General features: G+C 36.6%; 3 protein-coding genes and 1 long non-coding RNA gene across 11 annotated transcripts; 2 read left to right on the top strand and 2 right to left on the bottom strand.

Moving 5' to 3' along the window:
* Positions 1 to 3,763: 3,763 nt before the first annotated feature.
* LOC121405807 lies at positions 3,764 to 23,617 on the top strand. Of its 5 annotated transcripts, none has more exons than XR_005968700.1 (6): positions 3,764 to 3,975; positions 15,998 to 16,198; positions 18,968 to 19,146; positions 19,428 to 19,762; positions 22,612 to 22,727; positions 23,405 to 23,617. It is a non-coding gene; the product is annotated as an uncharacterized LOC121405807 (long non-coding RNA). The 5 variants fall into 5 exon arrangements; XR_005968699.1 differs by having other exon boundaries at positions 3,766 to 3,975; positions 18,968 to 19,108; XR_005968702.1 differs by lacking the exon at positions 3,764 to 3,975 and adding an exon at positions 10,542 to 10,558 and having other exon boundaries at positions 18,968 to 19,108.
* A 1,858-nt stretch (positions 23,618 to 25,475) lies between these two features.
* On the bottom strand, positions 25,476 to 35,478 carry LOC121405865. The gene is made up of 3 exons (XM_041596837.1): positions 35,247 to 35,478; positions 27,271 to 27,483; positions 25,476 to 26,118 (listed from the first exon to the last, which is right to left on the bottom strand). The coding sequence occupies exons 1-3, from the start codon at positions 35,270 to 35,272 to the stop codon at positions 25,935 to 25,937; spliced, it is 423 nt and encodes a 140-aa protein (XP_041452771.1). The 5' UTR covers positions 35,273 to 35,478; the 3' UTR covers positions 25,476 to 25,934.
* A 20,075-nt stretch (positions 35,479 to 55,553) lies between these two features.
* Positions 55,554 to 65,806, top strand: LOC121405833 (cyclic AMP-responsive element-binding protein 3-like protein 2). Its single transcript, XM_041596800.1, has 8 exons — positions 55,554 to 55,778; positions 56,187 to 56,498; positions 56,923 to 57,098; positions 57,531 to 57,677; positions 59,399 to 59,457; positions 60,030 to 60,195; positions 63,765 to 64,035; positions 64,373 to 65,806. Exons 1-8 carry the CDS (start codon positions 55,577 to 55,579, stop codon positions 64,657 to 64,659), a joined length of 1,620 nt encoding a protein of 539 aa, XP_041452734.1. The 5' UTR covers positions 55,554 to 55,576; the 3' UTR covers positions 64,660 to 65,806.
* A 6,976-nt stretch (positions 65,807 to 72,782) lies between these two features.
* LOC121405704 (serine/threonine-protein phosphatase 6 regulatory subunit 3-like) lies at positions 72,783 to 128,148 on the bottom strand. Of its 4 annotated transcripts, none has more exons than XM_041596624.1 (24): positions 127,750 to 128,148; positions 121,114 to 121,213; positions 113,349 to 113,433; positions 109,616 to 109,695; positions 105,904 to 106,063; positions 105,019 to 105,270; positions 103,201 to 103,379; positions 102,485 to 102,598; positions 100,775 to 100,925; positions 100,023 to 100,175; positions 99,384 to 99,512; positions 97,870 to 98,050; positions 97,153 to 97,241; positions 96,038 to 96,127; positions 93,934 to 94,031; positions 90,366 to 90,423; positions 89,478 to 89,614; positions 88,759 to 88,940; positions 88,036 to 88,180; positions 84,956 to 85,113; positions 82,928 to 83,018; positions 81,430 to 82,212; positions 79,004 to 79,108; positions 72,783 to 78,336 (listed from the first exon to the last, which is right to left on the bottom strand). In XM_041596624.1, exons 2-24 carry the CDS (start codon positions 121,116 to 121,118, stop codon positions 78,273 to 78,275), a joined length of 3,489 nt encoding a protein of 1,162 aa, XP_041452558.1. In that variant the 5' UTR covers positions 121,119 to 121,213; positions 127,750 to 128,148; the 3' UTR covers positions 72,783 to 78,272. The 4 variants fall into 4 exon arrangements, with proteins under 4 accessions (XP_041452558.1, XP_041452559.1, XP_041452561.1 ...); XM_041596625.1 differs by having other exon boundaries at positions 93,934 to 94,013; XM_041596627.1 differs by having other exon boundaries at positions 93,934 to 93,980.
* Positions 128,149 to 144,179: the final 16,031 nt, after the last annotated feature.

Below are 144,179 nucleotides of genomic sequence, written 5' to 3'. Positions count from 1 at the left end.
TGATTACGGGCGCTAATTGGGTAGGTTTGGCAATTTCACCTTGCTTGAGGCTGTAAACATGTGGTAGAGGTGAATAAGTCTGCTCCATTGCTAGTAAATAATTTAATGTAGAAATTCAAATTGATGTATCAAGACATGTAAAATGTGCTTTGGAGCAATAGAATATTAATTACATGTAAGTATGATACAGTAGGCGGTTTCAAACCGCCTCGATCACAAGAATCCCCGTTAAATTACGAGAACTTTTTAAGGCTAAAAAATACCCGTTAATTATTCCTGCATTCACACCGCCCCGAAACACATCCTTCGGGATAAGTTCCCGAAGTTACGAGCATGCGCAGTGTGGTCTGATAAGCAGGCAAGGCGGGAAATTCAAAATCACTTGCCCAGCAGCCACCCACGCCGCCGCGCCCAACGACACGCTGGGATAAAAGTTCCCGTAATTTGCTTTCACATCGCCAAAATACCTGCGACCTTGGAAAAATCCCCACGAAAGTTCTCGTAATTTCGCCAAGTACCTACTATTTAGCGGGTATTTTCTTTCGAGGAAATTACGCGTAGTTTGCTTTCACATTACCAAAATACCTGGTATTTTCTGATCGGGGTAAATTTCCCGATCAGAGAATACCTGGAACTGGCGAACTTCGAGGCGGTCTGAAACCACCTAACGTTGCTGAGAAACATACTAAGTTCAAGTTACTTTTTATGGGTCCCAAAATCAGCTACAAGACTTCCATTAAACTTCAAATTTGAAAACAATTGATATTTACTGGTCTGCTTTTTAAATCAGAAAGGAATTATTTGCCGCATACGTACTATGTACACGCATGGAACCTACATGGTGCATGTACAAATGGTTTTGATTGAAATGTAAATCTCATAATTCACTTTTTCTTTCAATATGTTTATTACAACACCAAACTGTTGTTTTAATGATGAACATTTATTTATTTACCTTTTTTCCATACCACTAAAACCCCCAGAAATGTAGATGTAGAAAAATTCTGCACCCATAGTAAATTCACAGAGCCAGCTACAGTGTGTTAGAAAGAAGTGGGCGTGGTCTTTTACAGGTAGGCCTACATGTACAAATATTTGTGTGGTTCAAATAAAAAGTTGAGATAATTTCCTACATAATCTCCTCCTCTTTGAGATCGCAAAATGGAGGTGGAACAGTACATTTCAAGCTTCTAAAACTTTTCATAGATTTTGAATCAATAAAAACAATGAAAACCAGTGTTTGGTTTACTAGCTTATTGTAAAAAAAGGCAAATATGCAATGCAAGTATGTGCACTTCTCATCCCCCTTCGATGACCTTTTTGACTCATTCAAAGGGGTGAAGTGAGTTTACTGTTGCCCAATACTCATCCATCTCGTCTGCTGTGCAAACCCTTCACTCGAGTTAAGAGTCAGAGTGTGCAGCCTACTCATGCCTGCGAATGCCTTGAAACAGCAAGTTTTGTATTTGCTAGTCTTTGCGTGGAGACACACTTGCTGATCAATCAGGGTCTGTGCCTGCAGACTACTTATCACATGGGATCGTGAAGCCCCTTTAGTCCCATACCACTGTTTGGACGTTACCAACATACTTCCTTTTGTCATGGGTAGTTAGGAGACATATATATTTGGACAGTTACACTAATCACTACTGTAAATAAATGTGTTGTGTAAACAGCCAATTGTGTTTCTGGTATTGGATTGTTCAGGGTGTTTCCAGGCCTGGTTTCACTCATGCGGAACAACATGTGCCAAGTAGTATTCTAGAAGAACCCATGGTTTGTCTTCCGGAGGGTTTCTCATCTTGACTTCAGAAACTCTACTAAAATGGGCGATCTCTTCAATGACATTTGCTCTGGCGGCAATTTCTGTGCTATAAATTCAGCAATAACAGTAATCGAATGACTGACTCTCAACCCTACCCCGGGGGGGGGGGCACTCTGTATATGTAATGCATAGTGGGTATGTGCCGCGGAGGGGACCCCCTATTTTACACTCAAATTTCTGTTCCAAGGCATACCATTTTTGTCTTATTGAGAAAAAGAACAAAGAAAGCCGCTCCAAAGCATAGCATTTCTTCTTATCGAGAAAAAAGAAAGAAATCCGCTCCAAAGCTTCGCATATTTTCGTTACGCCGCTCCGGTTGCATTGATCCACTACAATGAGCTGCAATTTTGGTGAAAAGGGGCCGCAGAGCACTGTCCGGCCATGCCGCCGGGCTAGCTGCATCGTACACGCATACCCGTTCCATAGGGATGCATACGCACTCACATGCTGGCGATCCATTCCAAGGACCCCCGTTTTCCCAAACATTTGTAGTTCTGAAGCCCGTTCCGAGGACCCTCCTTTTTACAATAAGTCCGCTCCAAGGCTCCCGTTTTTGTCTTGCCCGCGGCACACCCGCACCACTTTTTTGGTCGAATACCCCCCCCCCCCGGGCCCTACCCTAAACTTAGCATAAATCCCGATGCAATGCTAACCCTAACCCTAATCCTACAACTGTTATGGAGATGACATAAAGCTGGGAGCAGTTGTCACAGGAGCAAATGTCATGTTACCAACATGTAGATGGCAGTTCACGGCAGTTTGCTCCAAAAGTTGAATGCAATTAATGTCCTTTATTATTGGGTTTGGCCAATAAGCTTTTTCGGTATTGATATTTTCAATACCGGTATTACTAATAGCTTCAATACCGGTATACCGACTAATACCGAGTAAATTCCCAATTTATTGTACAAACAGTGTCCAATGTTTGTTTAGCCCTGATATGGCCTCGGATAAAGAGGGGATGCTTGTGGTCAGCTGAGGAATGCTCAGCATGGTCCGTTCTCATTGACAAAAACTTTCTCTTTCTTTACCAAAAGTTATACGATCATGCTCTCTCCCAACGAGAGCTGTGAATTACCTGTGCATGTGTGCAAAATTATCTCAGCAAGCACATGGTACGAAATCAATAAGTCAAGTTGCCAAATGCTACACGGCACAAACTCACTGCTACTTACTTTGCTAAACATGTGTACTATGGCGTGCCAAGTGTACGCCAGTATATTCTGTGCAATTCAAGCAATTCCGTACACAAAATGTGTTTTTATTCAGACGAAAATCTTTTTGTCATGACGCTTTTCTAATTTCGTACACAAAATTTATTTTGTGTCACACAAAATCATTTTCGTCTCGACGAAATGCACAAAATAAATTTCGTTTAGACAAAATGTAATTGCGTCCACAAACTTCATTTGGCGTGCCATACAAAATGGCGCACCAAATGTCCGATGGTAAATTCCGTCCAATTCACGTCATTCCGTACACAAAAGTTTTTTTGTTCGTATGAAAATGATTTCGTCATGACGCAGTTTTATTTCGTATACAAAATTATTCTTGTCACACAAAATAAATTTTCGTCGAGACGAAATGTAATTTCGTCCACAAAATTTATTTCGTACACACGAAATGAATTTTGATCTAACGAAATAGCACCCCAATTGTCCGAAGGAAAATTCTGTAGGAAAATATGTGTTTCACTCCAACGAAATTCATTTCGTCATGATGCAGTTTGATTTCGTATACAAAATTTATTTTGTGTCACACTTATAATCAATTTCCTCGAGACGAAATAAAATTGTGTCCTCGAAATTCATTTCGTTGCGATGCAAATATTTATTCCGTCAACGAAATGATTTTGTGTCACATCACAAAAAATTCCGTCGACAAAATGATTTTGTGTCACATCACAAAAAATTCCGTCCATGTAAAATAATTCTGTCTCCTCTTTCTGGCAGGGAATATGAGATCGTCGCTGATTGGCTGCACCTTGCTCAAGCCGATATCTTCGCTCGATCGATATCCGGGCGCGGGACGGTCACACTCACAGGTCGGCATGTTGGTGAACCTTTCTTGTTTAGCTTGCACGTTATTCATGTCAACGAGAGCTGCAAACAACTTCTCTAATTGGTAGAATGTGGACGGACATTGCATTCGTAAGTTTAGCTATGTTTTCGACTTCAAAATTACGTTGAAAACAAAATGGGAATTCGTTAGTCGTTGCCAAACTTGCATTTGCAAGAAGCTGTGCAATTTATAGTCCCGTGTATTCAAGTTTGTGTAGGGTCCTACTGTAGTCACTCACACAACATGCGAGGTTAGTAATACTAACCTCGCACAACGCATGTGGTTTCATAGTGGACTTTGACGTTTTCATTCATCACACGAATGTGAGGGAATGAAAAACGCCAAATGTTTCAGTATTTCTCCACTATCGTAATCTCATTTTTTTATTTATGTTTGTATTAAAAATAAGTTAAAAATTGTTTATAAAAGTGTTTTTATCGCTTACCTCCAAGTCTCAACCAGGATACTCCGTTCGATCCGTCCTTGATACTGCGGTGGAAAGTACGCAAACAACAATCGAAAAGCAATTTTTCGTATCGAACATTCTCAATTCAAGTCGTCAGCGCATAATAGGAAATTGTACCAAAAATCAACAGGTTGCATCTCATGTATATATTTATTGGTAAAGTACGCCATCTTTTGACAAGATGATGATGAAAGTGGATTGAACGAGCAGGATGTCTTGCGAGTTCAGTCGGGAAAGTGGGATGATGAGGCAAGTTTATCGGGGTGCAGACATAGGCGGGGGAGGGGGGGGGGTCGTTTCCCCCTTCATTTGAGGCGGGGGACATTCCCCCTAAATTGTTGATAACCCTTATTTCGCTTGTCAAAATATTTAGTGGTCCTTCCCTAAATTGTTTTTTGCTTCTCAATTTTTTTTTCCTGCGTCCCCCAAAAAATTCAGGCGCCCCCCCTAAAATTTGTGTGGTCCCGCCCTAAAATTTTGGTTGATAACTAATTTTTTTGCTCTCTAAAAAAAAAATTTGGTGGGCCCCTAAATTTTTTTTGCTTTCCGCCGCCTGTAACCCATCCCTTTTTCTTAATTGCATAAACTTTAATTTGAAAATATCCTTCATTTGTTAATGAAGGAAGACATGTTTTAATCGTTGTCTATTTTCTATACATAAAAACATACTTTGGGAAATGATTTTGTTATGGTTTGTCTCCATTTTCAAAAACCATTAATCAGCTTGCAATAATTTAGAGCCTTCCGTAGTTTGCGCAGGATCAAAGTTGGCACGAATAACACAAAAGCTTAGCGATAAGTAGCAAATATGACAGAACGAGCCTTTTCAACCAAATGTGCCTAAAATCTTGCATGATTGAAGTTTCTAATGATTTGTAATAAATCCAGATCGGCTGTGAATAGGGATCAGCTGAATATTAGATTTAGATTCAAATCTTGTTGATTGAAATATATTTTGAGATTTAAAAGCTAATCCTTAAGATTATAAATAAATTCCATATTCGGCTGGTCACTATTCACAGCCGATCTATAATAATTTCTAATCGTTTTAAGTATATCTACTTAGCGATTAATCCGATTGAATCAATAAACTTCAGCAATGTAATTTTATGTACAGGTGCTTAAATTCTCAAATTCCAGAAAATTTTCGTGATTTCTTTACGCATGTATCAAATATACATCATTTTGATACCCGAACAAATAACCAAATATATATTCCTAAACACAAAAAGATTATCTTTCAACACAACATCCGTTATTCTGGCCCGAAAATGTGGAATGATCTTCCAGACTACATAAAAAATCCTTGTCAGCAACTAGCTTAAAATTTAAGATTAAAAAATCAATTTTATCATCCTATGCTTGAATATCCTAATACCTTACATTCCTATTGATCTTAAGTTAACATGAATAATGTGCAAATGTTGCGGCATTATTATTTTTATCTCTCCCTCTCTCCATCATACATTGTTGTACGCTCTACTTGCTAGGTACTCGGTAACTCATGCCCGCCCGCCTTCCTGCTCACTTCTCCCTCTCGTTTTCTTCCCGTTTTCTTTTCTACTTCTCTTCTCCTTTCCTCGCCCTTCTTATCTTTGTATTGTATTTTGTGTATTGTATATATTTGTCCACATGCGTATCCCGCCACAAGCATTATGCTTCTAGGGACATACGCCTTCCTCTTTACACATTTAGTTGTTTATATTTATATTCTTTATAGAAATTGATTTGAAGTGTATTCTTGTGAACAATAATGAATGTAACTTTGTAAAATGGAGGAAAATAAATGTTTATTTGAATTGAAAAAAAAAATTATTAAAAAGAGTGTTACGGACCCCAGTATTTAGAGGGAAAAGCGGACAAGAAGTATGTTGCCGGTTTCACATGAGTCGAGCGCGAACATAAGCTGAAATTTTTACTATACACACTCTTAAAACAAATCACTCAAATTGACTAGACCAGTAGTCATCTGGGTGCAACTGATATGGAAATCACTGATAATCACAGTTTTGACATATATTCTGGTCAGAAATAACTATGTTCTATATAGTAAAATACGACTAGAACACAGTCAAATTTGACAATAATAACAGTTGCTCCCAGCAGACCCTATTAACCAGTTGACTGATTTGTTTTTAGAGTGCATGAATAGGCACTATACTGACTTGAAAATTAAAGGACTAGTCCACCCAAGCAAAAAGATAATTTGAATAAAAGAGAAAAATCCAAAAAGCATAACACTGAAAATTTCATCGACATCGGATGTAAAACAAGAAAGTTATGACATTTTAAAGTTTCGCTTATTTTTCACAAAACATTGTGCATCTATGCACAATTCAGTGACATGCAAATGAGGCAGTTAATAATGTCCTTCAGCCACAAGTTTGGGTTTATTGTTTGAATTATAGAATATTTCATTGTTTTACTTATTTCACAATAGTTAAGGACCAACTTGACTGAAACAATCTAGTATTAAACGATTCCGAGTTCAGGGAGGGATTAAATGCTGTTTCAAAATGATAATGAGGATAATATTTCATATAATAAAATACATATACATTTGTGAGTGCATGACGTCATCAGTCTCTTCGTTTGCATTCTTACCAGGATGTGCATATAATTTATTGAATTGAACCAAAACTACAAAAGTCATAACTTTTTACATCCGATTTTGATAAAATTTTCAGCGTTATGCCCGTTGTTTTTGTTGGGGTGTTTATTTTTTGTCAAATCGTCAAACTGCGCCTTTATACGATGAAACTCCGAACTCATTAACTTTATTTGAATCTACTTTGAAACCCCAAATCAACCATTTACACACTTTAGATAATATTGTTCACAAAGAAAAAAAGTGAACTAAAAAAAAAGAGTTTCCGTGTGGAGAATTCGTTGTAGATTATATTATTATTTTCATATACTCATAAACACAAACTCTCAAACACACATCATCTCTGAAAAACACACAAACAAATATCTAGGAGGCAAAGACACATTTAGTTAATATAACAAACCAAACATAAACAAGTAAAATGTTGTTTGAAATTCATTTGTCCATTTTTACTGTACTTTTTTTTCTGAGCGTTCCAATAGTTATACAATGCATGCATTACTTATTAATGTTATTACATGACTTTGTGTGTAAAAGAAAGATAATAACGACACTTGGAAAATTATGTCAGCGTAATAATGAACATTTTTTTTTATTCATAAAGATTACATGAAATTGCCCTTAAAAAATCGAATTATGATTTTATGGAGCAAAATTAATGTACCTTTCAAACACAAACGAACGTTGAACATGTTTGCATATAGGTTGGAGAAATTGGTTACATTTCGTAATTCCGAAGGTTCTTTATTCCAAAGGTTTAATTCCGAAACACGTAAATTGTCTATACCTCGATGTTCGATAATCCGAAAACGAAATAAGTTCCGTTAATCACTACGTTTTCGGACTAATGAACCTTCGGAATCACGAATCTCATTTCGTTTTCGGACTTACAAACCTCCGGAAATACGAACTTCGGAATATCCGAACTTTCCGGGAATAACGAACCTTCAGAATTACGAATGTATGCGGGAGAAATTTTGTTCTAGATCATATTCGTCATATCATCATACTTCATAGCAATACTGAGAAATAATTCAATGAAGAGGTATTGACAAATTGCCTACATTACATGTTTTCTGCTTATCAAATTTACATGAGTTTTTAAAATTATTTTTACCTCATTCACATTAATAACAAACACGTCTTTGCAATAAGCATGGTTGGACTGAAAACATTGGGAACAAAAAATATACACGTAGAGCTAGATCTGCTATTCATTCACTGTGACATCTATTTGCGAAACATTATGGCAAAATCACGATGTATATGGATACAGATTCAAAATAATCTTCATTTTTCTTATATAACGTTGTTAACTTTATGAAACTTACGTTTAAAAGATTCAAGAAAGTGTTAGAAATCTTAAAAACTTTGCTAAATTCCAATTTCTCAGTTTTCAACGTGCTTCTGTAAATTGTTAAACGACTTATGTAAAGTTTTTAAAAAAGCAAACTACGTTGTATGAAATTTTGAACAACCTTTTAACCAGTTTACTGTGTAAACATAATCATCTGCATAACCTAGACTGATAATATTGTTGAAACACATCAACCAGGCGATCAAAATACTTCACATTTTATCAAAATTAGAGTTATTAAAGTTATTTCAGTATAATAATTCTCTGTATGTCTTCATCTATATGTGCAATGAGTAAGCTGATTATGTCATATTCCCAATTATTCTTTTGCATATTACCTTATGCAATTATATACATTGACATTTTGTTCAACAATAATGAACAAATACCTATTTACAACCTTTTCCTTTTTTGATCGTGCAAGGTGTGCACTGGGCTCGAAGAAAAACATTGATACAACGTTCAAAACATGAGTCATGCAGTCAGTTTCCTAGCTCTCCAACTGTGATCTGTTTGTAATCAGGTGAAATATCGTTACTCCATGTGAAAAATGAATCATATTCTACAGCACTAGATAGTTGACATATTACGAATTTTTCTTCATTTCAAGGCGACTTTTTACATTTCATCATCGCTGATGGCGCTACAACCGAATATACCACATGACGGCAAAAAAAAAAAACAGAAAGAGGAAAATAATGCTGGGCGCCTAGAATGCAACTAGCAGTACAACTTGCAAATCGTAAACAAACCGGCTTGTGAATAATATCGCGCGCCCTCTTTAGGCAAAAATTGATATCCACGCTGAGCAGGAGAAATCTACGTGAAGATCACGAAAAATGCTCTTATTTTATTAAACAAAACAGGAAAGAGAGTTCAACAAACGATCCATATGGTTCGGTAAGTGTCATAAAATAAATATAATGCTTAGCTACGATGTAAAGTCATAGTTATTTTAGTAAAAAGGGTGTGAAAGATTCGCGTGCACCAGGTGCATATGAATCCTTCACACACGAGACGATTTGAAACCATGAGTGGTATGTACTGTAGTCGACCATGCCCATGCCAGGCCAGGGGGATTGGTCTTTTGTGCACACCTAAAATGGTAATGAATTATACAGGCTGATATTTAGGCCTAGATTTTGATTAATGGTGTAAAATTCATACTCAGACTGACTCAGAGCAAAATGCATGTTGAAATTGGAAACTTCATTGGATGACAAATTTTATATAATTATTGACTGTCTAGTGTCTGAGTCAGTGATTGACGTGATTTTATTTTTAGATTATTAAAAACAGCTTTAGCTTGGGCACCCACACGCATTGCAAGGTTAGTATTAATACTGGTAAATTAAACCATTGAACCATGTTTGGCAGTGGATTTCGAATTGACAGTTAATGAGTTAGTGGGTCGCGCATGCTGGCTTGCTGCGATCCCACTTCTGCAAGTGATGTCCACGTCCATAAGGCATTAAACACACCACTTCTAAGTAATGGCTTGGTTTTTCTGTGCGCTGTGGCATGTCAGGGGCGGATCCAGCTTTTATAAAGGGGGGTTGGGGTGGTATGTGAGGGAGCGTAGCGACCGAGTCCAACCGAGCGGAGCAAGCGAGGGTGTTTGGGGGGGTGTCCCCCCTCCCACGTAGGGAAATTTTTGAAAATCTGTGTGTGAAAATGGCGTTTCCTTGCATCTAAAACACCACTATTTTTGATATAGAGGTCGTTGCCAAATTAACCCCCATGAAAATTTGTAAAATTAAGTTGCAATCCCCCATTTTTTTTTTTTTAATGGGGGGATTTTTGTTTGGGGATGAGAATCGGCAACCCTGGCCTAGATTGTCACTTCCGCGGTGGCCCGTGTCCTCAAAAAAGCTGATGGGGGGGCAAAAAGGACTATGTGACATTTGTTCGCCCAACCCTCCCCCCAAATAAATAATAATAATAAATTAAATGAAGACATAGAAATGGGGGGGGGGGTTGCAACCCCCCCTCTAGATCTGTTTCTGCATGTAATGAACCCTTGACTATGAGTTGGGCTTGTCCGTAGACTCTAATGTTAGAGTCGAGGCCTATCTCGGCTCGGGCCCAAAGATGCGCCACCGCGCACAGAAAAATCATGTGGTATGGACACCAGAAGTGAGAATGAGATCCCATGCGCGACCCACTGACTTAGATATCCACTGCCAAAACGGTTCATGGTACAGGGTATAGGGCAAGTCCAAGAAAAGGTCACCCTAGAAGGTAAAATTTTATCTCCAATTTAAGAAGTTATCTTTGGAGGGGTAAGAAAGCCTATCGCCTGTTGTGGTAGCCTAAGTATGTTTGGCCTAGGTCCTAGCCCCACTCATTACTAGTACAAGTTTAGTTACTTTGAGCGATGTTTGTGCCGGCTCCACTTCACCACCACTACTATACGCTCCATCTGGCTGAACATCGTGTCCGTTAAGTCGATCTGATATTCCGAGTGACAAAGGTGGGATTTTATGGGGAAATATAAAACTCATGGAACATCACGATCTTTAAAAACAAAACTAATATAGGAGGGGGTCCAGTGTCCGGACATGTTATCTTTTGGTTACACTTCGTAATTCAGAAGGTTCGTAATTCCAAAACATGTGAATTCATTATTGCCTGAACCACAATGTTCGTTAAATCGAAAAAGGGTTCGTTAATCCGAACATTTGTGGCGTAATTCCGAAGGTTCGTTAATCCGAAAAGGAATAATGAGTGATAATTCCGAAGGTTCGTTAGTCCGAAAACGAAATGAGGTTCGTTAATCCGAAAACGAAATGAGGTTCGTTAATCCGAAAAAACTAAATGAACAACGAACCTCATTTTTTTTCGGACTAACGAACCTTCGGAATTATGACTCTCATTATTCCTTTTCGGATTAACGAACCTTTGGAACAACGAACGTCATTTCAATTTTTGGATCGTCCGACCTTCGGAACAACGAACCTTATTTCGCTTTCAGATTAACGAACCTCCGGAATATCCAAACCTTCGGAATAACGAAGCTTCGGAATTATGAATGTAAACAATCTTTTTGAAGCCTTCCTTTTTGTCTTTGGATTACACTAAAAATATGAATTCAATACTTGTAATCATCTTCTATTTTGTTCTTTATATTTCCCAACATTTTGTACTAAAATTTGATGAAACTTCGCTTCTAACTTTTTTTTCAAATGACTTTCTAACATTGATCGTGTGGACACACAACCTGTACGGACACACAACAACTGAGTGACCTGAAACTCAGGCAGGACGTTTAGCAATACTTGATTAACCTTATGCCCAAATTTCATGAACTAGGTTTCTAAGTTTTCATTTAAAAAACACAACCTTTTGTTAAGATTTGGTGTTGATGCCGCCACCGTCAGAAAAACAGCGCCTATAATATAATTTTACTCTCCTATGCAGGTGAAACAAAACGGAAGGAAAGAAGGGAAAACACAAATTTTGCGCATTTTCATGTATTTATTTTCAATAGTCTCGGCAGTGCAGCCGTCCTTGCATGGTAACTATTATATAAAGATTATCCAGCAGCTTGCAAAGGAAAGTCAGTTTCAAAGTAATTTCTTCAGTGCACAGATGAGGCGAGGGGGTCTTCGGGCGCTTGCCCCCTCTCCTCTCCTACAAAAATAAATTATGACCAAGAAAGTAGAAAAGAAAATGGTGAAATATATTTTTTCTGAATATTATGCTTTCATTGGATATTTATAAAGTTAAATATTTTTATTTTTTTTGCTCGCTCACAAAAAAAAGATCTGCCCAATTATTCATATCTAGCCCCTTCAAAACTTTGGCTCACTTCGCCACTGATTTGTTTCATCACACTTCTATGCAAATACTTACGCCTATAGAATAGAATACATTATATCCTACATAGAGTAAATCATGTATAGTACTATTGGTTCAAGTAGCATCATGTGACCGAATATCAACTCTGACGTCATACCTCGATATATTTTTGGATACTAGTATATCGAGGTCTGACATCATTATTTCACAAAACTGGATCTAGCTAAACTCTCAGGCACACCGGCCAGCGCGCTCTCTCTCCCGGGCAAGTCCAGCGATGTGTCGGCACAGGCACTGATCTGCGTTCTGCTGAGCACGATGGCTCAGAGAAAAGTAGGTAATTCAACTCAAGTAACCGGACTTTGCAAGCTTATCACATAGATTTTGGTTATAAATTATAAAAAAGTTGGATAAAAAACAAATATATCAGGCGTTTCATTCGAAAGCATAGTGGGAATTATTAATCCTCGGTTGGACTGGCAAAACTACTATATTTCCCTCGGGGCTTCGCCCCTCAGGAAGTGATTGTCAGACCAACCTCGGATAAATAATTCAACTATACTTTCTCAAAGCCTGATATATTTGTTTACTATTTCTCATAATTCCATATGGCTTTGTGTAATTATTTTGTGTCCTGAATTACTTCATTAATATGAAATTTTATTCAGAATCACAAAAACTGCAAGCTCTCTTTTTCTCCTAATAATCAGAGACAAAATGAGCCCAAGATTTTGAGGGAGTCAGATGTGTCATATCAGGCAAAATTCAATAGAAGTTGTGAGCGAGCAAGCTTTTCATTAAAAAAAATCACATTTTGTAGCTTGACATAAAAATATTCAGAAAATGTTATATTTCATTTTTCTTTCCCTTTTTTTTGGGGGGGAGAGCATCCCAAGCCTCCCCCATCTATGCACCTCTGTCTAGTGTCTATATTACTGTTATATTGTTATTTCAAGACTAATTTTCATAGAAACGATTGGTTCAGAAAAAATATTAAACACATGCAGCCTTTCATGGAAAGTTCCCCCGGTTGTCCCGAAAAGGTGTGTTTTGTTTGACTTTCCTCCTCAACCCACCCTTTCGAGAAAAGCTCTCGCGGCATATCTCAACGTCCGTATGACATATTTGTCCTGCCCACCAGAGGTGAAGGCGAGACTAAGGGATCCAAATGTCGTCTGTCCGTCCGTCACAAACCTGTAATGACACATAACTCCACAACCGTAAGTCGCTTTTAAACCAAACATGGATGGTAGATGGACCTGGGTGACCTGCATGTTGAGCTGCAGTCAGAGGTCACATGGTAAGGTCAAAGGTCATTTTCAGGTCAACGTTAAAGTTTACATGCAACACTTTTATGACACCTAACTCCACAACCGTAAGTCGCTTTTCAACCAAACTTGGATGGTAGATGGACTTGGGGGACCTGCATGTTATGCTGCAGTCTGAGGTCATATGGTAAGGTCAAAGGTCATTTTCAGGTCAACGTTACAGTTCACATGCAAGACTCTTATGACACCTAACTCCGCAACCGTAAGTCACATTTCAACCAAACTTGGATGTTGGATAGACATGGGGGACGTGCATGTTATGCTGCAGTCAGAGGTCACATGGTAAGGTAAAATATCATTTACAGGTTAAAGTTTACATGCAAGACTCTCTTATGACACCTAACTCCGCAACCATAAGTCACTTTTCAATCAAACATGGATGGTCGATGGACTTGGGGGACCTGCATGTTATGCTACAGTCAGAGGTCACATGGTAAGGTCGAAGGTTATTTTCAGGTCAACGTTAAAGTTTACATGCAACACTTTTATGACACCTAACTCCACAACCGTAAGTCGCTTTTCAACCTAACATGGACAGTAGATGGACTTGGGGGACCTGCACATGTTACGCTGAAGTGGGAGGTCACATGATAAGTTCAAAGGTCATTTTCAGGTCAACGTCAAAGTTTACATCAAGACTCTCTTATGAAAACTAACTCCGCAACCGTAAGTCACTTTTCAACCAAACTTGGATGTTGGATAGACTTGGGGGACGTGCATGTTATGCTGCAGTCGGAGGTCACATGGAAAGGTCAAAGGTCATTTACAGGTTAAAGTTTACATGCAAGACTCTCTTATGACACCTAACTCCGCAACCGTAAGTCACTTTTCAACCAAACTTGGATGGTAGATGGACTTGGGGGACCTGCATGTTATGCTGCAGTCAGAGGTCACATGGAAAGGTCAAAGGTCATTTACAGGTTAAAGTTTACATGCAAGACTCTCTTATGACACCTAACTCCGCAACCGTAAGTCACTTTTCAACCAAACTTGCAGACTTATGCTGCAGTCGGATGTCACATGGTAAGGTCAAAGGTCATTTTCAGGTCAATATTAAAGTTTACGTGCAAGGCTGGTATGACAAGTGTTATTCCATCCCAGTAATTTCACAATGAAGTTTCGATATAATTCTTGCGTGCCCTCGCAAATCACAATATTTCTGGTTATTTTCATAAGTGGGCGAGACAAAAATTGCTTTTGCCTTGTTTTTTAGTCATGTTCAAAATGAATTAGTGATGATTTCATTTTTCTCGGCATTTTAATCCCCAAGTCTGCATGGTTTAATTATGTTTGATGCATGTTTTGCCTTTAGTAGACAGCTGGCAGCCCTCTGTCTCGAGGAGTATTTTTATATCTTTTTCTGTATTTGGTGAGTGAAGCCAACGAAATTCAGCTGAACAACCAACATAAAGGCATGGTCACACCGGCCGAGCGTTGTTGGAGCGGTAGGGAAAGAGGGTAGAATTTTTCTCTCAAAATGGGGGAAAAATCGAAAACAAAAAAACAAATCGAACTTGAAAATGGTAAACGGTAGCGAGCGGTGATGATTTTTTTTTCTCTTCGCTCCACGACCGCTCCAACAACGCTCGGCCAGATGCCTTTACACTTAAGGGGAATCCAGCCTTAGTCATAAAATATAGTGTTGGAAAGGAGAAAATTAGATAAAACAGAATGGTGAAAGTTTGAAAGAAATCGGACCAGCAATAAGAAAGTTATGGCTGCTTTAAAATTGAAATCCCTATGATTATGTAGATTTCAAAGTGGCAACTGGGTAAGTAAATTATGACAAGAGGCAAGGACAACTTTCCCATAGGCCATGTACTTAATTATCAGGGATTTGTGTTTTTCTCCTAACTGCCCTTCCCCTGGGGCAGTAATCTAAATATAACCCTGGTAGTATATTGTTTTATGTCCTCATGTGAAAGAAAAATAAAAATTTGAAGTAAAACATTTGAAAAAATGACATATTAGCCATTTTATGTATTGGAGTACATGGAAGAGTAGTCCTTGCCTTACATCACTGTGACATCACATATGTGGCCAATTTGCAGTCTCGTGGATCTAGGGATTACCAATATTCACAACTTTAAAAATAACTTTCTTATTATTTGTCAGATAGTGTTCAAACTTTCACCTATCAACTTGACTGATTTTTCTTATTCCCCTAAGAACAAGTTTTTATTTGGGTTGGATTCCCCTTTAACAGAGACCGAAGCTTTAGTTCTAGTTTTGGCTCTGCTATTTTTTGATTGGATGTATTTCCTGATTTATCACAATAATTGCAAGTTTTATCATAATTTAACTTTTTGAAAATTATGCTATTATGTGATTAAGGCTACATCTCTTGTACTTTCTACCGATAGTCTCAATATAACGTTATTAATGGATTATTTCTTGTTAAAAATCCTAAAGATAGGAACTAACTCTGTGGTTGGTAGATAAATATGACTCACTTGTCCAGGTGTTGATAAACGGGCCGCTGCTGAGTAGGCCTAGAGTTTTCTTAATTATATATAATTGATTTCATGACATGTGTTTACATTTGCTGCAGATTCCCATTCAGCCGTTGGACTGAACTGGTACTGTAACACAGTATGGATGGTCAATATGAAGCAAGCTTCATCGAATTCCTCCAAGAGCTCTGTACTCTGATCATTTTGAAGATGCTTGCTTTGACAGGACTGGGCAAACGATTCGTCTAAGACAGGATGCTGTCCCAACCACATTTAATTTGCCGCCTCGTCATCAGAAGGTACAGTAGATCTATATCATACGTGTTTTAAAGAAATATAATCTCTGTATTATCTATCTACCTTTGGTTTGACAGAACAATGTTTTGAATATTCCATTCTCAGTAGCCAAAGAGAAATGAAAATTATCCTATTCGTTAGGGTCACCATGGACCTCGGCCTATACTGTGTACCAGGGGACTGTGTATTTTAAGTTAACGCTTACTAAATGATCAAACAAATTAAAAATTTGGTTTAGCCCTACATAATTAGCATGAGCTTCTTTGAAATTGCAAAGCTAAGGGTGTATTGCTGATTTTTCATAATTTATTAAAATTCATTTTTGATAAATTATTTTATGCATAAATAGAGAATTCTCTGCTGTACAGTTAAGTAAATCTCTAAATAAGTTCCCAAGTTCTACAGTGCGTATGAAAAAATGGGATAGATTTGAAAAGTCTATAAAATTTTTGTTTCAAATTATGATCTCAATATTTTGGTGTCAATACATGCTATGGAGTCTTATCCTTCAAATGCTATTAAAATAATTTGGTTTTGTTCGTGCTTACGCAAACACAAATTTTTGTTTTGTCTGGGGTAAAAAAGGAAGCTTGCGCCAAAATGGCATAATATGATGGTCGGACTTCTTGCTATCAGCAGAATTCCTCTTAACCTTTTCATTATCTTTGCCATAATTTTCGAATTATGCAGTCAAAATTCATTTCCAAATCTACTTATTTATTTGGATAGTTGTGGTGTTGTTCCTTTTTAATATGTTCTCTTTTAGTTTTGAATATTCCTTCCTTAGGCAAGAACATTTTTTAAAACCAAATTATGGTAGAGCGTGTTTTTTTTTTAATCCTTTCATTGTGTTCTGCAAAGGTTATGATGCCTTTGAACAGTGGCATACTGAGGGGTGGGGGCTCGGGGTGCTCCCCCCCTCCCAATACAAAATTATGACCAAGGAAAAAAGTGGAAAGAAAAATAACAGAAAACATAGAAAGTGAAATATGATATTATTCTGAATATTATGTCAAAATCACAAAATTGGATATTTTAGTAAAAACTGGAAATTTTTGCTTGCTCGCTTCACAACTTTTCAATGCATTTTACCTGATCTGCCATATCTTGCTCCTTCAAAATTGACTCAATACACCATTGCCATTGAAAGACATGAATATTTTCTTGTTTGTCCTGTCAAGCACATAATTAAACTTGGTGAAGGATTCAATGACCCCTTGAAAATAGGATTCATGTCTTTTATAGGTACCATTACATAAATTGTTTCACATAATTATTATCAAAGGTACCATAACATAATTTGTTTCACATAATAAAAAGGATTTGAATGATTACAAATTCTCCCAATTAAAAATGCAAATCTTCTCACTTGGGTTGACAAGAAAGTCTCTTCTTACTTATGAAGCAAAATTCAAAGGTAAAATAAGTTCAAATTAAAACCAATGTAATTCAGGTAAATGAATAAATTTATTAGTGAAATTTGACAGCATTTTTCGAAAATTATGGCAAAGATAATGAATATATTATAAGTCTGCTGATTAGCCAAAAGTCTAAAAGTATAAAACGTCCCATGTTCGCTCAAGCATGAATTTATTTTTTAAATGCCATTTCAAAGATAAGATCTTAGAGCATCTATTAATATCAAAATATAGATATAATATTTTGAGACAAAGCAAAGATTTTATAATTTTCAACCAATAAGTACAAGAATAATGATGCATTTGTCATTTATGATTTAAAATAGAATTTCCATTGGATTAGATTTGTAAGAAAAATAATGTTTTTGAGCAATTCTAGGTCCGACATGAACTCATACATTGTTGCATTACTGCGTATCCGGATGCCGCAAACTTGGTCCCTAAACTTCTGCGAGACTTGACCAACAAAAAAATATGAGGACATGTTTCTAACTGGAATTATTGCAAAACATGTGGAGGGGGGCTTATTAAAGTGATGGTCCAGGCTGAAAATATTTATACATGTAGCTTAATAAATAGAGTAGAAGTCACTGAGCAAAATGCCAAAAATTTCATCAAAATCAGATGACAAATAATCAAGTTATTGAATTTGATAGTTTATAACAATAGTTTGTGAAAACGGTCGTCATGAATATTCATTAGGTGGGCTGATGATGTCACATCTCAAATTGTTCTTTTGAATTTTATTATATGAAATTATGTTTATTAAATTTTATCCTCCAAGAACTAGAAAAATTGGATTGACAACTGATTTAGTACATTAGATATTAATTGCTGAAACTTATTTCATCATAATGGAGACACATCATTTACACATGTATGAAATAATGAAAAAATTATGATTTTATGAACCAAACGGAAAGTGGGGATGTGACATCATCCCACCTAATGAATATTCATGATATGACTATTTTCTCAAAATATTGCTAAACTTTAAACTTCAATAACTTTATTATTTGTTATCCGATTTTGATGACATTTTCAGCATATTGCTCAGTGGATTCTACTCTATGTATTAAGATATAAATATTTTCAGCCTGGACCATCCCTTTAAGACCCCCCCTTCCTCCTTTGGGGCCAGATAGGGTTAATAAATCATCATGAATATTTAAACATGTTTATTTTGCTGCAAGTCCATTGAAAAGGATTCATTTCTAAACAAATATTATTCTAAATGTACTATTGAATATTAATTTGACAAATTTAAAGTCATTTTTTTCATTCTTGCATCTCGGTTTATTCAATTTTTCTTCTTTTTTTAATGTTTTTTTTTTATTCACTCTTCTCGTACAGAATGCACACAAACCAGGGAAACCCTCGAAAGAAAGTCATTTAGATTCAGCAAGCAACCTCCCAGATACTGCAAAGACACCTGTACCAAAGTCTTCAGCACCTTCCCTGGGACTACTACTCAATGCCAAAAATCTAAGAGGGGTAAAGTGGAAGATAACAGCAACATATATCTAAATGGGGTATTGTACAGTATGATTGATCAACCAATGATACCAGTTGTATTCTGACATTTAAATCCATGTCCCTCTGACCAATGTTGTCAAATAAAAACCTTGCTTTGAGCATAACATCCTCAAGGTGGTCTGAAATTCTATTAGAAGGTACATGTAGTCTTCTGTGGAAGTTCATTTTATGCTTTGACTGCTAATCTACAAGTTTTATTATCAATATGCTAGTGTTCTGAAGTTGATGTGTTAATAATCAATTGTTTTAATGTTTTATTCTATTTAAAACATAATAGATGGAGACCAGCAGCATGGCAGCAGGAGCTAATGTTGGTCGTGATGAGGCATATACCACCATCAACAATGCTGCAATTGCAGTCACCACCACCAAGTCTGCTTCTGTCACTGCCATCACCATTGCCACCGCCATTACCAAGACCACTCCTGACACAAAGCCCCCAAGTCCTCAACTGACCAGATATTGCAGCTGGAGAAGGATATACCAGGAACTTCAAAGCCAGGGCTTGCCAGTCTCCTACAATAAGAAAAATGCCATGGGCCCATCTAATGAACTAGTAGTAGAATATTTGGCCACAGTTGTAGAAATGCAGAGACTAACATACTGCCACAGGTAAAAATCAATGTCAGATATGATGGATAGTCTTTGAAATATGGGTTGCAGAATGAATATCAGTAAAACCCATCATGATGTGCTATCTGATTTAACCCTAAAAAGGCGGTGGGAGCCCAAAAATTTTCACGATAAATCCACAACGTGAAAGATTGTGCCGCGTCATTATAAAGCCTTTTTTAAAAAAAGTTTATGAGTTTTCAGACAAAATTTGTGACACCTGGGTACCCGGTTCTGCAATTATGCAACATTGTGCATTGTGTAATTACACATGTCAGAATTGCACTAAAATGTGATTTCATGGACAAATCCAATGCAAAATCTGTTTCTAGCCAGAATTCATAATTGTATCATACCGGTTAATGTTTATTTTTACTGATTAAAATCAATTAATTTCATTGTGCTTATGATCAGAAAATTTTGTCAACAATATAAAAAAAGTAAAAAAAAACAAAGAAATACTTAAGAAAGGAAAAAATACATATGAAAGGTATTTGATATCAATTAATTTTTATGTGTCTGAACAAAAACTTCAAGGGCTGTGTTTATAGATTTCCAGCCAAATTCTAATTTCATGCATGATTTAGTAAAATATATAATTCTAAATAATTTTAGAATGATCAAATATACAATTTTTTCATCTGTGGCAGGCATTTTGCATTTCTTCACAATTGCGCAATTAACGGTCAATCTTGAGGGCCCCCACTCCCCTTCCGCCCATCTTTCCTGCCTCCAAAATACCCTGGCAGTCTTATTAGGGTTAGATTAAGTCTACATTAAGCAAACATAAAATTCTTACAATTGAATTCAGTGGCGTAATGAGCCAAATATTTTGAGAGGGCTAAATATGGCGAATGGAACAAAAGTTCTCCAAAGAGAGCGAAGGGAGTGTGCAAAATTTTAGAACTTTTTAATACAGAAATCAAAATTTGGAAAGATTTTGACGTAATAATATCCAGTAAATACTCTCTATTTCACCCTTTCTCGTTCGCTTTCTTTCTTTTTCTCCTTTTCTTTCTTGGTCGTTAAACATTGGGGGGGGGGCAGTCAGACCGCAGGTCCCTATGCTAATGAGCAAAAAGTCCAGATACATCCAAATCATCTCGTGGCTGAATCCTTGCAAAATCTTGTGATTCGTGAGATTTTCTTTCTCGAGTCTAAGAATTTACCTGTTTTAAAGAGAAATTCCAGTATTGGTAACGATCTCAAAATGACTTTTTACAGAATCTAATATAATGACCACCAAAGTGTCTGTATGAATAAAAAATATGTGCCAAAGGATTCTGGAAGAAATTGTGTAATTGCTGAGAAATAAGCAAAATAAGCTCATATTCCAGCAATAATAATACACTGTCCCACGTGTGCCTATCTGTGTTGGTGATCTTCAGTGTGAACATTTTTCAGCGTAGATTTCAAGATTTCACAAAGTTCAGTTTATGTAACTTTACCAAATCTAGATCCTCGATGATATACTGACAATTAAGCCAGACTTTCTCATGAAATCAGTGTTTACTGCAACTACTGGCATTACTTTTTAACCTCAAGTTAAATTAAATATTATTGCACTATCAGATAGAGTAAAAGTTACTCTTTCATATTGGTCATTTATTTTGTATACAATATTTTGTTAAATAAGTAAATTTCTGGCCTGAAAGTGTGCCTCAAAACTTAATTTTCTTCTTCCATTTTCTTTTGCACATTGTGCAAACTTTTTATTTTGAGCCTCAATGATATCCATATCACCATAAAGCTGAACTTCTTTTCTTTCTCACAATGCCACTCTTGATATGCGGCACCTTTTAATCGGGTCAAGATCACACTTTTCCCACTAAGGTACAATACGAGATTTCTGTAATTTTGTACTTGCATGAAATCCAGAGTTCTGATTGGCTGGATAAGGTTCACAGAACAACAGGCACAGGGTATTTGAGGAGATTACCACATGGGAAGTGTGACCTTCCTACGAACCATGGCACTGGAACCGTTGGAATTTGCCACTGGGTGGTCCATTTGACCAATCAGAATGCAGTATTCTTGTTTTCAAACTGCTTTATGTACTTGGTAAATGAAAAGTGTGATCTTGACCCGATTAAACCAATTCTTATTTTGAAACCTATATCGTTTCAAAGCATACATATTCAGCTTTATCATGATATAAAAATCATTTGGGCTCAAACACAAATAAAGTGTGAAAATAGCAACTTTTGTCAGGTGAAAATATTTATTTTATAGCATATTTTAGATCAAACTTTGAACCTATATTACAAAATCTTTGAATAAATCCAAACATATGACATGAAAGAATGATTCTTCTTCTTTACAATGGTACCAAATTCATGAAATTCGATGCACAGTTAGAGCAGCAATGACCGAATGAAAAGGTGTTATGGTCCGCGTCAAGCTCATTAAATATACAAAACATCTCAAGTCATGAATATCATTTGGATGAAAGAAGCCACTCTCTTGGGACCTGCAGTCTGACTGGGGGGCATGGCCCCCATCTATACATCAGTGATGGATTTAATACTTTTTGCATGTACGATGACGATGCTCGCTCTCTCTCACCCATCCTCACTATGTGTATATGTGTGTGCAAGATGAATTATGAGGAATAATTGCATGAAGTGACGTTTTTCAACAGAGATTCATCCTTATGTATTACTTACTATTGCATTTTTGTTCATCATATTGACCCATCTTGACCCCTTTACCCCCCCCCCCCCTGACAAAAACCTAATAGTCAAATGAAGTTTCCTTTTCTTTTCTTTTGATATACATGTAATGTATTCATGTGAGAAAAAAAATTATAGTGCCAAACATTTTTTGAAAATTTTAATTTATTCCTTCAGGTGAGGTTTTGTCCACAGTTCCAGAAGGACACAAAATAGTATCAGAAAGTCATGCCAGAATCAACAACTGAAGGGTTTGAAGAGCCAGATAAAGAGCCTAGAAATGTGATTTAAACGTAAGTTAAACTTATTTATAATTCTGATTCATTTTGGCATAGAAAGTAAGTCATAATAACAATTTGAATGATTTTTGTCTTCTTGATTTGCTCTTTGTCAGGAATCCAAATTTTAGAATTAAACTCTTAGTTTGAGGTGTTGATGATTTTTTTTTCAGCTGCAAAAGTAACAAACCAATATCAATCATTGGTCGATAATGTGACTTGCTTTCTCTTGCCAAATTGGTACATGTACATGTATATTCTGCATTTCTATAATGATTGACCCCACCACTAGCACATAAGATGCAACATGTCAAATAACTGTCAAACTCACTTCATCATGTATTTTATTATTAATATTTCATTAAAGGAGTAAAAGGACTCAGAAAGATTACCCGAAAAAGCTCACAGAATTTTTTTTACTGGTAGACCCTTTACATTCATTTGATGAATTGAGTTCATGCAAAATCAACTTAATGTTATGAGTACAAAATCCTGTTAATACACCTTACTGTGAGGCTATTCTGGTAGGTCATCCCGGGAGTGCCTGAGGATCTTGTCCATTTGGATAAATCTTGCAAAGTACCAAGAGGTGCCTCCACCCCCCCACTCTATTAAGGGTTAACAATGAAATTGAAATTAGGAATAAGTTTAGTATCTTGCTCATATGCATTATAAATTAATTACTATTTCAGGTACTTCAATCACATGCACAGTAGGAGCAAAAACAGCAGCAAACACACAGGAGATGTAACACTACATTGACCAACAGCAACAACTACAGCAGCATCAACAATTTCTGCAGGAGATGCAAAAACCACACTGGCAACCTCAACAACATCAAGGTGTCCAACAAACACTCCGGGAACGTTAACAGCAACCACAGCTTCAGCTGGAGTTTCAACAAACACATCAGAAAAAAACCAACAGCAGCAAAAAAACACTTATGAATAATGAAATGAATCTAATTGAAACTCAAAAGCCAATGACGCAACATCTTTGACAAACTGAGACAATTATTCATTCTTTTACAGGATAAAGAAATACTTTTTTAAAGTGTAAATTTGCAGGAACACAATGGATGTTCCTATGTATCTATTTAATGAAATAAATTTGACTTTAATAAATTCAGTAAATTCAATTCAATAAATTTAGTGATTCAATAAATATCTACTTTTATTTGTCAATGAGTGAAAATACCTGTATTTTCTATTTAGAATGACAAAAAGCAATTTATCAATTCAATATCATCAAAAACTTTAGCAATATGGTTGTTAGGCCCTCCAAATTGTTGATACATTTGATGAAAAAAGCCGTTTCTGCTGCAATATTTGACGCAACTCAAATAGATCAAATATTGTCGCAGAAATTGTCATTTGCCCCTGAAAGTATCTGCGGCAAATATTTGACGCAGCTCAAATAGCTGCATCAAATATTGCCGCAGAAATTGTCATTTGCCGCTGTTTTGAGATTTGCCGCAGAAAATGGGAGTTGCCGCTGCGGCAAATGTTTTATGAAACGGGCCCAGGTCAATCAAAATATTTTCGAATTCGTGCTGGTGAGCAACACGTTCACTCCCAGCGATAGGGACTTGTTTAAAAATGGCATAGGAAATATGCATTTTCTAAGTATGGTAAACTCAGTAGAATTTAGGTATTAAATTGTGAATGAACTATTGGTAGGTAAGACATGCGTAGAGGATTATTTGTCTTTATCCATTTCTATTTTCCACATTTTTCTTTTGTTTGACTTTATTTTCTAGGGGAAGCCCCACTCCCCCATTCCTGTGGATGCCAATTGGTTGGGGGCTTGGAATAGTGCAAGTTAAAAGGGTGAACCTGAACTTTATAGATATCAAGAGAGAAAGAATTGGAAAGTTAAAATGAATAAAAACAAAGATGGAGAGAGTGAGAAAGATGGTGGACTTTCAAGGGGCATTAAAAAATCTCATATTAAAACATCATTTTTTTGTTTTTGTAATTATTCTATTTACCCAGGGTCAGTCAAAATATTAGCATCCACAGGAGGGTGGGATCCTTCCCGCCTTAAAACTGAAATCTAAAGAAAAGTGTAGAAATGGATAAAAGACAAAGATCCTCTGCGCATGATTTACCAGCAAATGCAGCTCATTCAGAATTTAACTCTTAGAGCACCTAAATTGTACTATAGGCCTACAATATGTGTTTACCATGCTTAGGAAACACATATTTCCTAAGCTATTTTAAAACGAGTCCTACTGCTCGGAAGTGAACAAGTTGCTTCCTTACTCATATTCAAGAACGTTTTGACTAACCTTTTTTAATTGGTTGCTTTGCTCCCTCACATACCCAACAATTTGTTGTCCTCTACATTTCTTCTGCTTGGTCACTTCGCTCCCTCTTACATATTCCTCAAATCTCTTGGCCCCTGCATTTTCCTTCTGTCATTTTGCTCTCTCGCATATATCCCCCCCACAAAATTCTGCTCTGTCGCATTCGCTCCCTCGCACATATCCCAAAATTGTTTTGCCCCACCCTGCATTTTTTTTCTGCTGACAGCCATGTCCTGCCCAACCTCTCTCTCCAATACCTTGAAATGATGGGGGGGGGGGTAACTTTAGATATGAGAGTGACCGAACAATTGTAAATCAGTGAAATATTTGACTTTTCTTTTGATTAGTTAATATTTTCTGTGAGAGTGATTATTGCAAAGGATTATACCCCTTTCTGTACACAAAACATACCAGTATTTTGAGAAATAACAACAGAAAAAAGACCACATTCTTCTGACTGTTCAAATCCTTAAAAAAATAAAATATGGTAATTTTTACTTTCTCAGGCATTCATCACAGGCTCCCCAATTCCTGTCTCTATTTCTCTATCACCCCCATTCTTAATTCATCTTTTTGTCTCTATCCAACAGCTCATTTATAACTGTGGCCTTGTTCTATCCTACATGTATTCTATTCTTCTGTCAGCTTGCCGTCATTCCTACTTTTCACAAACTTTTTCTCTTCTGACATTCAAATCAGAATGAATATACTGTAAGACATCTTCAAATTCAATGAATTCATTTTTGTTACATGCCCAGTGATAAACGTTTTCATTGAGCTATTTTAAATAATCAGAATCCACACAGCGTAAATTTTTTGTTGTAAAGTTGTGCAAATCAATGTTTGTCCAAACTTAAAAGCAAGTAATGTATAAGGTAGGACTTCTGTGTGGTTTTCAGCCTCTTCTCCAAGTTTTAATACAGTCCATTATTGTTGTTGACTTCCACTTTACCCCTCTTGGACTTTCTGGTATTCAGTAGGAGTGGTCTTCGAGAAATTAAGGTGCTGAAGACTTTGGCACTGGTGTCTTTGCAGTATCTGGGAGGTTGTTTGCTGAATCGAAAAGTCTTTTGGGAAATACCTTGGTTTGGGTGAATTCTGTAGGAGACGAATTAATAAAAAAATAAGAAAAACAATATTGAACAAAAACAGATACAAGAATGAAAAGATAACTATTCAAAGATAATTTTTCAATCAAATATTCGATTATCCATGAAGAACAATATTCGTTTAGAAATCAAACCTTTTGCAGTGACTTGCAACAAGATAATTTTTTTAAAAATATACATGATATATAAACCCTATCTAGCCCCGGGGGGGGGGGGCTTAATAAACTCCCCTCCCCATCCACATTTTTCATGATAAGTCCACAATGAGAAATGAGGTACCATGATTACTTTTTGGTCAATTCTGCAGAGCTTTTGAGATGCCCGGATATTCAGTTACCAACATTTTATGAGTTTATGTCGGACCAAAAATTGCTCAAAAATATTATTTTGTATACACATTTAATCCAATGGAAATTCTATTTTCAGTCATAATTGACAAATTTATCATTATTCTTGCACTTATTGGTTGAAAATAATCAAATCTTTGCTTTTTATAATCAGAATAGTGCCATGAACAGATCCCATTAAAAAAACTATAAAATACATAAGGCCCCAAAACAAAGAAATACATATGGAATTATAGAAACAATAAAATACATAAGATTAGAAATGTCATTTACCATTTATTTTTGAGCAACTTTGTTAGAAATCATAGAATTTCGGGAATTCTTTAGAGATTAACCTTTAAAACAAAGAATTCTCTATTACGCATAAATTAGCATTACTAATTTATTAACAATAAATAATTTATTAACAATAAATTTTAATGAATTCTGTAACCTTTAGTTCCATGCTTGCAGATTACATTGATGTTGATGTGTGCATTGGTTTTCGTTTTGATCAGAGGCAAGATCTGAAGAGGGGGACCAAAAAAGCCCACCTCCCCCTCCCTGGGCTATGCAATCTCAAAGTAGCCCAGGATTATGAGTTAAACCAAATTTTAAAAATATATTTATTTAGTAGTTTACTGTAAATACACAGTATAGGCCCGGTCCATGGTTATCCTCCTGATTAGGATAATTTTCATCTCTATTTTGCTACTGAAAATTGAATAATTAAAGCAATGTTCTATCAAAACAAAGGTAGATAAAACAGAATATATATTTCTTTAGAACGCATGTATGATATAGATCCACTGTACCTTCTGAAGACGAGGCGGGAAATCAAATATGGTTGGGACAGCATCCTGTTTAAGACGTATCGTCTGCCCAGGTCAAAGCAAGCATCTTCAAAATGATCAGAACAGAGTACAGAGCTCTTGGAGGAATTCAATGAAGCTCGCTTCATATTGACCATCCTTACTGTGTTACAGTTCCGGTCTTGGTACGGTTCAGTCCAATGGCTGAATGGGAATCTGCAGCAAATGTAAACACATGTCATAGAATCAATTACACATAATTAAGAAAGTTTGACGTGTCCAAAGGAAACAGATGCCCTCGCAGAATTGTAGTACAAAATGTTTTTTTATTGTTTTATGATGCAATTTTCTGTAAATCAATTAAACTATACACTAAATAAAATAAGATTTCAGTTCTTGATGTTTTAATAAGAGATTACCACAATTTTGTTTATGAATTTTGAACAGAAAAGTTGATATTTCCCCCAAATTACTAAATCATGGAAATTGAATGCCTACAAAAAAAAACACTTTATAAGTAATATGACATTTCATTCCTAATACATGATTATATACGTGTTGTCCCTAGGTATCCTGAGTCTTGTCAATCGAGGGGGGGGGGGCGAGGAGAATTTGCACAATGGAAAAATTGATATACATTGGGTTTCAAAGCTTAATTTCATTTCGGGTAAATCAATATGCTTTATTTCATTTGAATCAATTATACCAATTTTAGGGCATAAAATACAAATTCAATTCAAACCTATAAATATAGCCCTTGAACTACTTATTTTTTTAATTCAGGAATTCTGATCAAATGTATATTAAAAACAATCAGTAGGCCTATATAATGTTTTTAACCCTTATGAGACTGGGGGCTGATTTACCCCCTTGTCATATTTTGCAATAAATCCACTGCGCAATTTTTTTTACCGCATCACTCACAGACTTACAGCATCACTCACTCACTTTTTCGAGTCTCGCGCAACTTTTGAGACCAAAATTGCGACCCCCTGGTATGTGTTTTCGAAATTACACAACATTTTGGAAGTGCATGCAGACCAAAAGTTGCTGGAAAAATGTGAATTTGCGTACAAATCTATGGAAATAGTGTTTTTAGCCATAATTCATAAATGTGCCATTATATTTCCTTTTACTGATTAAAATCAATTAATTTCAACTTTTTTACGGTCAAATATGGTCCCCGACTATTCCATTGAAACAACAATAAACACATAAGAAAATAAGTGTGATGTTGAAATATATTGAGTCTGTGAACCAAAAGTGATCATTTCAGGGGCATTATTTAGTTAATTAGAGAAAACTTTTGATTTTACGCATAAATTAGCAATGAGATTTAGGCAAAATTTGATTATAGTTTTTTAGAATATACCATGGGTAATGCGTTTGCCAATCATCGCTGTGATCCCATGATTGACTGCCCAGATCATAAAGCCCCCCCCCCCAGTCTTCTTAGGAAATGAAATAGCCCAGTCTATGTACGTTACTGGTAATGTTTTTTTTTTTACTTTTTCATTTTTCTTATGTACAGATTTTCAAATTTATTACTAATAGAAATTTTCAGCAATTTCTGAAAATAATGATACAGATACAAATTTTGGCAATGACTCACATTGAGTTGTACATGAAATCAAGTTTTTAAGCAATTCGGAATCTGATAATATGCACTTGTGTATATCATAACTGCGTAACCATGCATGCATTCCAAAAATAGTCTTGAATGTTGTGTGGCCCTGCCATGTTTACGAATTTATTGTAGATAAAAGTGAGCTAATCACATAGATTTGTTTGTTAAAATGATATTCTTAATATTGATTGCTGTGCAAGATTGAACAGGGAGAAGAGGAACATGACAAAGCAATCAAGAAAGAGTAAAGGGGGAAGAGAAAGAGGATTTATTTATAACACACAAGTAAAAAAAATGTGTTTTAAAACACACTGGTTAAAACGTGCCAACCCGGGCCCCAGTTAACGCGATCAGAAATCTATTCAATATGATTGAACTTAATATCATGCAGAAATCAATACGCATATAAATATAATCAAAAAAATAAATTTTGAACCAACTTGCATAATGAGCTGTGAACTTAGCCTGTATTTTGGTGACATCTACCTACACACCAAATTTTTTAAAATCCATTGAATGTTTTTCAAGTTATTGCGCGGAAACCAAGGGGGGGGCTGACAGGGGCAACACTTAATGCCCCTCCGGGCTTCATCTGCAGGGGCATAAAAACTCTAGGCCTACTCATCAGCAGGGGCCCGTTTCTCAACACCTGGACAAGTTAGTCCTATTTATCTACCAAACACAGAATTAGTTCCAAAATTACCCAAAAGGATTATCTAGAATCCATTAATATCATATTGATACTATTGGTGGAAAGTACATACCAGACGTAGCCTTAGTCACAAAATAGCAAATTTTCCAAAAGTTGCAAAAAATAGAGGCAAAATATGCTTAAAAAGTACTTAAACATGCAGACATGGGCATTAAATTTCTGAGGAAATGAAATTAACACTAATTCATATCATGATAAAAAAATCACATGTAAGTGGACATTGAGATATTTATCCCAAGATATAAAATTTGAATAGTTTACGTAAGTAAACCATAAGGCTTTCTTCCTAACATGATGGTTTCTAGTGTTGCTGTTGGATGTTTGTGGTCTATATCATGGTTGTTCCACTTTATGTTTGTCATTTTGCCTCCGACGAAGATTCTGCTAGGATCGAAAGCTTAGGCCCCTTTTGACTCTCTAATTTACTCCATTGGCTCTTTTTTTTTTTAGATAAGCAGTTTTCAGCAGCTTCTTTTTGCCTTTAATATGATGATAATCAAACAGATTTTCAGGATTCCAAACATCATCAAAAAATATATTATCATGGATTGTTAAACTCTTTAGATACCTAAACGCACAATTTTATGAATGCTATGCGTATATTAGAGGAAGAATTTATTAAAATTTTGATAAGGGTCTGAAAACGAGTCCAATTATGGATGACCTGAAGTGGTAGAATCTTTGTCAATTCAATTATTTTACTACCTTAAATTAACACTTGTTATAATTTCTGTGCATTACAATTACTATTAAATGATTTATCCCACTTGTTTGCTATATAATTCATTTTTCTTTAAATTATTACGTAATAAAATTTTCAAATTTCGAGGCTCATTTGAATGTCACAGTCTATCCACATGATATCACTACATAAAGGACAAGTCCACTCCAACAAAAACTTTATTTGAATAAAAAGAGAAAAATTCAACAACCATAACACTGAAAATTTCATCAAAATTGCATGTAAAATAAGAAAGTTATGGCATTCTAAAGTTTCGCTTCATTTCACAAAACAGTTATGCACATCTCGGTCGATATGCAAATGAGAACTGATGACATCACTCACTATTTCTTTTGTAATCTATTATATGAAATATGAATTATTTTTATTTTCTCGTCATTGTCATGTGAAATGAAGTGTCATTCCTCCCTGAACACGTGGAATTACATTATTTTAACATTTTGTGCTTCAGGCAAGGAGGTCCTAATTGTCAAATTTGTAAAAAATGAAATATTGTATAATTCAAACAATAAAAAAACAAAAGAAATAGTGAGTGACATCATCGACTCTCTCATTTGAATGTAACTGGCTCGTTAATATAACTATTTTGTTCAATATAAGCGAAACTTTGAAATGTCATTAATTTATTATTTTACATCCGATTTTGATGAAATTTTCAGCATTGTGCTTGTCTGGTCTTTCTCCATTGATTCAATCAACATTTTTTCTGAGGTGGACTTGATCCTTAAGAAAGAAGTAAGTTATGACAGGTTTGGAGATGTCATAACTATTTGGTCAAGTTGTCCCCGATCTTGGCAAAGAGGGATTCGTGAAACAGTTCGCTAACAGGTAGCCAACTATTTCCAATTTAGTTAAGAAGTTAGAAGACTTAACGGTGTTGAGAAACGGGCCCCAGTCTACGCAAGCAGAACCAAACAGAATCAGTTTGCCACACTCAAATTCCAATTTGCACTCGCATCAATTATTTAGTTACGTACCTATCATTTTATGATCTAGTGCATAGAACAAATGACCATTTTTTTTAGGTCGGAATGTCAACAATTTTCAGCTCGTGCTTCGCATTCCCATTATTGAAATATGTACCATCCTCATGGTTAAACAGTCCTTAACAGGATCATGCTAGAACACTTATTAAAAATTATGTTCGTGCTTGGCATTCTCAGTAATTATCTAGAACACACACATCTTGTTCAGGATCACAAACGGTGCCTAGAATGTTAAATTTTCAGGACAAAATACATCCTAAATACATATATAAAAGTTCCAAAAAAAGTAAGAAAAAAAATTGCTTGCCTTTGCACTTTTTATATAAGGCCTACGTGATTATTTCATATTGATGTTATTTTATAAGAAACCAACTCGCATATTTAATGACCCAGTGTAGTGGTCCACCCGGATACCCCCAACCAGTAATTGGGAGGAGATACCTGCGGGTCACAGTTCTGTGTGCGCACCCTTGTAGGCGACCCAGATTGGCTGGCTCCTCCAATACGCCTTGGAATGTCTTTAACAGATATATGGCACTATATAAATGCTGTGCATCATCATCTACCAACACACCCAAATTTTAAAAAATCTGATGACTTTTGATAAGATATCGTGAGGAATCCAACTCGCATATTTAATGAGCTGTGATCTTTGACCAGCATATTCCGAATTCGAACTTAGCCTGTATTGGTATCATCTACCTACACACCCAAATTTGTTCAAATAAGTAGAATATTTCATAACTCATAAAAAAGACATTATCATGCGGAAACTAAATTGCATATTTAATGTGTTTTGACCTGCCGACTCCAAATTCAAACTTGGCCTGTACTATCAGAGGGTCGTGTGTTCGAATCCCGCCATGGACTAGCGTCCTTTGGCAAGGCGTTAATCCACTTTGCCACTCTCCACCAGGTGTTAAATGGGTACCTGGTAGGATGTGAAAGCCTATGTATAATGTAGTATGCCTAGCAATTGAGTCTTGGAACTCTTGTTGGAGTGCTCCCCAGGGAGTGGAGAAGGTGCATACATTGTACGCAGGCATACAAGGTTCTGATGACCGTGGTAATACTGAGTCTGGAAAGCGCTTAGTCTCTTAGAGACGTCGTTCCGATGCATTAAGTGCTATATAAATATGTGGAATATTATTATTATTACTATGGTGTCATCCTACTCCTATGGTGTCACCCACTCCAAGCTGTGGGGAAGTTACACATTGATGCAGAGGTTCGAGCCCTGATCACGTCTTTCGGATTGTGACATTAAAGGTCGGTCCCAGACGTAAATAATCAAACCTGATTGATATACGTCTGTCAAAAACTCAAAATACACACACACACTCCTAGTACCAATGATTAATGTTAATGTTTGGACCTCATAGGCGACATTACCCAAAATATGGGTTGCCGGTTGGACAATGCTGTTCTGAATCTGATTTCAAACCAAGACTTTGGTAAATGTACGCCTTAATACAAATTGGAGTTATGCGATATGACTTTCATTTGGTGGGAAGACATTTAATACTTTATAAAATTAGTTGAAATTAAAATGGATTATATTAATGCTCACTGTTGGTGAGCATTTCTACACGATCCCCCTATTGAGATTTATAGTAAATATTTTGGAATTATATTAGTTATGCGACCCTCCCTCATGATGATCACAGCTTATTTGTAATGGGGATATATTTCGTTCATATTCTTGTCTCTTCTTTCTCTTTTAGCCTTTTTTTTGCTTGTTAAAACCTTTTCATTTTTTGGGGGGGGGGGCTTGCCAAATTTTATGTGGGTCAAAATTACATTCATTTTTTTAGTGACAATCTTATTTTTCATTTGTCAAATTTTACGCAAGACAAAATTACCTTCGATCATTATTACAGTTAAAACCTTTTTTTTAATTTTAATTTTTTTTTGGGGGGGTTGCCAAATATAACATGGACAAAATGACTTTCCCTTTTCTTATTTATTTTTTTGGGGGGAGCTTGCCGAATATCACGCGAACGAAATGACTTTCATTTTTAGTGACCATCACTTTACGTGAGACAAAATGACCGGTTTTTTTTAAGTGAGAACCTTTTTTGGGAGTTGTCTAATTGTACTTGAGAAAATTCACCCCACCCCCCCCCCTACTTTGGAAAATCTTGGATTTACCTCTAGTTTTAATCATGATTAACCCTAAATAGACTGGGCTATTTCGATGCCTAAGAAGACTGGGGAGGGGGCTGATTCAGCGCCCCTTATGATCTTGGACGTCGATTGCGCGATCGCGACGAAAATTGGCACACATTACCCATGGCATAATCTACCAAATTATCACATCAAATTATGCAAAAAATCTCATGTTTCATTAATTATGCTAATTTTTGCGTAAAATCATTAGTTTGCTCTAATTAATAAAATAATGCCCTGAAATGCTAATTTTTGTTTCACCTACTCTAGATAGGCATCTGATCAAATTTATTTTAAAAAATTTCAACATCATGTTTATTTTCTTATGTATTCTATTGTTTTCTAAATTTCTTATGTATTTCATTGTTTTTCGACTTTGTTTTTCATTGTTTTTTCAATGGAAATTGTCAGGGACTTTATTTTGACCATGAAAAAGATAAAATAAATTGATCTTAAGCAGTAAAAGGAAAAAATAATAATACATTTATGAATTTTGGCTAAAAACACTATTTGTATTGGATTTGTACACAAATTCACGTTTTTGAGTAATTTTGGGTCTGCATGCACGAACGAAATGTTGCGTAATTTCGAAACTGTGTACCCGGGGGTCACAATTTTGGTCTCAAAAGTTGTGCGAGACTTGAAAGTAAAAAGTCAGCGAGCAACGCGGTCAAAAAGATTTGCGCTGCGGATTTATCACGAAAAATGTCGAGGGGGGGGCTGATTCAGTCTTTTTAGGGTTAAGATCATGCGTATACCACGGCAGAGGCGTAAACGCTGCAGGGGCATGCAGGCTGGCCCTTGATCCCTAGTGGATTTCACCGGAAAAAAAATCCAGATAAGAGAAAAGGAAAGAAAGAGAGAGAGGGGGGGGAGAAAGGGAAGACTGGGAAATAAACGAAAAGGTCCCCCCAAAAAAAGGAGGGGAAAAGAGAGAAGAAAAAGCGAAATCATTAAGGGGTGTATATTATAACTTCATTTATAATTGTTTTTCCTTCTTTTATGGGGGGGGGGTCAAAAAAATAAAAACCTTTAACGAAATGTTTTTCTATAATTACATTTAGGTCTACACTCGCGATTTAATAAAAAATAGTAGCCATCTATATACAAATGATGCGTTAGAGTGGGTCAGTAGGAACTCTGTGTACAAGGTAACCACATGCACACAGTTCCACTGACCACGAAAGAAACCCATGCATCATCTGTTTTATAGAATGGAATTTTTTTTTTAATAAACCACAAAAATTAATGATTTACTGGATGCATGATAATTTCATGCGTCCGGTAAATTTAAGTACCGGACACATGATTTTTTTTACCGGACGCATGATTTATTTACTGGACGCATGATTTATTTACCGGATCGATGCATGAAAATTCCAAAATCTAATGCAGAGCGCAGACACTTTGATAACCCTGGACAACATAAATATGGGCTTAACTGGATAATGTTGTCACAAAGATATTGTTATACCCAAAAATGCCAGATACAGCTTTGCATTGACTATATCTTGAGCAGTTGAGGCAGCCTCCGACCTCCAATACATGTAGCTGTGTGTGTATGCGGGCCGCGCGGGGGCCAGCGCCTGCCTGGGCCTGCAGTGGATATTTCGCTGTGCACAGCCAGCCCAGGGCAGTATAGATCTAACGTTAGATCGTACATGTATGTCTGGACTTCTCAACTAACGAGTATGTGGGCAGTTTTAATCCCAATGACAATTACGGTACCGTATTTGTACTTACAGATCATTTTGCATCCTTTGATTCATTCTGCTTTGATCGAAATTCAAATTTTGACGTAAACAAGTGACGGTAACAGTACATGCGCGATGACATCACAATGACCTTTTCGGCGATTGCTTGTTTACAGTGGATATCGTTGCGTTTTGATTATCGGGATATCGTTCATGCAGCCCAGTAAAATTTTTGCATTGCTCTCAACCAATCAGATTGCAGGGATTTTCTCATCCATTCTATAAAAGTTTTAAAATTGCTAAAGATCCAGAGATATCAAAACCCACCTGCTGATTTAGCACTGGGGTACACAAGCCAGGGTTATGCCCAGTGCATGCCCCCGAATGTTCTACAACCAAGATATAAAAAAATGAAGGGAATTAAAGAAACCAAAATTAGGAAAAGTGTAAGGTAAGATATCTGTCTCAAATTTAGATTTGCACGAAAGGTTTTTTCTCGCTTGCTTCATTCGCTTGGAACATATAAAGCAACTTTATTCCCACGTGCCATATGTTTCGGCCTCTTTCTTTCTACTATTTCATTTTTTTACTCATCATGCTCCTGCCACACAGGGGTTTGCCCTAATGCATGAACAATCATTAAAAAATATCATTTTCATACCATGTGACTGGGAATTTTTTGCTCTACCCTCCCCCCTCCTCGATCCCTGTATCGATTTGACTTGACATGGGCCTATACCTGATGTATAAAATCATCTTCAATATAAAATCATAACGGATAGAACGCCTTGAATACAGGCCAAACAGCCTAACGACACACACACACACACATTGCCGTGTCACGTGACAATCAGTATTAAACGAGGATGTGTACAACCCTATGGCGACAAGGCTAGTCGCAAAAGTTGAGCAAGTTCTGGACGAATAGGCTTCAATACCCCAAGAAAAGAAGTAGTATCTAGGGACTAATTAAAAATAGTTTTCTTAATGGAGTTCCATGTTAAAATCTAGTAATTTAAGTCCAACTTTTAATTCGCGTGCACTCACTTTTTTAACACAGGAATTAATAGGCACGGTGCCTAGAGTGTCATCTACCAACACACCTAAATTTAAAAAAAAAACAATCAAATATATTTCAATTTATTGCACTGAAACCAAGTGGGGGTGGGGGGGGGGGGAGGCAGGCAAATCAATGGACAGATGGAACGCTTAATGCCCCTCCGGACTTTGTCTGCGAGAGCATAATTACAGAGGAGCTGAATTTGAAGAGGGCCTGAATCAGACTGAAACATCGCAATACGTGTAAGTGGAGTAGCCTAGGCTAGGGCACTCACACTAGTACGAGGGGGGGGGGGGGCACTCAGTATATAATGCATAGTGGGTATGTGCCGCGGAGGGGACCCCATTTTTACACCCAAATTTCCGTTCCAAGCCAAGGCATAGCATTTTTGTCTTATTGAGAAAAAAACAAAGAAAGCTGCTCCAAGGCAAAGCATTTTGTTCTTATCTAGAAAAAAGAAGAAATTCGCTCCAAAGCTTCGCATATTTTTCGTTACGCCATTCGGTCGCATTGATCTGCTGCAATTTTGGTGAAAAGCGGCCACAGAGCGCTGTCCGACCATCGTCTCTGAGCGAGCGCACCCGGCGGAGGCTGCGCTAGCTGCATCACGGATGCCCGTTCCATAGGGATGCATACGCACGTACTCACACGCTGGCGATCGATCCGTTCCAACTTCCAAGGACCCCATTTCACAAAATTTTAGTTCCAAACCCGTTCCGAGACCCTCCTTTTTACAATACTCCCGCTCCAAGCCCAAGGCCCCGTTTTTGTCTCTCCTGCGGCACACCCCCACCACTTTTTTGTTCAAGTGCCCGGCCGGGGTACGAGGTTAGTGAGGCTGGGTAAACTTGCGCCAAGTTGCGGCCAAGCCCGCCCAACATGCCCAAACTGTTGAATAAATTTGTTATTTCAAATTTAAAAAAAATATATTTGTCATCTGATTTCAATGAAATTTTCAGCATTTTGCTCTGTATGAATTTTACATTATTTGCTAAGTTCTAGGCCAAAATATCTTCAGCCTGTATAATTCCTCACCATTTTAGGTGTGCAGAAAAGACCAATCCCCCCTTTGTCTGACTACAGTACACAAACTTGAATACATGGGACTATAATTTTTACAGTACACAGCTTCTTGCAAATGAAAGTAGCAGGTATGGCAACCACTACGATTTCCCATTTTGTTTTCAACGTAATTCAAACATAGCTGAACTTACGAATGCAATGTCCGTCATTCTACTAATTAGAGAAGTTGTTTGCAGCTCTTGTTGGCATGAATAACATGATAACGTGAAATCTAAGCTAAACAGGAAAGGTTCACCAACATGCCGACCTTGTGAGTGTGACCGTCCGCGGCCGGATATCGATCGATCGAAGATCGGCTTGAGCAAGGTGCAGCCAATCAGCGACGATCTCATATACCCTGCCAGAAAGAGGAGACAGAATTATTTTACATGGACGGAATTTTTTGTGATGTGACACAAAATCATTTCGTCGACGGAATTTTTTGTGATGTGACACAAAATCATTTCATCGACGGAATAGATATTCGCATCGCAACGAAATGAATTTTGAGGACGCAATTTTATTTCGTCTCGACGAAATTGATTATAAGTGTGACACAAAATAAATTTCGTATACGAAATCACACTGCATCATGACGAAATGAATTTCGTTGGAGTGAAACACAAATTTTCCTACAGAATTTTCCTTTGAACACTTGGTGTGCCATTTCGTTAGATCAAAATTCATTTCGTGTGTACGAAATAAATTTTGTGGACGAAATTACATTTTTTCTCGACGAAAATTTATTTTGTGTGACAAGAATAATTTCGTATACGAAATAAAATTGCATCATGACGAAATCATTTTCATATGAACAAAAGAACTTTTGTGTACGGGAATGGCGTGAATTGGAGAGTATGGCACGCCAAAAAAAGTTTGTGGACGCAATTACATTTCGTCTAGACGAAATTTTTTTCGTTGAGACAAAATTAATTTTGTGTGACACAAAATAAATTTCGTGTACGAAATAAAACAGCGTCATGACGAAAAGATTTTCGTCTGAATAAAAACACATTTTGTGTACGGAATTGCTTGAATTGCACAGAATATACTGGCGGACACTTGGCGCCCATAGTGTACATGCCCTAACTTCCAAGCACCTAAATTCCCTGCTAAAACTGTCAAGGATATTTGCGTGATGATTTCCCTTCACCGAACTGACCCCACTCATTCACATTCAGATTCGCCTTTTGTTTACCACTCACATCAACACGTGTTCGTCGAAGGTTCAAAGTTTGTTGACCTCAAATTTTGACGTCTCGTACATAACTTTTCTTATAAATGTCCATTGTGTTGACCCCCTCTTGTGAAATCCACGTTGTCTAAAAGTAACCCCCCCCAAACTTCTTATCCCTGGTGCCTCTTTCTCACTCATTTTTCTTGCTTTTGTTTTTCTTTATCTCCCAAGTTAATTCTTCACTCTCTTTTCATCGGCCATTCTCTCCCGTCACCATCTTTACCACAACCCAACACTCCTCTTCTCCGAATCTCGATCTTCCCTCTTTTTTTTTCAATTTCATCTTTCACACATGCCAAATTTTAGTTGATCAACATCTTATCACGCCACGAGACAATAAAATCAATCCAATAATTAGTTTTATTTTCTATGACCGCACATGCACAAAACGGATACAACACCCATCACAAATCACACAAATATTCTCAGCCACTTTCTTCCATTTACAATCACTTCACAGATCAAAATAAACAAAGAGGGATGGCATAACTTTTTTTCCTGTTAATTTTATCAACATTTTCTGTCATTTTTTAATTTTCATATTTAATTTATTTATTCATTAATGTATTATTTTTTTCTTTATGTATTTATTTATTTTTTTTTGGGGGGGGTCAGACGGTTTTTGTAGCAGGCTTATAGTACAAAAGTAAACTTGGTCATAATTGAAACAAGTCAAGAGCAGTCCAGAAAAAAAAAACATTGCATAAAGAAAAAAAAAGTGTTAATCCCTGTGGTTTGTCTGTCAATTGCACAGCACCCCCCCCCCCAAAAAAAAAACACAAAACTCAGTGGATATTCCCATTGATACAAGTTAAGAGCAGTCCGAGAAAAAAACTTGCATACAGAAAAAACAAGTGTTAATCACTGTGGTTTGTCTGTCAACGCCCAAGCCAAGGTGATACTTTGTTGAAGCCCCGCAATACACCACGTGGTCAAAAGGCAGGTAGGGAGTGTTTCAAAAAGAGTTTTTTCAGTGATTTTGTTTGTGTAGAGGGATGATACAAGCTATGAAACCCTCGCATGTGATTGGCGGAAAGCAAATCTGTTGTTGAAACCACTGAAAAAAACTCTTCATGAAATGCTCTCCGTCTCTGTCGACTTCGTTGTTTACTGTAGCTGTGTACACGAGTGCATGGAGCTGAGCCGACATGCACCCCAGTATCAGTAGCGGTGGGGCCGAGGGCTTATGCAGCGGCTAACGGAGCTCAGACAGTAGTTTAGGGGCGATGTATTCATTTCGAGGTTAGATTATTGGATTCTGATTTCATTAAATACGTGAGAGAGCCAAGAACTTATTGTTTTGGCTTAATTTTACTGTAAAAATACCCATAAACGACATATAGAAGAAAATACCGGTATGATATTTTCAACTTTGGTATGACGGTATTTCGGTATTGAAATTTCAACGGCGGTATCCATACCGGTATGACTTTCATACGAACGGTATTACTAATACCGGTATATCGAAAAAGCTTATTGGCCAATTTTCATTCAGCGGGTTTCAATGCTTGCCCGACAAAGCAACATGAGATGTTTGATTGCCCGTCAGATGATGTTTGAACATTCGTAAAAAATGCTTGTTGAATGCTTATTTTACTAATTTTGTGATTTGCAAAGAAGATTTGTAAAAAAACTTGCAAAGATTTGGCCGTTTCGGGCCCATCTCTGGCTTGGGATATGTTTTTACCGAAAAAAAAATGTACAAGAAATTTGTAATTTTAATGGGTGCCCAACAAAATAAATTTTCATGTAAAATTGTGAATTATTTGTCCAAAGTAAGTTTTTTTTTCATATTAACAAAAAAAGAACATACTAAATGTAGTTTAAAATTGGAGTAATTTAATAGACAGCACTTTGTGGAAATTATCAAAAATGTTATCTAAAAGAGAGGCTTGATAATGATATCAAACTGTAAATCAGTTGTTTACAGTGTATTTTTTTTCATATGTATAGACTTTGTCAATGAATAACTTTGCACCATAGACATAAACAAATACCTCAGCCATCTGGGAACAGTCCGACATTTCCCAACACTTGTGTAGTTGTTTGAGAGCTGTGTTTATGATTTTAAAAACATAAATATTCCTTATAATTGGCATCATGGGGGCTGCCATATGGTGTTAATCACTGTAATTATTTCATGTGGCTTACATACATGTAGCTTCTCTTCTGAGCTTGAAATTTTTACTATGGGTTGTATGGCCGAGATCTATGCAATGGAAGAAGACGGTTCTTTAGTGTTGATCTGGAACTCCTCTTGCAATGATTTGAGATCGATCCAATGCGTCTCAACATTTGAAGTAAGTAGTATTTGAGTTCAAGACATTCAATATGGTGGAGAGGTGCACTGGAAGTTGATGTTTTCCAATGAAAGAAGATAGTTCATTGCTGTTGATCTTTCTTGCAGAGAGTTTAAATCTATACATTTAGTCTCAACCAACTGATTCCAAGAAAATATTTTGATGATGAGCTGCAATGAAGAAAAAAAAAGATTTTTTTAGGGATTTACATGTACTTGGATGTTAAAGCTGACATCAGTCCCCAATAACATGGACCTATTACTGCCCATGGTGTCCCACTATCCCAATAGGATCATACACTGATATATTGAATTACACCCTAAAGATTGAACATAGCACCAAAGAGTGTAAATGTAACAACCCAAAGGTGTTTTAATAACACTCATAGGTGTGAACTCTAGATTTAGCACCTTGCGGATGAAAATGACTGGAGTGGTTTTCTTCAGTATGTACACCGACTTTAGCACTAGAGTTTTGCTGCGTTGGCTGATTCTCTTAATGTTGGATACTGTACCTCGGTCCCCAAAGATGATTATGATTCCTATTTAAATTTGAAATCCGAAACCATAGGTAATAGAGCATGATCCAGATAAGGTTCCATCTTTATCAAAAAAAAATTTGGGAGATGCAATACCAGCAAAATTTATGACTGCATGTAAATCTCTAGCATTCGCGGAAGAAACAGTCCTCTTTACCCTCAGTCAAGTTGTTATTCCATACCCTGAACCGTAATTTAAAAATTAATATAGAGTCTGGGTGCTGTGCACTTGTAGTTGCAGGTACTATGTATGAGATTTGTGGCCTTGGGGTTTTTTTTCATATGACAAGAAAGGATGGTGAGGGCAATCATTTTTTTATTTAATTTATAGTTATTAGAGAATTATGATTTTATTAAAAAAATTGGAAGTGGATGTTTGGTTTGATCTCTCTGTGAACATGGAACTGCATTTTTTTAATTGTGATTCAATTGATACAAAAGAAATAGTGTGTGACATCTTAGGCTCATATCATTTTCATACCACCCTTGTGGATGTAGCCAGGCCTACTATCTGCATATCGTTAAAGTCAAATTTTGGAATTTCATATCAAATTTTATGAAATTTTTGGTGTTATTTTTGTTTGATAATTCTCTTATTCACTGAATTTTTTTTTAAGGGGTATTCCGAATCTTCAAGGACTATGTATCGGTATGTTGTAATTTAGTGCGTTCAGTGCATAGAGTAAGAAAAGACCAGATTACCATGACGACCATTATTTGTGTGCTTAGCACTGCAGGCTTGATCGGTGACAAGTTCACCAACAGGATGAGGCAATGAAGAGGAAATTGTCTCCCAAAACTTCCGTCATCACTTTTTTTCACCATGGCATCTCCAGTCATTGCAAATGTGCCTGTCGGATCGCTTTTACAGATGGCTTCATCTGTTTCGACCGAGATACCAAAGACAGGAATTTTTTGTCAGCGAAGAGATACTATTGGGGTCAGCGATGCCTCAAGATGTGAACTTGGAGAGGTGACCACCATTTACACTCTCCCTTGGTGACCAAGGGTCAGCTAACGGTCACTTCTCAGCTTAGAGATGCAGGCCTAGGACTATGGACATGTTGTCTATGCCTTGAGTCAGTAATAGTAGAAGCCCATACTCCTACACAGGACTACATTCAGATTCAAAATTGTTTTCCATTCGGAATAGCAACGTCACAAACCTGTAGCCTCTCCATGCTTGGTAAATGTACAGCCGTAAACGTTCCCAAGCGTTTATTGGATTGGAGGGTCAACACAATATTGGAAAATTTCAACTCCCACAGATTTCATGTAGCCTACCTGCAATTATATCTCAAGAGTGATAGTGATTTGATGTTATTCACACATTATGTGGTGAAACAGTAACTCTCAAATATTTGTCAGATGTCATAAGATTGACATCATATTCTCTCAGTCTGTTATAACATGAGAGAAAAGTATCATTTGCATCTTAAAACTGGATGTGACATTTGTGAAAAAATATTTACAGAATAATAGCGGTAAGGTTGATACGATTGAATCACACGAAGATGAAGTCTCCAATGTTGATATTTGAAAACAAAGTATTTTATGGGAACAGACCTGCAGGAAAATCAAGGATTCTTGGTTTTTGCTCTTTTTTGGTAGGAACAGACCTTTAGTGAAAATGAGGTTTCATGGGTTTTTGCTCAGTTGTCAGAACTTTTCCAGATTCAATGTGAAACTTTGCAAACAGCATTCATGAATAGGAAAGCCCCCCCCCCCCCTTCCTCCCCCTTCCTCCCCCTTCACCACCAGTGAAATGTTGCTTGATAAAAACAATTTCATGGCCACTTTTGCTCCATGTTCACTTCCGCTAATCTCAGCACAATAGCAATCTGTTGCATATTACGCTGACCTCCATGAAAAACTTTCATCAGAATTATTTTGGCGATCTCAGCATGTTACAGCCCTATCAGCAGTGTGTACAAATCTGAACAGCTGTCTGTGAATTTGACCCCAGCTGACCCGTGTGGGTGAAGTGGTGTTGGAAACCCCCCTGTGGATGTAATGGAACTTTCCAGTTTTGGTTTCTGAAAGTTGGGGGAGATCATGTTGACTGTGGTTTCCCAAAACCTGTGGGAAAGTTTTGGTTTGTTATGAAATTAGAAGAAAATAAAGATAAAAATTGATATGGTGATTGTATCACTGTCAGACCTGCGGTTGCTGAACTGGTTAAGATTACACCCGTTTTTAATACCTCGTAATGGATATTCTTTCAATTTCAAGATAAATGCTCTGACATTGAAAAATAGTGCAGAGTATAGGCCCTACTACTAAAAGGAAGAAACTTTCATAAGCCTTGTTTTGTATTATAGAGTATGAAGTAGGGGTACATGTATGGTAGGCTCACACATACGGTATTTTCAGTTTTGCAAAATTCCATCTATGTATATTTTAGGCCTAATGCCAACTAGTAGAGGAAACCGGGGTTAGTTGGAACATGGGGTAAGTTGAAACATTGTAATTTTCTTTAATGCCTGTAAAATAAATTTATGCAATATTGCCCTCAATTTATTGCAATAATAATTCACCACTGTTGTATTATTAATAGCAATAAATTGAGGGAAGTATTGCATAAATTTATTTTACAGGCTTTAAAGAAAATTACAATGTTTCAACTTACCCCATGTTCCAACTAACCCCGGTCTCCCCTATACTGATAAATTTTATTTTACAGGCTTTAAAGAAAATTACAATGTTTCAACTTACGCCATGTTCCAACTAACCCGGTCTCCCCTATACTGATAATATTTATCATTCATAAAGCATTCAATCATTAATTTCCAAAAACCGATACACTTAAATTTTATTACTGATTTACCAGGTCCCAGGAAAAAACCACATTCACAGTCTTCAGTTATCACATAAATGTCCCATCTGGTATGAATATTATGGGCGGGGCCAGACTCATGCATATGCATGAGCACACTCAGTCACTGGAGTAGTAGAAAAGTAGTTCCAGTCCATTTGAACTCCAACTGAACCATATAACACTTCCCTGATACAACTGTACACACCCACAACAGCTCTGGGTCACATGTATGCAGAACAGGTTGGGGTTTTATAGTGGTTTGGTACAATTTTTTAGTAATCACTGAACTGGAAAGGATGTCTTTTCATTTCTTCAGTTCCATTCACAAAAAAGACATGTTGGTTCTTTCCATGGAAGTTGAATAGAGATTATCGCCCTTCTGTTGGGAGTGGTTCACTTACATGAGCGAAAAAAAAAATCACAGATAACTGATAGGGGTGGCTTCAATAGGGTCTATTGTGAGGAGAGAATGTGAAGTTATTGAAATATTTGTAAAGGGAGGAATGTGCGTAAACCCGCTACCTACATATTTATCAGTCTGTTGTGAGAAGTGAATGCACTCTTTACATGGGCTTCTCCCATGTAAAAAAAAACGTAGACTATTTTATCTGAAATGATTATCATTCAGTAGACTGTGATGTAAAGCAAAGCTTGTTGATATGATGTGATGTAACACCCTGAAAATGCATCAAAATGAATTTCCATACCTGACTGAACTACCCCGCCCAAAATTGATAATAAATGAATGAATTAAATAAATTAATAAATTAATAAATGAATAAATAGGCCCTAATAAATAAATGAATGAATAAATGAATAGATGAATAAACAAAAGAATGAATAAATGAGTAAATAAGTAAATGAATGAATGAATGAGTAAATGAAAACAAATAAGTAAGTAAATAAATAAATAGATGAATCATAAAATAAATAATTTCAACTATCATTGCAAGCTGATTCAATGAATACCATGAACCCAACAAGTCACATAGGCCAATGTCTATGCATAATCATGAACCTACTACTCGGTCAGAGTAGAAGGTCCACGGTATAATACAGGAAATAGTAGATTGCAATATATTATAGGTCTATGCCTTCATTGGTTTGGCAGTAAAATTGTGTACTAGTAGTAGGGCCTATAATGATTATATAATCTATCATTAAATAGGCCCAGATGTTACATAAAATCTAGCTAACAGTAGCCAATCGTCCCTGTTGATTCTATTGATTGTACAGAACAGGAAATATTAGATCATTACCAGAATACAGGGAAATGTAATACCTAATGTATAGAAAATAAAGTAATGCCTTGTCAGACTGTTAGATTGATACATGTACATATGCAGGAAGGAAGATGCGCCACACAAGGGAGCTATTTCCTCCTCCGGGTTTGAAGAGAAAAGGCTTCATAATTGATCAGTCAGCATTTGTCATGTCACTGATGGGGTGAACACTTTGTGTTTTAGAAGATACCGGTAGTGATTTGCTAGTAGGTCCATGATCAAAGGTAGTAGCAAACCCTGTATCGATGATTTATCAAAACCCAATTCCTACCGCCATGTGAAATAGAATAAGTATGAACAGGTCTTAACCTATCATGAACATAAGCACCAAAACCAATCCCCATTGCCATGTTAAATAGCACCAGTGTGAACAGGTCCTGACCCATTATAAACATTACAACCCCCAAATCAACATTGCATTAGTGTCCACTCCATTGCCTCATTAACTAGATACTGTCAATGTGAACATGGTCTTAATCCATAACAAACTACACTGTACATGTAGTACAAACCCTGTTTAAAGAGAAATTCCAGTAGTTGCAGTAAACATGATTTCATGAGAAAGTCTGTAAAACAAGGCTTAATTGTCAGTATATCATCGAGGATCTAGATCTGGTACAGTTACATTAACTGAACTTTGTGAAATCTTGAAATCTACACTGAAAATTGTTTACACCGAAGATCTCCAACACAGATAAGCACACGTGGGACAATGTATAATTTATTGCCTAGAGCGTCGGGCCCGACGCTCTACCCGAATCCTGTGCTTATTTGCTGATTTCTCAGAAATTTACACAATTTCTTCCAGAATCCTTTGGCACATGCGTTTTATTTATACAAACAGACACTTTGGTGGTCATTTCATTGGATTTTGTACGAACTCATTTTGATATCATTACCAAAACAGCATTTACCTTAAACTTATCCCAATTGCCACATTACCTACATGTAGATACTGTCAGTGGGAACAGGGTCCTGATCCATGATAAACTATAGGCCCCACACTGTACATGTACATCTAGTGCAAACCCTATTTAACCATTGATTTCGAACTACATTAATTGCCGCATTTCACTCTCAGTGTGAACAGGATCCTCATCCCAAAACAGAAGTACAACCCTAAATCAACAATTCATCAAAACCAACCCCCAATGCCAAGGCACAGCTTGTGATCATATTGTCATGAATATGCTATTAATTACTAACAGGTGCCGATTGGGCTATAAACACTCAATGCACTGTTTACATAGAAGTTTAGGCCTATTAAGCTGGTCGAAAAGCCTGTAGTACCAAGGAGATATCACCTCTCCTTGGTAACTATTGCCATACAGTTGCTACATGTACCTGTTATGGTATTCCTCTCAATAATCTGGATTATACTTGAATATGTAATTCTCCAATCTTACAAAGTGTGTATAGTGGTCATTGAATTTTTTTTCAATGTTTTTGTGAGAAATCGGAATCTTTCTTTAATAGGATCTAATAAATTCTTTCTAGTCTGCTGTGCAAATCCTTCACTTACATGTAACAGGGTCTGAATATATGCAGCCTGTATTATCTCGTGTACCAAAACAGCAAGTTTTGCACGTGCTAGTCTTTGCGTGGAGACCCACTTGTCGAACAGAGTTTCAATCAGGGTCTGTGCCTGCAGACTACCCTCTCCGTATTGTTTTTTTTTTTAAACTAATTGTTTAAATTGAATGACCATTGGAACACTTATCTTAATGATGTCGTGTTTGGATATCAGACAGCTACAGGCATGAATTACATCCTGAAATTTTCAGCTCATTCCACGTTTGAGAAGTGGCTTGACATATCAAAAAGGAGAAACAATCACTCAGATTTTTTTAATGTTGTCACCCCATCAGAAGAAACAAAGTTTATTTCATATTTATCACGTACATGTACATTATGTTAAAATTGAATCATCACTGTTGAATAAGTGATACATTTGAACGTTACATCAGTACTACATGTACATTACATAACAAGAAATGTTAGAGGATAATAATCATGTTTTCTAATACAAGAAATGAGGACTTGACATTTTAAAAGAAATTCCTGCAGTAATACTACTTCCTGTCAGTTTAATGTTATGTCCCAGACAAAAAAAAACCATGTCTGAATAATGTTTGTTCAAGGCCACAAGCAGAGGTTGTAAAAGGGATGAAATTTACAATACCAGTATATGCACTGCAATTTGGTTCATGGGAATCAAAACCTTGTAAAAACTGACCTCTTTTATCATGTATGCACAAAATGCGTACCAGCATATTGCTACTGTCGGCCTGCCTTTGTTGAATTGTTATTAGTATTACATCATCTTCAGTGGTCTCAATTGACACATGTATTTTGAAATGCCTCCTCGCACCTCCTCGGTTTCTTAAAGCTTACATCCATATTTGGAAGATCAAGCTTGATTTTAAAAAAATGAATATATTAGTATCAATTTTCTGTCTTGCCCATTGAGCTTTCTAATGTACTTTGTGTAGGCCTATATGTACATACTACATGATTTGCTATGAAAATATGTGTATTTTTTTTTTGAAATAGGTGTAATTTATATATTTGCGTGTGTTCCTTTTGACATGAGCAACTTTTGTCACGCTTTCGACTAGGGCCAGCGAGCCTTCCCTGCAAACACCAGAAATAGGGTGTGTTTTATGCTTCCATTGCGAGGACAGAATCAGCAATTTCAAACGTTGATTCAAAACACCGATCGTAAACGTGGTTCTGGGAGTGCTGTTTATGCTTAACTTTTCAGAGCAAATCATGATCTCCAGCTGGCTTCGCATTGTAAAGCGAGGTCAAATTGGGCGCGCCTTTTTTTGAAAGTTTTTTTTCCGATTGTTGTTATTACGTGGAGATAACATGGAGCAATACGACTGTATTTGCCCGCGGATTTTCATCTCACCGGAAGCATGTACCAAATGACGTCATTTAAACACGTTTACGATCGTGGTTCTGTTTATACTTCCCCAGAAAGCCTGATTCTGGTCAAACGACGTTTACAAACGCACCTTTTTGTGAGTTTACGATCAGCGTTTTGAAACAGCGTTTAAATGAAAGTAAGCATGGACGCAACCGTGTTTTGGACTAATCACGTTTGGAAACGCTGATTCTGGCCTGAAAAGTGGAAGCATAAACACGGCCATAGTTGAACCAAGACTAGAATTGAGATTTATTAATTTGTTGTTGAACTTCTGCTGGGAACATGACCATATGGTTCTGTCACCCGATTACTGCATTTTGTATCAACAGATTTCCTGAGCGAGGAGTATGAATGAATATAAAACATATATCTGATTAGGAAATTGATAAACAAGGAGATAATTATCCACAAAATCGTGAAATGTTCTTGGATCTCTACCCCGGGATCCATGACCCTCTGACTGCATTATCTGAAAAAGCCTTTATGTATAAGTAATAAAAGAGAATCTGTATTTTGACCTGGTGGTTGTTTCATAAAGCTGTTCGAAAGTTAAGAGTGACTTGAACAATGACCGGTGAATGTTTCTTACGCACTAAGCCATCTCCAATTAATATTTTGGTGTGTACCATAATTACCACAAGATAAGATCACCAGTCGTTCTTAAAGTCGCTTGAAACTTACGAACAGCTTTATGAAACACCAACCGGCATTAAAACTACATACCAGCTTCCATAAGTGAGTAGAAATAGAGGAAATAGCCGTTTTCACAATTTTTGTTTTCTTTGTAAAGTGCCTTTCAAAATGATGGATTGATTACAACTTTTAACAGTTAATGTGCAACTTGTTCATCTCTGAAAGTGTTTTTCAAGTTGATTGATTATTTGACAATGATGAATTGCAAAATGCAATCAATATGTCATATACATTGATGTGCAATATGGTATCATCTGGGAGTCTTGCCATGGTTGTTTTAGCTTGTTGATTATTCACGGTATCCGGTTAGATGTTGACAAAAATATTGGCGAAAATAATATTGTTTCAGTTTTGATTTTCTTTGTGGATCTTTGATGATTAATTAATTTTATGATTTCAAATAATTATGTTTTAAACGTATTTATCAAAATGAATTTACTGTGGCAGTATCATTTGTGTATTTCATGCTTTTCCTTACTGATAACTGATCATCTTTTCAATATTGTTCAGAAACGGCGATTGCAACTGATCTACTGTACCTTATCTTAATTTTTTTTCAATCACAGTTGTTATTTCGCAGCAGCAATTCTGAGACTTTTCAGAGCGAATCACGATTTGCAAAATTCATCGCATCATAATTTTTATTGAGCAGGAAACGAGTGGAATGAGTTCGTACAGAATCCAATGAAATGACCACCAAGTGTCTGTTTGTATAAATAAAACGCATGTGCCAAAGAATTCTGGAAGAAATTGTGTAATTGCTGAGAAAATCAGCAAATAAGCACAGGAATCGGGTAGGGCGTCGGGCCCGACGCCCTAAGCAATAATTATACATTGTCCCACGTGCGCTTATCTGTGTTGGGGATCTTCGGCGTGTGAACATTTTTCAGCGTAGATTTCAAGATTTCACAAAGTTCAGTTAATGTAACAGTACCAGATCTAGATCCTCGATGATATACTGACAATTAAGCCTTGTTTTACAGACTTTCTCATGAAATCAGTGTTTACTGCAACTACTGGAATTTCTCTTTAAGTGAATTTCATGTTTTTTTCTCTGGGAGTTGGTCTATGGCGAAACTCATTTTGTCCACATCATACCAAAATTTTGATCCACAGTTATAATTTGTTCAAATTTCCTTTCTTCTTTTGGCAAACCATACCCTGTACTTGATGAGTTGGAAAAGACACCTCATAGAGTAGCCATAGAGTATGGCTACATGTATGTCAAGTATCTCCATGCAACTACTAAAATATTGGAAAGTTTAAGGGTTGAAATATTAGTCAATCATAACAACACTCAGGGAAGAAATAAATTTTGAAAAAAAGGGCGAGCCAAATTTTGATATCGTTACCAAAACTAGCATTTACCTTTAAATGATTAAACTCTCTGCCCTTAAAAAAATATTCAAGGATCCATTCATTTAATCTGCCTCTTTGCCATCTTATCAAAATAATACATAAAATTTATTGATTAAATCATTTACAATTGTTTCCTTCCTCATTGTTCTTGAGATCTAAAGTGCTTCAGTTCAAGAGCTCTGTCGAAAAACAATTATATTTTGTTCATCAAATTGAAAGGTTATCTTTTATTATCTACAAAGGTTGACTTTGAAAAAAAAAATAATAGTAACAAAGTCCATCATCAAAGTCTTGCATTATACATATTTTTACTTTATGAACGTGATTCCTCTACTAATTTTTTGGTGTTTTTAGGGGGGTTGTTGATCTATACAGGTAATTAAAGCAATAATTGATGAGAACCTTGAACAAACCAATTCATAGTGTCATTTTTTTTATTTTTGTCCAGGATAGCATCGGTAATTCAGCTTTTCATTGTTTTACTGGGTCCTTTAGAACACCTTCATTCTCCTTCATCCATAATTTCAAAAACAAAAATGATAATTGATATTTTAGATAAATTTGCCCTTGATGTGTGAGAAGTTTTGAATAAATAGCTCAACATTTTCCTGCATTTTTAAGCAGTGATTTTTTTTTCACTGCATGTGTTTCTCATGAAGAAAAATTATTCCAAGTACTGCTAAACATAAACATGTACCTAAAGTGAAATACTGTTCTGTAATGAATACACAGGATATGTTGTGAATCTAACTTTGGACGTTGCATCCTGTTTTCAATGAAAGAATAGCAATTTGAATACACTTCATTTTATGTTTTATTTATTTGATACCAGTTTGTTTTCGGTGTTTGGGATTTGTAAATGGATAACACTAAGTATTGATTTACGTACAAGTGGGTAATGCATAATTGCATCTTTACTCATGGATAACAAACAAGTAAATGGTTTATTCAACAAATAAACATTGAAATTGTAAATTAAACTACACATAATGTACTAAAGGGCCAATTTTTGCATGCTTGGTGATTAGCACTAAAGTGTACAGCGACATACACAGACTAGATCCAGCTCATTTGAATCGAGTTGACTTTGGGAGTGGGCTATACCGAGCGAGGGCAAGCGAGGGAGCACCGTCAATAATTTCCTGTGATGTCACAAAGGGATTGGTTAGACGATGTCTACGGTACAGAATTAGACGCTTCCTGTGCCATTTGGGGGGTGCATGGATGCATCTATATCATGGGAGCGAGAGTTGCATGGGCAAAGATCAACTTGTCTCCTTGTTTTGCTTGATGTGTCAATGTGGATTAGTCTGTAAAATCCTGCTTCAATCTAAAATGTCAGAGTGTTTCGATGATCTGCCGTCCTTAGTGGGTGGAATCCACTGCCCTTTGATGATATTTCGAAGGATATTTCTCACATAAAGAACTAATGAACAACCCAAATTTATTGGGGGGCCTAGTTAGCATTGTCCCCTTTCCTAAAAAGTGGGTTTGGATATTTTCTCTTTGCCTTTTGCCGGACTTTCAGATTACAGTTATATGTACATGTTTGGTGACAAAATGTTTTTCATAGAAATTCAATTCTCTCCAAAACATGCTGCTGTACAATCAGATTACACTGCACCAACGACATGTGCTATTGGCTTGCCTATTTGTAGACAATTGAGTTATTTTTACACAGACCTTCTCATGTGTTGATTTTCTCATTACAATACAATACAATGATGGCACTGATGTTCGAGGGGCGTTCTATGTCTATTGATTATATTCAGTTTTTGTTCTTTTATAAACAATGTGTTTGGAATGATTGATTTACTTTCTCAAATATATCAGCTATTCCATGTTTTCCCCATTTAATTCATGTTTGTAAGCTACAGTACTTTGGTCCACAATGCAAAACATCATGGATAAAAATAAAACAGTTTATTTTCAAGTTGGTAGAATCTGCTGCATTTCATAGTTTTGCTTCCTGAAAGTCATCAATGTTATTTCCTTATACTCCTTTTTTTAGAGTGTGATAATTAATTGGTAGTATTTAGTTTTATGTTTCCTGCAAATACCACCCATTCCCCCCCCCTTACATTAACTTCTTACCTCTATTTTTATCTCATTTCCCTTTCTCTTATGTCTAGATTCCATGCAGTTGTTTAAATAAACAACCTCCGAAAGGCTTGGTTGCTCCAGGGGCCCACTGCATAAAACCTTTGCCATGAAAAAACACTGGCAAACAAAATTATGCCATTGAAAATTACACCTTAAAAAACTGGCAAAAAATTTGCCGGAGTTTTTCATGGCAAAATTTTTTGATATGCAACGGGCCCCAGTAGGTCACCACAGTGGTGATCACCTTCGTCCCCACGTCTCCCCTTCCTTACCCAGTTTTCCCTCCTCCCCCTCACCCCTCTTTTCCCTTTCCCCACAGTCTGCTGTGCAAACCTTTCACTCAAGTTAATAAGAGGTCTGAATATTCAGCCTACAGTGATTTGTGTACTGAAGGCCCTCTCGCTCAGGAATAGAAACAGCAAGTTCTATATGTGCTAGTCTTGTGTGTAGACCCACTTGTGGATCAAAGTTTCGATCAGGGTTCTATCCTGTGCATGCAGACCACTTTCTCCAATCGCTATCCCCTCTTTCTTCCACACCTCCCCCCCCCCCACCACCTATCAATTGTGTATTCTCATTCCTTCCACTCCTCAAACCCTTTTCCAGCATGATCCTCAACCCCCCCCCCCTCTCTTGCCCATGCAATGAATGATACTATAATAAAAAAAATATTACTATGCCCTTCAAAGAGGTTTATAGTTTACTATATACCATGATCAATACATCATGATCACCTTTCCTTGCCATATGCTTTGCTACATTGAATGATCCTTGAATTATAACAGGTGATTGGATTTGGACTTTATTTAGTTTCAGACAGGATATAGATTTTGAACCACTGCAAACATGGTGAAAATATTAGCATTGACATTTATGTAGCTGTCACATTTCCTGCATTTTATGAATCAATTTAATCCTAGTTCAAAATGTATTTTGGACATAAAAATTGGAAGAAAAAAAACATGTATGATATGAAAATATGATATTATCCAAGTCCTTTGTACATGTAAGCTCATAGGGACGTTATATCATAATGTGGTATATGCGGTATGCACTATATGAGAACTGCGTTAGTTTTATAATGAATGTCCTTGGATTTTGGTTGTCCTGAAAATTGAAAAAGTAAAATTAACACGAGCATTCTTTACAAGTTACATGTAGGTCTATATTGTTGGGGTGTACTGTAACCTAGATTTATCAGTGAATAGTTAGACTATTCCCTGGTCTAATTATCATCAAACCACCCATTCTCTCTTGTTTGAAACTTGGTCCTAATTCTTTGAATTATTTTGAATGATCAAGGATCTGACCTTTGATCACAACAATGTACTCCGTTCCACTGCCTATCTCTTATCACACAGAACATACAAAAAAGCATTCCATTGGCAGTGTATAATTTGTAACATTTCATTGTGAGATTAATATAATAGAACTAAGCTGTATCAGTTACTATTGGGTTTTAAAGAGTAAAGACCATGGTCTTGTTGACAGTATCTGATGCGATCATTGATAATTTTCTTTTGTCATAATTGTTTTGGATTTGAACTTGGGATCTGACATTGTACTTTGACTATTTTAGGTGGGGGGAAGCATAGTTTAACAACACGGTCACAACCTTTCTGCAAAGTGATAAATGCTATTGCCATGTTCTGATAAGTGGTATTTGAACTTGTGCTTGTACTTATTATCACAATTTATTACCCTCCGCCTTTTCATTTCAACCTGAATATCCTGTATACTATGAGGTCATAAATGAAGACATGAAAATACCATAACAGGATATGTATTGTGCAAATATTGGCATCTTAGTACAGATGTATATTTTTAGGGTAAATTTAAAAAGAAATTGTTGGAAAACAAAAACACTTCCACGCCATCATTGAATATTGTTCTTAAGTTCAATGCATTGATACTGAATAAAATGAAGTTAGGACTGTGTTTTCTATAATGTGTTTTCTATAATGTTTTCTATATTCTATATTGTGATCGCCAACGTATCATAATCTTTACACACATAAATGTAGTAGTATGCTTAGTATCACTGAGCTCTGAAAGTCACACAGATCATTGAAGGTCATGTCTTCATGAATGATAACGGAAGGACATTTCTTGTGATCATATGATCGCAAATTGACCTGATTTGTTAGATTACATGATGCAGTGTTCGCATGAATGAAGGTGAATGAAAAGACATGGTTTAGAGTGTGAGGATGATTTGGAATGCCTTAAAATATTTGCTCTGATGAAAATGTTTGAGTGGGGTTTTTGTTGGATGAATCAAGACACAAGGATCGAGAGACAGTGGGTGATTTCAAGTTCAGTGTTGATCTTATGGTGTTGGTGTTAGGTCAATATTTACACAATTATAACACCAAACATAAAATGAAGATGGTCCCTATAAGTCACTCACTAGTTGTCGAGATGTCAGTAATGTGATCTAGATCAGTTTCACAAACTCGGGATAAGTTTTGGAGCTGGGGCAAGCAATCCAAATTTCAACACCAACACCAAGGCCAACATCGGACTTGAAATCACCCACTGTCTGCTGAAAGGACATTGTAGGAATAAAAGCAAGTTGTTGTATTCTCTTTAATGAGTTTTATGATGAGAGTAATGTATTTATAATTTTCAAAATATTTATTTGTGTTTAATGTTGGCAGTTAAATCTGCTATCCAGTAACCCAGCTATCCTAGTAATAAGTATTGCTACTCAACATTATGATACGACAACATCATAACACAATGACAAGATCCATTTTTTTTTACCATCGTATTCCTTGCTGTTGAAAATCTAACTGTAATATCTCTTGACCTTTAACCTCCAGCCGATGACCGACCACCTTGATGGCATACATGTACTAGTAATAAGTATTGCTACTCAACATTATGATTTGAAAACATCATAACATAATGACAAGAATTTTTTTACCATTTTATTCCTTGCTGTTGAAAATCTAATCGTAAAATCTCTTCTTGACCTTTGACCTGCAGCCGATGACCGACCACCTTGATGGCTTGTCTTCCTCCAGCTACTATGAGTACGATTACCTGTTTGACGATGACCCGCTGCTCTCCTCCGACAAGATGGTATCGGGAGAATCCATCGATCCGTCGCCGCCCCACATCACCGACGAGCACAGCTACTCCATGATGAGTGAACCCAATTCGCCCATGATGAAGGAGATTAAGCAAGAAGGTAGGAAGAGATTTGATTTATAAGGGTTTATTTAATTGTCACTTCATGATTTTCAAAGTAGTAGTTCAAGCTTTGATTACATTTTAATGAATTTTTTTACCAGTCTTAAAGTTGAACAGTGCAAACATAAAAGCAATGCTTTGTGAAAAATTGATCAGCATCAATCACAGATAAAAGATTTTGATGAAAATTTTTAAAAAATGCTAAAAAAGTGATGATTCTATAATTCTTCCTGATCAGACCTTTTGAGGGATCCAGAAAGGGCTCAACATAGTTCAGGTTACTATTAAAGGCAAAACTATATTAACCTTTGCTTGAGGATATTAGACCCATGTCCCTTTTTTAAAGATTTTTTCCAATATTTCAATGTACATGTATATTTATTGTCTTCCTCTATGAATCTATCAGATGATTTGGACAGCAACTACGATCCCGAAGGCCTGGATGACATGCTTCCCGTTTCCCCTGAGACCGAGGACCACCAGCAAATCTCCCTACTCTCGTCAGACCAGCACACCACCACCACCACGCCCGCCGGCTTGACCACCGGCTATCTACTCATGGACAAGCTGACCGGCGCCAAATCCATCTTGACCACTGCCAATCGGACATCACTGACCAGGAACGGAGAACTGAAACCGACCCTCGCCACCTTGCAGCAGAAGCAGGAAGGCTCAAAGATCAAGCTGGAATTGGTGACGATGATGAATGTGGATAATGGTATGTATCATGAAACATTGACAAGAGGAATATGAGAAGGGAGGGGGAGAGGGGTGTGGTCGAAAGGACGGAGGCAGGATGGAGAGGGGAGAGTGACGGAGAGAAGGAATGGAGGAAGGTTGAGAGGGGGAGGGCGAATGTTTGGAAGATCAGGGCATGGTTATTTTTTAATAAACAGCTTTTAACAAAATTTAACTTGCACAACAAAACAAATTAATTGATGGTTGGAGACTGGTATCTTGTAAATAACTTTAACTTCAGCATAGTTTCAACTTATGGGAGTTTTAATCGATGTGCATGGTTGCTTGTACTCTACCAGTTGTTACACTGGACCATACCAGAGGTCACAGTCACACACACAAAGCTAATGCGTGACATTTCCAAGACCTCAAAATAATACTGTTTTTTTTTTTTTTATCACCAGGACTGGATACCAATCATCCGATGCCACCAACACCACCAGGTAGTACTGCCAGCGACAGCGACGGGAGCGAGAGCCCACAGAGGTCCACGCCCTCGTCACCCCGTGCCTTACCCATCCAACCTGCCAAGAGATCAATCTGCCGAACCGTCTCTCCTCAGCTCTTCACCAACATCCAGGTAAATATGTCGATGATGAGGATTATGATGATGATGGTGTTGATGATGATGGTGATGATGGTGGTGATGATGATTGTGATGGTGATGATTGTGATGGTGATGATGGTGATGTGATGATGGTGATGATGATGATGGTGATGTTGATAAAGATGGTTATGATAATGATAGTTGTGATGACAATAATGATGGTGATGCTAATGGTGATTGCTTCTTCATGACACTAGTGGTATTTTAAAGAATAATGCAAGTTGTGATGATGATAAAATGCCCCACTATTAAAACTCCAGCAATAAAAATCTACCAATCTAAAAAATAAATAGCCATTGAAGGGCACTCAATCTAAAAAAAGATGAACATCCAATTGACAACAAATAGCCAGATCTACAGAAAATACATAACAATCCCCACAAACTTTGTAATATTTTCTTTTAGAAACTGCCCCAAACTGGACCCTTACACCTGACGGAGGAAGAGAAGAGAACCCTGAGACAGGAAGGCTACCCAATCCCGACCAAACTACCCCTCACCAAGGCTGAAGAGAAATCCCTCAAGAAAGTCCGCAGGAAAATCAAGAACAAGGTGAGGAGGCAAAGCCATATGTCCCCTGGAAGTGAAAACAAAAATATTGCACGAGAATCTGGGCAAAGGGTGATTGACCACTCCCTGCCCCCCCCCCCCCCTCTGAAAAAAGGAACTCATTGAAAGTTTCTTCTTACACTAAATCGCTGAGTGGTGAGCAGAGATTTACAGCGGAGTTATCTGTGCAAATTATTAGTGAAAGGCCTTAGTATCTGTGATCTGCCATGCGCAAGCAATTCGCTAGATATTTGGTCTCAAATCAAAGAAAAGAGTTGACACTTCACTATTTATGGTATGAAATTTTGTATATATGTATATTTGATGATTGTATTAAAACAGGTTTTCTTTTCTGTGGGACATACTGTAGTTTTATGTTGTATGAAAATGGAATACATTGTCATAAGGTCGAAGGGGAAGGACTGTCCATAAATTTTTGCTGTTTTCAATCCTATCTGATCAGTTTACAGAGTAAGCCTGAAATTTATGAAGCCTTCTTGATCTTCAAAAGAATGACAAATGAAGCATAAATCAGTGATGTAGCGGATGTTGAGTAGGGCATAATGATTAATGACAGCATAAATTTGGGTTTGTGTTTGAACCACATGGCAGCCTCATTGGAGAGTACAAACTGGGCTACTACCCACAAGTGTATTCCTCCTGTGGTTATAGACCAGTTCGTAGTTACATCATGGAAAATTTTGGTCAAATGACCTTTCATTTCTTTCATTATGATAGGCAGATTTCAAAGTAAGATATAACATATGCGTGCCTTACATAGTAGGATGGGGAAATTAAATTATACATGGTGACTCGAATAGCACACCAATGAACACTCCAAGAAGGTATTTGTTGCCTTTCTACTTTGAATGCACATAGTATGCTGTACAATATACTTGGCAAACTGTGAAACACCAGTCGTTTGTGGATGCATCTTTGTTTGTTGTGGATGCAAATGAAAAACACAATTGTAAAAAATAAATGAACTGTCAAGTCACCAAAGTTGGTGCTATCTCATTAAAATTTGCAACACCATGTCACTTTATTACCAATGACCTTCCTCTGATCATGCGCAGAACCTTCTGATCATGCGTATAATGGAACTACGAACTGGCTTTATATTCTATTTGCTCCATGACATTTGCTCTGGCGACATTTGCTCTGCTGTAAATTCCACACACCAAGAGAATGACCAATTTTGACCCTGGATTTAATACTATTCCTTATCCTAAACCCGACATAAAACTCTTGCAACCCTTACCTTGTGTCTTTGATGAAATAAAGTCTGGGGCAAATGTTGTGTCACCATGCTATCAGGTATAAGCTCTTTTGGGTCCAATTATTATTTGGTATGACATGGACTGATAGTCATTCTTACAGATGATCAACTGATATATTTACACTACATTTTGTCATCTTGATTTTCCCCATTGGTATGAGATGAAAGGCAAATGGCCTAGCTATTAAAAGATTCGTGAAGCTTTGCCATTATGGCAGCTGTCGATGAAACCTTAGTTTTGATTTTCTGCCAAGCCTCGTTACCATGGTAAACACTCTGAAATAGCAAAGTTACCATAGTTTCATCAGGGCACAGACCCCAGTGATGGGTTTACGATTAGGGATACAGCAAAACTCTGGTGTGGTTCTTTTCTAAATCAGGAAATAATTTTTTTTAGAATAAGAACCACAAAAATTATTACATTCTTGTGCTGATCCCCTTCTAGATCTCGGCTCAGGAAAGTAGACGGAAGAAGAAGGAATATCTGGAAGCTTTGGAGAAAAGGTGAGAAAAGTAATTTCCTTAAATTATCTGAAAACAAAAGAAAAAAAATGCAGGTGTCCAAACTCTATGTGTTTACAACTTTACAATAACATAAACGATTTCTATCCCAATAAAAAAAGGACAATTCTAATAATGATAGTAATGTTCCATTCTGTGTATCTTTCTCCTCTCCCTGGGAGACATTTTGTAAAGACAGGGGTGTTCAGATTTTTAGCTGATTTCCGATTTTTTTTCTTTTTCAGCTTAATTTCAGCTTATTTTGGGCTTTTCTCTGTACAAAAAGAGCTCTTTCTATTTCAGACTTTTTTCAAAACTCTTCAGCTTTTTTCAGATCTTTTTATTTGTGACCACTTACAACCCTGAAAAAGTTTCCAAACATATGTTGTCGAAGTGTTTATTTTTATGGGGGGTAGGGGTGTTGGGCCATCATTGTTATCAAGTGAAGATTACAACTTTTTCATACATATCTCACAACTCTCTAAACAGCTACGGGTTGCAAGAAGAAATCAATAATTATCTTTTTTTTTTAATTATGTGAAATCAATAATTATCTTCTCCACTTAACCTCGCAGGATGGATTCATACACGAGCGAGAACACGGAACTAAAACGCAAAGTCGAGAACCTGGAAAACACCAACCAATCACTTGTCTCGCAGCTCTCCAAACTTCAGTCTATCGTCAACAAGATCTCCAAGCCAATCAAGGCTCATTCAACTCAGACCGGTACTTGCCTCATGGTAAGATTAACATCAGATTAATTCATAATGGATTAGCATCAGATAATAAGCTGAAGCTAAATTCGCAATGCAAATTGATTTCCACTTGCATGGCATTCATGATTATTGGCAAACTTTCTTGACTCAATCCATTTGTGGACATTCTTTTTTAAGGTTAAATTCATTTAACCATGATGATAATGAGTAGCATGGCCATGCTTGTATCATAAATAGATCTCAGAAAAATTGGGAGGAATCGGTTAATTAGCATCCACAACTTTGTGTTTACCCTTAGGGTTAGGAAACATTGCAGGAAATTCTCAAAATTTGGAGAAAAAAAATGAAAGCCATCCACAATATGAGCTTCCATGATAAGCCCCACTCTGAAGTCTTATGGCTCTTTCCCTCGTTACCCACTCCCCCACCCTCAGAGCCTCCTCACCCCCTTCTCCCCTCCCTCACTGAACTTGACCCCACCCCCAGTCCCTCCCCCCACCTTGCAGAACTCATCCCACCCCCTGACACCCCTCAGTGGCTACCCCTCTCTTCTCCCCTCCCTCAAATTCAGAGAGCTAATTGGTCATGATTATTTGAAATGCAATAGAGATGGCAAGCTTGTAAAATTAACACATACCAATTCTTGGAAATGATCAAGGATTGTTGTATGGCGTCTAGTATAAGGGAGACAAAGAGTCTACCGCCTACCAGCAACGTAATAGATGAAAATGAAAAATACACCTCCCCAGAACATATTTCGAACAACATACTGTAAAATTTTATTGCTGTGTTTATGAATTACATAAGACTATTCAAGACTCCCGAACACTTTAACACAATAATATCTCCATGCTTAGACATTGACCATTTAGTTCTAAGCTGGTTGGAGTTTTAATAAATAATCAGTTTCGATTTATGATTAACAAACCCTTTTCTGAACAGAAATCACATTAAAATAAATAGTTATACTCCTTCTTTTGAAATGTGATACATATCTCCCAAGTTTCTTTTGTCTGTCTTTTAAAATTAAGTTTTTATGTCCCTTTCTGTTCTAGTTTCATGTTTATTTTTAGGGTACATGTTAATATAAACATCTGTTTTTTAGTGATGCTGTAGAAGAAATGCTTAACAGATATTATTTTGTAATGAAAGCGATATCATGTTTATTTTTAGGATACTGTTATTTTAAAACATTATTGATCCCCCAATGACATTGCTTTTGAAAAAAAAAAGGTTTAACTGAAATTATTGTTAAATGAAAGCAATTTGCTGTGCAGCTGTGCTTGTAGTTTTGATTTGATAGTGCAGTATTGTAGTGTATTGATACTATTTTTATCTTCATTGAATGAACTAATAGTATATTTAGTCCATATTTTATATATATAGCTAACACATTTTACAAACGATAAATTTTCTCGCACATACAAGTGAACTTTATCGATAACATTGATCAGTCATCGCAAATGCACGTAGCAATCATGACACATATTATCGTGTCTGTGTGTGTGACTTTATTATTTATTGTGCTGTTTTTTGTGTCCATTTTATTTCCCCCCTCCCCTTCCCTCTCCTTCCATGCTTGCTTATCACCTCCCCATGGCCTGCCCGCCCGCTCGTTCACCCGCCCGATCATGTATCATACGCACACCGCCCCCACATGACAGCCCCCTACCGAGTCCCGCCACCACAGCCAGAGACAGTGCAATACCAAGAGATTGAGATGATGAAGGAGGCCCTCTATAGGGCATTTTAGTGCAATCAACGATATTTAGGACAAGGCACAGGTGGGGTTTAAAATCTCTTCGAAACCTAATTTTTTTTTAAATCTCATTTAAATCATGGCTTCTGCTACCACTTTTCATACCATGCTTGCCTCATTTGAATATTCAAAAGAACATGTGCACATTCAACGGGTGACTGAGCATTACTTTTTCACTTTCAAGTTGCAAATATCTTTAGTTAAAATTATTCAAGGTTTTGCAAAATTTAGAATTTAACATTTGAGCAATTTTTGTAGATAACCCATGTGCCTTGTCAAAAAAATACTATTTGATGGCAGAAATGAAGAAAAAAAAAATCGTGATTGCATCTTCTTAATTGAAACTCTGACATACAACATACATATACCTGGTAATACTCATATTCGATAACTCAATGATAGATTGATTATAAATAAATGCATCTTGGCCAAAATGTTTAATTCCTCCATTGCATCTTTGTTAATCTACAGCAAACCAACATTCTAACAATTCTTAATTTGGCACAACGATCCGATATTTCACCTTTCTGGGCTCTCCTATTATATTTTTGTGGTCTTTCCTTTATCTTTCATATTTTTTTTGTTATTTAAACTTGTCCTGTGGGAAATGCGGTGTCTCTTCTATTTTCAGCAAAATCTCTGCCATATTTAACATTGAAACATTGCAAATGCTGTGAAATTTCCTAAATTCATGATTGTTGATACACCCTATACCTCATCCGTCCCCTTCCGCCAACCTCCCGTCCCTACACCCTACCATTTATCTCTACTCATTCACTCTTGTCATGATTGATACAAATAGTGATTGTTTTCATTATATAGTATCTTGGCATTTTTTCTTCCACACCATTCTTTTGCCTTTGCCTTTGAGTCAGGCTTCTCAAAATAAAGTGATGCTTTAGGGTTCTAAGTTTATGCTGTTTGTAGAAAGGTGATGGAATACTTTGGCCCAATTTACAAAGGAGGTTTTGAAAACCCACGGTTGAATCCATGGTTTATGCAGATTTCCTGTATAAATTATGCTTAATTTAGCTCGTATTGTGCGTGTGTATAAAAAAAATGTCTAAAGCTGATGCGCGCTTTTGTCACAGTGCACCATATTGACCCTGTTACCATGGTGAGATACGCTGTTTTATTCATGAGTCCACTGTTTGGAGAGTGAACTCATAATTCAGAACAGAGGACTCATGAATAAAATAGCGTATATAACCACGGTAACAGGCGTCAATTTGGCGCACTGTGACTAAAGCGCGCATCAGCATTGTAATTTTTAATATATGCGGTAAAATAAGCGTAATTTATACAGGAATTCTGCATAAACTCAAGTGTGGGTTCTTAAAAACCTTTGTGAATTCAGGCCATTAAGTTTCTGCAAAACCACCATTTAGAAAATAAACATTCAGTAGAAATAAAAAATTACTTTTAGTACATGTTCAACCATTGATCTATTTTCATTACAATAAACTTGTATTTCATGCGTTTCATTATATTCGAAAGTTGCAGATGGACTGTTTCATAAATATTTAAATCCCGACTCTCTTACATGTTTCTTTGTTTTTTGTTATTTTTTACCTTCCTGAAATTAGTTTTCTGTTATTTTATTGTTCATACTCTCAAGTTATCATGGCTTTAGCAGTTCATGAATATCAATAAAACAAATTAAAGTGGGTGCTGATGCCATTGAATGTACAAAAAGGTTCATAGGAATCTGATGATGATGGCATCTGTTTGTCTCAAAAGACAAACATAGTAAATTTGAATTGCCCATGTATTCATCTCTTAGAGGTTTGCATTTAATTGACCAACAAATTTCTTTCCATTTTTGTCTTTGCAGGTTTTAGTTTTATGTTTTGCAGTCTTCCTCGGATCCTGGACTCCCCATTCATTCTTGAGCAGTAACCAACACCTTCCCAAGATCTTCTCTTCATCCCCGCCCAACGACATGCCACACCCATTCTTTGGTCCCTATGGTAACAACATTCAGTACTCCGCCCCCAGTTTCCATGGCGACAATGACGATGACCAGCCGGACCAGATTTTCAGGATGTACGGCCCCAAGCCAGCGTACGGTTCAGACGACGAAGACCCCTATGCTACCAACTCTAGTAAGTTATGGCAGTTATTTCGTTTAGATTAGGGAAAGAAGGGGAGGAGGAGGAAGGAAAGAGAAGGACAAAGGGAAAAAGAAAGAGATAAGATAATGACCAATTCTGGTCGTGACTTGAATTGTAAGGAAACTCATAGTTTTGGTGAAATGATGATTTGGATTATGCTGTTAAAGCTGGTTTAGCATAACCTCAAATATCGAGAATTCAAATAAATGCAAAATACTCAGATGTAAGCCGTGTGAAAAGAACAGGTTTTATGGAAGTTGGATAGATAAGGAAAGATAAGGTTCTAAAAAGCCAATTTTATTTTTACTTTCATCCTTATTCCTTACAGTACGCTCATCTCGTACCCTCCTCTCATACCAAGACGAAGAAGATGCCTTCGCTGGCATTGATCATCATTACCATGACGATAGCCACGCCCTCCTGGACAACATAGCCCCGGAAGCCCCGAGCTTTGCCAAGATGGCTGCCGCCATGATGACGGGGCAGAGGTCGGAGGTCGCTGGTGTGGAGAGCGAAGAGACCGGCTACGAGGCCTACATCATGCACCCTGATATGGAAGCCAAGATCATTCCTGTCGATACCATGGCCCTCATCAACCGCTCCTCTAACAAGTGAACCAACATTTCTCCTGCATGAACCAAACATTCTCGTTATCTAGCCTATGTAAAAAACATGATACCTCGCTACGTCATTTATCGATTTAAATAAGTTAACATCGTTTTATAGAGATGAGATAATGGGTAGGCTGTTGGTGTAATGTTTATCCGAAAGCTGGAGATTGTGTAGGTTGGATTAGATCGGCCAAACTGTTACTGCTACCATTAAGAGTTATCTCTCACCCTTCTTTTGAGCTTCCAGAATAAGCATTAGGCGTATATTCTTTGTTTGCTGGCATTTTAATAGAATACAAATTAGAAAGGACGTCTGCTTTATTCTCAATCCAATTAAGGTGTGTCCGCATTGTCCAAGCACTTCACACAGGTGAAGTTTAAAGACCATTGAACAATGAAATACAGCTAATTATGTTTAAAGACTGTATACCCCGTTAAACTTGGTTGTTTTAAGGGAGCTTGAATTTTGGCCGCCATCTAGCCACGCAGGAAACTTGAAAATGAGCGCTTGCTTGGGGGTGAGCCAATTTTGCGACTTGAGGTTGTGAATGGTAGGCAGCCATGTCTCCTTGACTCGACGTGTGGTTCAGGCCCAGACTGGGTTTTGAACCAAGAACCTGCGCCGTGCCACGTTAGTGTTGGATGGAGTTGCCCTTGTAATAGGAATGCTAAAACGTCTAGTTTATCTAGTAAGATCAGCCACTGCCTGTAAATGTTTGATAATATCTATTTAATTCACAGAATTGTTTATTTGTGAATATAAATAAAGGAGGGTGATGATGTTTCAATTAATTGCTCCAATCTGAAAACAGAATAATAATTTATTTCCAAGGAAGACAGTAAGTGACTATTCAAATGGGTATGGATAAAAAAATATAACTTGTGCCTTGTCGTATGTAATTAAGAAGATTATATGAATCTTCATAAAGTATGTATATGTGATATAAATAATGGAATTGAAATTACATGAATTATGTATTATTGGCAATCACGGCCATTGAAATGAAAACTGAGAAATGATCTCTGGTCCAAAACTGAGAAATGATTTCTTGGTCAATAAGTATTAATGATTATGTATTCCAAGTGAGTATCGAACATTAAATGAACGGTAAAATATTACTTAAGGATCATGGCTCGTTAATTAATTCTAATAGTAATTTTGTGTGCATCGTTATGATGTTAATATTCAGGTTTGTTAGATGTAAAAAAAAACATACCTATCATAATAGACATTTAGAAACTTAGCGGTTGAAAAGCTGTTTTTATTATTATTATTATTATTGTAATGCTGCCGGCCTCAAGATTTGTCTGAGGAATAGTTTTCCCCGAACCAAGGTTTGTAAGATTTTTAATAATGGCAAATCAGAAAGTCATTATATAGCAGATAGATGTTGGATAGAATATGCAGGTGTATCTGCACAAGTTGAATCCTTTGGGACTTTAAAAATCAGCAAATTTGACGTACAAATTATCCACAAAGTTTTTGGAATGGTCAATAATTATGATATGAACATAGCTTCAAAGATTCAAAACACTTAAAGAGAAATTCCAGTAGTTGCAGTTAACACTGATTTCATGAGAAAGTCTGTAAAACAAGGCTTAATTGCAAGTATATCATCGAGGATCTAGATCTGGTACAGTTACATTAACTGGACTTTGTGAAATCTTGAAATCTACGCTGAAAAATGTTCACACCGAAAATCCCCAACACAGATAAGCGCACGTGGGACAATGTATAATTATTGCTCAGGGCGTCGGGCCCGACGCCCTACCCGAATCCCGTGCTTATTTGCTGATTTCTCAGCAATTACACAATTTCTTCCAGAATCCTTTGGCACATGCATTTTATTTATACAAACAGACACTTTAGTGGTCATTTCATTGGATTCTGTACGAACTCATTTTGATATCGTTACCAAAACTAGCATTTACCTTTAAAGTACGAGTATCAGCTCCCTTTGGCTCAGCATTTAATTTATTATTTATGCCATGGTGCTTAATATTCAGTCATAGAAGAACTGATTATTTTTAATTTTTTTTTTCTTAACACTAAGAGATAATGGATGGTAGTATGATGTAGAATTTGTAGATAAATAAGTATATATATATATTCATATTTATTTGTTTTCGTTTTTCATCTTTTTTAGGAGAATTCAGGGTTGTGCTCTTTATTTCCAGGGGAGCATTTCATAAAACAAATTTTTAGTGATTTTCACTGACAATGTTGGTCTGAGCCAACCAGACGCCAGGATTTCTGTAGCTTATAACAAATAGTCCGTGAAAATGAGACTAATCATTTCATGACATTTTTTTTCTCTAGATGTGAACAGATATCATGTTCTTATTTTAATGTTTAATTTCCCTTTTTTACCCTTAATTTTGAGGATATTTTTTCAGTTCTTTTTTTATTAATAGTGGAAAGTCCATTCTTCTTTTATCTTCTTGTGCCAAACAACAGCTGAATGGAATGTGTTATGAATGTTTATTCATGAGTGACTAGGAAATGAGTTAATTATGAATATTAATTAGTTAATTATGAATATTTATAAGAAGTATTATGAATATTCATAAGAACTATTGCATGAAACAGTCATAAAAGAGTAACCCTGTGTATTAATTGCCAAAACAAGTAAACTGCCTTTTTCTGTCTGTTACAACCAGTGGCGGACCGTGACCCGGAGGGGACAAAGCATTGGAGGGGCACTGTATTGTTTGTGAACAATGCTGTGCCCCTCCAATGCTTTGTCTCCTCCGGGTCACGGTCCGCCCCTGGTTACAACTTATATTAAAAAAGAAGTTAGATATATGTATGCCCCTGTTTGTGTTATTAATGGTCTAGTCACTAGGCAGAGTTTTTGTTATTTAAAATTAAATATGTCTAATGTAAGTTGCGACTTGCAAGGCGTGTGCAGGTCACAGATGCCTATTTTCTAAATTATTTTTTTTGTTAGAAAAAAAGAGGGATTTTGTTGATCTGATAGTTCATTCCTTGGGTGGTGTTATAACCGTATATATGTTATTTATAATAATCATGATAAATAAGTAAAGTTACCTGTATCATTTGTTCATTATGTAAATGAAATTTGATAATTTGGTGAATATTAAAAAAAAAATTACTGAGACCAACACTTATCTGGGAATTTCCTACAATAGTTGTACTTTATGATAAATGTTTTTATTTTCAAATGTCATTTTATTTCTTTTAAAAGGTCTGTTTTTAGAGGTGTATTAGAAAATGATTGGTTTCATTTTATTTGTGTTATATTGATTTCAACAGGAGTTTTATTATTTTCAAATGTTTTTTAGGATTTTTAAAATGTCTATCTTTAGAGGCATATTAGTAAGTTGTTGGAGCTTGTTTTTATTGGGGTTTTATTGATTTGATCAGGAAGCTATTGTTGTATGGTGTCAGCATAAGGTGTGCAGTATTATGTTCAATTAATTGATTCATTAATCAAAGAAAGAATAGTGCCTTATTGAATCTCATTCAAAAGTGTAAAGTTAGGAAAAATTATTTGTTTCACTTTTTCGCTTCTCTTTGCTTTCATTCTTTTCTAATTCTCTCGATTTATGTAAACTTCTGTAGATAACTGTACATAAATAAAAATCATATATGAATATTTTCTTTTTCTGAATTCTGTTTAGTTTGAGCCATACACTTGAAAAATTGGCAATGGCTGAACAAACTCTGCTCATTTCTGAGAAATATTTCGTGAAATTGTATATACATCTTGATTGATAAATCATTACTATTCAGCCTTGACAGCATAATTTCTCTTATGTAATCATCTCTTTATTTCTTGTGAAATATTTATAATCACAATCATGAATGTCTTATTTTCAAATTGTACTAATTCGTGGCATAACTCACATTTTTGTTTGGAAAGAAATTTCCAGGGGTTACACACATATGTGTACCTTTAGGAATGGGTGGGAAATAGATTTTTTGCTGAAAAGGCTTCCAGTTTTTGTTTTAAAAGTATATTTTTAAATGTTTGCCCAAGATAAAATACAATTGAAGAAAAAAAAATCTACAAAATGATATTCTACTGTGGATTACATTGTATTGAATTGTAAATAAAATGTATTTCCATTAGTATTGTAAATGATTTGTCAAACGTCTTTTTAATTCAATTTTCGAAATGAGTTGTGTGTCTGGAAAGTATACCAGTCTAGAAAGAAGTATGTCTAGGGGGGTGTTGCAAGGACATATTTGCAATCAATTGCAAATATCCGGTTGTAATTTTACAATCGATAGATCGATTGTAGCTGTAGCCAATCAGATTACACTCCTTTCAAGGAGATTAGCAATGAAATGCAAAGTTGCGATTGATTTGACTTGCAATTGATCGCAAGGTTATTGCAACACCCCATAAGAGGGAATCAAGTGGAAATATTCTAAAAGAAATAGACATGTCAAAATAGGAATTTCAAACAAGTTGAAATTAATTGGTTTCTCACATAATGGAAGTGACTTCAATATTATACAAATAACGAATGATTATGGGTGCAACAATGGACAGAATAGTTCATAAGGTGAAAGATGAAATGATCCATTCTACGAGGTGTAGCCGAGTGGAATGGATTGTTCTGTCCATTGCATGAATGAAAAAACATTCATTATTGGGTTTTATATATGACACCTAAAAATTGATTTTTTTTTTTTTAATATGAAATTTATGAATTTCGATGCAAAACATGCTCCTGCAGCACGAGTTTGGTCTGTTGATTGTTACATCATTACAACATCCGCACTGGAAAAGTGAGTAGTCCCTGCAGCCTGCGCACATGTAATGGACAAAATTGTAAGGATCCAAAATTGCACGATGAATGGATCTAAAATTGCACGGTTGATGACGTCATTGTAAAATGAATGATTGATATCAAACAGGTGTCATGAAGGTATTGACAGGGAGGGAGGGAGGATAAAAATAATGAGGAAGAGAGAGAGAGGAGGGAAGAGAGAGAGAAAGTAGTCTGCAGGCACAGACCCCTTGGTTTTCACAATACGCGTAGTGCCTAATGCCAAATCTGAAGTAGTCTAGTCTTTACTCCAGACCTGTTATTGGTTAAAGTGTCAGATATGTGTCTGTGCTCGCAGACTAATGAGAGAGGGGGATGAGAGGGATTATCATTATCCTATTTTGATAAAGTTATCAAAGCTATACTAAATTTCATTCAAAATTTCTTGTTCGGATGGACTTGGGTGAAAATTTTAAATGACACCAATATTTATTGACTAATTAACAGTGGCATGCAAAATATCATGGATTCTCTGTCCATGTATACCGTTTCACTTCTAAGCATGTAATGTTTACAATTTCAAGGAATAATCAAATTTAAAGAGATGTCAGTAGATATCAGATCTTCCCATAAAACAAGGACTGTACAGAAATGATGGGTGCTAGTAACTATTAGCAAATCACTTGTTCAAGTGTCCGTGTAGTTCAGTTGCCGTCTTGCGAAAATTTTAGTGGTATTTGATACAAGCTACTTGAAGTTAACGCATTATGTAATTCGAGGGCACTGGTTTGTGAATGTTATGTGTAATTGTATAAGTTTGACCTAAAAATGACCCCGTGACTTCAATTGAATTGCGAAAATTTTAGTGGTATTTGATACAAGCTACTGAAATTAATGCATTATGTAATTCGAGGGCACTGGTTTGTGAATGTTATGTGTAATTGTGTAAGTTTGACCTAAAAATGACCCCATGACTTCAATTGATCCTTGAACTTAAATCAACCTCCAGACTGTAGCATTACAATTACTATGGTCAGAGCAAGCGTTATCTCGTCTGTACCTTGAATAGAGCATGATAATATTATCTTAGTCCGAATGGGGGGAGGGGGGTAAAAAACAGTTGGGTGCGAATTAATGCTTAAATGGTGTTCAAGAAACAATCATGCGCAAATCTCAAAATCATGCCTAGGTCCTTTGATTTAACGAAAATTTGTAGTTGATTTAAATTCAATTGCAATTCCAAAGTCTTGCATCGCCCAATTATGCTTGATCTGGGACTTGTGCTCGACTTGCAACTGAACTCAAGTTTCTTGCAATGCCCCATTCGAGTCGCGCTTAAATTTCCAGTTGCATGCTGCGAATTAGTTAATATGACTGCATGTTAGATATTACATGTATGTGTGCGTTGCCATTGAAGCCTGGCTCTACCATGGAGGTTCAAATGGGCAAACTTAAAGAGAAATTCCAGTAGTTGCAGTAAACACTGATTTCATGAGAAAGTCTGTAAAACCAGGCTTAATTGTCAGAATATCGAGGATCTAGATCTGGTACAGTTACATAAGCTGAACTTTGTGAAATCTTGAAATCTATGCTGAAAAATGTTCACACTGAAGATCACCAACACAGATAGGCACACGTGGGACAGTGTATTAATATTGCTGGAATAAAGACCTGACGGAAGTGACCGAATCCACGCTTATTTTGCTTATTTCTCTGCAATTACCGGTACACAATTTCTTCCTGAATCCTTTGGCACATATTTTTTATTCATACAGACACTTGGGTGGTCATTATATCAGATTCTGTCAAGTCATTTTGAGATCGTTACTAAAACTGGAATTTATCTTTAACTTTTGTGAAACACCCCCCTAAGCACACTTCATTGAGACTAACAAACAGGTTTGGGTCCCAGATGCTTAATTATTCTTTGCAATTTACCAGAGTCCCATTCTCATCTAGTTTCTTGAACTGGTTTCTCTGTAACCCTTTTAGACGATTGCTCATAAAGTAAAAGGAAAATAGCGCCAATTGAGATGTTAAAGGACAAGTCCACCCCAACAAACAGTTGATTTGAATAAAAAGAGAAAAATCCAGCAAGCACAAAACTTAAGATTTCATCAAAATCAGATGTAAAATAAGAAAGTTATGACATTTTAAAGATTTGCTTATTTTTTACAAAATAGTTATATGCACAATTTGACACGCAAAGTCGATGATGTCCCTCACTCACTATTTCTTTTTTTTATTGTTTGAATTATACAATATTTTAATTTTTACAGATTCAAAAATAAGGACGAACTTGACGGAACCATAATATGTTAAACAACGGTAATTCCACATGTTCAGGGTGAAATAAAACTTTGTTTCACAGGACAATGGGGAGAAAATTAGAATATTTCACATTTCATATAATAAAATACAAAAGAAATAGTGGGTGATGTCATCAGTTCCCTCATTTGCATACTGACCGAGATGTGAATATAACTGTTTTGTGAAATGAAGCAAAATTTTAAAATGTCATAACTTTCTTATTTTATACCGATTTCGATGAAATTTTCAGCGTTATGCTTGTTGGGTTTTCCTATTTTTATTCAAATCAACTTTTGTTGGGGTGGACTTGTCCTTTAAGGTTCACATGTATGAATTGGCTGTATGTTTAGATTATGTGACAAGGGATACCAGTAATCTTTGCCTCAAACTTTTCACACAGGATATTTGTGAATATTTGAGTAACAAAAAATCAGCCAAGCTTGAACCTTTTGTGACTACATAAATCAGTTTTTCTTAGGCGTAATTCAACTAAGTATACAATGCATGCTCTGTACAACCTGTTATTCGACCTATGGAAAGTGGAAAGCCAACCTATGCAGAATTTTCTTTATTGACATATATGAGCCGACTCATTAATTTGAATTTTGGGCCAAGTTACAGACTTCTATATTTATTTGAAGGTAAAATAAAGTAATTGTAGCAAACAATTATTTCATGAGAAAGCTTTTAAAATCAGTGTTAATTACCAACATTGAAATCAACTTATCTTTGTGAAAGCATGAAATCGTAGCTGAAAACCAATACCTCTGATAACACAAAAAGACATGTGGGACAGTGTATCAATATTGCTTGGAAAAATACCCGACATTTCATGGAATACCATCCTTATTTCGCTCATTTCTCAGCAATTTCACATTTTTTTCCCCAAGAGTCAATTGCCACATATTTTTTATTCATAGTTATACATGTACATACAAAAACTTGGGTGGTCATTTCATAGGATTCTGTTTGAACTAATTTTAAGATCATTACCATAACTGGTATTTATCTTTAAACGTATCTACACACACACACACAAACAGATACAAATAAAACAAGGCGAGACACCAAGTATTAATGGGAAGATGGAAATAACTATTTATTATTTATAACCCTCTTCTGTTACAAGTTTTTATCAACAATACTACACTATGATCAATACTCCTCCGATCTTCCAACAGATCTAAAAGAAAACACAAGATCTGTTTAGTAAAATCATATACATACTTTGTGATTAGCAATTCTCCTTTTCTTTCTTTTTTTTCCTTTTTTATTTTCTATTTGTTGTCACCATCATAACAATTGAATCAAGATAAAGCATGTGTCCATGAAATATTCAAATCAAGTCCTTTATTATTTACCATATACAAACAACCATCCACAAGGTAGGGTGGAAAAAGAATTCTCGGTGAAGATGACAGACTGGTACAACTTTCTCAGAAATATAACATCATTATCACCATGAGAGAAAGAAGGAAAGGGAGGGGCGAGCCACCATTCTTAATTAGATCTTCTGCAGTCCATCGAGAAGATTGAGTGAAACTTGTCACAAGTGAACAATTTCCACACCAAATTCTCGTAACGCTACAGGCACACCAACAAAGCCAAATCTCAAACCTGACCAGTGGCATGGCATTCAAAATAATAGGTTTAAGGAGTCTGGAGACGGCTTTGTTAGTTGATTGCAATGTTTTCTTGCAATGCCCTCTGGTACATTTGATAGGACTTTGCATTGAAATAGCCATCTGGGGAAAGTTTCAGGAAATGTTTGCATCTGAAATTCGCAATTGATTGCAAAGGTTTTCTCACAATGCCCCCCCCCCCCCCCTCAGTATATTTGATAGGACTTTGCATTGAAATAGCCGTCTGGGGAAAGTTTCAGGAAATGTTTGCGACCATTAATTCCACGTTTCAGAAAAAATAGAAATAAGGATCTCAAAAGAATCCAGTAAGAGAAAACATTTAATAAGCACTTCCTGTGTGAACCTTGGATGGCCATGTGAGAGAGAAATGAGAGAACATCCACTATCAAAATAAATTACGATCGATCAAATAGGAACATCCAACAGAGCGAATAGCTGTGCCCCGTTTCACAAAGGGTTTGCAATCAATCACTAAACAGCAATGGCCAATCAAAATCACGTTGCATGCGCATTTCGTTTAAACCACTGCTGAGAACCAAATCAGGCTTGTTCATTTATAACTAGTAATCCATTGCAAAGCTTTGATACAGGCCCCCAAATTACTTTCAGCCATTTACACCACTGCAACAGCTACGACTCCCTTCATGACATACTTCAATATAACACCAATAGCATCAAGCTCAATATTAGCAAGCACTACCCATATATATTTCCCTATACTGCCTCTCAACCTGGTTTACTAGCTATGTGTCAAGTTAGGATCATTTTACCATCCTGTAGCAAAGATTTGTGATCTATAGTGCTCTTTATGATGTTTGAGGGGTTAATGTGCGACATACGAAGGGAAACAAATTCAGTGTTCCAAAAATTGTAAGTTATGCATGAATTTAATGATTTGAAATGTGTGTTAACATGCGATCCGCAATCATTTCACAAGATACAATTAGAACGAGTAGATAAGACATAAGAAAAATTCATACTTGATCACATGAAGTGCTTACCTTTTTTTGCAATTGATATCAAATTACAAGCCCATACAAGACAGAAGGGACTCACTGTACCCCCCCCCCCCAACTTTAATCCTCTTTCATTTTAATCCTGTTATGGTCAAATTTAGAGAAAACTGAAATTCATGCTATGGTAAGATAACTATGAGAATTGTACTGACTTTAGATTCTTTACTAACGGTCTTTTGATTACTAATTTATCTCCCTTTTGACACTACGGGGGTCACGCACATCCCTGAAACCATTTGCAAACTACGTTCCATATTCCCCGAAGAAAGCAACCGTGGTCCACATTTCCACCATTTCTTACCACTGGACAACACTGCTCACAAATATACAAAAACTGATTTGGCCTCCCACTGATTAACGTGTGTGTCCTATGTAAGGACAGTGTATAATATCTAATATTTACAAAACAGTGGTTTCTTCAGAGGCATAAAGGCGCTAAGCGCTGCATACAGTCATTAATAATTAGCGTCTTTATGCCGCCAAACAACAATATATCATTTCACCCTCCTGTGGTTTTAAAAACAATGAAGACTGGAAGTACATTTTATAATAGAATATCTTTTGCATGTATTTCTCTCTCTCACTCGCTCTTGTTTAAAGATAAATTATAAAATTGACGGTTTATGAAAGGAAACTCACTATCTATAACTACTAACCACACAACAAAATAAAAAACGATAATATCCATCAATCAGTCAAAAACTTGCATTTTTCTCACGTTACAAGAAATATATAGAGAAAAATAACCAATCTTGGCGTGTTTGACTGTACTTAAAATGAAAGGACATCTGATGAAATGTATCTTACAAATGTTATAACAAATATACATATGCTCTTTTTTTATCATTTCTTTCAAATGGCACATACACAAGTGATATGTAATAATCGACTTAATGACATAAAAATATTCCTCTTTATTCATGCCATATGATATGTATATTCTAGTAACTATTATAGACTTCCCTGCCAGATAAAATGTAATCATCGTTCAGCATTGGACTACAAACCACGTAAAAAGGTCACTGCTGTCCCCATACTGTGTGTATGGGAACAGTCCTAATCCCTTCATTACATGAGAAAACACTTGGACTGTCCCCACACAGAACATTCAACAGAACACACGCATGTGTCAGGCAGTGAATAGAACTACAGGGGTGTTCACACAAATTAAAATTTTACTGAATATGACGATGAGAAAGTGCCAATGCAAAATCTGATACATCAGAGGGGTTTGGAGTCGATTTCTTTTTTCAAGTCTGTAAATATTGAAAATGATAATTAGAAGGGTAACAGAAATTCATAAATTTATCTGAATATGAACACAGCTTTATTGTCCTGTCCATATATACCTTTCGTGTTTTAAAATATATGTTCACATACATTGATACGGGAAATGTGATTTCCAAACAATAACGCAGATTTACGATAAAATGTGAACACATCTATATGCATGTGTCAACTAGTTGATTAAGTGCACATGTGAACAGTATGGGGACAGCACATACCGTGTAAAACCAAACACCAAACAGCCATAGCTCAAACTGCATAAATCAAATCCCAGCTGCTTATAAAAAAACACTGATTCTTAAAAAAAGAAATTATATAAATTGCATTGAATTGAAAAATAATGACGACCATTCAATCGCTTTTTAAAAATTAGTTAACAAATCACATTTGGGCAACTGGGGCCTGATGCAGAGAAAGTTGCATTGAAATCAAACACAAATCACAAATGTGTGCTTTTGATTGGTTGTAGGTCAAATTGCGTTTCATTTTCGATTTGTGATTGGTTGCAAGTTTTCGTGCAAAAGGCCCTTGCTATCACTTCAGCATAACCCCTCGACATTCAACAAAACACATTCACAATTATTCAGCATAAAACACAAGTGTCCGTTATAACTAGTTAACATATATTCAAAGCCCATGCGTTAAGAAATCAAATAAAATTTAACACAGAAACAATACCGTTGCTTAAGAAACTTCTGGGCAAAGATAACTTCACACCATCGAACCAAGGATGAATGATCGCCGATTACTTGAGGTAAATATTTAATTTTCAAGCAAATAACAACATGCTTTCATTTCGGCACAGAGTATTCTCATTGGAGTTAGGAAAATAGAAACATTAGCTATCTTATCATAAGGGATGTAGGCAAGGCCGGTCATGAGGCCGTTAGAGAAAACCTCCCATGGACTTTGAACATGTGACCCAGGCCGAGGCCGGCAAAATGTAGCCTTGAGGCCGGCCTAGACTACATCCCTGCTAATTATCTAATGTGAAATATGAACTAGGAATGTAGCAGACGCAGCATAGCCAATCCCCTTCCCCTTTGTAATATGTTACACCATGATTGACAAACCAATTCATCTCAAACAATCATTACCACAAAACTTTGGTGAATAAGAATATAGTTTGATGTCCTTTGAGTGAAGAATAGATTCTATAATACCTTTGGAGCATAGCAAATGAAATAATATTAATACTTGAATTCGCCCAGAAAATGACCTCACAACCTCACAGCTGTTTTATATATTTTTTTTTTCCTGAATGCCTAGAACTCATTGATACATCCTCATCACAAATGAATAATATGATTATGTAAAACAGTATGTTTATTTTGAAGATTTGATATGCTTTACAGAGTTATGTCTGACATGTGAATTGATTTTACAAACAATTGCTTTGGCATGAGATCAGTGTAATAGTGGAAGAACAAAAGAGCCGTTATCACACAGTAAATTCATTTCCATTACAATTAATCTAGGCAATAAATGAGAAGCGTAGTAGTTGATGGTATGACTGATTTTTTTTACAATCGATTGCACATGATCATCAATGCATTGTGAAATCAGTCCTACAATACAATTAACTTTTACCCTTTATGTAATAGGGGCCTCCAAGTTTACATACATCTCACTTACTTTACAGTATTTTGATTTTTTATGAAAATCAATTCTTGGAGTTTTGGGGTCATGGGGAGTGTTTCATTAACATTTCTATCCGACAAGTTGTACTATCTGACAACTTTCATCGATTTTGATTGGCTGAGAAGCCTTGTAACTATAGTAACTACCGGATAGAACGTCCAACAAGTCCTTTCATGAAACGCTCCCCAGAAATTAATTCTGACAACCCATGTGTCACAAAGTCATGTTTGATGGCCCTCCCTTACAATAGCGCGGTACAAATTCCCATTGGAGGAATTGGTGGTCATAGGATTAGAAATATTTCTACAGAAAGTTTACAAGCGACATAATCACATGCTCTGGGGAAAGTATGGTATGTACGTAATGCCTTGTTGAACCCACGGCACAAGGGCTGCGCTTCGCACCGAGCAGCCGAACATACCAAATACCTGTTTGCTTTAAAAACACAAGTAATCCTGTGAGGTATATGCATTTCAGTTTAAAACGAAACAAGTGAAATAAAATGAGATACAAGCAAATACATCTCTCAAAGACAAATAAACATAGAGCATTCAGTAGCATCAGTAATTGAGTGTGAAAGCGTTTTCCAAACGTGAAAATCATAGAAAAAATAAATCTGGATTATTTTTCACACCTGCCGATAATTAAATACCAATAGAAATACCTAAAAGTTGACTATAAAAGGATGTCATAACTACGTCCAGGGAAGTTTGCTCCAAAGCGAGCCTTACCACTGCTCAGAAAGTGACTGGTGCATCGTCAGGAAAATATATCATCCGGTGAGACTAAACATTTGAAAATATGCGGATGATCATGGAAAATGTCTTGCGTATCATGAGCACTGTGGGCATTGATTTCTCCCCTCCGATTGCAACGCTCCTCTCCTCCCTCTCGCGGAGTGGACTGCACCAAATGGCACTGTTGGGTGGATGGCAGCATGGACAGTTCTACATGTATTATGGGGGTGGAGAGTTGTGTCAGACGGGTCCATTCTGAGTTACTGCAGTCACCTGAATGTCAATATTTTCTGACGAATCATTCCTGTAGAAGAGGTAACGGCAAAGTGAAATGATAGATTGTCCAAGGTTGAAAACCTTAAGCAACAGCTCCAGTTCATAGAACAAACCACAGTCATAATATAAACACTGTTATTTACTATACAAATCAGATTAAACATTTTTTCAACCCAATTAGCACCTGGGTGAGAGTGGCAAAGTGTGGATTAACGCCTTGCCAAAGGACGCTAGGCCATGGTGGGATTCGAACACACTACCCTCTGATTACAAGGCGAGAGTAAGAACGGCTACACCACAGCGCTTCCATATTAATACCATTAATACCACATCTAAATACCATGTTAGTAGTCACTGCAAAACAGTTTAAATGTCATAAAACAGAATGCAACAGCTTTTTCATGAAAATGATGCAAGCCTATCACAAAAGTAAACATTCCTGGATTGAATTTACCAAAGACAAAGCAACTAATGCCAACTAAAATGGGCTGAAAGTATATATATTCTTGTGAAACATCAGGATTTTAACCTCTTCTTCAATAGATGTGTGCAGCAAACAATTAAGGAAATGTTTCCATGAAAAATTCTTAATTTTGGGGGTAAGGTGAGTCCTGGTAATGACAAGAAATCACATGTTGGCATCTCTTAATAAATCCAATAGAATTTCAGAACATAAATAATTTATTTAAACTGACCTATTATGTTGAGCGTCCTGGAGATCAAGAGGTCCATTAGGGCTCGGTGAGCTGGGTGATTGTGAACTAGCTCCAGACTTCATAAATTCAGACTTGGCAATAAAACTGAACAAAAGGGAAAAATAATACACAACTATCGTAACCAATCATGAAAAAATACATCGAAGACCCGAGCCCTGTTGCATAAAAGTTACCATTATGGTAAAGTTGCCATCCAGTGATAACTTGCATAGAATCCTTGATTTTGATTGGCTGTTGATCAGTACAACCATGGTAGCTACGAGTGGATGGCAAAGTCACCATAATGGTAAATTTTATGCAACGGGGCTAAGAAACAGCTGCAAATAAAGAAAGTTGGGACAATCGGGGGAGGGGTAGGTGATTAAATAAGAGAAGAAATCCATTTGCAAGGTTGACCCTTGGTACCCATTACAGAAAAGTAACTACTATGCAAACTTAACCATCCACTTGTAACTTCCACAAAATCCTTTACTTTTCTTGGTTGTCGAGTATCTGACTACAGTATATTGATGAAGAGGACAACCTACTTATAACAGTGCCTAGATTTAGTTTCCACGATGGGATCTAGGGGGGTTTACAAAAGTATTTTGAGTATTTCCTTTTGATAGAAATAGCAACAAATGTTCATCAAGCACAAAAACTAGCACCTGTTGCATAAATTAAACCATCAATGGCAATAACACTGGTAGCCAAGTTCAATCAGAAGCAAATCAAAATGCAGGGTTCCCAGCTCTTCAAGAAAACAAAATTCCCTGATTTTTCCCTGATGAAGTTTAAAAACTTCCCTGATAACTATTTAAATCCATTCCCAGTTTCGCATGTTTTCTATGAAAGTTGTTGCAGTGAATTACATGTATTCTCAGTACAAAAACAATGTAAAACTAATTAGTACCTCCATAACCAGTCATTCAATGGAAATTGTTTTGATATGCAACAAAATATAACAGAGTCTGACTGACTACCGTGATCAAAATTCCCTGATTTTTCTCTCATTTGAGGCATTTTCCCCTGATTTGAGGTATTTTTTATTACATACCCTGATTTTTCCCCCGACAGGAAAGAAGTAAAATAATTTCCCCTGATTTCGCTGTTGGGCTAGAAACTCTGAAACCAAGCTGCCCTATGGAATAATCTTTGAGTGACAAACCATTGAGCGTTTGTGTTCTATGATAGGGCCGTGAGATATCACTTCCTACTTATTTAATAGACTGGGCTATTTCGACGCCTAAGAAGACTGGGGGGGGGCTGATTCAGCCCCCCCCTTATGATCTCGGCTGTCGATCGCGACGAAAATTGGCACACGCGTTACCCATGGCATTATCTACAAAACTATAACATCAAATTCTGCAAAAAATCTCATGTCTCATTAATTATGCTAATTTATGCGTAAAATCACAAGTTTGCTCTAATTAATAAAATAATGCCCCTGAAATGCTAATTTTTGTTTCACATACTCTAGATAGGCATCTGATCAAATTGATTTTTAAAAAAATTCAAAATCACATTTATTTTCTTATGTATTCTATTGTTTTCTAAATTTCTTATGTATTTCTTTGTTTTTCGACTTTTTGTTTTTTATTGTTTTTTCAATGGAAATTGTCGGGGACTTTATTTTAACCATAAAAAATATAAAAATAATTGATTTTAAGCAGTAAAAGGAAAAATAATGATACATTTATGAATTTAGGCTAAGAACACTATTTGCATTGGATTTGTACACAAATTCACGTTTTTGAGTAATTTGGGGTCTGCATGCACTTACGAAATGTTGCGTAATTTTGGAACCGTGTACCCGGGTTCACAATTTTGGTGTCAAAAGTTGCGCGAGACTTGAAAGTAAAAAGTCAGCGAGCCACGCGTCCAAAAAATTTCGCGCGGCGGATTTATCACGAAAAATGTCGAGGGGGGGCTGAATCAGCCCCCCCCCGTCTTTTTTAGGGTTAACACCTAGTTCCCACTGCCACGATTCGTTCCACGATTGAAATCGTGGTCTTAATCGTGGAGTAATCATAGTGATCGTACCAGGGCCGTCTTAAAATGAGTTACAATTGATCCGATCAATCTCAATCCATTGTTAACGTCGTAATGTCCTTTGAAAACAAAGTGAAGCATACTGAATTGTCAAGAAAACAGTGAAAGTTTCAAAGTATGAATACACGTCATTTCTAGAAAATATTTTTAACATGTATTTTTACATGTTGACGTGCTGGCTTTCCATAGTTGCATTTGAGCAGATCGATCGCAAAGATTTGTAAGATGGGCCCCAAATCTTATCAAATATTGAAGGCAGTCATGGCAGTCATGATTGAAGAGGAAAAATTTCCCAATCAGCTACGAATGGCCAATCGTAACGGATGCACGGCAATGGGAACGGGGTATTAGTACTAATTTTCTACAGTCTTTACCTTAGTTTATCTGAAGTGTCCCCTTCTGGTGATAAGTTAGCATCATTGTTGATTAGATCTGAATGAACGTTATTGCTGTCCTGGTTCGTCGTTACCGGCGAGATCGTCACAGCCGCTTCCGGACTGCTGTCTCCATCGACGGGCGATGTCGTCGGCGACGAAACCTCCTCACTGAGCTCCATCTTCAAATCTGCCTTGATGTTGATGCCGACGTCCGCATTTCCGACGTCGTTGACCATGGCGTGATTACTCAAGTTCTCGACGGGAGATAAGTTATTTGGATCCGCAGCGTTGCAACCCATGGTGGGTATACACTGTCCGGGGTTCGTATGAAGCGCGGTGTTGCTCATGCCGCATTTCTCGCTAGGCAAGTCCGTGTTCAAGCTAGGGTTCACCGAGCCGGTGCTTGGAGGGACCTCCGCGTGGGAGTTGGGATTTGAATTAGAGAGAGGTATATTCACAGACGGCGAGTCTTGACTAGAAATAACTGGTGATGCAAGGCTACTGATCACAGATACTTGATTACTACTAATATTAGAGTCATTCTCAACTATAGGAGCCGTGTCCGGCTGACTTTGAACAGGATTACTAACAGGTAGGTCCATTGGAACTTGCTGGGGCTCAGCCGAAGCTGCATTTGTTAATGGTCCTTTGGGATCAGATGAACTACTAACTGCATTGTTTAAAGTTTGGTCGTTAGACTGCTGGCTAGGTGGATTGTCCTCCCCTCCTTGTGATATCCTGTCGTCAACAGAAGATGCTGATGGTTCTACTACCATTGCCCTGTGAGATGACGGAAGGAGTGATAGCAATTACTGTCAGGAAATGTTTTTCTATCCATCAAACCCTGAGAAATCAATATACACACAGGGCCATGTTGCATAAAACACTTACTCTTTATATATCAATGTAATTTTGCCATTATATGAACTACCATGGTGAAGGTGCTCAGCAGCCAATTAAAATTACTGTTTTATGCACCAGGCCCTGGGCTGTCTTACAAAGGGTTACGATGATCCGATCAATCACAAGTATATAGAAATCCATCAATGTCATAATTTTCTCAATGTCCTTTGAAAACAAAGAGAAGCACACTGAAAACAGTGAATGTATGAATATACATCATTTTTAGAAAATACTTTGAACAAACATGTATTTTAGATGTTCACATTGCTGGCTTTCCATAGTTCCAATTGATTGGATCACCGCAACTCTACAGGCTCCTGATCTGAGAATGATCTTTACGACAATGTTTCTTTTAAATAACAGTATTTGTTTTCATTTTAATTCAAACTGAGTAAAAATATACATAAATACCATTTGCACAAGAATCACAGTTGCATTTTATAAAAATGTTTTAGGAAAATTTGTGATAACTGGCACAAAATGTCGATGACAAAGTTGCAATTGGACAATTAAATACAATGAATTCTGTTGCTTTCAATAATTATGATAATTTCATGTGGTAAGTTTTGTGAAACAAGGTCCAAGTACTCACTTTTCTTCTGATTGATCTTGAAGAGCTTCTGTAGAAGTATTGGGTGATGCTTCACTAACCGTTGCTTGCTCAGAAGAACTACTTGATACAACTGGAAAAGAACACACAAAAAATGGAAGGATTTAGACTAACAAAACAAATTTATTGGCCCGTATTCTAAAGTCAGGTTCAACTTAGACCATGGTCTAACTCTGCTAAAATTATGGGAAGCCAAAAGTGTCAAAATTTTTATTATGTTTACTGTGCTCTTTCCTGATTCATCGATGGTGGAGACGATTTGAGAGCCAAATGAGTTGAAATATGATATCTCTACCATTAGTGATTTATGTAACAATTGGCTATCCATACTTAAACCACAATTTAAACCTGAGTTTAAGTTAAACCCGACTTCAGAATACGGGCCATTAACTGCATAAAAAGTCTGGAGAAGGGTGATAACAACATGTTATTTCATGTTGGGCCCACTTTTTTATAACCAAGTAACTACACTAGGTAGATAAAATATCATTATGGTAACTATTTAGATCATACAAACGAAATCTGCCTTCACTTTTAGAGCCATATCTCTATAATCCTTTGGACTAGAAGAAGCATACTGATCAACTCAATAAATCGCCAAATTTGAAACCAGAAAAATTCTATTGTAGGTGATTGATGGCTAGAAATATTTCAATTGATATATATGTAAATAAATCAGATTGACACCTGTTGCCCCCTCCCCAACCAATTTCAGGGGGGAAAATTACATGGGACTCAGGGCAATTTTGCCCCCCAAATGCCCCAAAAGAGCCCTTGAAAATCTTTTGCAATGTCAAAGATTATCCAATCTTGCAAATGCTGCAGATTCAGCTTGTTAAGTTGTAACAAGTGGAATGCCTCTGGCCGTCTCACCTGCATCACGCGGTTCAAAATAGCAGCAGTGCTGACTTTGAATACTACTCTAACTCGCACAAGATGTTCAGTGATACATGGTTACTCTTATGTCCACTTTTATGAACTAGACCAATAAACTTACAGAGATATGATGGTTATTCAACAAAAAACCCCAACATGGCCAAAGTTCATTGACCTTACATGACCTTTGACCTTGATCATGTGACCTGAAACTCGCACAGGATGTTCAGTGATACTTGATTACTCTTATGTACAAGTTTCATGAATCAGATCCATAAACTTTCAAAGTTTTGATGGTAATTCTACAGATACACCCAATTCGGCCAAAGTTCATTGACCTTTGACCTTGGTCATGTGACCTGAAACGCGCACAGGATGTTCAGTGATATTTGATTACTCATATGTCCAAGTTTAATGAACTAGACTAATAAACTTTCAAAGTTATGATGGTAATTCAACAGATACCCCCGATTCGGCCAAAGTTCATTGACCCTAAATGACCTTTGACCTTAATCATGAGACCTGAAACTTGCACAAAATATTCAGTGATGCTTGATTACTATTATGTCCAAGTTTCATGAACCAGATCCATAAACTTTCAAAGTTATGATGGGAATTCAACAGATATCCCCAATTCGGCCAAAGTTCATTGACCCTAAATGACCTTTGACCTTGGTCATGTGACGTGAAACTCATGCAGGATGTTCAGTGATACTTGATTAACCTTATGTCCAAGTTTCATGAACTAGGTCCATATATTTTCTAAGTTATGATGACATTTCAAAAACTTAACCTCAGGTTAAGATTTCAATGTTGATTCCTCCAACATGGTCTAAGTTCATTGACCCTAAATGACCTTTGACCTTGGTCATGTGACATGAAACTTTAATAGGATGTTCAGTAATACTTGATTAACCTTATGGCCAAGTTTCATGAACTAGGTCCATATACTTTCTAAGTTATGATGTCATTTCAAAAACTTAACCTCAGGTTAAGATTTGATGTTGACGCCGCCGCCGCCGTCGCCGCCGCCGCCGCCGCCGCCGGAAAAGCGGCGCCTATAGTCTCACTCTGCTTCGCAGGTGAGACAAAAATTGAAAAATCATTTTTCTTGCGTGTTCATGACAATCTTACCATACGCTGAACTCCTTGCAGTATCTGTTGAACTTTGTACATCAGAACTGGGACTAGGTGACGATGGCAGCGCCATGGCTTCACTGGCCTCCTTGCTGTCTTGTGACGAAGGCTCGCTTTCCATCGCGACGGGTGAGCTACTCCTCGGTCCAGATGAACTGGGAATCAAGTGTATTATCAAAGAGACAGGTCGATATATTTTGATTAAAACAAAGAGGCCAATTATTTACAACTAAGATTCATAACAGCAGAGCCACCAAGTAGTACTGATTTTCGGTATTTAGTACTAAAAAATGAGAAGAATACTGATAGTTTCATGTAAAATACTGATTTCTTAAGTTTCAGCTTTACATGTGGTCCTATGGTATTCTTTGAAAATACTGATTTCCTCACTGAAATACTGATTTTCAGCTTTAAAAGTACTGAAATGTTCTTTTTCTGGTTGGCAGCTCTGTAACAGGGATTAATGTTACTTCTCAAATTTGATAAGCATTTCTTGTTGTAAGAGTAAAGTTTTTGACCATGTCCTGTACAGTCCTATGAAAAAAAAAACTTGCTACATCAAATTAATTTGGTGTGGCAGTCAAAAAAAAGGGGGAACAAATTGCAATGCAATCCCAGGAAATTTATTCCCTATGTAAGAATAGATATCAGCACTTACAAAGACAGCTCAACTGTTCATTAACACTATCCTTTCATGATTTGATTAAAAAAAAGTAGAGCCACTATACTTGACCCTCGTCATAATTGTTACCATTGTATTGTATCGTATGGTATTTATTGTATCATGCATCGCAATTACAAAGACTGAATTGCACATGGATATACAATATTAAAAATGTCTTAAAACAGTGTAATTATTTACATAATTAAAAAGTACACATATATCACACACTGAATGCAATAAATAACATATTACTGCGTATTTAACCATACATATTATTTACAATAAAAAGGGTAATGTGAAACACTAGTTATTACCAATGATACCAATAATTAAAACAAAGAGGAAGAAGAAAAAAAAAGAAAAAAAAAAGAAAAGAAAAAGAAAAAGAACACGGAGGAGAAGGGGAGAAGGAGGAGAAAAGAAGATGAGGAAGAAGAAGACAATGAAATATAAAAAAAGAGACTTGAAGTAGAATAACAAGATACCATCACCATTATCACTATTTACCATAACATCGCTTCTATATCGTTGTCACCTTTAATAATCATCACCACCACTACCCATTGTCATCATCACCATCTTCACAATCCATCAACATCATCGTCTTCCAGGGAATAATTTTGCTTTACAAATTTGAATAGCATTTTTGGGCTTAACCCTAAATAGACTGGGCTATTTTCGATGCCTAAGAAGACTGTGGGGGGGGGGGGCTGATTCAGCCCCCTTTATGATCTCGGCCGTCGACTGCGTGATCGCGACGAAACTTGACACGCGCGTTACCCATGGCATAATCTGCAAAACTACACGATCAAATTCTGCGAAAAATCTCATGGCTAATTTATTATGCTAATTTATGTGTAAAATCAAAATTTTGCTTTAATTAACTAAATAATGCCCCTAAAATGCTAATTTTTGGCATACAGACAATTTATATGAATCTGATCAAATGTACTAAAAAAAAAATTCAAAATCACATTTATTTTCTTATGTATTTTATTGTTTTCTAACTTTCTTATGTATTTCTATGTTTTTCGACTTTCTGTTTTTCATTGTTTTTTCAATGGAAATTGTCGGGGAATTTATTTTGACCATAAATAAGAAGGAATTAATTGATTTCAATCAGTAAAAAGAAAAATAATGATACATTTATGAATTTTGGCTAAAAACTCTATAAATTTGCATTGGATTTGTACACAAATTCACGTTTTTGTGCAATTTTGGGTCTGCATGCACTTACAAAATGTTGCGTAATTTCGGAACCGTGTACCTGGGGGTCGCAAATTTGGTCTCAAAAGTTGCGCGAGACTTTAATGTAAAAAGTCAGTGAGCAACGCGGTCAAAAAATTTCGCGCGACGGATTTATCACGAAAAATGTCGAGGGGGGGCTGAATCACCCCCCCAGTCTTTTTAGGGTTAACCCTAAAAAGACTGGGGGGGGGGGCTGATTCAGCCCCCCCCTCGACATTTTTTGCGATAAATCCGCTGCACGAAATTTTTTGACCGCGTCGCTCGCTGACTTTTTACTTTCAAGTCTCGCGCAACTTTTGAGACCAAAATTGTGACCCCGGGTACGCGGTTCCAAAATTACGCAACATTTCGTAAGTGCATGCAGACCCAAAATTACTCAAAAACGTGAATTTGTGTACAAATCCAATGCAAATAGTGTTCTTAGCCAAAATTCATAAATGTTTCATTATTTTTCCTTTTACTGCTTAAAATCAATTGATTTTATCTTGTTTATGGTCAAAATAAAGTCCCCGACAATTTCCATTGAAAAAACAATAAAAAACAAAAAGTCGAAAAACAAAGAAATACATAAGAAATTTAGAAAACAATAGAATACATAAGAAAATAAATTTGATTTTGAAATTTTTTTAAAATCAATTTGATCAGATGCCTATCTAGAGTATGTGAAACAAAAATTAGCATTTCAGGGGCATTATTTTATTAATTAGAGCAAACTTATGATTTCACGCATAAATTAGCATAATTAATGAGACATGAGATTTTTTGCCGAATTTGATGTGATAGTTTTGTAGATAATGCCATGGGTAATGCGTGTGCCAATTTTCGTCGCGATTGCGCGATCAACGGCCGAGATCATAAGGGGGGGCTGAATCAGCCCCCCCAGTCTTTTTAGGCGTCGAAATAGCCCAGTCTATTTAGGGTTAAGAGAAAAGCCCTCAACTAATTTACGTACAGTCCTATGTAAAAATATGCTATACAAAAGACTTCATGCATAGCAGTCTTTCAAAAATTGAGGAGCAAATTGCGATGCGATACCAAGAAAGTTATTCCGTCGTCATCATAGTCATCATCGTCATCAACAACGCCACCACCACCATCATTACCAATACTTTCATCATCATCATCTCTACACATAAGCTTCATGAACAGTAGGCGGTATACTCACCCATCATCAGGAGTAAAGTTAGCATTAAATTCATTGAAGTTGGCCCAGCCCGTATCCTCGTCTCCTGTTGACGATGTAGGTTGCTCCCACCCACTTGGGGTCGTATCCATGGCAACGGGTGCTTGTTCAAAGTTTGCTTGCCATGCTATGAAAGGATGAGCAAAAGGACAATTCAAGACACCATATCAAAACATTTCCAGCCACTGTGTGAATAAATGGCACTGTAAATAACTCTGTTCATCATCATCTACTATCATTTTGTTTTAGTTGACAAGGAACATCAATTTTTGACTTGCAATAAATTCAGGCAAAACGTGCTAGATTTGTAATTTGATAGATATAAAGGCTAACTTAGAGACATATCTTCCAGGAGGATCTCCAAGCAAGTGAACTCAGTTTAAAGAGAGCTGAAGAGCCATTGACTAGCGAAATCTTGCTGCCTATGCTTTCAAGATAGTGGGAGGAAATTTTCGGATGTTGCAACTTGTAAGAAACTCAGTAGTTATTCTACCAAGTAAATATGACATATTACCATTCTCATTATTAACATCAAAACAATAATAAAAAAGGATTATCTAACTACCTTAGAGTCAACATCAATTCACATGTACAATTTATTCAAATCTTGTATTTGCTGTAGAAGAGTAATGAACAGAAATTTAGTTTTAATATCTGGCAAAACCATCAATGTTATACTGACAAAATAGAAGATTATCTCACTACCTTCTGAGTCTACATCCATCTTGACATCATCTCCATTCTGAGCAGCAAGAGGGCTTTGAGACGGCCTACCTAGAGGAGGGAACTCTTCTAGTGTGTTATCTCTCGATTCATCCCCTTCGTCTTCATCTTCATCACTACTATGGTTGGCCTGGTCGCTGCCCACTTCGTTCTTTGATACATCACTGCAAAGGATTATAAGATGGATGGTTGACAATATAGGCGAAATTAGAACTGGATATGTATCAATTATTGACATCCCACCACCATGCACGTGCCATTTCATTTTCCCAAACAGGTAAGGTATCTGCACAAAATGTTTGAATTCTAATACAGTTCACTGTGAAAATAATATTGCATGAAAGCTGGTACACGAGTTGCCAATTGCCATTTAGTGATGTATGCCTAGTAAATCTATTCTGCTAATCGTAGAGCAGGTTGAGCAAAGTGTAAAACTGTTGCTTCAATAAGAAGAGAGATTCTATCAAAATAGATTCCCCCAAATGACCTTGTAAGTTGATAAAAAATCAGTAAAATCTCACTGGGATTAATAAAAGCTTGGTTTTGAATGAAGAGAACCACAAAAAAAAAAAATTCTATGATACATTTTCCTCACCTGTATGATGTGCAAGTGAAATATGAATCAGGGAATAGGGGGGGGGGGTCACCTTGACCCATCCCACACAAACATTGTCAATCAAATTTGACCTTCATTGACCTACCTTGACCTGAGTTCATCATTCGCTGTATACGTGAGCTCTTTCTCTTTATCCTCCCAGATATCTTCATCATCACTATTACTATCGTTAAAGGGTTGTACTCTTTCATTGCAGCATGCTTCAAATAGAGCAGAGTTGGGCTGTGGAGAAATAATGGATAACATAGAAAAATTAATTCAATAACATGAATTACATGATATTCTAAGTAGATGTCCCCTAGCGCCCCCTAGCAGTTCAACGACATTTGCTCCAGCGACAATTGCTCCACTATAAATTCAACACAGAAATTGAATGATTAACTTCCCCCCTGGGTTAAGCACTATATCCATTCTTATTATTATAATCCATTTCTCACTATATCCTACTCTCAACCTAACCCAAACATCAGACCCTATTGCAACCCTAACCCTACATCTTAGAAGAAATTAGGCCTAGAGCAATTGTCGCCGTCGCAAACGTCGTGTCACCATAATGGTAACTGTGTTACAACTTACAAGGTTTATTTGAATGAGGCAATACAAATTCAACCCTGATTCACACACCTGCACAAACTGTGTCATTTGAATTAGGCTTTCATCTCAAGATGTGCCGCTTATATCTTAGTTCAATCAAAGCACCTTTTACTCAAGTGAATGCAGCCACAAAACAAATTTCCAAATCTTAATCCTAACAGTTGATGCATCAATTTCCCACAAAAAAGGGGAATTTCCCTACATTCTTCATTTACAAGCTTAACAACTAATAGATGATTATGACACTGATCCTAGATTCTGTAAAGCTTCTTCATCTATCATCACAATCCACAGATCGCAGGGATGTTTACACATAAATGTACTTGGGGGAAAAGAAGGGAAATTCCCTAAAATGAAAATAATCTTGGGAGTTACTTACGTTGTCTTCGTTGGCGGATATTGAGAAGTTGATATCTGAGATCCTGTCAAATGGGTTGCTAAGAGGAAAGGAACAATAAGAAATGCTTACAAGGCATCGAAAAATATAACTTTACAATCACGAAATAACAGAATCAAGTTTGCAAGATGGGTGGAGTTATCTTCTAGGGTATGTATTGGATTGTTTTCTGAGACTCGGAAAATAATTAGAGACTTGAAATCACATATTATCATGAGGCATAGTATCATATTTGGTGGGATTTGAAGATATTGGTGGGATTTGAAGATATTTGATGTTAATTATTATGTAGATTCTTCTAGATATAAAAACCGTTGGGTAAGTTCATTTCAATATCAAATTCTTTCACCAATATTACACCGACATGTTTAATGGTGCCTTATTTTGATATCAAATCTTAGTAAATATCATCTAATTCTTTCACAAATGTTACACCGACATGTTTAATGGTGCCTTATATTTTTCGATATCAAATCCTAGTAAATGTCATGCAATATCAAATTCTTTCACAGATGACAGGTCAATGGTACCTTATCTATTTTTAAATGAAATCTTAATAAATGTTAAAACATGGGCATATCATAATGAATTTGTTCTGAATATCATGTCACAGGAATTTGCTTTCTTTCTGCCACAAAATATCCCAGCTACATGCCAGGGAAATTAGGAGGTTCCTGAAACTCTTTCCTCCCTCTCTACCCCTTGCAGCAATTGTTAAAGGCGATGGGTGTCCTTAAAAAAAATCTTCATATTGCTGCTTCATACATTTGACATCATGTATGCGGGTTGTCTTCTTAAAATAATCTTCAACTTGATGCCTCAAAGATAATTCTGAAATCTCTATAAATCATTGTACATGTATGATCGGCTTCTTGTCTTCAAATTGGCAATAGTTGTATTTTTCTGTCATTGTTTTATTGCTCAAAAACAGACAGGATCATGAACTAGAGAAAAGGATTGCATTTGGATAGTCCAAGAATTTCCAATTTGCCAATAGCACTGTGCCTTTTTTAAAAATAGATTTCTATAGATTTTATAGATTACTTTTCTTGACATCTTTTTCTGGGGGTGTCGGGCATAGAGAAGAGTTAACAATAATATAAAATGGACTCAGTTGTGTGAGAGAAACGTACCTTTTGTATGACTTTGCGTATCTTTTAGTATTCATGGAATTATAAATTAATAGGACCGGACCACAAAATGCGGTCAATTTTATAAACTAAGATTATTATTAACTAAGAAGAATGTGAATAAATACAGTTTGTTTCTTTGAGAGTAAGTTTGTTCTCTTTTAGAGTATTGGATGGAGGAACACAAATCATTTCAATGTTATAAGGCATTCCACAACTGTCAACAATCACATCAAACTACACAGCTGAACAGAATTATAAAAATCACCACAGGTACATTAATGTTGGTATCTGCTAATTTGGATACAAATACCTCCCCCATCCCTTATTATAATACGCAATTTCATAATTTTCATTACAATGGAAATTGATTAGCATGAAAACAGGAAAATGAACAAAAAATATAGTGAAAAACAGCACTGCAACAAAAAGAGCAATAGGTTAGACATAGAGAAGAAAGAAAATGTGATAGCATTTTAATAGCGAACCTAACAAAGAAACTCAAATAAGCAACAAAAAAAAGTTGTTGAATGGAAAACAGGATTATCATCACCTTCTACCCTACCTTCCTTCCTTATTGGGATGTATATGACACAGATAAAAAGATGGGAATACAAACAATTTTCAAGTTGTTTTCAATAAATAATGATAACTAAATAAAACGGCTGGAGACTAGGATAAAACTCCACTTTGACGCAGGAAAAAAAAAACAATTTTTTTCTGGGACATATTTTCTTAGTTCATCAGCCAAAATTTTGCTACACTATATTAGTTTGCATCAAACCCCATAGAAATTTCAAGGGCTCTTGTTTTAATTTTCCAGGACTTTGGGGGCATTACCTTCTCTTTTTATGGGGTGGGGGAAAGGGGGGCAACTGCCAGCCAAGATTTACTTTTTTTCTCCCTACTTTGTTGAAAATAAATGACAGAGGTACTTGCACCAAGCATAAAGGAAAACACAAAAGAATACATGATTAGTAACAGAGTATTGCAAACAAAATGAGATAAGTGATTGTTAATATAATTGACAGAACAGTAAAGAAAGGTAGAAGTGAGAGATGGAGTTAAAAAAAACTGACAAAATGGTTGATTTTTTTAACAGTAAACAAATACAAAGATGGTTCTTGAAACAAAAAATGGAAAAAGCATGAAAATGGAAAATAAATCAAAAGCAAATAGGTTCTGAAAATGGTCAATATCAAATGAATTACGAAAATTCAAGGCGAATAAAGCCACTCGTTTTGATTATTTTGTGTGTGTCTTTCAAATTACTACATGTAATTGCAAAGATTTCCCAAAATAAATTTATTCTGAACGTCGGAAATGATGCAATTGTTCCTCATACATATAGCATAATGATAAATGTATGAATAGTAAAAATCTACACAACATCTAAATCAACAATATATTATTTGACCAAATGGAAATGGCAAAATTCAGACAAACTGGTTATGAACTACAGCTTCAAAAGATCTACGATAAATAGTCACAATAATTGAAATGTAAGACTGAAAGTGGCTGGAAATAGGCTTTTATATCTTAGAAATGATAACAGGCTAATGGAATGGGATCTCAGAAAATTTGAAAATACATATCAGGGCTGCAAGATAATGCATATGAGGGCATTTAATGATAATAAACTGTAAAAACTATGATATAGCTGATATATAGTCTACACGAATAAATGTCAAACATTGTGGAGGAATGACAATCTAGTGTACATCTTTTTCAGCTATAAAAGATGTTGAAATCAGGGGCCGTCTTCCAAAGAGTTGCGATTGATCCGATCAAACGCAACTATGGATGGCCAACAACGTCAGCATCTATTATGCATATTTGTTCAAAATATTTTCCAGCTATGATGTATATTCATGCATTCATTGCTTTCTTGAAAATTCACGGTGCTTCTCTTTGTTTACAAAGGACATTTCGCAAATTTCCTGTAGAAAAAAATATGACACTGGTGGATTTCCATAGAGCTACAATTGATTGGATCAATCGTAATTATTTGTAAGACAGGGCCCAGGAATTAAAAACCGCCAAGGGATAAGTTGTGTGATCCTTTCTCTGTGACCTTGATGAGTTGTATGGATTTTAAACCATTTCATGGTAAATTTCTTGTCTGGACCATATCTAAATCTGAGTTGTTTACACTATCATGAGAAAGGCCATATATTTTGGACCAACATAATTGATTAATTCAAGGTTCAATATCACAATACTTTTATATCATAGTTATGTCATGCAGCCCTAATATATACAAAGGAGGTTAATAATAGACACATCAAGCACACACACATTACAGAAAAACGGCAAGGAAAGAAGAAACAAAGATGCAATCATCACAACATGAGAATACTACAAGACAACTAACAAGATAAACCAAGGATGAAAGAGTCAAGGAAAATGTCTGGACTTACTTCACGTTCTCCTCTTGCTCTGCAAACTCTTCGTCGTTGAAGCCGAACTGGTCAATAAAATGGGACGTCATTTGTTGCATCTGATAATCGGAGAAGGCCTGCCGTTCATACAGCGCGGCCAAAGAGAGGGTTCGAAATGCCATGTGTGTGTTGCTTACATCGTTCTTAGCACATGGGTGGTGGTGGTAGTGTAGTGGTGGTGGATTTGATGGGGGAGGGGGGGGGGCAGGGATGGGGATGTGTTTTTTAGTTGATGAAATGAGGGTTAAGGGGATGGTGATTGATCTCGGGCATGGTCTACTGGTTTCCTAACACCCTTTTGTGGGTATGGGCCTAAAATGTGGGTGTCGTCTAAAGGTTCTCATTATCTATGTAATGGTGAAAGATGAGTGTGGCAAGCTGTCCCCCCCCCCACCTCCAACCCAGTATGGATAACATATGGGTGTGGTCTTTACTTTAACCCTAGTCTGGTATGAAGATATGTGACAATGAGGGTATATTTGAGCATGAACCCCCCCCCCCTGGCATGATGATCATGATAATTGAAAGTGAACCATGACTTCTCACATTATGCAAGATATTGTTCATTATATGGTGAAAATGTGAATATCAATTAGCTTGAGAGGGTGACTATAATAAAGCTAAGCAATGTATTCTCAGAATGCTAAAATTCCATTTCAAATTGTATTCAAAAGAGAAGATGTTTACTGGTCAGCAAAGTTGCAAGTGTGATTTTCAAAGCGAATGAAATAGAGAATATAACCATTACTGGATGGGATTATTTCCCCTGAAAATTTGAGAAGCAACATTCACTTGATTTGCTCAAAATACATCAAGGTTTTCTAGAAAACTTAGTTTGATGCAAATGTAAATATTTGTGTCCATGAACATGCATCAACAGGTTTGGAATAGCTGTGTAGATTGAAATTTAAATGAAGTATGTTTGGGAATTGTGACTGGGCTCAATCTTACAACGAATTGCAATCGATTGATTATCTCAACAATACGATCTACATTTGTGCATGCTCATTGTTTTGACCAACCAGCATGCCTAATGTAAACAATGATGACTTTCTATAGTTGAAACTGAATGGACCAATCGCAACATGTTGTAAGACAGGGCCAGGATGTGTTAAGTTCATATTCCCATCTTTCTATGGGGAGCACTTAAAAACAAATTGATTCAAGTTCCTGGGGGCCCCTAACACAAAACATAGCAAACCATCATAGAACATTTTTCTACGATTGATTGCAATGACTACAATGTACAATCAATCGTGAAAATAAAGCGTACGATTACTCGCTAACCTTTGTGTGAAAGTGAAAAAGGGGTGGGGGGAGATATCCTATGATGTTGACTAATATGAGTGGATCGAGTGTCCCTTCCCCAATGTAAGAGTGCAAGCAACGAATGCACATGGTAACGCCATACAAGCAATCAATCCATTTCGATGACTTGGGAATGATAAGGATGATGGAATGTGAACTTGTATATAAATAGGGCATGGCTGATCTTTGAATGTGACATGTCATGCACTGTCTTGGGTCGATTCTTGGCCATTTCAAACTCTACATCATTAATACTACAGGATATTGACATCTACTGAACATAAACTACAGTTCACGCTTCATGGCATCAAAGATCAATATAAACCATGACTCAAACATAAAATTAAACAATTACAATTTTTTAAAAAATCAATATTGTAAAGACACAATGGCAGAATCAGATATCCTTCTTCCTTAACATAATGTACAACAAGCTTCTTGTCTTATAGGTTTTACATTATATATTTTCTTATTCATTCAAAATGACTAAACTCCAATTTCAGATTACATTGCTACGTTATAATAAATCACGAAGTACAAATCTACTAAAATCAACCTACAGAATAAGTCTTCAGTTTGAGAAGAAATTACTTTTCCGAATTACATTTAATTTCACAACAGCCTACAGTATTTACAGCATAGGAGGAATTTTGATCTTTCACTCTGTTTGCACTTTTGAAGAGTCAATGAGAACAAAACTATATTCCATTATATAAACTTTACTTGGTACGATTCTCTGTGTATTGACTAATGAATAGAAGTATAGGAGACTCACCTGTTGTAAAGCCGTGTCTTTGCCAAAGTCGATGTCCTTGAAGTCAGAATCGTCGTCTTCGCTTGATGAATGCAGCGGATGGGTACCAACCTTCAAGAAAGGATCAAAACAGGAAGATTTCATTCACCAAACTGTTTTTAAGCTAATACTACTAATAATAATAATAGGCATTTATATAGCGCCATCTATCTAGAAATATTCTATTCCGAGGCACGTTGTTATTATTATTATTATTATTACCCCGGCTTTAGCTCGAGCTGCCTCTCAGCGCTCATGCATTCAAGGAATTAATCCTGCGGGTAACCCATTTACCTCACCTGTCGATGTGGATAAATTTCTTGCTGAAGGAAATTACCCCGTGGCTGGGATTCGAACCAACGACCCTCTGTTTCAAAGTCAGAAGACTTATCCACTGGGCCACAACGCTCCAAGCTACTGAAATCCTTGCATCTGATTGGTTCAGCAAAATTTAAGTCATTGAAAATCCCTGACCAACGCCCACGTCTAAAATACATGATAATTCAAAATGTTATCTAGATAGGATGTACATTCATAAATCCATTGTTTTCTTGACAATTTGGTGTGTTCGCATTTGTTTATAGAGGACATTTTGCAAATTTCCTATAAAAAAATTACAACACTGATGGATTTCCAGAGTTATGATAGATTAGATCAATCGTAACTCTTTGAAAGACGGGGCCCTGGTGAACACATGGGGTATTTCATCAACATTAATCTTCCCAGAAGTTGTCAGGGGCCCTGTTCAGAAAGAGTTGCGTTAAAACGCAAGCCCAAAAATCAATCGCAAGTCCCAAATGCGCGCTGTTGATTGGTTGAAAATGAAGTTGCGCATGATTTTTAGAGTTGCAATCGATTGCAACTCTTTCCGCAACGGGCCCCTGATCTGACAACTCTCCTTGATTTTGATTGGATGAGAAGTGCAGGTGTCTGATTGTTACTAAGCCAACTGTCCAATTGAGCAGATTATGTCGGATAAAACATCCGGCAAGTCCATTCAAAATCCTGTGCTATATGAGATACCCCCAATTTTTCTTGGCTTTTACAAAGTGGGAGTGAATTTCCTACAACCCTGATCAGACTCTGACAAACCTTACCAATTCAACTAGATTCCTCTTGTTAGTTTCTGCTAGACTTCCAGCTTGAAATGAACTCCATTTCTCTCTAACCTCTTCTGGTATATATTCTATTATAAAATAAACAAAATATAATCCATAACAAACTTAAAAAAATAGAACTGTCTCTCAGCAGGTTAGATTTCCATCATAGCCTTGATTTATCCATTATTGCATTCCTTCTCCATCTCGGATGAAATAGCATTTACTAGCCATGTCATAATACCAATGCCGTAACTCCTACATGGCATATAAATGAAAGTAGGATATTATTATTATTATAACCCTGATACAGTTTTTTATCTGTTCACTATTGCATACTTTTCTCCCTATCATGGGTAATAGCATTTACTATCCTTGTCATGTAACCCATGTTGTAATCTTTTCAGATTACTAATATGTACAACTTGAATATTATTATAATTACCTTGATAAAGAGATTTGATCTATTCATTATTGTATCCTTTCTCCATCTCCTGTGTAATAGCATTTACTATCTCTGTCACATTACCAATGTTGTAGCCACACCATATTACATAGAAGTGGAATATAACTATTATTACCTTGATAGAGAGATTTGATCTGTTCATTATTGCATCCTTTCTCCATCTCCTGTGTAATAGCATTTACTATCCCTGTCACATTACCAATGTTGTAGCCACACCATATTACATAGAAGTGGAATATCACTATTATTACCTTGATAGAGAGATTTGATCTGTTCATTATTGCATCCTTTCTCCATCTCCTGCGTAATAGCGTTTGCTATCCTGGTCATGTGACCCATGTAACCTCTTCTCGACCTGCCCTGTTTCTGTATGACCTCATTCTCCTCCCATGCCTCCATTACTTTGGGAATTAGCTTGCTTTCTGTGAACAGCTGTAAATGGGGAAGCATATAGGTGCCGTTAACATATTGCATGGTATTATGAAAGAATTGATAATGCAGGATCAAAATCTTCACCAGTACGTTTTACATTAACAATAGATTTTTTTCCTTTTTTTAAATGAAAACTGATAAAACATTGTTCTAAATGTCTGCAAAGAGGATTACTTTTGTTAAAACTCCATTTTCCAGACGTTTTCAAATTCAAATCTGCCTACTTTAAATCGAATCCCTTGGGACTATGAAAAAAGTAAAACTTTGCAACCAGAAGTTTGAATAAAAACGAAATTAATTAATTTACTTCTGAAACTTTCTTCAACTCAGAGAATGTCACCTTAAGCACACTAACTGTAAAAGCTCATCTCTGAACAGTTCAATGTGGAATTACATTTCATGCAAAAAGACTATTACTTAAGAAGCCGCACACTCTAGACTTCCAATGCTGGCATAGTTGTTTTTCAAAACCGAAAGTGAAATTAGTAGGCATTTAGAATAATTAATGATTGAATATGACCCCCATCAACCTTCAAATAATGAAGTAAAGTTTATCATTTATGATGGTTACCATGTTTTGAAGTGGTTTATTACAGGAAACCACTTTCACATCGATGTCTAGGCAGAGTCAAAAGTGGTTTTGTGTCAATTCATGTTAAAGGGGAAGTTCACCCGGACATCAGTTTGGTTTCAATAAAAGATGAAAAGTAAGATAACCAAATTGAAGATTTTGTGAAAATCAATCAAAGAATATCAAAAATAATGTAGTTTTCTAAGCGTGATTCTGTGATGTTGCATGTAAGCAGCTGCCCAAAATGAGATGCTCAAATGAGATCCAAAAAAATTCCCACAAATATTTCCCTCTTAGAAGCATGTATGAAAGAATGCATCTGATGAAACAATGGACAGAGGTAAAACAATTCTTCTTTCCTTTCTTTTTTTTAAGAAAATAGTTGTCTTATGGCCTTTTTATCTATGAAGTAAATGAAATATTTTTTTCCTAATTTATCATAAACATAGATAGTGGGCAGATATTGTTGCAAGAATTGTCTGCAACTGACAGCAAAAAATCATTTGAAAGATCAACTCAGTCTATATCACGTCAATTTTTCAATTAGGCCTACTACTGAAAGCAGCATAATAGTAATCAGTTAGTTATATTTGCAAAATTGACTTGTTATCAATGGAAATGTGTCTATCAAAGCCCTTTAGTTGATATGTAAGTCAAAGTTCATTCAAATGCATGCATAAAACCAAATTCATGTTTCAGTGGGTAATCACTCAAGTTGTGGTCAGAAAGGTTTTGTGAAAGGAGGGCATAAGGACAACTTACATGTACTAAGAGCGGATGTTGCGTCTTGCCTTCTTCAGACTCTGTTGGGTTGTTGGAAAGTATTGTACTAATTGACTTCTCCACCTCTAAATGTAAGAAGTTATTCCATGCATACGTTAAGAAGAGATCCTGTAAGAGGGGGAGAGAGATAAAAAAGATGCATTATTGAATGGTGGAATCTGTGGGCAAAGACCACTAGGAGGGTACACAAGAGGTATGGCTATGTGAACATATTTTTTTTGGTAAAAGCTTGAAGCCCAATATTGTATTTGTACTTTTCTATGTCTATCTTTCTTTCACTGCACCATGGGCACAGAATTGATTTGGTGCATTACAAATCCCATCTACCGGTATTATTATTACTATTATGTAAAAAAATTTGTTTTATTGTGGAAATTTACCGATTTCACATCAAAATTTATTTTGATGCCTGATCAAAATAAAAAAAATCTGCATTTTTATATGTTGTTTATCTTAAAACCCCTTACCAGACATGGAATAAATCTGAAAATTTTAGGACAAAACCTTTCGACAATGGCCTTCTTGTATCCGATCACTAAATTTGTACCATAAGTGCTAAAATTGTGATTTTCTATATAAGTGACACACCACCCTGTAGTATGAAATATGTCAACTTACCACTAATTTCTTGATGGTACCTAGTCTTGCTAGTTCAGCATTGATTGCAGCTGTGTTTGTTATGAGTAGTGAAGAGACTAATTTACTGATTTGTAACCTAACATTGCCTAGAGGTGGTTCTAGCTTGCCGACTGTCGTTGACATTTCTTTTCTCTGTAAGTAAAAACAATAGAGATTACTTGGTAGATTGAACACTGAAAGCAATTACAAAGAGAAGTTGTAATAATTTGTAAGGCTACAGGAATGATCAACAATTATCTGTGTTTTTTTCTTCCCCATGGGCCTGTAACATAAAGTATATTCTCAACAATACAATTGATTACAGCTGTAAATCTATAGTAAACTATGTACAAAATCCAATAACAATGTACCTCTTATGTTACAGTGCACACTGCAGAATGATAAATTAATGACTTTGTGATGTTGCTTACCGAATAATTAATTTTGCACTATTATGAGCACTAATATCACTAATATGGCGATAACTCGTCAACCCTATAATTACCACACTGCCTTCTGCCTTGTATCATTCATTTTCATTTAAAATGAATTCCATGACATTAGTAGCTATGCAAAAAAATACAGGAATTAACTGATACATCATTCATTATGCATCTTTTGGCACTGTCTACATAGTAAATATAATTTGTAAACTCCATTTTAGTGGTATTGGTGTATGTACAAATGTGAAAGGAACAATATTTAACAATAAATTTCAAAATTTCTCTGTATAAATAGGCTGTACTCCTTACCCCAGGTGGATCTTCTAATAACTGCTGCATATCTGCTAACCTACTGACGACTGCTTTGAGTGTACCGCTGACCCCCCTAGCTAACCTCTCTGCGTCCAGTTGGGTCATCTGTTCTTGACCGTCTGGACCAAAGGACAATGCCCATGCAGCCCTGGAAGAATCAAAGGAAACACATATTATTTGACATAGAAATTAATATCCAATTTTTCTCAAACTTTCATTGATCCATTTCTTTGATTTTCAATACTGTTGATAAAATTGCTAAACAAATGAAAAGATAATTTCCAAAAGGAGAGCTATACATAAGAGAAGCAAGAAGGGCAGAGAATAGGAGATAGACAGAAAAACAGAACTAGGAGGAAAAGAAGACATCAAGGAGGAAAGAGATCACAAGGAGCTCTGAACCATATCATCCATTGTGCTACTTTACATACATTTAAGTACTAACTACAAAACTATATTTTATACAACCAGTTCGCCTGAACCAAGCATTTGGTCTAATTTCCATTCAGACCATCGACCATTTCCTCCAATGTCAAGTAAGGCTATCTATACCCACTTAGTTCATCCATGTAATCTCAAGGTGGTCTCAAAGTGCAAAATATCAAGTATACAAAATGGGAAATAGATCATCTCGGCATCGTAACACAAAGGTTTGCGATTAATCACTGGTTTGGAAGAGCAATTCTGATTGGTTCCTGGTCAGTCTACTGAGTAAAATGGGCATGTAACGAAGATCCCGATAGGCCAATTCATTTAGCGAGTGATCGCTAAGCTTTGTGGTACGGGGCCCAAGCATTAGACTCAAAGGCAGCTACGCTAATTAGCATAAGACATGGGGGCTGTTTTATAAAGCTGTTTGTAAGTTAAGAGCGACTTTAAGAAAGACTGGTGATCCTTTCTTAGGCGTTAAACCATCGCCTATTAATCTACCATTTACAACAGAAAAGGATCACTAGTCATTCTTAAAGTTGCTCTTAACTTACAGCTTTATGAAACACCCACCAGGAGTAGTAGAAATCAAACGGCAATGAGACCAAATTGATAGCAGACCTAACAGGGCCCCATCTTACAAAGAGTTGCGTTGATCCAATCAACCACAACTATGGAAGGCCAGCAACATTAACATCTAAAATGTATGATTGTTTAAAATATTTTCTAGATATGATGTATATGCATACATTCATCATTCTCTTGAAAATTCAGTGCATGATTGGCTCTGATTACAATGGAGAATTTGCAAATTTCCTGTAGAAAAAATTATGACATTGATGGATTTTCATAGAGTTGAGATTGATTGGATCCATTGTGCACGCGTCGTGGTCTAGGGCTTCTGACTCTTGCCTTTCAAACAGAGGGTTGTGGATTCGAATCCTAGCCGTGGTGTGTTCCTTCAGCAAGAAATTAATCCACACTGTCCTGCACTTAACCGAGGTGAGGTAAATGGGTACTGGCAGGAAATGATTCCTCAAAAAGCTGTGTGCACCTGAATTCGTAGCCTAGCTCATTCGGGTAAAAATAATAGCAGGGCCCACTGGGAGAACAGTTTTCGGAACTGAAGTGGCTACCCTGGGTAAAAATACTGTTATTATTATTACTCTTTGGAAGGCGGAACCCAGGTTTGGCCCATGAGTTTCTAGACCACCGGAGAAGAGACCAACTGGTTGCAGACCAAGTGGTCCTGGACTAAGTAAATGTAATGCAACTTACCCTTGTTTCCTAAATTCCAATAATGAGAGTAGAACTGATATACCATTGACTATTGCTGATTCTGATATCGTGCCCTTGAACATGTGATCTAGTAACTCTGATACAGTTTCTTCCCTGCAAGACAAACAAGAGAGTAAATTGTTAGACACTCGGTACTTAGAGAAACAACCATTTGTTTTGATGGGTGAAGTCCCCAAGAAAAAAAAATGCTCAAAAATACCAAAGAAACATCAAATCCCAATGAGTGTGTTGTAAAATTATCAAGAAAGGTAGGGACTGGTTTCCATTTTTATTCAAGGAAGCAGTACATTGATACCTCTTGGAATTGTCAGATAATCACCAAGAATGAGCCATTTTGGAAAAAAATAGGGTGACAGCTATCGCCTTAAAATAAGTTGGAATACTGGCTTTATCCTTAAAAGTAGCATCCTTGGCAGTGGTATTTACCCTAAGCAAGCCTGACTTTTTTGGCTGCTCTCTTCATGGACCAGACATATAGAAGCAACTGTCTGAATTATCTTTTTTTAACTATATCCTTGAAATGTACAAGTTCCGATTTTGGTGCCCTTCAAGGATTCTTACTTCTCAAATTTTATAAATGACCTACACTTACAAACAATATGCTAGATTCGTTCTGAAATCCAGCTATTACTCCCAACAGCAAATGTGAAATAATACATACAACCACAATACAATGAACTCAATATCCTACTTACATTTCTATTGTTGTGAGTAAAGGATCATTCTCTGCACATTCTTGTAATTGTGACATGTGTTCCCTAGTGAGTCTGACGATATCACATAACGTCTGCGCTGCGTTGCTATGCGTATCTTCTGACTGTTCTGTATCTATGAGGTCTACTAATCTCTGGATAAACCTTTGATCGTTTAACCACTGCATGGAAAGAGAAAAGAAATAAGAAATTATTAGGTTGAAGACTGATAGCTGGAAAAATTATTTGAATTTTTACCCTTCCACAGGGTTCCTTTATGAACAAAAAAAAACTTCTTCACAAAACATGTTGATACATATACAGAAATATTTCACAAAAGATCAGTTCATACGATACATCCATGAATCATACCTATTAAAAAGGTAGAAAAGAAGACATTTGTGGAGCTGAAACCACTTTTTTTCGAAATTCTTTTAGCTTTAAGAATTGTTTTGGCTATATACTTCTCCATATCATAATAATTTTTTATCACTATCAAGATCTTTTCAAAGGATGGTATTTGATTCTTATATTTAGCTGAGTAAATTTCTTTTCTTACAAATGATCAAAACACAATTTATAGCTGGAAAGATGCTCGAGTTTTAATCGTTTATTATCTATTAGTTTGGGGGATGGCAAGAAACTGGTTTCTACTGGGAAATTGAAATCTATCTCGATATACTAGTATGCCCAGAAAAAAGCTAAATGTGGGAAAATTAAATTATTAAGAACACCAATATCTAAGTGATCGGTCTACAGATTTTCATATTCAACAGTAACCATTAACATACCCTTTCCGACTTCCCAACCACTGAGCAGTCTGAAATATTCTCAACTAAACCAGGTCAGACATTTTTTACTTTGTAAATTCGTCAATTCTAATCATAAATCATCTTGTCAACCTAGATCATTTTGTCACTCTTCCAAGCAAACCACACCCTGGAACAAGGGTATATTTCATGGAGACTTCTTGTCAGTGATTTTCACCCACAGTTGTTACAAGCTACTACAAATCCTTGAACCTGATTGGCTGAGAGCAAATTAGTCAGTGAGAATCACCCTCCACGAAACGCTCCCAAGAATGACTGGGTGGCAGTATTTGAGGTCAAGCACTGAATCATAATGTCACATCATATGGACATCAAGACGATACAGTCTCTGCAAGTCCTAAAGGTTTCATTTGACTGGCTGCCGGTATAGATAAATGGGGGATTTCCCATCATGCCCGCCGATTGGCGGTATAAATCTGACAACTTGCAGAACTGATTAAATCTGACAACTTGCAGAACTGATTTAATCTTGATGAAATGCTTGTATCAGAATTTTTTTCTACCTTACAATTCTGAGATTTTTGTATTGAATACTTATCTATATCAGATTTAAATTGCTCTAACAAGAACTAGATGGATTCTTCCTTCCATGTCATAAAAATTAATTCTTTCACCATCATGACATTTTTTATCACATGGAAATCACCTTTTATATTGGAGAATTCAATAATAAATTTATCAGTCTACAACAAAGAAATGTTGTCATAGCTATTTGTATCTCATAAGGGGTGATATCACTAAGAAGTTGATTTTATGAAATCTACAAGAGATTAGTTTCGTTGCTACCAAAAGAAACCCTACCTTTCTAAGCCATGTTGCATAAAATTCAACACTGAAGTTACTCTCATCAATCATGAATACTACCATCGCAACAATTCTAAACAGCCAATCAATATCAAAATGCCCATGCTACTAGCAGCTCCTCACAAAGTTACCAATGGTTAAGTTTAGTGCAACAGGGTCCTAATAAAAGGCATGACACTGAACTTACATTGAGGAATGATATCCTGATTTCTGGTGATTCAATACATGTGATTAGCCTAAGAATAAGATCCATTATAGCAGACACTTCTAAATGAGAAAGGAGCAAGCCTATGCAGTCCTCTTTGCTTTTGATGAACTCGACGACGACCTCCGGTCTTCTGGATAGCAACGATCCTATCGTCTTACTGAAGAAGCTTGCTAGGAGGGGGTTGAGTGGGGCTGGTCTGTCTAAGAACTTCCATAAATTTGTGAAAGCAGTCTGTTGGGAGGAATAAGAAAGAGCAATTTCTTATTGCATTTAGAATATTTTCATGAATTGAAAAAAAAAATGAAAAGGTAAAATTATGTGGGAGCTCCGGGTTAACTTGGCCCTGTAATGCCCTTAAGAGCCTTGGAAAAACTAAAAAGGACCCCTAAGATTTCCATAGAAACAACAAGTAAACTTGTAGTCAATTTTGGTTGGTTAGCTCACAAGTAGCCCTGGAAATTTTATTAATTTTTACCCAATTAAAACCATTTATTATTATAACTCAAAATCACACAAAGACAGAGAAAAGGCTAGTTGAAATATGAATTCACTATCAATCTTTGTTCTTAAATATATGCAAAATAACAGACATTTGGAGGTAAAGCCTTCCAAAAGAACAATGCCAAATTATGAAACTCTTCCCTTATGATATTGCACCACTTGAAATGAATGGAATATTGAAGTTGGGAAATCTAACACTATTCAGTCAGTTTCAGATCAACATTTCATTTTGCTACATGCACTAACAAAGTAAATTAACATTTATAAATGGACTTTGAATAAAGTCTTTCGAGGTTTCTGTTAGCAATAATATGAATAAACACTGGCAACATTAACTTGGGTTTGGGGGGTAGGGTGACTCACATCTGTGTCTGCTAATTTGTCGCATATAGCGGCCACGTCTGACGTGAGAAGCTCACAGGCCATGTTGGGGTTCTTGTACTGTACAGATTCATGTAGATCTTGGGACGGTTCAGTCGTTATCAGGTTGACTAGCTCCTCTATCACGTCTGTCCTTACCAGGCTAAAAATAGAATAGAGATTTAATGAGAGATGGCATGGTGGCAAGCAGAGGTTTGGATTATAGGGGATCAGTCATTAGTGTATAAAGCGTGCTGTAATATTTCAATTCAATGCCTGTGTTAATGTTCAGAGCAGGTAACATGAGGCTTGGTGATTTGATTGTGGGGCTGGTCTTTTTTTTATATGATTGATCACACACAATCCTCAATGAAATCAATCGCAAAAATCTGCCCCACAATAATGGATATCTGGGCCCCGTTGTACAAAGAGTTACGATTGATCCAATCAATTGTAACTATGGAAAGCCAGCAAAGTAACCATATGAAATGCATGTTTGTTCAAAAAAATTCTAGACATGAATCCATATCCATAAATTCATTGATTTCTTGACAATTTGGGGTGTTCTTCTTTGATTACAAAGGACATTTTGCAAATTTCCTGTAGAAAAAATTATGACACTGATGGATTTCCATAGAGTTACGATTGATCGGATCAATCACAACTCTTTGTACAACGGGGCCCTGTCTTCCAAAGACTTGCAATTGATCCAATCAACCACAAGTATGCAAAGCCAGCAACATCAACATCTAGTATGCATCTTTGTTCAAAATATTTTATAACTGATGTTTATTCATTCATTCACTGTTTTCTTGCAAAGTCAGTGCGCTTCTCTTTGTTTACAAAGGACATTGTGGACATTTTCTGTAGAAAAAATTATGACACATGGATTTCCAGAGTTGAGATTGATTGGATCAATTGTAACTCTTAGTAAAGACAGGACCCTGAATTGGATGTCTTTGTTTGTACAACTTACGCACAGGGGTGCATTTTTTTTTATTCTTTTACCTATATTTTGGGACACAAATTGAGGAAGGATACAATACCTTGTAGTTTCCTAAAAAAATATGAACAGCCACCACTAAATGAGAGCACTGCACTTAAACAGCAGATATAGACTTGACAGTGTGCACTATTTGCCATCCACCAATACATCACCAAATGTACAAAGCCAATGGCCTGGCCAAACAAAACAATCGGTGTTGCGCAACTATCTCTAACTACCATCATGCATGTAATCCAATTGCATTCAATAGGAAAACCTCCAGGAAGATTACGCAACACCAGATGATCAAATTCTCATTAAAAGCCACATATAGCCCTGACTCATTAGATAGACGAACTTACCCTGCATGCATACATGTACTTGTAATCAAGGTACACTTGGCAAGCCTGGGCCCTGTTGCATGAAGAGTCACTACTATGGTAACTGTGCCATCCAATGGTTACTACCCTGGGAACAAAATCAAGGGCCATTGGATGGCAAAGTTTTAATGAAATAGAAACTTTTGTGCAACAGGGGCCCTCGTAGTGGTGTTCATAAAAGACATACTGTAATCCCTGGGTGACTGAATAAAAAAAATTCTGTTTGGCACTGCAGCTATAGTTGCCTACCTGCTTCTGTGCATTCCAAATTACTATTTCTATAGTGAATGGTTATTCACTACAGGTTATTAATAACCTAAGTTTTCCTTATTATTTTCCTTAAGATCATTTATTGAATGTAACAATATCATTATTGGATATGAATCACACATGATTATGATCAAGATGAAGCTCATATTGTTACAAAATCAAGAATTCTCGATAGACCAAAATCATCGTCATGCAGATTTAATTTCGGCAGTCACACCTGGAAGCCATTTCATAAAGCTGTCAAGAGTTTCTTTAAGAACGTCTGGTGATCCTTTCTTGTGGAAAATGTTATTCACCATGAAAAGTTCAGTGGCGATTATTTAGTGTGCAAGAAAGGATCATCAGTCGCTATCAAAGCTGCCCTAACTCACAAACATCTCTATGAAACACCGCCCTGCTTCAGCTAACGCCATGTATAGAAGAGCCACCCATAAAGCCCACATATCAAGGCCCTGTCTTGCAAAGAGCTGTGATTGATTCCATCAACCTCAAACACATTCATATGAAAATCCATCATTGTCAAAGTTTTTCCTACTGAAAATTTGCAAAACATCCTTTGCAACCAAAGAAGATGCACTCTGAATTGTCAAGACAGCAATGAATGAATGAGTATGTAAAATCTAGAAAACATTTTGAACAGTCACGTGAGGTGCGAGTGTTGCTAGCTTTCCAGTTTTAGTTGATCTGGGGTCCATTGCAGAAAGAGTTGTGTTTAAACGCAAATGACTCAAAATCAATCGCAAGTACCAAATGAGCGCTGTTGATTGGTTGAAAATGAAGGTGCACATGATTTTTAGAGTTGCAATTGATAGCAACTATTTCTGCAACGGGCTCCAGATCGATAGCAACTCTTTGTAAGTAGGGGCTCAAGTTTGCCTTGATTGTATAAATCCCATACAATTACAGGAAAGAATCTGTCTTTCGACATCCTGCTCAGAAAGGCCACTTTTTCTCTCCCTGGACTGGGCCCGTTTCATAAAGGACTTGGAACTTTGCCATAATAGCAACTACCATGGTAACAGGGCTCAGCAGCCAATCATAATCAAGATTACCATGGTAGTTGCCATAACGGCAAAGTTACAACAGTTGCAAGTCCTTTATGAAACGGGCCCCTGGTCTTTCTACTCAGGTTCCCATTTCATAAAACTTGTTACAATAATGAATTATTATTTAATTACTGTCTAAAGCTACTGATATCATTTGATTTGACTGCAGGGCTCGAATTAATCCAAGGCCATCCAAGGCCATGGCCTTATACCCTTTTCATAAACCTATCCTCCAATTAGCCGCCTAAGAGTAATGCGGATAATTCAATAAAAATTGCGTTCATAAACTCCGAAAATAAGCCGCATTATTTTTACGAGCGCCCGTCCTGAAAAAGGCGGATAATCGCCATGACAACTGGACACGCCCCCTCCGATGCAGTTGTGTTGGAAAAGGGTGACCTTGTGACCGCACCATGGCAATTATCCGCATTATTTGGAAATGCGTTCATAAACTCAAAATCTTATCCCGATGCCGCTATTATGCAGATAATAGCAGCATCAGAGTAATGCGGATAACTCTTGTCCTCCTCCAATTTTACGACCAAATTATGCTGCTATTAGCCGCCTAATTCATTTTAATTGGGTTTATGAAAGGGGTATTAGATGCCCTCAGAAATGGCCTTGATGCCCTTTCAAATATTTGTAGACTTAAGGCCAAAATAACTGCCCTTTTTTGCTGTGGCCTTGGTGCCCAGCGGTAATCCAGTGCATGTGCCCCATTGAAAAGTGCATTTATTATTGATGCCCTTTTTTTGGTGGCCTTGGATGTCCCATAAAGTGAAAACTGCCTTCCCTTTCCTTAAGTGCCCTTTTAAAAAATGGCCTTGCCCCTTTAAATTCTTAATTCGAGCCCTGTGACTGGCTTGTAATAAGCTTGCTTTAGAAATTGTGCATGTTATTATTTAATAACTTTTATTTAACAGGCCCCACATTTCACTGCATCACATTGTAACAGAGCAGAATGATAGTATAAACATACATGCACTCCTCGATGTGTGACTTAACTACGTTGTATTGCTTTGAAATGAACTTACAAGTCTATAAGTTTCCTGTTCTGTCCTTTACATTCCTGTAATACATCGTCTTCCTCTAGTACTTCTGTTAAAGTGACATCCTGAAACAAAATACCACATGAAGAGTGATCACATAAATGTAGAACTCATATTTGCTTTCATAATTCACTTGATACAGTTAAAACTTGTCTTGAGGGACACTAGTTAGGGGACACCTGTCTATACTCAATAGTAAAAAAAATTGTCTCTGGTGGCCACCAAAATCCGATTTGAAAAGAATGTGTTACAGAAAAAGAGGATATATTTCTGTGCATGAAGCAATGTAGTGGAGAGAAAATCTGACAAACTTTCATAAAAATATCAAGTATCAATTTGACCAAATCCAACATTACATGATGATAAACATGGTAGGAAGCACGCTTCCCTGGGGCACCCCTGGACCAGAGGGTCTGGCCGGCAGACTAGCACTAAACTGGGCCGAGCTCTGTTTAGAGCCACTTTCTGCCAGGATATGACTGCATGCATGTCTTCCCCTGCCAGATTTGTGCATGGAAATCACTACACTTACGTAGATATCCCCTCAACCAGATCCCGATGGATCAAATAACCTTGTAGACAGAACAGAGTAAATGAAGCCATGTGATAAGTGCCGAAGACAGTATGAATACATCGCTTACTTCGCCTAATGCTTCAAAATTATGAAGAAAATGAGGGCATTGCCCTCGACTACAAATGAATGTAGACGTAATTAGATCTCCTTGGTGCAATGCATTATTGATCTAATAGTTGCTTTCCATAATCTCTTTCATTTACTTTTCCATTGACTTCACTACTACCCAATATTAAACCCAATTTCACAGCATACAATACAGATCAGGGGAGCGTTTCATGAAAGGATTTTATCCGACAAGTCCTTTTTTATCCGACCATTACCACAGCAACCGTACCTCTCAGCCAATCAGAATCGGGACAAGTCAGATCTGACAACTTGTCGGACATAAATGTTGATGAAACACTCCCCTGGGGTCCGTTTCACGAAAGTGGTCAGCACTGACAAGTTGTCATTCTCCGACAGTTGCCATCGCAACAGTCAGAGGCAGGTCCTTCTTAGCCAATAAAAACCAAGGATTTCACTGAAACAGTTAGCACTGACCATTTTGTCAGTGCTGACAACTTTGATGGCACCCCCCCCCCATAGCAAAAAGAGCTGCACTTAAACCCATGACGACAGATGCAACTGATAAAATCAAATGCAAGTCCGAAATGCACACTTCCGATTGATGGGATTTTTTTTTCTGTAACAGGCAACTGGATGCACTCCAGACCTTATTTTTCCCACCAGGTTTAAATTCAGCAAAGACTACTGCAATCACTTCATAATTACTTCTTAAAGAATACAGAAAGACAAATTTCATAAGGGGTGTCAGGTTGTTCTTCCATCATGAGTCAGGTTCTATGAATTTCTGGAGGGAAAGTGGAGGAAGTGATTCATTTTGACCTGGCACACAAGTACACTGCATGGTCTCCAACAAGTTAAGATCTGGAGAATGTCAAGCAGATACTGAGCCAAAATACCAACAATAATAAGTGTACATGTAAATGTACTGGAAAATTTGGGTAAAATATTTACACCCCCCCCCCCCTCCCTTCCAGTCACAACAAGCAAAACAATTTTTTCGGGGGCTTCTTTTCACAACTGCATTAATCTGCAACATTGGAGACCTTAACATTGCGATGAATGGGTTTCCAGTGCTTCCACTTTTTGGTTTCAAGGGGTTTTTTTATTTACATTTCGGGGGCTAAATGCCCCCAGCCCCATGTATATTTTTCCTGTATAAAAGTGACCTGAAAAGGAGGATTAAGTTACCAACAGCACATTTGGCTTTCAATTCACAATTACGAAACCTTCATACAGACACACTGTTGGATGATTGATGGCTTGGTAGTGGAGTTCAAATAGGTATACCAGTGTTAATAGACTAAACATGGTATTACATTGTATTGTTTTTCATTTCATATTACTCTAGCATTGCAGGAAACATTGTAAAGACACGCACAGATCCGGATTTCCATACCAAAACAAAATCCGGTCCTTGAGCCAGTTTGCAGTTTCTGATGTGAATGAAAGTGTACCAGACCAGGTCTCCATGTAAACAAAATAACATTGCCAGTACACACTGGGAAAACCAGTTGATAATTGGCTGTTTAAACAATGACTAGATTTCCTGTGTGTTCAGGTGGGTGTTTCACAAAGCTGTTCGTTGTTTGTATAAAGTTACGAGCAACTTTAAGAACGACTGGTGATCCTTTCTTGTGGAAAATGGTAAATTCATTGGCGATGGATTAAGCGAGCAAGGTTCACCAGTCTTCTTAAAGTCGCTCTCTTAAAGGTATTGTTTAACTTTGTGAGCAGCCGATTTAAAAAATTCTCAAACCAAGATGAAACATGTGTACAAGTTCATGTATTAGAACTAATAAACCCTGAAAACAACCATTATTGAGAATTAAAAGCTAAAACTACAAGGCAAACCCCTATTTTGTAAATAGGCGTCTTATAGACACCTAAATAGTACACATAAGTGTATGGGATGAAATTAAGATGGTATTTCCGGTCACTTTATATTTCAATTTTTGAAGCACTAAATAATCATTTTCGAACGCAATTTTTTCTAGGCTTCATTTTTGGAACATATCACAGACACAGGTGACAAGTGTGACCTTCTAGCTCAGATTTTTTTAAAGTCAAACCAATGTTAAACAATCACTTTAACTTACGAACAGCTTTATGACAGGGCCCCTGGAAGGAAGTTTATCGTGGAGGCATGTAAACATACATATTTCAAGATGGTTTACGGCAATCATTCATGCATTTCCTCCTTGATTGTAACAGTCACACCAATGAAACTGATTCCAAACCTCCCAATGTTTCTATGCCACTGGTAATAACACAAAATCTTTGGTCATTCTGGATTGTGTGTAACTAGTTTAACTGTAACTTATTTTTCAATCCAGATTATTGAATTTCTGTAGCAAACATGTGACAATCAAGCAATATTTACATTTTTGAAGACTTTGTTGCCATGGCTCAAAAACCTTTTCAAATCCTGCTTATCAAAATAGTTGCTATTTTCAACACCATGGATGAATGATGAATAATACCAACTTGACCTTGTAAAGGGGAAAAATCACAAGGAGATCCAAGCAATTTCACCCCTGAAATGCTCTGACACCTGGGGCCTGTAACAAAAAGCTTAGCAATGATCGTACATTTTTCTACGATTCCATTGACAACAATGTACAATCAATCGTGACAATCAAGCGTACCATCAATTGCAATCCTTTGTGTAACGGGACCCTGGAAAATATATTTTTTTTAAATCCCTGTAAAATTGTCTTTCACTACAATGACAAAGCGTATCCAGTGTTGAAGATCTTGGCAGTGGGCTGTGAAAAATACATTGTAGTAGCCCCCTCCCCTTAAACAAAAATATTTTGACCTTTTCATAAAAACTTTTAGTTCTCTTCATTCAACTTTACTTATCCTGCTATGAACATTTCCCTACAGTAGTATATTCTTTTCTTTGTTAAAACGTTGGTCACATTTGCTCTATTGCGGCCGTACGGCAAGTCAAAAACAGTTTTATTCATTTTATTCAAACCACCTATATGTAGCTGGTACAAAAAAAATGTTAAAATGGCTGTTTTCGACTAGCCGTATGGCCACCATAAAGGAAATGTGGAGTGTGGCTCTTACCTCTTTTTCTAGCAACGTGTCAATATGTGACGTCGTCGGCATACCAAACCTCCAAAACATGGCGAAGGTGTCCGAGGCAGCATGCCTGTCAGAAAGAAAAGATAATGAAGAGTTCATATCTTGTCGTCCAATACCTATTTCTTTCCCTTTTATAACAAGGCAGATATCGATTGCATGGACTCAAGCCTTGACATCCATGAAGATTGACAAGACTTGATGAGGGGCATGAGATTTCCCAAAACCACAAGCAGCTTGAGTATTACTTGGAACAGTGTCAATAGTAACACTCATATGCACATAATCAATGATCACAAATTCTATTGCAGAATATGGGAATTCCCCTTCCTTTTAATGGTTGCCAAAAATCAATGCAGATTGCGATAGTGATAGTTCACAACATTGACATTTTTACAAGTGACCATAGAGAGGGGGGAAATGTAAAGTTTAGAGAAAGGAATGCTCCTTTTATACATGTCTAATCAATTATCATTAAAAAAAATATTGACTTGAACTTGAAGTTTGTACCTTCTTTTTATCCACTGGCATGCACTGCAAAGCTCCTATTCAATATACAGTACATACATTATACACGTACACATTATCAATAATAAATCCAATGTACGAGATGGGAATTCCCCTTCCTTTATAATGGTTACCCAACTTCAATACAGATAGTTTAAAGAGAAAGTTTGTAGTATACATGTACGTCATCAACAGCATCATTGCACTTGGGGTATGAAAATAATAAATTATGCGCAAGCACTCCAGTATAAGAAAATATCTTGTGCTTGAGGGTTATCAAATATAACATCATTATGAAAATGATTCAACGATGAATAGAAAAGTTTTTAAGTTAATATTCATACATGTACATGTAGATTAGCAGCTTTATTCCATTTAGAAAGATTGTGTACCAAAAGTTTAATGATACACAAAAGACATGGGTAGCAGTTAACTGATGATACGCAATATATGAATTATTATTCCCTACTATGTTTGTACTTGCACAGTGCTTATTTACATGTATACTCGTTTCTACAGAAGAAAAAAAAGCAACCTTGTCAAGTATTATATCAGCAAGATAACATGCATGTAATGAACAAAAATTTAGACTTCCTACCAAATAAACAAATATGAAGATTTAGAATATGTGTCCAGGGGTACGTTGCAGAAAGAGTTGCGTTTAAACGCAAGTCAATTGCAAGTCCCAATTGCGCGCTGTTGATTGGTTGAAAATCAAGTTGCGCATGATTTTTTAGAGTTGCGATTGATTGCAACTCTTTCTGCAACAGGCCACTGTTGTCACAATGCAATTTTAATCTTTATGATTCAGGTGGACGTTTCATAACACTGTTCGGAAGTTACAAATGACTGAAGACAAACTATTGACCATTTCTTGTGGTGAATGAAAGACCCCAAATTTTCATTAGGGTTGAACTCCATGTAGTTCCAAGGAAAAGACCATCGGTCCTTTGTTTGTGAAGTCCTTCCTAACTTACAGCTTTATTTTCTGAACTCTTGAATTAAGTAACATTATCCAGGATAGTGCTTCATAAAAGCTATTTGTAACATACAAACAACTTTGCAGTGCACACAACTAGTGACTCGGGGTCTGTTTCATAAAGAGTTGCAACTCTTGTAACTTTGCCATTATGGCAACTACCATGGTATCCTTCATTTTGATTGGCTGCTGAGCCCTGTTACCATGGTAATTGCCAAAGTGGCAAAGTTACAACAGTTGTAACGCTTTATGAAATGGGCCCCTGTCCTTATGCTTAATGAGATAACTTTTTTGTGGGGGTGAATTTCCTCTCATCAAATTTTATACTAGAAGACCTTTAATCCACAAAGATGGGATTTCAAAATACATGTAGGCCTGAGGGAATCAAAGCGAATGGCACCCATGGTCAGCTGTGCATTAAGTCATGCATAACTACATGTACAACAGTTACTTAATTTAAGAGAATAGGTTGGTGCGTCATAAAGCTGAAAGTAAGTTTGTATGAGCGGCTTAACCAAACAAAAAGTGATTCGAATCAGAGCCACTGTTTCCAGCTACTGTTATCAATTTTGAAAACTTCAAGGTCAGACAAGAATTACATGTACATGTACAAACTAAAGCTGTCATTAGATATCTGTATAAGAATTTCTAGCCTAACATTATGACGGCAACATGGCTGATAAACAATTATTTTTTTCAGTTGATATTGATTCATTCAATCTTCTTTGAATGTGGCCAACTTATTTCATTAGATGCAGGATATTCACATGCCATGCGCACACATCATCAATGGACTTCTACCAGTATACATGTATGAATGTTATGTGTTGTGATTGTGCATGCATTACTAGTATTGAATAGCGCTGGGTTGCGATAGCACCCGAGCTACTCTTGTGGGTATTGGCTGCAAGAATTTAAAGCAAAGATTATCAGGGCCAAAAGATTCTTTTGGGTCAGAAACCGACTCAGTGCAAGAAGGTCCATGGTAAAAGAGGGCAATCATTTTATTAGAGCATTTGAAAATCACCTTTACATGTACATACACCTCTTTTTCATGTCAAGAAAAGTTATCTATGCCAGAAACCTGGTATTCAAGCACATCTGACAAATACACGTCTTTTGAGAGGTAAACTTTTGGTGGCTAATTTATGGCTCACCGAGCAAATTTTTGTTCAATACTGAACCACATGGAAATTTCAAGGGCTCTTTCTTGTGGGGACATACATTATCTGAGGCAAATTAGCATGCACATCCATGAATTCCCCCCCCCCCCAGCATACATGTATATCACTTTAATCACTATAATCATCCTCCAATACTTACATTCTCAATGACCTATACATGAATATATTCCTCTAAAAAAAATCCAAGGTCTAATATAGATTCAGTATGACGCATCACAGAGATCCACAAAACAATTCAAACGTGTTTCCTGCTCGACAAGTTATATCCTGAATATACTGTAGACAGCGCATATACAACTGTACCAATGTGTAAACATCAACATGTAGCTAGGCTAGCATAATAATGAACTGGACCCTAGCGAATAAACTTGGCACATCATCGCTGTAACAATCTGATGCAGCAACGTACAGGTATTTCATGTAGACAAGACAACAACCTTGATGGGACATTGGAGACAATTCTTTTCTATTGTTTACAATCGTGTCCTCAAGGGCGTTTCATTTTCCTTTTCGGCAAAAATGACTTAGTTATCAGCAACGCTCAAATGGTTCACAATACAAGCAGATAGAGCACATTATCAAAGAATAATCGAAACCTTGCGACCTCAATAGCAACGGGAATGACTACCATACCATGATGACAGTGTATAAAACTTATCGAGCTCACTCCGTGGTTCTACTACCTACACGTATTAGTCATGCAGTTGAATTTGAAGCCTACATGTACTGTAGTCTTTACTTTGAAACTCCTACATGTACATTACCTATTAAAGCTTTATGTTACAGGGCACGAAACAGCTTGAGAGATATTTAAGGCAAGTTATACATTGTAAGGCAACTAGTGGTCTTTCACAAAGAGTTAAGTGTGACTTACATGTAGAGTCGCGCTTAAAAGCTGACACGAACATGTTCCATACAATCTTACGCAGTAGCACGTGTCCTATTACCATGATTTGACCAATGAGGTGCTTTCTTTTCTACCACACGCAATCAGGGAATTTTAGTGAGACTCTTAGTCACACTTCAATCTTTGTGAAACACCCCCCTTGAGACACAAACTCCAGCTTTGGTATTAAACAATCTCAAAATGAGATCAAATATAATCAACAAAATCAATGTAAAACTTTTTGTGAGGTCTTTAAAATTATTCTGGTATCCACCGATCTACATTTATATGTACATGTACAATGCCTACACATGCTTAAGGTTAGGACCTGATTTAAGGATAAGGCTTGAATGAAGGCTACAAATACATGTTGGCCTTCATCCTATAAAAATGGAAGTATCCTTAAAAAAGGACAGACAACTAGTCGCCACAGGAACTATAAACTGGGAAGCACCAAAAGTGGCCAATGAGGATGTCATTATAGGGACGCATTAAAACCAATTTCACAAGTCCCAATCCTCTTCCTCTTTATCCATCCCACACCTTCCTGTGCTGTGAGCAACAGATCGTCTCAAGTGCAAGGCATGTGTCAAATCACCATGGCAACATGACAGACACTCCGCGACAACAAGTAGGTGAGATTGAACAGTGATGCAATCATGCTATCTAGTTTGATCATGGTTGCGAGGCTCATCAGTTATTTTTGGATATACTAATTACTATGGCCCATTTTCCCTGAGTGACATCACTACATGTTCACGTTCTTCCATCTGGAAAGCATTTCACGAAGCATCTTGTCACTGAAATTCACATGCAAGTTTGCTCTGAGCCAATCAGATGCAAGGATTTCAGTGGCTTATAACAATAGATTCATGAAATGCTCCCCTGACAAGGACAAAATTTGTCAAATCAAATTCATACAAACAATAACCCTTACCCCACATAGCCTACAGCAATCTACAATTTGTAGATAAGTTGCATCTCACAATGCATACGTAAATTAATGTATTGTAAGAATACAAATTTCAGCACAGTACAAATATAATGGACAATGGGGCAAAACGAAATGCACTAAATGTGGTCAAAAATAATCATAAAGGTATTTCAACTATGAAAATCTGGCATGGTGAACTTTTCTTTCACTTCCCATATAAACAAACAGTGATTTATGTACACCAATATTCCTTGTACATGTACATGTTTCTTGAACTGAGTAAAGAGGAATGTATGTCAAATAGTCATTTACAACCATAAACAGTGACATAAATAGAAAGAGGAAGAGAATGCCAAGAAAATATCATGCATTGATGCACAGAGTAAACATGTATATTCAGCATGGACAGCGCAGTGTAATCCGTCCCTGTTGTTTTCTATAGGTCCAGCATGCCATCACATCGTGTATGTTGACATGACATTCAAGGGACCGTTGACAACACAATGCAACGTCCATAGGGCAACTCGACTGCATTGATGTACGTACATTGCTGATATAGGTTACACGTATCACCACAAAGGTTACAGAAGTTCACACATATGTACAATGGTGTTTACATGTCACAGAAAAACCCCAGTGTCAACACAGATACATGAACAAATTTGAAAATCTTTTCAGTTGGCTCTGATGTCGGCATCTACAGTAAATTGCTGGGTATTTTCCCTTGCAAAAGAAGTTTCCGCACAAGAATGCTAAAGAAATTCCTTCTGTAAAGTTAGCTCAAAAATGCTTTTCTTTAATACAGTGTACATTGTATATGTAGGCCTTCAATGCATGGTTCCACGTCTTTTCCATGTCAAATACATTCCTGTTGGCTGTTCACAATGTGATATACCACAGATGGCATGTACATGTACGTGGAGTGACTTCAAGCACTTCATGCAGAATTTCTTTGGAATAATTTCATGAACTTCTATAAAGCATATCAATCATTTACAACCCCATCATTTGCAAATGATACAATTCATTTCCATCTACAATTTACATGTACAATGTACTACCCACTTTAAAACACTTCCCACAACAAATACTCTCCATATTCAAGTGATGAAATGATTCGCACTTTGGACCATAATTGGTGTAGCATTGCACAGCATTTTGCCACCAAACAGAGCACCTACCCATCTATCCCCGTATACACAAGAACAAGATTCTATTTTTGGCTCTTCGAGTGGTACAGCGAGAAATCAAAGACTGGAGATCATTTGAGGTGCACGTCGCTCATGCATCTGACAGAGTTGCTGGCTCATAGTTTCCGCCACACTAAAGGCCTATTTCCGTTGCTTAATCTGTGCAGCCATCGCATCGATACCAAGGCTCACGTTGACACACATGAATCATGTTAGATAGACTAATGCCAGGAGAATTCTCTATTTCTTTTTCCCTGGCGTCAATTTTTAAAAACTGTAGGGGAAGTCTCAACTTTGCTCTAAAACAAATAACCAAGCTCACTGAGTTTACCTATTTCATAGAGACAATGTTTCAGTAATGACAGATCAAGATAAAAACCTATGAACTTTGGGCTGTACAAAAAAAAACCTAAATTCTATTATGCATACCACAATTTCACCAACAGGTCTAGTACATGGAGATTAAAAACCATTTCAGACTCAACTCAAAATTATTGTAAACTTTTATTCAGCATTACATGTATGTTAGTAAGGAAGAAATGAATACAGCATCTTTTTCCCTGCAAAACTGAAATCTTGATGCTACTGAGTGCTACATTAATAACCAATATTCTTTACCCCAGGATTAAACCAGAAAACCCTTTTATTTTCATGCTCATGGAAGCAAAAAGCCATTCACTATTCAAACAGTGTACTGCCAATGCCCATGCATATATGATCAACAAAAACAGATTGAATTCATAATAAAAAATACACAAAATTTGGAACTAGTTAGTGATGAATAATCTCAACAGCTAAGCATGATCAAAATCAAGGCACACAGCCACAGCATTATATAAATACATGTAATATTAATTGAATTTAGTTAAATTTTCAGTGCCTGAAAGTGAGGTACAGTTTATGTTAAAACAGAATGTATCTTGCCAACTTGATTGTGAAATCAAAACACAGAATTGAAGGAAAAAATAAAAATACATGAATAAATGAACAAATGTATAACTGCATTTATTTTTTTAATGTACATGAATAAAGTTTGAAAACAATGGGATAGAATGGCCTGCAAGAAATTAAGTGCAATAGTGCCATGTTTGTCCAATAAAATATTTTCAAAGAATGTCTAAAATAACTCAGAATAATGCAAACAAGCTCAGCTATTTTTTTCAGTGTTGGAATGACACATTCGAACAAATCGCAAAAACTAAAGTGTAGTGCTAATAAACATGAATGGTACATTTCCAGTCTCAGAAAGGGTCCACATTTGCAAGGAAATTCATAATTTCCATTATAGTGTCTTGATTCCTGGCATTTGTCACAAAGAACTACATGCATCGATAAGAATGTTGTTGATTGATGTCAGTAATGTGTCTGCCCAACTTTTAGTAGATTATTTTGCATTATCATTTTCAAATGCAGTAAGCTTTATCAACAAATTTGATAGTTTTCAAGTGTTGTTGATAAATTAAGGCACATTTATACCGCTTTCAGTAACACGCTGATCCGGACCAGGCCCAGCCTAAGGTAAAATTTTTAGTTTTTCAACGGCGTGGTCTAAAATAGTCTACGCCAATCCTGGGCTATTTTGGTGCTGCTTTTATAAGCACCAGGCCAGCATGCCATGGGCAAACGTAAAAGTAGCACGGCTCTGCTATATAGTTACTGATTGCAATTCTTATTGTGTGGTGCAGCCTGTTTAAGGTGCGGACCAATAACTCACGAGTTACTGAAAACATTATGAGCCTCTTGCCTCCATTACATTGATTTTGATGCCTCAAATCACACTGACAATGTACTAAAAAATGGTGCATAATTTTGTTGAACAAACATTAAAACTTGAAAGAAATAAACGTGAATGCCGATCACCCAACTAAAGATGAAGCAAAGCTTTGTGTAATGTTAGAATAACAAAGGTCAAATAAACAAAACCAAAATACTCCAGAGTGACCAGACTCGGCAAAATCACCTTCATCATGTGCAAGAAACAGCATAATGCATGAAATGCGTGTCAAGATCAAAAGTCATTTTTCATTCATTCATTCATTGCTCCAAGACAAGACAATCATAAATACTCACATCATTGCAAATGCTTGACTGCAAATATATTTCCACTGCCACGGGCTGGCAGCGAGTTACAGCCCTGGGTATGGAACGCTACACACAGACAGGACAGGTCCTACGGAAGTGCAATGAACAGGAAGCCGGAGATAAAGCGTGCAGGCAGGAGTAGATTTGGGAAATGAAGAAAAATGGGAGATGAAGAAAAATGACAGGTAACAGAGAAGGTAAGAAGACAGCATACAGAATGAAACAACAGTTATAGCAAGGCTTTCATAGAATATCGAGACTACATGTATGTTGTAGAAAGAATGCACTATATTTGTGAACACATTGGCCCGAATTCACAAAGGTGGTTTTGAAAACCCACGGTTGAATCCATGGTTTATGCAGATTTCCTGTGTAAATTACACATAATTTAGCGCGTATTGGGCGCGTGTATAAAAAATTCCATTGCTGATGCCTGCTTTTGTCACAGTGCGCCAAATTGACGCCTGTCACCATGGTTAGATACGTTTTTTTTATTTCATTCATGAGTCAACCGTTTGAAGAGTGGACTCATTAATTCAAAACAGTGGACTCGTGAATAAAATAGCATCTAACCATGGTAACAGGCATCAATTTGGCGCACTGTGACAAAAGTGCGCAGCAGCATTGGACATTTTTTTATACACGCGCCCGATACGCGCTACATTAAGCATAATTTATACAGGAAATGTGCATAAACCATGGATTCAACCACGGGTTTTCAAAACCACCTTTGTGAATTCGGGCCAATAAGGAAACATGTAGGATAGTGAAAGGACAACAGACTACAGCAAACTTGAATTGAAAGTCTATGTATTTGCCTATACACCTGTAAACTTGCATGCTTTTTCTAGCGGAGTGGGGCACAGAAGTTGACAAAACAAAACTATAAAAGAATCTGAATGCACATACATAAAACTTTTAAAGTAAATTGAACGTACATTCATCATATATGAGAATAAAAGATACATTAACACACAATGTACATGGATCTTGCACATTAACATTTTCTCTACCTTTCCCCCCTCTTCCATTTCCGGAACAAAAAAATTGATGACTCAGTGAAAATATGAGGGAATCATTTAAACAGGTATTACTCTGTAAACCCCAAGTACCGAACATTCACGTGTTACTCATGACACCCTACCACATCCATCACTTTTTCATGTCACATTTTAAATGGGAAGCTCACTGTCATGATAGGATGGGTTTTTAAAGGGAAAGATAGAAATAAATATTCAAAGTTTTATGAAAATCCAATCCATAATATGATAATCATCAATCTCTTTGGTTTTGAATTTGTGACATATTGAGCAGCGGTTCCATATGCAATGTCATGGAGACATCTACAAAAATTATTCTATTCACTTGCCATGTCGGGCAAAGACAACATCTGGGCTCCGTAGCACAAAGATTAGCGATCAATCGATAATGAACTGACCAATCAATATCAATGTTACACGCGCATTTGGTTTAAAATACTGATCACGAACCAATCAGTGTGGTACTTTTAAATTTGCAATTCATCACAACCCTTTGTGTTTATGGAGCCGATTAGAAAATTAGTAAATTACACCTTTTAGGTTTTGTTACACTATTTGATCTTAAGGTGCAACCAGGGTGCTACATAAGCACTTGCCTGATTGCCCAGGGCAAGTAAAAGTTAGAGTCTGGCAAGTGTTTTGAAGTAAAGACCAAAACTACTTACCCGAATTGGGCAAGCAAAATTCTCACAGTAGAATGGCTAAAATTAGGATCGATGTGATATATTAACCCTAATTGTGGTCATGGCAAGGAAGATAAAATCACTTTGAAAAAGAAGGTTTATCAAACTGCAAAACTCTTTTGGAGAGGTAAAACTTTTTTTCAATATTTTTTTTCCAGGCAAGTAAAATAGATTTTTGGGCAAGTATATTCCAACTATTTAAAATTTTACTTGCCTGACTGGGCAAGTGCTTCTAAAAAGTTATGTAGCACCCTGGGTGCAACAATGAAGTGACTGAGAAATTTAACATTTGAGCTAGCAAGTGTAGCCGACCCACCGCCAATCATTTGATTAGGATCTCTATCCATTTTATATTAGTGTTTTAAAGTACACGTACATTGCCACCTTTTGCCGGCACAAGTGTAAGCATCAACCTGAAAAAATAATACTTTTCTAGTGTGTGTACAATGTGCACAAGAGAGCAAAATTCCTGTTTTTTAACAAAGCTGGATCGTAATTCATGATTTCTTGAAACATAAAATCATTGTCCCCGTTTCTGGGATTAAGATTTGTATGAATGCATAAAAAATGCTACAAACCAAATGCAGGGAGAATATGAGATGGGGCTTGGGGCGATATTACTCCCAAAATGATGAAAAGAGCCCTGGAATTAACAAAAATAGCACTGGAAAATCCCCATTCACAACAAAGCTTATCGAATGTACCAGATTTAAGCAGTATGTTGTTAAAAAAAGCCCCAAAACATGAAAACGCATAATTTTTTCCTGCTACACTGGTTAGGAAATTAAACTTTACTAAATTTAAAGGACAAGTCCACCCCAACAAAAACTTGATTTGAATAAAAAGAGAAAAATTCAACAAGCATAACACTGAAAATTTCATCAAAATCGGATGTAAAATAAGAAAGTTGTGACATTTTAAAGTTTCACTTCTTTTCACAAAACAGTTATATGCACATCTCAGTCGGTATGCAAATGAGGGAACTGATGACGTCACTCACTCACTATTTCTTTTGTATTTTATTATAAGAAATATGATATATTTTGATTTTCTCGTCATTGTCATGTGAAATGAAGTTTCATTCCTCCCTGAACACGTGGAATTCCATTATTTTAACATTTTGTGCTTCAGGCAAGGAGGTCCTAATCATCAAATTCGTAAAAATTGAATTATTGTATAATTCAAACAATAAAAAACAAAAGAAATAGTGAGTGACATCATCGACTCTCTCATTTGGATGTAACTGGCTCGTTCATATAACTATTTTGTTAAAAATAAATGAAACTTTGAAATTTCATAACTTTCTTATTTTACATCCTTTTGATGAAATTTTCAGCATTGCGCTTGTCTGATCTTTCTCTATTGATTCAAATCAACATTTTTCTGAGGTGGACTTGACCTTTAAGAGTCTTTAATCATTAGCCTACCAATACTGGCAAGGTTTCTGTACCAAGACTTTCCAATGACTGGGAGAAAGGCAGTGCACCTCTTAATTCCAGAAGGGGAAGGCCCAATTTGCAACTTCCCTTGACATCACTCTTTTATTAGTCTACATTTTCAGACTCTTTCTTACAAAAAAAAAAGATAATCGACATAGAAAGGATAAATGTAAGTTCATAATTTCCAAGATGAAATGGTATACTTTTGAGGAACTTGTATGTATCAGCACATTTCTACCAAAGAGGGCATCCAAATAAGGAAATGACTGCTTGACGACCAACCTGTTATCAACAACACAAATGTCACACTCCAAACATACAGTACACACAGCACTCCTTTCCCTGGGTCAAGGGAGGCAAAAGCTAAAAAGGCATTTGCATTTATTGATACTATATAATTCCATAAAATAATTTTCTCAATTTTTTTTAATGTAAGTACAGTGCCCAGTGGATATGGTTGATGGCTTGATGAATTTTCTACCTTTGGACTAAAAAAAAGATCCATTGATTAAGAGTGCCCTTGATTAAGACTATACTTTCTTCCTGACAGAGTCTTAGCAATAGATGGGGCTAGAGTAAGAAATCACAAACACACATGAATCACATTGTCTGTCAATGGTAAACCAAAACTTCGCCATATTTGACAATAAGTGAAGTTAAATATCAAACTACAACATCAATATAAGTATACATAGTTTGAATCGATAGAATTTAACCCCCTCTTCATGGGAAGGGGTAGGGGTATTTACAGTTTATCAAAGCAAAATGTCCTTCCTCCAACCTCCAATCAAAATAAGACATCGAAACTTGCATGAATAGATTGAGCGAGGTACACATATCAACTCTCAAGATATGGGTGATTTCAAGTTCAGCATAGTCTTTTTGGTGTTGGGGGTTATACATACACATCGGCATATTACACAAAACTCATCACGAATCTGGACCTGGGAGGAATATCGCTAGGTGTTGTGCTATCAATAACCCATTTAGATCATATTTTGCACTAATCTAATAGGTTTTGGAGGACAGGAGAAAAAAAAAACAACATGGGGCTCAAAAATGCTCAATTGACCCCTGGGCCCCATCTTACAAAGAGTTACGATTGACCCAATCAACCTTATCTATATGGAAATCCATCAATGACATAATTTCTACTACAGGGAATGTGCAAAATATTCTCTGTGAATAAAGAGAAGCACACAGAATTTCCAAGAAAACAATGAATGTGTAAAAATAATATTTTGGTTTTTTTTAACATGCAGTTTACAGTAGATGTTGTATTGCTGGCCGTTCATAGTTGTGGTTGATCGGATCGATTGCAACTCTTTGTAAGACAAAGAACTGGATACTCAAAAAGAACCCTGGAAAATCCCCATTCATTGGAATGTTAAAGCTTATCCAATGTTGCAGATGAAACAGCCCCCAAAATTAGATTTTTTTTTTAATCCCTGGTTTTGGAGCTAGGAAGGCAATCTACGTTGTGGTGTTCCTGTCAGAACCATTGTTAAACTTCAAATTCCATTGGCTGTTTATTTCAGACTCATATCTGATTCAAACTGGTTCAAATGGAGACATGACATTTGCTCTGGATGTAATTTTGTCTTCAGAAACATTTTGTATAGGGTTACAATAGGGTGTTATGTCAGGGTTTAGGATAGGGTATAGTGTTAAATCCAGGGTTGAAGTTGGTTATTCCAATAGTTTGTGGAATTCACAGCAGAGCAATTGTCGCCAGAGCAAATGCCGTAGAACAAGTTCAATGACGAACAAGTACGTAATAGAGCCGTCTGAATTAACCAGCTCCATTTAGACCTTTACGTTCCCCAGTAATGTTTGTGCGCATCCCTATCTGCGCATTTTTAATTCCATGCGCATTAACATCACAATAGTGAACAGGTGAGTAATCAGGTACAGGTATCAGCTCATTTTTCTAGTCATCTGCACTCTAACAGAAAGCTTGATGTGTTGTTTTACGAAGCCATTAGCTGAAAATAATCTATGGACCAACTATGCAAGGTTATTTTTATTGACTATACTTGGTGAGAATGACATGGATTTAATTTTAACTGTGAAACGTCCTTAAATTCTTACATAACGCCTCTCTCAGACCTCCAAATTCGAAGTCTTTGACTCTATGGACCTGGTTTGTAATTTCATGAATGTACTTGCCCAAGGCCCTTTTTTTATATTTGATATTTTGAAACATTTTTAAATGTACACCTGAATTCAAAGAATAGATTTTGATGAACTTTGATGAAAAATATTTTGGGCTGGTAATATGCCCAGTAGTCAATGGGGAAAAATCATAAAGTGGAGGTATATAAATTTTAAGTTACAAAAGCTTTATAGGGCACACAATTTTTCTATCAATTGCTTATTATCTGGTGGTAAAAGGGTCCAGCTAGGACAATACACTGTACTGGGGTTATGGTACATTGCTCAATTGAATCCTCTCTTGTTGGCTATTCATTTTTTTTTTCAGTTATAAATTTAGAATTTTTTTCTGTTGAAAATTAACCTAGCAAAACCTGACAATAACCTCAGAATAATGAGGAAACCTGGCTGAATATTCACTTGGTCAGGTGGATTTGGCAACTGGGCATTGCAACAACTTTGGCTTTTTCACTGACACAATTTAGTTCAAGAATAACCCTTGGCCTTGTTTAATTTGGAAAAATAACTTTAAATGCATAGAACAATGCCTACTCACTCATGCTTGACTGTTGACACAGACATTTTGTTATAAAAAAACTTAGCCAATGAGTTCTGAAAAACTGTCAGTTTTGTATTTTATTAAATAAAAAGTTATTCTGAGCTTGAGACCCATTTTGAAAAGGGGCATTCTTAATTGTATCGTCTTTCTAAAAATGTGTTTTGCCAATAATTAATATTGTGAGGATAAGCTGCTTCAAACAATAGCGCAAATTGCAAAAGGAGGAACGTGGCCCCATCCCAACCATATCCCCCCACCCTCTTTTCAAAAAAAAAAAGTGGGCATGAATTCGGGGCTCACGCAGCACAGCAAAGAAATGGCAAATGTCACTGTGACCAAAAATTAACAAATTCAGTTCCATACTCAGTGAAATGCCCCACAAGACTCTCCATTTCAAACTCAGCCAAGTATTAGAGTCAGGTGATGTGACCTATTTCACTAATAAGTAATATATTTTTTTTAAATATCAGAGCAGTGCATCGCCACCATAGCATGACAGCTTCCTTGGCCGGTTCACCCCCGTGGATGAACATGCACTGCACCGGTAAACTACACGCCCCGCTCAGCACATGACACAACACACTAACTGCACAAACAGTAGGCCAAGTAAAAAAAAATGTTGACAAGTTACGACAGAAAACAGTTTTATTTCACAATTTACAAATCAGGGAATCCTCTGAAAGGCCCCAACTCCTTTATGAGAACATTTAAAACACAGCTGTACATCAACTCTGCCTCTGTATACTTACAATCAAGAGAAATTCGTGATTCAATGAAGGGTCTGTGTAAAGTTTTGGCAATGTTTACGTGAGGGAGTGCGTGTTGCGTCGTTTACGGTTTCCCCATTGAATCCTCGCGTTTACGAACATCTACGACAGTTACACCATGCATGCAACTACACTCGGTAATTCAGTTTTCCAGTTCGGAAGTGATCACTTCTAAGCGACAATGCACACCTTATCATATGATTTTGGATAAAGATACCAACACAGAATTAAAGTTTCATCATTGAAGTTTATCCTGGGTTAATGGACTCTCTCTGACTTCATCAATTGAGGTTGAACGGGGTGTTGACACTATTTTGGTACACCGGTAAAGCGCCAAAAGTTGCAACGATCGCGAAGTTCAAAATGGCGAATAGGTGAGATAATATATGTAGCATCCCATAATACTCTGCTCCAATCACGTGTGAGGCTAAGGTCGTTCCCAAAATGACGTCATACTACGACTTTATTCTGTACGTGATTATAAACAAAATAAACTTTTTTGAATTCACGAATAGGCCCACACGATTTTATTCATCATTTTTAAGTCGAATTTTGCAAGATAGCCTAGACCTCAGCAAGGAGGAACCCACTCAGCTCAGCTCCATCGAGCACACGTACCAGGCACACGCACTCCTAAACCGTGATGGGCGGAAGACAAGACGTCTGAAATCAGATACAATTTTAAAGATGAACATTCTTACTTCGTATAAAATTGAGCATAAATGGAAATGATGGGGGTCCACTAAAAGCAAAGCTTGTAAAGTTTGGATCCCCTCTGGAAATGAAAAACCGGTGTCGACTTCTTCATATATGCGTATATACACAGGAAAGGAAAAAGAGAAGGAAAAAGAAATCGAGATCTGATGTAAACACATAATTATTTTTAATGACCAAATGCAAAGCTATTCACACACTGTAAAAAATATTGGGTAAAATTTTAACCAGCACGAAGGTAATTATGCGTCCAGCCAATTTGGCGCAGTATATTGTCCAGTAAGGTTACAAAATCAGTAGAAATTACTTTAGAATTGACAAACTTTTCATCACACTGGATAAATAAATTGCCCAAAAGAAATGCCCAATGTTGGTTGGACACATAATTACCCTCATGGAGCATTTTACCCAATATTTTTAGAGCGCACAAAGAGGTCTCCGCTGGGTCTCCACTAGAAGGATTGCGCATTACGCATTAGACAGAAGAAAAAAAGAGAAAGAGAGGGGGAATGGCAAGACAATAAAAGACATAGAAGACAAGACAAAGCAAGAGACAGGACAAGACAAGATAATAACATAAAAAGTCAAATAAGAAAAAAGGAAGAAAAGTCAGAATGGGGAAGGGCTGACCACAGACCAGTTTGATCTGGTGAAACTAACAAAAGATGATAATTATAACTGGACAATATAAGATTTTTAAAAAAGATAAAACAAAAAGAATTAAAAATGTAAGGATGATAATCAAGATAAAAAGTTAATTCCGTTGCGAAGAATTATAGGAATGAAGCAGGGTAAGTTTGAGTTTACGTTTTAACGCAGAGACACTGTCTTTAACATATTGATATTACTGTGAATAAGGCAACGCAATAGATCAGTGTGAACATTTTTAGGTCAGACCCCGGTGTCAAATGTAGCAGACAAACATTGCGGAACAAAGACTAAAACACATGCATCTCTCATTCAAGGGTGAAAAAGCCCTAAATAAATACACTTCCTTTTCTTTGGTGTGCACAACCTATTTATTTCAATTTTTCTTGTTTCCTTGCATTTGTACTTTAATCGTTCAATAATTCTTGTAAATGTTGTGATTTTCTTGATCTTTTAAAAATAAAACAGAATTATATATATATTATATAAGCATCTTGGTTATCTGCATTACTCGTGAATTTGTTTCGCATTCCTGAGATATATATATGTATATATATATTATGATATATATATAAATATTTAAAAAAAATAGCAGACAAGAGAAGCATTTTAAAGATGTCACTTACCCCTCCTCCCCCTCCCATGGGGGGGATTTGTTTAGTTGCACAGTTGAGTGGGCCGGGTCCTGACACGATGTTCTCAACAGTTGGTATCAAGAAAAAAGTTTACACTTTGAAAAATCCCTGGGAATTAAAAAATATACAACGTGTGCGTAATTTGTTTTACATGTAATCTTGGGTTTGGGTCTCATCTATCAGATAAAAGTAAAAGTTTTGAAATCATTTTACACTTGAGTGAGCACTGTCCATTTTTGTAAGGCTCGCAGAAATCGGTTTGCATGGTTTGAGCAGAAATGCTCGTTTTCACGCTGTGTCAAGGGGAAGGGCGAAATCAAACTTACCCTGCGAAACATTCTCATGTACGTTCTCCTTTCACCTTTGGTCAATTGAAATAAAACAGATACATTCAAGCATTTTGTAACAATTTTGCCACCCAAATTGAAATTTCAACAATTAGTAAGCACAAGTTTTACCCTATTTGTGCCAGCTGGATCTGAGGACATAACTGAATCTGAACAAATGTTTATATCAAACATCTCCAGCATTTTTTTTACTAAAAAAAATGTGTAATAACTGTACTAACGGTACAAGTAATTTATTATTGTAAACGAATAGAATAAATTAAGTTTGATATCAACCATCTAATTCCTAGATCTATTCATATAATAGAGGTATCGACCATTTGTTTTTGTTCTGATATTTTTGTTTTCAATTTTGTAATGGTAGCGCCGTATACACTCCTGTTGAATGAAAAAAAAATCATAAATATCGGATACAAAAGGGGTGCCTCCCTCCCTCCCCCCCCCCCCGGCATCCAACCATTAATATCTAGAGAAGCAAACATAAGAAAAAAGTGAAAGGGAGGGGGGAAATATAGGAAAGAAGGTTCTGCATATCTCTCATAATTTTGTCGAAAATGACGTCACTTTTTTTCATTTTGCCCCCCCCCCCCATAAAAACAAAACATCAAGCCACGCCTGCACAAATTGTTTGTTAATGAGGGAATAGAATGCTTAATGTCTTCGTTTGCATTTCTTCTATGTGAAATAACAAAGATGTCAATTTCACAAGGTAGAACTTTGGTGTAACCATATAGGTCCATGGTGTAACTCATCATGTTCCATGGTTTATTGGGAAAAAACACTTCAATTTCATTCATCATTTCTCGATTTTGAACCATGTTTGATGCAAAAAAATGTTAGTTATAAGAAGTGACAACATACATAAAAGAGGGTGAGGAGGAATAAAAAACGCATAAATAGATAGAGGTCTGGCCGGGCCACGACTGTAAATATGTAGTTACTGAATTACTGAAAACAAACTTAATTAAATTACCTATTCTGGGGGAAATTGAAAATTCGTCTATTGCCAACTCGTCCATCACTCATTACATGGTCTACCTTCATTTAGTCTAATGCCATTCCGTCCATCAAAATTTCATCTAACAGCCATCATAAGTCCAATTACCTTTCGGTCCAATAATTCCTTCGTCTAATCACCAGTTCGTCTATGACCATTTCGTCTCATAAACAGTTTGTCTTATACCCTTTTTTTTTTTTCTTTTTACCTAACATTACGTCCAATTAGATCAAATTGAATATGGACTAGATGGGACCAACTGGTTATTAGACGAAATGGTGAGTGGACGAAATGGCATTAGACCATGTGGATAGTGGACGAACTGATGGTAGACCAAATGTTATCAGACGAGTTGGTAATTGGACGAATCGGCATTAGACGAATTAATAATAAACCTATTCGGACAACTTTCATCTTGCCCCTATATATCATGCCTATATATACATGACAATCGAAATGCTGTGCAGGTGTTAATGTATATAAATAAGGACCACACGTATATGTTCGGTGATTTGGGTTTTTGTTAAGGCCTGGTCACACCGCCCGAGCGTATTGGAGCGGTCGTGGAGCGGCAGGGAGAGAGTCGAATTTCGCTCACAAAATGGGGGGGGGGAACAATCGAAATCGAAAATGGTGAACGGTAGCCGGGTAGCGAGAGGTAATGATTTTTTTTCTCTCCGCTCCATGACCGCTCTAACAACGCTCGGGTGGTGTGACCATGCCTTCAGTGTTGGTTCAACATCTTTGGTTGTTAATACCTTAACACTCTTTTGGTCATGCCTTCGTAGCGAACGGACGCGTCTCTGGGGAGCTCTTGCCCGCTAAATTCAAACCTACTTTGAGAAATGCATTTGTAATCTACATTTTGGTGGCACATAAATTCATCGTTATGAGTAAACATTTATCGCCGAAGAAGTCTACTTATAATCTACGAAAAGCTAACGAACCTAAAACCAAACGCAAAGGAAAGAATCAACCTAAACCTTCAAAACCTTCAGTATCAGGTATGGCTACCTATAACGCCGCTGATCTTGCTGATACCGAGTTACGTGAAAGACCTACGGCCGGACCTCCGGCAAGTGACTCTGCCTCAACGTTTGACTTGAGCGACGTTACTGATGCGGGCTCAGATCGAGTGCTTACTAGCATGGCCGAAATGAATTCATCTTTGTCAGGAAAGCTGGATAGCGTTTTGAGCCAATTAGTTACCATCAAGTGTGATTTAGCTGAAACCAAAAAGTCAATTTCTGAAGTTGATAAGAAGGTGAATTTCGTCACTGACAAAGTGTCTGCCCTGGAAAAGAACGAAATCCCACTTCTAAAGGAAAAAATAAAAAAGCAGGAGGAGGAGATTGAGACAAGGCTAACGCTAATCGAGATACATCATCGGAAGCAGAATCTTCTCGTTTACGGTATTCCCGACAGGCTAAATGAAAACATTGTTTCTACTGTCCAGGAAATCTTGTGCCACTTCCTAAGGATCGCCCCAGACGATGCCCGGAAGATACCCCTAGTAAACGCCCATCGTTTGCCCAAGCCTCGCAACGGAAACGTTAAGCAACTAGTCGGCCAACCCCAGCAAGAGCCCGGACCTAGCCCGATCATCATCCGTTTTTCGTCGATGTTTGACAGAGACCGCCTACTTCGCGCCTTTGAATCTCAACCGCGCCAGAGAGGCCCCGAGTCTAATCTACCAAACCCAGCTCATCAGGCGACAAGTGTCCCGATGTTCTCTCGCGTCACCATCCGCAGTGACCTCCCCCCTAAGCTGAAGAAGGAACGCGGACGCCTTGCCGCAGAAGCTTATCGACTCCGGCGGCAAGAGAAAGTTTCGACGCGAATTCGTCTTGTCGGATCCAAGGTAATCCTCCAAACCCGCCATGCCTCCGCCAGTGGATCGCAACCTACCGCTTGGGATACGTGGACAGGATAAGGCAAGTTATCTTTCACGCTATCTTTACCATAATCGATCCTTAATAAAGTAAATTACATAAGCATTAAAAGGAGTTGACTTTGAAAAGCGGCATTAAAAATAAAGTGATATAGGAGTTGATTCAATAAAATGCAGCAGACATAAGAAACTGATTTATACTCGCATCGAAAAGGAGTTGATTTTGAAATGCGGCAGAAATAATCAAGTGACTTATACAAGCATCGAATGGGAGTCGACTTAGAAATGCGGCGGAAAATAGCCAATATCATCAATATTCGTCCAAATCGTTAAAAAATAACAAGGACAATTAAATAATTAAAAAACACTAACATTTTTTGGTAGGAACGAATAGACCTATGAATGTGCCAGCATTTTGTTGTACTGAACCCTTTTTTTTATATAAGCGATGTCGTTTGCTGTAGAACATATTCATTACAAGGATATCATGCATGGGCCTAGTACAGAAATTTCTCATTTAAATGTATCTGAATTTGTTTTATTATGATGTATTCGTCAATATTCGTTATTAAAAAGAAAATTACTATTTGAATTGGTTTTTGCAAGACGAAAGTTCTGTGTATCAATTCACTTGTTCTCGTGCAAAACGTGCCTGTAGATGCAAACAACAACCCCCCAAAAAAGCTCAACTTTGCAACAACAACCAAAAAGGTAAACGCTATGCCTAGCGAACATTGCATTTTCGAATGCCAATTCTTTTTTTTTCTTCTTCTTTTTTTCGTGTATTTCTCAGTTAATCATGCTATTGACAAAACTTTAACTGTTTTCCCGATACCTTGGTTATAGTTTTTTACTCCTCTAATAACTCAGTTGAATGTTGTTGTTAATTTGCATTTATGGCACGACCACGGTACGATGTTTATTTGACAGGCTCTTTTACCCGTTAAACTGAAAATATCAAAAAAAATTAAACTGTAAAATCACATATTTTCATGTTTGTCTCTGACAACGTTAGTTGGTCTGTCTGACTGATGGTAAGAAAATTTGATAACTATCAAATTCATTGTAATGAATGATAACCCAAAAAAGTATTTCATAATGTTGCTTGCTGTATGCAAATTTGAAACTTATAGCGTTTATGTCTACATGTTTTTTATGCTTATTTTATAAATTATGTTTCACTGGGCACTAAACCTCACAATTGGGTTTAAAGGGGAGGTTCGCCCTGACAAAAGGTTTGTTGTGGGGATGGCGGAGGGAATAGTGAGGGGTATTGCCGGGGGTTTGGGAAAAAATCATCAAATAATTAAAAAGTTATTAGAACAAGTATTTCGTTTGTGACGTCATGTGCGAGCAGCATTCCTACATAGCGAATGGTAAAAAATCAATGAAATGTCATTTTCTCAAAAAATTGAAAATGGTTTTCACTGTAACTTTTGTATATCAATAGACAAATCGTTTCACACCAGATCATGAAAAGAAAACAAAATTAAGTCATCAGGAATCATACAAAATTTGAAATTCATACATTTTATATTACATAACACATGGGGCAGCTGCTCGTTTATGACGTCACAAATCCAGAGTTTTGAACTCTAATAAATTTCTTACTCTTTAATGGATTTTCCTCAGACCTTCGCCAGTATTTTTTTATTGTTTTTTCTGCTATTTTTGCAGCAGGGTTTTCTTCGGGGTATGCTTTCCCTTTAACACTCTTCAATTTAATCTTTATATAAGATTGAATAATAAACTCGTCTCTCAATAACCATGAAAAAATGAACAAGAGAATAATGGATGTGTTTAGTACTGTTGATATTCAGCTTTACTTTTCATAGTTCCTCCCTTTATTCTAAATAGAAATAACTTGCATGTCAATTGACATGAATATGCCTGGTTTTTCATCTGCACAATTGATTTTCCTTATAGGGCAATTTTCTTGCTCAAAAAAATGTGCATGCCCTACAGTTGGGTCGTATTGACATCGCTTGTTAAAGCATCTCTTAACCTGATTGCCCATCTCATCACATACACTGTGACCCCCCCCCCCCTTTTTGTTTTGTACTTCTCATGCACTGCATACCTTTAAACATCCAACATCACATAAATTGATGCAATATTATCGTGTGTAAACATGCCAAGTTGAAATAAAGTATACCATCTATTATGTACTTCATTATGCATACATTTGAGTGTTTGTATTTTTTTATGTGATCCGACTATCTCATTCCTTTGATGAGATTTGGGGGGGGGCAATTCATAATTTAGATGTGAACGCTAAACCTTGGATGGTATGGGTTTCGCTCAGTTCTGGTTGGGCGTTGCCCCCATGCGTTTTCCTGCATGTGATGAATTGGTAATTATACATGTTTGCATGCCTTTACCCTGTTCATATTCAAATTTTCGGTTTCTCTTTTAAAAAAAAACAAAACATGTATGTATATATAGTAATGTGAATGTCTTTTCTGGGCGAAATAGCGTAGGTCGCTTTGGTTGGGCGTTGCACCTAAACCATGTTTAATGCTTTGTTATACGTTTGTCGGAAATGCTCAATGTTTTCATAGTATATTTTCGACCCAGTAAACAAACACCCATGTACACTAAATTGCAAGACATAGGAATGTATTTTCGACTGCATGCCATTACCTTGTTCATTTTCTCAAATACAATGATGACATTCTCAGGGCTCCATTAAAGATAATTATAGCTCAGTTTTAAAAACGTGACTCTGTTTGGGAATCGTTGGGTTTTGGTTGGACGATGCTTTATAATGCTTTAATTGCATGCTTTCGGATTTTTTTTTGTTAAGCAATTTCCCGCGCGTTTAAAGTATTTTAAGCGCCATCGCCAAATTATACATAAGATTGATCTATTCGAATGACTCTACATTGTCTTTTATTCAAAGTGACAATTACCGCTTCTTCTAAAACATGTTTTGAAGGATGTTATATTGCGAACACCAGTCCTAATCTTGACTGGTATGGTCATTTCTCGGTTTGGTTGAGCGATAATATATTTTAATTGCATGTTTTGGGCTGTTTCAACGAATGTATGGAGGTAATTGTTTATGTACACCTGAATCCAGTTGGTATGGGCATTGCTCGGTTTTGGTGACTATATTCAGGTAGTCAACCAAGGCCGAGCAATGTCCTTAGGAATATAATGTTCCTTTCATCAATCTCGCGCTTTATCGCATGTTTTGGGGAAATGCTTTTGTGTTTCACAATTTCCCGCGTGTTTTCAGGCATTCTCCCTTTGGATATAATTGCAACTTACGAATTGTTTCGCTTGCATGCATTTACCCTGTTCATAACAACCACATTCTTAAGCAGTGCATTATAATTGGGGGTAATTAAAGTTTGAATGTAAAAGGCAGTATCGGTTGGTTTTGGGCTCCGCTCGGTTTTGATGAGCGCCTCAAAATGTTATCCAGTGCTTTATGTTATAATGTATTTTTTCTTGAAATGACTTTTCAACGATTTCCCGCGCGTGTTTTGATAAAATGTCATTATTGATGTACCATCGCCTATTTATCGATATACATTGCCTTGTTTGCATGCCTTTGTTGTTCACACTTATAAAATGGCAACAATGATCACTTTCTCTAAGCATGCATTTGGCCAGAACTCCAGATCCCAATTGTTATGGGTAGTGAAAATTGCATGCTTGGTTCTGGTCAAGCGATCGTTGCATAATTTTGTTTGTAAGCTTTTACCACATTCATTTACAAAAAAGAACAACAATGCCATTCCTAATAAGCATGAAAGTACCTTGTTCATATGTGAATACCAGACCCTGGTTAGTATGGGTATTCCTCGACTTTTTTTATCTCCGTTTTTTTTTTTGTTGTTTGTTATTCATTGTTCAATACTTTGATGCATGTTTCTAATCGTACATTTGTTACACGCCTTTTTCCCGATTATGTCATAATAATGCATTCTCTAAACATACTTTGACTCAATTGAGATTGCTTTATTCAAATGTGAATGTTCGACCCTGACCGGTTTAAGTATAGCTTGTCTTTGGCTAAGCGACGCTCTTGTATTTTTCATTGCTTTCATGGAAGCTTTTAAAATGCTCATTGCCAATTTTCTCTTGTGTTTTCATGAATTTTAAAATTTAGACTGGCTGATTGGTATTGATTGGCCTGGTATAGCGTACTCTCCTTTGTTATGTATTTATTGCTCTGGTGTATATTTTTTTTTTCATAGAAAATTGCCTGTTTGCATGTCTTTACCAAAATTAGCAACAGCAACAATTTTATCTATTTTCAATTGTACGTGGCAAAAATTATTGTCGCCTCTTTTCATGTCCACAATATGGATTTTGCTTATATTGATATGCTTAATCTTGTTATTTGCCAACCTGTATGGGGTTATCGTTATTTTTCATCATTTGCATTTCTTATATTGATTTTTTTCTTTGGGCATCTCTCCAGTAATTATCAATGATGTATGTTTACCATCTTTGCTCTCTGACGCGTTTGTCCGCTCTGCCTACGAAGATTTCTGCTAAATGCTGCCCTCTCTCGAACTTTTATGAATTCGTTATTTGTTTTTATGTGTTCGTGTTTCTATGTATCTCTGTTACTTATTTGTTCCCACACAGGACCTTTTATTTTAATTACTCTTCTTTTACCAACTCAATGCCGAAAGTAGTAGTGAATGTTGAGACACTAACTGTACTTCCGTGAATACTTTAACTGATATGCCGTTTTATTCCTTGAGTAATGATGACCTCTCCATTAATTTGAATACACATAATTCAAATGGCAACCCTCAGGCTAATTTGGCGTACAACCACTTTGTAGCAAACAACATCAATGCATCATCAGAACTTCTAGATTTTCACACTGATCATGACTTAATTCGCAATCCTTCATCAGAATACATCACTGAACTTCAATTCAAAAACACTAGTAAACAATTCTCCAAAAATATTTTTTCTTTATTACATTTAAACATAAGAAGCATAAATAAACATTTCGAAGAGTTCCAACTGCTTTTAGACAATAATTCATCTAGACATTCGTTTTCCATTATTGGACTTACAGAAACTTGGTTAACTGATGAATCCAATATTCCATTTGCATTAGATCAATATGATTTCGTTTTTAATAACAGGAAAGATAGACATGGCGGTGGTGTTGCGTTATATGTTTCCCACAATTATGAATACAAAATTCATGACGAAATCACTACTATGAATGAATATGTAGAGTCACTTTTTATCGAAATCAATGTCCTAAATTCCAAAAGTAAATTGTAGGTGTTATATATAGACCACCAAATTCCAACCACAATGATTTTTTACTTTATCTTTCTAACTTAGTTAGAAATCCATTGTTGGTGAACAAAGATGTTTTTATATTAGGAGATTTTAATATCGATATATTGAAGCATGACAGCAACAATACTGCCCATGAATTTCTTGAAACATTTTTGACTTCTTCATATTTGCCATTAATATCAAAACCCACTCGCATTGCAGATCGCTCTGCAACCCTTATTGATAACATATTTTGTCACGTCATGCCGTCTCCTGATTCTGAAATAATACTATCCGATCTGACAGATCATTTTCCCATTGTGTCACATTTTCCCCTTAAAAATTCGTGTATTAATCCTTCCAAGCCATCAAGGCGGAGACCTACTCCCGAGAATCTTGCAAGATTGGGTGTTTCGTTAGAATCTGTTGACTGGTCGCCTATTTATAACAATAACGATGTAAACACATGCTTCAATAACTTTCTTAATATTTTTAACAGTGAATTAGACAAGCATATTCCAAAAGTAAAAGATAAACAAACTAACTACAAAAAATCACCGAGACTTCCTTGGATATCCAAAGCACTTTTGCGTTCAATCAACAGAAAAAACAGTTTATATTATAATTCCAAACTTAAAGGTACTCTTCAGGCAAAAAACTAAATACACCACATATAAGAATACTTTAACTAAAACAATACGTTTGGCAAAGAAAAGATATTTTACTGATCAAATAATTCTGTATAAACACGACATTCAAAACACATGGAAAGTTCTTAAACAAGCCATGAATTTATCCAGTAACAAGTCCGATATAACTGAAATTAGGTCTAACGGTGATATTATTGGTGATCCTGAAAATATAGCTAATATTTTTAATGACTATTTTTCATCTATAGGAACTAACCTAGCTCGAGACATCCCCCCTTCAACAAAACACTTTCATGATTACCTAGGTACACCTAATTCTAGTTCAATATTTTTCACTCCCGTAGTCAAAAAAGATATTACTGACGTTGTATCTAATTTGAATAATAAAAAAAGTCCTGGTTATGATGATGTCAATAACTTTATTTTAAAAGGTATAATATCTGAAATTATCGATCCTTTGACATATATTTTTAACCTTTCTCTAACCTCCGGTCAAGTCCCTGATCGCATGAAAATTGCTAAGGTCATTCCATTGTACAAAAAGGGTGACAAGTTAAGTGTCAGTAATTATCGCCCAATTTCTTTATTATCATCCTTGTCAAAAATTTTAGAAAAAGTGGTTTATAGCAAAACAATTGATTTTTTTAAATCTCACAATATTTTTTCTAACTTTCAGTTTGGATTTAGAGAAAAACACAACACAGAACATGCACTATTGAATTTCGTTGATAAAGTGGCCCACGCTTTTGATAATTGCTCACATTTAGTCGGCATTTTTCTGGACTTCTCCAAGGCCTTCGACACCATTAACCATGATATCTTATTACATAAACTTTCTCATTATGGTGTGCGCGGGAAGGCCTTGGAGTGGTTCAGAAGCTACTTGTCCGACAGACGTCAATTTGTATCTTTGAATGGTCATGCATCCAACATGCAATACATTAATTGTGGAGTCCCGCAAGGCAGTCTGTTAGGCCCTTTATTATTTATCATTTATATTAATGACTTTTGTAAATCATCTGATATCCTTTCGTTCATTCTTTTTGCAGACGATTCTAATATATTTTATTCCCATAAAAATCCATATACCTTAGTAAATACTGTTAATAATGAACTTTTAAAAGTCACACAATGGATAAGATCCAACAAATTGTCTCTTAATCTACTTAAAACTAAATATATGCTATTTAGCAATTCCATTGATACACTTCCCATGGACATTGTTTTAGATGACACTAATTTAGAAAGTGTCACATTCATTAAATTTCTCGGTGTTACCGTTGATAATAAGCTTTCCTGGAAATACCACATAGATTGTATATGTAAGATTATTTCGCGAAATATTGGCATTATCAATAAACTAAAATATCATTTTTCGTCGTCATCACTTTTAATGCTATATTCTTCCCTGATCTTGCCTTACTTGAATTATGGGATACTTGCCTGGGGCAGCACCCACCAAACCATTTTAGATAGACTGTTATTACTGCAAAAGAAGTCCCTTCGTGTTATTCATAATTCAGCTTTTCGTTCACACACTGACCCACTATTTTTTGATAGCAAATTGCTGAAGATAAGCGACCTATACTTATTTCATTTAGGACAATTTATGTTTAAATTTGACAAAAACACACTTCCACGTGTATTTGATTCTATGTTTCCTCTTAATCGGTCTTTTCATAATTACCCTACTAGGCAATCTAACGAATTTCATTTACCCCGTTTTAGAACTTTATTGGCAAAGAGTACATTTATGTGTCGACGGTCCTAGATTTTGGAACTCCCTCGACATTAACATAAAAAACAGCCCTTCCATACATTCTTTTAAAAGAAAACTGAAAAACTTCTTACTTCAATCCTACCGAGGTCTTCATTACTAATTCCCGCTTGTTATCATCTCCTCTCAGACTTCAAGTTATGTTTTTGTCTTTATCATTTTGTTTTATCCTCTCTTTTCGGTCGTAATTTGTCCTGATTCTATTTTACGTTTATTCTACTTTTGTCGTCCTGTTTTGTTTTTTCTTTTTTATTTTTATTATTTCTTCGTTTTGTCTTGTTCTGTGAGTTATCCTGTTCTTTTTCATCTATTCTGTAAATCTTCGTAGGCAAATAGCAACCATTGCGTCTCTCTCTCTCTCTCTCTCCTCTATTCTCTTCCTTTAGGGGGTTCACATTATACAAGCGATGCTTTTGAGTGAATCCCCCATTTCCACAGATACTTTTCTTTCCAAAGTATTATAATTTTTTCTATAAAATATTTTGTATTTTTTTTTATATGTTATCATTAATGTATTGTAAATATTTGTTAAAATGTATGAAAATGATTTGTATATTTGCTATTTCTGTTGGAAATAAAATCTGAATCTGAATCTGAAAAACTCTTTGGTGTTATATGTTTAATCTCCAGCTTAGGGTGTCATTAACACTTTATATAGTGTGTGTCCTCTATATTGGGGACACCAAGTTGCGTCAGCTTTCTACCCCCCCCCTTTATTTTTTTACACTGGCGCCTGCATGACAGCGGGTTTCAGTTTGTATAGCATTTAAGCGTTTTATATTTTGATATAGACAATAGAGTATGGTGAAAACCCCACAATATACCAAAATATGGTGGGAATCGGCCTATGCATGGGGCCCTTCGATATGACCTCATCCATGGGTGTCGATCGGTATTCTTGGTTGGGGGGGATGATTGACACAAATGTTCTTGTGGATGGGATATTTCAACATTACCCCCACTAAAATCACAAGTTAGGACATTTGGAGTGGTTGATATATGCATGGTATTCTTGGTAATTCCTTCATTGTTGTAGAGTACTATACTTGTATAATTTTTTTTGAAAATTCAATTTGTGTACAAGTAAGCCTATTCTAAACTCATACCGAGAAAAAAATGACAAAATTGACTGGACCATGTACATAGTGATCTGTTTATTGAGCATGATGTATACACAGGGGCATCGATCCATTTTTTCAGATGGGGGGGGGGGGGGCAAAATTATGAATCAACATTCCAAAGGTGCTCGATCACAATATATATATATATATATATAACTCATGAGAAAGAGACACATATCTCACCTTCACCAACAGTGCGAGCGCGAAGCGCGAGCTAAATTTTTTTAGTATGTCATGAAAACAGGAAAAATGTACCTATTTAGGTTTGTTTGTAGTAACTCATGAGGAGGGTCGATACATGTATCTCACTAGAGAGCGAGCTGAAATTTCTTTATATTCTGACCTGAAAGCTTGATATTCTAAGCATTTTTGGTACCAATGATTAAGATGGGTATCTAGAAGAACAATAGATGCGAGCGCGAGCTGAAAATTTTGATCTGGAAAAAAGGACACTTTCATGGAAGATATATATCCAACAAAAGATTATTGCAAAATCAAAGTTCTTTTGAGGTTTAGAATTGAAAACGGGACATTATATTCACCTATATAATCATGAAAAGTATGGGGTTTTGGTACATGATGCGAGCGTGAAGCGCGAGCTGAAAATTTTTATATTCCAATCTGAAAAGAAGACATTTTGAGCACGATTTTAAATCAAAATCGAGTTGGTATCTCAATCTCGCTTGCTGATTTCAGTGTAGCATTACAATCTTATTTTATTTTTTAGTTGCACATGCGGAATTATTGGGGGGGGGGCAAAACGATATGTTTGCCCCCAATATTTTCATTGGTGGGGCGATCGCCCCCTGCCCCTCCCACCCAGGATCGACGCCTCTGTATACAACTTCTCTCTTAAATCTAACATGACTGGCAATATCTTTATTCTTCTTAATGCATGATGATAAAATGCAGATTCGGACCAATTAAGACTAGCACAAATTACAACCTGTGTGGCTTCTCGTGCGCCATCGGGCTACCGTCATTCCTTTATTTATCTTGCCACCCTTTTACTCCTGTTTATTTTTCCACCCTTTTGAGTTAATGATTTATTTAAATTAATTTATTCACCACTGGTGGGATGGAACACCCTATCAACAAAAGTTGATTTTCGTTGGGGTCCTTTTATGTCATGTGTTAAAAAATATCAGATACATAAACATTTCATTCTTTTTCATCTTGAACCTCCACCCATCTGTTTAATAGTCCTGAAAAAGAATGTTTTTATTTAATAACAATATACACAAATTGCGAGGGAAACAAACTGATTGATGGCATACTATAATCATCATGATCAAACTTTTCATTTTTTCATCATCATTATTATAATTTTTCTACCCTAAATTATTGGGGGGATGATAATACAGGCCATCCCCCCACTTGAAATATTGGGGGGGATATATCCCCCCATCCCCCCCGTGATCGACACCATGACCTCATCAATACATAATAATCCCAATTTAAGTCAGTGTATCATTGGCCTGGTTCTAAATCAAACATTGACATTAATTGGGCTAATTTATTCAAGAGGTCATATCTTGGGGCCCCATATGGACCGATCGATTCCCTATTTGGGTTGTGGGGGTTTTCATCATGCTATACCAAAATATGATATAAAAATCGTTGATATGCGGATCCAGGATTAGGGGTTAGGTGCGTAAATCGTGGGCGCATCCCATAAAATTTCACCCCCCCCCTCTTCATTCATAAAGAAACAAATTTCTCGGGTCAGGATATCCAAAACTTAAGCTCGCACTTCGCTCATCAAGTACACATCCTGTTCGTGATTTCAAAAAGTGTTTAGAAACAGAATGTCCCTTTTTAAGGTCTAATCATGACTATTTTCTGATAATTGGGTTTATGTAATGACTAATTATTTTAATCCAAGGCGAAAGGAAGGGAGTGGGCGAAAGAAATAGTACCAACTCCGAAATAATAATGAAAAGAGATGGTCGTGCCACTGTATGAATTGCAACCCATATAGCAGTGGCGTAATGAGCTAACAAAAAAATTGTTAGGGCTATTGCGAAATATTGATAAAAAGTTGTAAGCAAGCAAAAGCTTTGACATTTCTTAATACAAAAATCAAATTCTGCGATAGATTTTAATAAAATATTTATAAATATAGCATGGTAATTTCATCCGAGTTCTCTTATGTTTGCTCATCTAACTTTTAGAAGTATGATTGGTTCCTCTGACCTCCTCAATGTCAACGAGAACCATGTAAACTAAGGGCATCTTTTTGTGACATGCCCCCCCAAAAAAAAAAAAAAAAAAAAAAAACAAGCAAAAAAAATGCTGGCCAACAGGATTTGAAAACAGCATATAATAAATTTTTAATGATTGATTATCATTAATTTCCAAGACTGA

This window comes from Lytechinus variegatus, chromosome 19, assembly GCF_018143015.1.
Source record: "Lytechinus variegatus isolate NC3 chromosome 19, Lvar_3.0, whole genome shotgun sequence".
NCBI classification, from domain to species: Eukaryota; Metazoa; Echinodermata; class Echinoidea; order Temnopleuroida; family Toxopneustidae; genus Lytechinus; species Lytechinus variegatus.
The sequence above is the reverse complement of the archived record's forward strand: the minus strand, read 5'-3'. Positions and strand labels throughout refer to the sequence as shown.

What these genes read in the sequence shown, in the direction of transcription:
- LOC121405865 (XM_041596837.1), bottom strand. Translation starts at nt 35,272, where the DNA reads ATGAATCAAAGGATGCAAAATGATCT. An exon ending in CAAAGGATGCAAAATGATCT is followed by an intron (nt 27,484 to 35,246) that starts GTAAGTACAAAT and finishes CATTTGCTGCAG; the next exon opens with ATTCCCATTCAGCCATTGGA. An exon ending in TCCCGCCTCGTCTTCAGAAG is followed by an intron (nt 26,119 to 27,270) that starts GTACAGTGGATC and finishes CGTCTCCTACAG; the next exon opens with AATTCACCCAAACCAAGGTA.
- LOC121405833 (XM_041596800.1), top strand. Translation starts at nt 55,577, where the DNA reads ATGACCGACCACCTTGATGGCTTGTCTTCCTCCAGCTACTATGAGTAC. An exon ending in AGACCGGTACTTGCCTCATG is followed by an intron (nt 60,196 to 63,764) that starts GTAAGATTAACA and finishes TTGTCTTTGCAG; the next exon opens with GTTTTAGTTTTATGTTTTGC. An exon ending in CCCCTATGCTACCAACTCTA is followed by an intron (nt 64,036 to 64,372) that starts GTAAGTTATGGC and finishes TATTCCTTACAG; the next exon opens with TACGCTCATCTCGTACCCTC.
- LOC121405704 (XM_041596624.1), bottom strand. An exon ending in ACAAATTAGCAGACACAGAT is followed by an intron (nt 105,271 to 105,903) that starts GTGAGTCACCCT and finishes TCCTCCCAACAG; the next exon opens with ACTGCTTTCACAAATTTATG. An exon ending in TTGGAATTTAGGAAACAAGG is followed by an intron (nt 100,926 to 102,484) that starts GTAAGTTGCATT and finishes TGATTCTTCCAG; the next exon opens with GGCTGCATGGGCATTGTCCT.